Source organism: Amphiura filiformis, chromosome 16, assembly GCF_039555335.1.
Source record: "Amphiura filiformis chromosome 16, Afil_fr2py, whole genome shotgun sequence".
In the NCBI taxonomy this organism is placed as follows: Eukaryota; Metazoa; Echinodermata; class Ophiuroidea; order Amphilepidida; family Amphiuridae; genus Amphiura; species Amphiura filiformis.
In genome coordinates, this window is record NC_092643.1 from 1,155,405 (window position 1) to 1,299,583 (window position 144,179).

The following is a 144,179-nucleotide window of genomic DNA, read 5'->3' on the forward strand; positions in this document are numbered from 1 at the left end:
TTTAGTAAATTCATGAATATAAATACAGAATAAAATTGGAGAGAGGACACAACCTTGTTTTACACCTTCATCCACTTCAAAGAAATCAGTAGTAAAATTTCCAAATTTAACCATAGCTTGGACATTTGTATATAAGTTATCAATGAGCTTCCACACCGAACCTCGGATCCCAATATTCCATGCAGAGTACAGTAGGCCCTCTCTCCAAACAGTATCAAATGCCTTACTGAAGTCCAGGAAGGCCATATAACTTTCTTTACCCTCAGCTAATCTGCTAGCGGCTATACTTTTAAGGGTAAAGATGTTATCTTCGCATCTGTGGTCTTTTCTGAAGCCTCCTGAACTTCCGTAAGGATGTTACCATTTTCAAGAAACTCTGATATATCATTGGCAATGATTCTATTAAAAATTTTAGAAATGCACGGAGTGAGAGTAATACCTCTATAGTTATTTAAGTCTTTATGGTCACCTTTCTTATAAATAGGTACAATGACGCCAATATTCCATTCTTTTGGAGTAACATTTGTTATAAGAATCTTACTAAATAATTTAAACAAGGAATTCGTTAAACAATCGCCACCATTTTTATCAGTTCATTATTAATTCCATCATATCCTGGGCTTTTATTATTTTTGAGTTTCCAATGGCATCAATTACTTTATCAATAGTTAAATCTATCCTATCAAGACAATTCATATTGACAACACTTGTGTCATTAAAAGACCTGTAATGACTCACCATATCTTTAACATTGTGTGTTGACACGCTATTGTTACCATCTTTAAGCTCTCTATTCATCTTACCCAGGGTACGCCAATAGTACAAAACACAGTTTTTAATCTTTTAGTATCATGAATAATCTCATCAGAAACAGGGTCTTTCAAAGAATATATTTCCTGTTTCCTTTTATTACCACGAAGTGTTTTCCAGAAACTTTTACTTTGTGGACCCCTTCATTAGCAATTTTGATCGATCGCTCGACACGCATTTGCATAATCTTTTCCTTAATAATAGATTTCACACGGGATCGCTTCGTTTGATAATCATCCCAAAGATTTTGACCAAGTTGTTTATCGATTTTAGTACCTTTACACCATTGTCTATGTGTTTTACACGCATCTTTACGATCTTTAATACATTTGTCAATGTCCTTATCCCACCAACTGCGAAGTTTAGAATTAGTTTCTCGAGTGCCGATTGTTTTCCTAGCTGTCTGAATAACGATGTTTTTCCAGGAATGCCAAATATCATCAACGTTATCAAAATCATCAATATTCCAGTCAGAAAATTTACTGGATAATTCATTTTGGAAATTAGTCCAGTCCTGATTAGGTTTAATGTCCCAAATAATACAATCATTCTTCTTCTTTTGGTTGGCGTTATAATGATTGACAGTCTTTTTTAGAGTACATTTCAAGAGAAGCACATTATGGTCGCTGCCTAAATTCATGTTTCGTTCATCATCAACAATAAATTCAATTACATCATGAAAGACATTTGGTGAACATAACATATAATCAATAGCACTTTTAAGGTCGTTTCGAAACCAAGTGAATTTGCCCTTACATAATTTAGAACAATTAAGAATGCACAAACCTGAATCATCTCTGAAGTTAAGTAGGCGACCGCCATTAACATTCACTTCTTTGTCACAAAATGGAATTTCAGTACCAATTTTACCATTACAATCTCCCATAATGATGATTTTTGCTTCAGTATCATCACTAACACTAACACCATACCGTATCTCTCTATGCAGAGTTCTTATGATCTTGATAATCATGTCTTGTTATATGGAATATTAATTCATATTACGATATTATTTCACACAAAACATTTAAATGTAGGCCTACTAATTATGTTAGCTACTCAACAAAGTAATAATGATAAATAACAACAACAACTTCGTGCATGCATTTATCACTTTTCATGAATGCACCAAGTGCACGGCGATTCTGGAGGTCGACTTGTCAGGGAGGTCGACTTGTCAGGGAGGTCGAGTTGTCCGTGGTCGAGTAGTCCGTGGTCGAGTAGTCCGGAGGTCGAGTCGTCCTGATACCGGCCCGGGTGGGGGGTCATCCTGGGGGTCCTCATGCACAAAATTGCTGCAAAAGTGGAACTTGTGATTTGGGGTGTTTTTTGCATTAAAATGAGATGGCAAAAAAATATTTGAAAGGGGGATAAATACCCCCTCCCCCCTTCCCTTTTCCCCGTAGTGCCGCCATTTATGGTATTGTCCTACATAGGGATAGCACCCCTACTATTTTCATGACTCACTGTAGCGGAACCCCCGGAAACGCTAGTCAGCTGATCGGTCACATGACCATTTGATGACATCCGGTCGATCTGCACAGTCAGTTTCTGTTCTGATGAGTGAAGATTTTGGAACAAAGATTCATCTGATCTTTGATTGCCTACGGTATTTTGTCAGGGGCTGAAGTTCAAGTTGAAGTTAGCACAAAAACACAATTGAAATGCCTGGTCATCAAGATGGGTAGGTACCAGGGAGTCAATTTTATTTATAATTTATAATGCACTGCACCAGCATGACCAGTGGCAGTGTCAGTGTCACACGACACGTATAACAAAACATTAACACCACTACACCAGCTGTTTTGGGTAAGCTTCTCTACTTTAACTTAAGGTTACACGAAGAAACGTATGAAAAACGTATGAAAGACGTATAAAGTTGTTCTCTAAAACAGAGTTTTCTCAGTAATCAAATATCGCAGCGAGTGAAAGGATAGTGAAATGTAGACTGCGGAACTCAGTCCTCAATGATAGTCAGTCATTTATCTTTTGGTCGTTATATGACTATCATTTGAGGGACTGAGTTGTTATAATATATCTTCCGAGGTGCAATTTCAGACAATAGCTGGGGATTAGTGGGGCAGAGGTTATCTATTGAATCCTTTCATGACCACTGAAGCATAGTCAAGTCAGCCAAGGACACTCGGCACAAATTGAAAGACCATCACAAAAGAATGCATGCATGTCAGGTCATCGACACCAATTTGGTGTTTGTTATGACACAAATTTTGTGTCTGTTATGCACCTCGAAATATGTACCTTAAAGTCTGTATCTAAGTGAAATGTTGGTGCATTGGATTATATCTGGTTCCATACAGCAATACGCAGTATTGCTGTCTGGTAAGCAGGTACGAATTGAGACGCCGTGAAATTGAGACGTCCGGAGCCGGTCAAACACAGAGGACTAGCCTACATCCCGTATCCTACTATCACTCAAACAAGCAAATCTCTTCACTTAATTCACTCACCTTGCGATCCTACATCATCAGTTGAAACAAACATCTAAGTTTCCAAAAACAACTTTGTCATTCCTCAAAACTACAAGTAACTTCATTAATAAAAATTGAAATCATACTATTACCCGTTATTGAAAATTTTGTTCAATTTATGTCAACCAAAAGAACGCACGAGTCGAGTTCAGTTTACCAAAATGGTAGCTCCTGCCTCCTGGTCACCTCAGATATGACGTCAGTATCAAGCTGCTTATTAAACGGTGGATCGGATTGGTTGAAATCAACGCCACGCTTTTTGACCTTACAGGGTCAGAGATATGCATATGAAAACAGCGATGCGGATATAGTATCATCACCGGAACTGAGAATTGCGACATTTTCGATGTTTGTACCGGGAATTTCAGACACGGAGACTCATGGAGATTTCGACAAATTCGTCCAAAGGTAACCAAAGGGTTGGGGATCGCATTTTTAACTATCACTAAATGTTTCGAATTGAGGTCGGCTAAAAAGTAGACAGTTTCGGGACTGTAATTGGTGTAGATGTCACATTTTGAACAGTGAGCGATAAGTGACCAATTTGATGCTCAGCACAAGTGACTATCTTTACTCAGGGTAGCATTGGATGTAGCTTAACATTTTTATTTGTGTTATATACAAATTTTTAGAATAAGTTTGAAAATCCTTCGCTTAAAGCATTTTTACAAACCATGTTCACCAGATCAAAAACACGCCCCATGACGTTTTTTAAAATGTCGCCCGTATAAATCCACGCCGAGTGATTGTTTTCTTCTTTTTCGTATTGTACTACAAATCGATCAAAGAAATAATGTTGCCATGGGGAAGAATCAAATACAGTACCGATTAAATTTTAAAAGCCCGTTTTGGGGGAAAATTTTGGAGAATTTGCTTGAGAAAAAGCTGGTTTGTGAAATTATCGATATCTTGATTACGGGACGTTAATTTAGACATCTGAATACCTACATTATTTCTCAACATTCTGCCAATTGCTATTCCATTTGATTTTCACTCCAAATTGAAGCTAGTTTTGCAAAAACGAGGTTTTTCTCCATCGGGTTCGTCCAAAATTTCAGCGCCGACATGCGTGTTTATTCTAAGAGCCATTATGCGGACGCAATTGTAATCACGTCATTGCGTCAAATTATAATTATATATTCCCTTCGAGGACAATCAATTGCGTAAGCTGGTGTGTGGCCGAGCGGATAGAGCGTTGGACTTTGAATCTATTATGATTAATTTTTGTGGGTTCGAGTCCCCGTGTGGCTGAAATTTCGTTTTTTTCCCTCTTTTCTCATTTTTACTTCTGTTCTTCCATCTTTTCTTTCTCCTTTTCTTTTATCATTTCTTTTCTTTCTTTCTTATTCACTATTTCTTTATTTTTTCTTGCTCCTTTCTTTTATAGTTTTTGTATAGGCCTATTTGATTGATTCGCTGACTACAGTGATTGATTGTTTTTCACTTTATATAATTCAGAAATTTGTAGGCCTGCTAAGTCTGTCTTTTTGAATATTCCCAAATTCAATTTACAAATAATTGCTTTGTGATGTTGTTGTTGATGTTATTGATTTATTTCATCAAAGATATCAAGGCTCTATAAATTTAATATCAACACATTTTCTAGACGGTGGCGTATCTTCATGGGGCGGGCATAGGGGCCAGAGGAAGTGCCCCCAATTGATTTTAAAATTTATAAAATCCTCATGAAAATTGCCGAAAACGGCTTTTGCTCCCCGCCGCATCACGAGCTGAGCCAAGTTTCATGTCTTGACCGTGGATCGATATTCTACCTCCCGGCACGCTTGTTCATTTTCTGCATGGCTGTTTCTGTTATGAACTTACGCCCCTCTGAAATCAAGCGCATGATAAACCTTTCGGCTAACCTTAAAGCTAGTCTTGCCAGCAAGACTTCAGTCTTTATCATAAACATAATGACATCTACGGACCATAGAGTCTATGGTTACAGTTACTGGAACTAACTTGTTCCAGTCAATTTTTAATTTATTATTTATAAATAATGCACTGCACCAGTGTCAGTGACAGTGTCAAGCTGGTTTGATACTACCCTGCCGCTGAGCGGCGTGGCGCACGCGCATTGCAGACAAACGGACACAATCAAGGCTTGTCATTGGTTGAAACGCCCAGGAAAGTATGCTGGGGGCATAAGTGTCACACAACACATACAAAACATTAACACCACAGCTGTTTTGGGTAAGCTTCTCTGCTTTAACTTACATGTAATTGTAAAGCTACATTGTAATTGTAGCCAAATTCTCTCGGTCGGGTTGTTCCATCCAGTGCAATTACCCATTTCTCCCGACTGTCAAAGGGGACACCGCAAAAATCCAGGGCCCAGCTATTGTATTGGTTTGTACAGGGCCTTTCAGTTCCAGTCAATTTCCAGAAATGTTGGTGCATTGGATTATATCTGGTTCCATACAGCAATACGCAGTATTGCTGTCTGGTAAGCAGGTACAATTGAGACGTCGTGAATTGAGACGCGTCGGAGCCGGTCAAACACAGAGGACTAGCCTACATCCCGTATCCTACTATCACTCAAACAAGCAAATCTCTTCACGAATTCACTCACCTTGCGATCCTACATCATCAGTTGAAACAAACATCTAAGTTTCCAAAAACAACTTTGTCATTCCTCAAAACTACAAGTAACTTCATTAATAAAAATTGAAATCATACTATTACCCGTTATTGAAAATTTTGTTCAATTTATGTCAACCAAAAGAACGCACGAGTCGAGTTCAGTTTACCAAAATGGTAGCTCCTGCCTCCTGGTCACCTCAGATATGACGTCAGTATCAAGCTGCTTATTAAACGGTGGATCGGATTGGTTGAAATCAACGCCACGCTTTTTGACCTTACAGGGTCAGAGATATGCATATGAAAACAGCGATGCGGATATAGTATCATCACGGAACTGAGAATTGCGACATTTTCGATGTTTGTACCGGGAATTTCAGACACGGAGACTCATGAGATTTCGACAAATTCGTCCAAAGGTAACCAAAGGGTTGGGGATCGCATTTTTAACTATCACTAAATGTTTGAATTGAGGTCGGCTAAAAAGTAGACAGTTTCGGGACTGTAATTGGTGTAGATGTCACATGTTGAACAGTGAGCGATAAGTGACCAATTTGATGCTCAGCACAAGTGACTATCTTTACTCAGGGTAGCATTGGATGTAGCTTAACATTTTTATTTGTGTTATATACAAATTTTTAGAATAAGTTTGAAAATCCTTCGTTTAAAGCATTTTTACAAACCATGTTCACCAGATCAAAAACACGTTCCATGACGTTTTTTTAAAATGTGCGCCCCGTATAAATCCACGCCGAGTGATTGTTTTCTTCTTTTTCGTATTGTACTACAAATCGATCAAAGAAATAATGTTGCCATGGGGAAGAATCAAATACAGTACCGATTAAATTTTAAAAGCCCGTTTGGGGAAAATTTTGGAGAATTTGCTTGAGAAAAGCTGGTTTGTGAAATTATCGATATCTTGATTACGGGACGTTAATTTAGACATCTGAATACCTACATTATTTCTCAACATTCTGCCAATTGCTATTCCATTTGATTTTCACTCCAAATTGAAGCTAGTTTTGCAAAAAAGCGAGGTTTTTCTCCATCGGGTTCGTCCAAAATTTCAGCGCCGACATGCGTGTTTATTCTAAGAGCCATTATGCGGACGCAATTGTAATCACGTCATTGCGTCAAATTATAATTATATATTCCCTTCGAGGACAATCAATTGCGTAAGCTGGTGTGTGGCCGAGCGGATAGAGCGTTGGACTTTGAATCTATTATGATTAATTTTTGTGGGTTCGAGTCCCCGTGTGGCTGAAATTTCGTTTTTTTCCCTCTTTTCTCATTTTTACTTCTGTTCTTCCATCTTTTCTTTCTCCTTTTCTTTTATCATTTCTTTTTCTTTCTTTCTTATTCACTATTTCTTTATTTTTTCTTGCTCCTTTCTTTTATAGTTTTTGTATAGGCCTATTTGATTGATTCGCTGACTACAGTGATTGATTGTTTTTCACTTTATATAATTCAGAAATTTGTAGGCCTGCTAAGTCTGTCTTTTTGAATATTCCCAAATTCAATTTACAAATAATTGCTTTGTGATGTTGTTGTTGATGTTATTGATTTATTTCATCAAAGATATCAAGGCTCTATAAATTTAATATCAACACATTTTCTAGACGGTGGCGTATCTTCATGGGGCGGGCATAGGGGCCAGAGGAAGTGCCCCAATTGATTTTAAAATTTATAAAATCCTCATGAAAATTGCCGAAACGGCTTGTGCCCCCCGCATCATCACGAGCTGAGCCAAGTTTCATGTCTTGACCGTGGATCGATATTCTACCTCCCGGCACGCTTGTTCATTTTCTGCATGGCTGTTTCTGTTATGAACTTACGCCCCTCTGAAATCAAGCGCATGATAAACCTTTCGGCTAACCTTAAAGCTAGTCTTGCCAGCAAGACTTCAGTCTTTATCATAAACATAATGACATCTACGGACCATAGAGTCTATGGTTACAGTTACTGGAACTAACTTGTTCCAGTCAATTTTAATTTATTATTTATAAATAATGCACTGCACCAGTGTCAGTGACAGTGTCAAGCTGGTTTGATACTACCCTGCCGCTGAGCGGCGTGGCGCACGCGCATTGCAGACAAACGGACACAATCAAGGCTTGTCATTGGTTGAAACGCCCAGGAAAGTATGCTGGGGGCATAAGTGTCACACAACACATACAAAACATTAACACCACAGCTGTTTTGGGTAAGCTTCTCTGCTTTAACTTACATGTAATTGTAAAGCTACATTGTAATTGTAGCCAAATTCTCTCGGTCGGGTTGTTCCATCCAGTGCAATTACCCATTTCTCCCGACTGTCAAAGGGGACACCGCAAAATCCAGGGCCCAGCTATTGTATTGGTTTGTACAGGGCCTTTCAGTTCCAGTCAATTTTCTCCGCATTTAAAAAAAAATGATTTTTCATTTTCAGAGCATCTTTTTCTCGAGGCAAGCATACTCATACGGTGCCTATGAGTCTACATGCCACCAACAGAAGACGCCTATGTGAGAGTTTACAAAGTAACTCACAGGTTGGTAGTGAGGCAGTGGTGTTATTACAAGGGGGTGATGATGTTCCTAGACACTGCACTGATGTCAGCTATCTCTTCAGACAGGTAAGTATACAAATGAATATTGGGCTATTCCAGTTGAAATCCATACTACCCCTGTTGAAGATTTTGGAAATATCTTCCATAGGGGGAGTATGTTTTCAATTATAATTGGTCAAGGTTAATCATTTTGGAACTCATGCTCCCCCTGTATTATGTCTTTACCTACACTACGCAAAAAAAGTTTCTTTATGGTTAGGAAATTTACCCACTGTTAAAATCTAGCGACTAATTTTTTACGTTTTCTAATTAATCGCATGCGGGTGATTGTCCTACGCATTTTGACACCTCAATCACTATTCTACGACACTCCTGAGAAAAGATATGAATGTTTAAGTAACACAAGGTCAAAAAATGAAAATTGCAAAAAGCCTATTCACGTTTTCAGCATAAAAGACCACAAAAAATAACAAACATGCAGATAACATTTTTTGTTTAATTGCTGAGCACATTTCAGGCATCATACTGCCGCTTCCAACTTCACTTGAGATTAATCTCTTTCTTTACCAGTCTTTCAATACTTTGTGTGTCCACCGTTGGCTTCCCTTACAGCAGCCACATGGCGTCTCATGCTCCTAATAAGGCGTTGAATGTTACCTTGCTCAACCCCATTCCACTCGTTGATAACGATGCGACGCAATCCCACCAGAGTTGCATCTTCCTTTATCTTCTTGTTGACTCATCTCTTGTGCTGATCCCAAAGGTTCTCCAAGGGGTTAAGATCAGGGCTTCTGGAGGGCCACTCAAGTGGTGTCTCAATTCCTTCTGCTTCCAGTAATGCAGCTGTAATCATGACCTGTTTTGAATCCCTTTTCCAAATCCATCTCTCAAAACGTAAATGTCTTAGTACCCACTCACCTTTGTCTTTGATCATTGACAATAAGCAAAGGATTATCTAACATGCATCAATTAAAATGCTTTAAATTAAAATTGAAAAGGCAGGAATAATGACACCATCTTGGATCAGTGAATCAGCTCTAAAACCATTGAATAGGCTTCTTTGCAATTTTAATTTTTCGACCTCGTGTTACTTAAACATTCATATCTTTTCTCAGGAGTGTCGAGGGGTAGTGATTGAGGTGTCAAAATGCGCAGGACAATCTCCCGCATGCGATTATTTAGCAAACGTACAAAATTGGTCGCTAGATTTTAATAGTGGGTAAATTTCTTAACCATAAGAAACTTTTTTTGCGTAGTTTATATCTTCCACAGCTGGAGTGAGGATTTCAAATGGAAGTTACCCAATTGTCTATTTTTTATTTTTTGGTTATTTGATTCAAAACTCATACTCCCTCTGCGGAAGACTTTAGCTAAATCTTCCACAGGGGTAGTGTGAATTTTAAATGGAATGGCCCATTCAATGTATGAATCTCTGTCACTAAAGCTGAATTTATACTCCATCACTGAGCACGAGCAATTGACATTTGACCAATGAGGTAGTGGCGTTTTTCCCAACGCTACAAAAAGCATTCTACCTCATTGGCTAAAAAACAATCACTATCACTCAGCGAAGTAGTATAAATTCAGCTTAAGGTTACGGATAAAAACTCTGTTTTACGGATTCCAACCGACCTAGATTTTGCATTTTTGGGATAATTTTTTTAATATTTGAGGTCAAAATTTTTTGATATTGAAGACAAAATCAGAATATTTTCAAAATATGTTTGCAAACAAAAATCTAATTTTTCACAAATTTTCAAGCTTTTGGTGATATTTTAGGGTCATTTTATTTTAGCCTCCAGGAAATAAACAAAATCCCAACCATGCAAATTCCAATTCATCGCCTAATGATGATGAGGAGATATTATCAACATCTGTATTTTTATGTGCAACATTCAAAATCCTATATACCTTGGTTCAGCTCAAGTTCAGTAGTGATGTCCATGCTTTTATGTGGTTGTACTGTTTCATAACTAATCAGCAGATGGTACTTATGAGGTTTTCATTCTTCAATCAATGCAGAAACTTCATTACTGATTATGAGAGAATAAATTCATCTAGTCAACCAGATTATCAACATAACCCAGCTGAAGGTCAGTGGTACTACTGACCGCAATGTTGATTGATCCAAGGTATATTGGAATAATCTGGTTGACTAGATTGAATTTATTCTCTCATTTAACGATTTCCAGATGATTGAGAGCATTCACAAATCACAATTCATTGCTGATTCTCCCACTTTATCTTGCATTATGTTATTAGGAGTCTTACTTCCAATGGTGTTTTGGTGTTCGTGAACCAGAATTCTTTGGTGCTATAGATGTAGACTCTGGTAAATCTATACTGTTTATGCCTCGGCTGTCACAAGACTATGTCATCTGGCTAGGAAGGTAAGAATATAATACCAGACTTTGTCAAATTATTACTGTAAAAACTCGATAGTTAGCATACATGTATGTACTTACTATCGAGCCCTTTTGAAAACATGCGATTGTACCAAAGTCCAGCGCTTTACCAACTGAGCTATTGGGTTGAGACACACATTTGCAGATTTACTTGTTCGTATATAACTATGTGTATCGATGATTTGCTCAAAACCCTTTACACTTTTATGGATGGGGCTATTCATGTTTGCATAAAAGCGCTTGATAGTAAGCACATGCTAACTTTCAAGTTTTTACGGTATGATATGACATCAGTTAGGTTTTCTGCAACATCAGCCTGGAGGGGTCTTGTTTCGGATTGGGTATAGTGTAGCTAGGATTCTGAAAATATGTAAATATATACCAAATTTAAACATTTCACTACACAGGAAAATTTGCATTGCATGAAACACTGTGTGTAGTGAAATGTAATACAATCTGTGTTTAAATTTGAAATAGCTCTACTGTTTACTGGTATTGAGCACTGTATAGCTGTCTCTGAAACATCTTACATACATGTATGTGATATAACCATGGGGCCAAAGATGGCGAATTTGAAGTTGAGATAATGGCAAAAATATGGAGTAAAAAAACAATAAAATACATTTAAGAAAATACGCATCACAAAACTGGTGCTAGACCTTTGGTGTTTCAATATATGTTTTTATACATGTACATGTAAGGTAATAATTATAGTACCTCAATTTTCAAAAAAGTCTCCTTTCACACCCCCCATGGAGCGGATCATGTCACACAAGATGAAAAAGACAACCAACATATTACGGTAAATCGGCCCAATTCTGGGTAAAAGTCACAAATTTTGCTTTAAAATGAAAAAAATGGTCCATTTCTAAACAAGTTTTCACCAAGTCACCCTATTGTGGGCTTGTTTCAGCAATCACCACCCTGGGTGCACTATAAGGTATCTTAGGTTATGTAAAAGTACCACATTATTAACTGAATATGACATTACCAATATCATATACTTACTAATTATAAGTATTGCTTATTGTACATATTTTTCCTTTTCAGAATACCAACAACTGATGATGTGAAAAAGCAGTACGATGTTGATGAAGTACATTATGTTGATGAGGTATGTATGTTCATCAAAATAAAGTTCAGCAACTTGTCCTGTTACAAATGTACCATTAATGCTCTACGTGATAGGCTTCAACATAAAAGTCCTAAATTTATCAAAATTTCAAGGGCTATCTTAAGAACCACTGAGCCAATATTAAGCTTGTTTGTACTAATTTTAATGCGTTTTACATGCTGATTCCAAATATGGTCATGAAAATGTACAATTCTGAATTTTTTGAATTTTGGATTTTTTGTCGTCTGCATTCGACACCCACATGAGGACTCCAATAATGATGTGGTCATAATTTTGCTGTGTTTTTATGGACCTTTACGCTGGATCACTCAAAGTGGGAAATTTTAGGCATTATTTTAAAAGTAATGATGATATGTAAATCAAAGTATACATTTTCAGAAATCAAAAGGAAATGATTCAAGGAATCCAACTAGCATGGCAGATTTCTTCAAAAATTAGCACTTTTTGAGAAAATCACCAAATTTTTTTTTGTCCACCATAATAACTTACCCTAAATTTCCAAATCAATGAAAATTGCATGAGATGCAAAACTAGAAAAGGTTTTCTCACATTTTAAAAATTAGGATTCTATACTGATTTTATACCTTAAAATATCCCAAATTTTGGTCAACAGTTTGGTGAAAAAAGTAAACTATTGATCGTTTTTGCCACATTTTTTTAAAACGAAGCAAAAATTCAAAAATTTGAAAAAAATAACATTTTTAGTTTTGTGTCTTTAGAACATAAATGCAGTTTTCATCATGTGAGTTATTAAGGCAAGTTGTTATGGTGGACGAAAAAAACCTTAAATCAAATTTGGCTTTTTTTCTCAAAAACTGCTCTTTTTTTCAGAAATCTGCCATGCTATAGTTGGATCCCTTGCATCATTTCCTTTCTGAAAGTGTATACTTTTATATACTTTTACATATAGACGAATCCAAGTAGCCAAGTCATGGTCAGGATTTGGTCGGACATCTTTGGGTAGCCGTTAGCACCAACCTGGTGCTTTGAGCGTCCAATTGTGCAAATAAAAGCCGCCTAACACCTAGAGAAGATGCAAGGACGAGGAGGGTTAATAGAATAATAGCTAATAATATGTATAATGGAGATAATTCCACTGGTAATCCCGTCGCATCTATTCAGCATACATAGTCCTTTTGTTCGCAAGTACATCAATGCATAGATACCGCGTGTAGTTAATCCGATTATTATGTCACTTCAACAGCGAATAGACCATGCTGTGTGTTTTGTCGAAGGGAACTGTATTGTGTTATTCTTTTGTCTGCCTGTGTTTTCGCGGAAGGTGTAAAACGGGTGATGGAATGCAGTTTAAAATTTCCGCCAAGGCGAATCATTTCACATTTTGAGTGCATTGTAGCCGACGGCTACCCAACTAAAGGCTGCTAGTCAGGTGTAGGAATGCGTGTCGCCTGCTTGGATTCGTCTATACAGAATGATATCTAAAATTTCCCATTTAGAGTGATCCTGCATACTACCTTAGTGTACTTCCTATTGATTAGATTAGGGCCTTGTAATGAAGGAAGTTTAGGCCCTTAATCCAGTATCTTAAATATAAACTAGCCCATTCTTATTTATAATATATTTAGAATGTATTAATTGTTGTTTATCGTTTCATAGATATCAGATGTTCTGAAAGCAGCAAAAGCCAAGGTTCTCTTGACACTGGTAAGCATTGTATACAAGGTAGCAAAGAACAAACAAGAAATATCTTTAAAAAAGACAACACAGTGAATAAAGAAAATTTGAAAGCTGGTCATGGTCATGAAGATAAGGGTCAGCTGATTCAAGTAAGGGACTGTGGAATAATTATGTGCACCGGGGGATTCTCAAAATGGTCTACCAAATAATGCTTACTCTGATTCTCCTTTTTGATATGCCAAAAAGGAATTGTTTTAGAGGGGGGGGGGGGCAAAATTAACGAATTAAGTTGAAATTTTCGTAATTTGTGGTTTAAGATGGTCTTAAAAGGAGGGGGGCTAGAAAAATATTGGGGAGGAGGCAAATGCTAACACTTACCCCTTGCAAGTTGCAATATTGTGGTCTTCCTTCTTCACATCCTTCCTGTTTTCTGTTGCAATGGAATTGCTATAGTGTGTCTCAGCTCAAGTTGAGAGTAAATCTAACCCTAACCCAGTGGGATTAGGTAAGTGCACATGATTTGAATCTGCCACTGCGAAATCAAACACGGTGTTATACTCTCAACCTGAGAATAAACACACTATAAGTTATAGTGTGTTTAGTCTCAAGTTAAGAGTATAACAATTCCATTGCAGCATTTTTGGTTTGTGCCCCCCTTTTCCCGATATATGTTTCATGCTCATGTTCAAGTCATATTTTTGTTGGTTTATTGCTTATTTCCCTTGTCCCAATAATATGGCTTTGCCACTGCTTAATTATAGGGTCTTGAATCCAGTGTAGACATTACAAAATTTACCAAATTTTAAACCAAACATTTCCTATACCTTTATACAGGAGCCAAGCGTTGTTAACCTGTGATGAATCCACACTTTTACAGTAGTGTAAACGCGAACGCAAGGTTAAGCGTACGCGTTACGCGTGAGCGCGTAATATTCATCATCTCTGGAACATATGCGTAAACACTTTTTAAATATGTTTATTGTTTAATTAATGTAGCAGCTAAACATTGCCGCTTTATTTTATTGCTGATATCAACAAATCACCGATCTTCTTGTAAGATTGAGTAGCAATGACAAACGGATATTCCGAATGAAGGAATCACATGCATTAAAACATCTTTAGCTTGTTTTCGTTGTTGAAAGGGATTCAATCATGTTTCACCGTTGTTCCTCACCAATTAACAACTCGCGTCCGGCGCGTCTGCATGGTTTACTTTGAGGGAAGTTTACTTTGACGCAGACGCATCGTTGTTAATCGGTGATGAACAACGGTGAAACATGATTGAATCCCTAAATAAATCAGAAGTAACCAAGTATTTTGTCTCTTTTCAGTGTGGTGTAAACAGTGACAGTGGATTGACATCTAGGGAAGCCAAGTTTGAAGGCATTGAAAGGTAACATTGATTTATTGTCCTATGATAGCATCAAAGAGATTAGACCCAAGGAGTTCAAACTCAGAATTGGCCCATGTGTAATGCTATGGTAAATCCACCATAGAGATTAGACCCAAAGAACCAACTCAGAATTACCCTGTGTGTAATGCTATGGTAAATCCACCATAGAGATTAGATCCAAAGAACCAACTCAGAATTACCCTGTGTGTAATGCTATGGTAAATCCACCATAGAGATTAGATCCAAAGAACCAACTCAGAATTACCCTGTGTGTAATGCTATGGTAAATCCACCATAGAGATTAGATCCAAAGAACCAACTCAGAATTACCCTGTGTGTAATGCTATGGTAAATCCACCATAGAGATTAGATCCAAAGAACCAACTCAGAATTACCCTGTGTGTAATGCTATGGTAAATCCACCATAGAGATTAGATCCAAAGAGTACCAACTCAAAATTGCCCCCTGTGTAATGCTATGGTAAATCCACCATAGAGATTAGATCCAAAGAGTACCAACTCAAAATTGCCCCATGTGTAATGCTATGGTAAAGCCACCATAGAGATTAGACCCAAAGAGTACCTGTACCAACTCAAAGCTGCCATGTGTGTAATGCTATGGTAAATCCACCATAGAGATTAGATCCAAAGAACCAACTCAAAATTACCCTGTGTGTAATGCTATGGTAAATCCACCATAGAGATTAGACCCAAAGAGTACCAACTCAAATTTGTCCTGTGTGTAACACTATGGTAAATCCAATATATTGTGACGCATGGAAATCAAAATATCATACCTCCAACATTTGTCGGCCAAAGCAGCCTAAAATCAATTGAGAAAATGTGGCACCATGTGACAATGAAATGTAACATTCAAAAACCAAACAGACATACAAACCAGGTATGACAAGAGCGGTGGTCAAGAAATGCAAAAAACACATTTTAGATACTATGTTGTTGTTTAGGTTTGCTCCGATAGCGGAGCTGGGTCATTGCGTTTGCTTGACCCCTGGTTAACACTGTGTATACTTTCACCCCTGGTTGCTAGTTTTAATATATTAGATGCTTGGGTAGCTTGGATGTTTAATTAATAGATACTATAAGGAAAGAATTGTTTATATTACAAGCATTTAATCATTAAAGTGGAAGCCCCACTTTTGGTTCAGGTTCCTTAGGGAATTAGTCAAGGTTAAAATTTATCAATGTAAATTCTATTCTGTCTGTCATCAAAATAACAGGTGTAAGTCAGTTTTTCTGTGGAGAACTGGCCAAGCGGGGCTTCCTGTTTAAACTCAATCAACTCACTGTCTGCCAGCAGAACCCAAAATGTGGGCCATGTTCTTCCCAAGTAGGCACACAGCCCCAGAAACCAACATGACAAAGGGCCCAAATTAGCATAAAAAATACACTTGCAAATACTTGTGATCAAATAATAAATTATTAATATTTTTACCCTGTTTACAGCTTTAAAGTCAACAACACCATTCTACATCCTGAGATGACTGAACTGTAAGTAAATTAAGAGTAAGAAATATAAAAGAATTTTATGATGTTGCATCACACTGATTTTACATACCATTTTGTCCCTAATTTTGTCAGGGGCATGACATTTTTCAAAAGAGGGGTGTTTATTAGGAGCAAATTTTCAATGGAAAAAACTTGAAAAATTTGGGCGAAAATCACCCATGTTTAAATCCAATTTGGCAGCATGTGTAAATACCACAAAATTATATTTACATGTGTATTTTTATGCCAGAATGTGATTTACCTAGTGAAATTCTACTATATTACAAGGACAAAGGACAAGGACACAAAGATTTTGCTAATCATGGATGACACTCCATCAAGTTGCCTTTTATTGAGCGTTTGAATTTGTTTCAGAATTAACACCAATTACCTTTGATCTCAGCCGAAATAAAATTAACAAAATATATTCTCATAGAGAAAACGTTATTGGACACATTTGGAACGCGACAGCCGCCATCGAATTCCCCTTACCCCAGTGACCCCGACTGGAGTAAAGTGTTACACTTTGTACTACTGAAATCAGATCAAAACCTCTAGGGTAGACCCACCCCCCTAGAATTAAATTCCCGAGTGTACAACTCTGAAACCGTTGATTAACATAACATATCATGGCTGAGACCCACACAAGGTATATACACTACTGGTGCATACAATTCAAGATCTCCGAGGGTGACTGTCCCTTGGGATTCCATCAACAGGTGTGTAATTGACCTGGAGGTTACAATGGATAAAAGGATTATTGTGACTTACTCGTCTACCTGTGCATGTGTATCATTATAATTTACTGAAAAGAATATCTAAAATCCCAATCTTCAACAATTACTAATGTACTATACTCGAGCAACAACCAAATTTTTGCACATATAACTCTTTTAACATGTATTGATTATTGACAGCTCTCCATTTTCTAGAACTGATATATATATAATTTATTGAAGGGGGAACAATATTATATTGTGACCCTTATCTTTGAAGATCTTGTGCATATTTGAAGATCTCTGAAAGCCTTTCTCTCGATTACCTATGGCATCTGTGATAAACACATTTGGAACTTACAGGCTGGTTAATTTAAAATAACATTCTGAAAATGTGTACCATTTTGCTTGTACTCCTGATCTATTGAGACTTTCTGCTTATCCAATATTTCTCTATATTGCCATAACGTAATTTATATAACATTTAACGATAATGTCCTCACTACTTTACTTGCAGCTATTTCTGTAAAGGATTCCCTCTTCGCATGTGCTGATTTAAGCCCCCGGTTTAAGCCCTTAATCACCTACAGACAATTATAAATAACAATGCTAATGCAACATAATTGACATATCATAATACATTTCCTTTGTTTTTGTTTGTTATTGAGCTGTTAACTTCTCTCTATTCCCTTTACTTAATGAGTGAATTATCACTCTTAATTACATTGTATGTGTTCACTTATATATACTTTTCATTGCCCATGGTACCCTTATTGGGAGTGGTGGGTGGGGAAATTTCTTCCCGATGTTAACTTGATGGAACGACATTCATAAATGACCAACAAACGCAATCACACATGTTTACAAAATCGATGTCACCTATTGATCCCCATGCCAACACCACAACACGCACAGCAGGGAGCTAGCATGACCGTACCCGGATCGACAAACAATTGGGATCGTCCATTTCTCGCCATGGGTAAATTTGTTTTCCTTTCGCTTTGCCCGTAAAACATTAATTTGGCAAATTTAAAGTTAGACTAACAGAAATTAAGTTTGTTTTATTTATGATGGTTTTTTTTACAGTCGAGTGTTCAAAACTCCAGCAGAAATTGAAGTGTTGCGCTATGCCAACAAAGTCAGCAGCGAGGCACATAAAGTACTCTACAAGTCAGCTCGACCAGGAATGCATGAATATCAGATGGAAAGGTAGGGGTGACCTTTACAATAGCTTATCAGTGGAACGAAATGTAGTCAAAATTTAAATTTACTAAAGAACTAGAACAGATCAAAACAATGTACAGACACAATGGTAATATATAGCAGCCTCTTCTCCAATTTGAGAAAATTACATATCGTCGTTGGGTAGGAAAAACCTCCTATGTGTCGTTGGCCCCTGAACATGTTTGAAGCAAAACCTCCTATGTAACCTGTTGGCAGTTTTGTTTTAAACATGTTCAGGGGCCAAAAGCATATAGAAGGTTTTTCCTGCCCAGTAACGATATATGAATTCTGCGTCCTCCTAGGCCTTACAAGGCTAGATGTTTTACTGGTCTTTATTGAGGTTGGAAATTGATATGTAACATCACTCGTCTCACATAAAAAAAAGCATATAGTTATTTATAGTGCGCTACACACAGGCACAACACTTAGACGTTCATCCACAAACTTCTGCACTCTGTCCTACCTTTCGAAATACATCTGTGTCATGCATGTTGCTTTGTATGTGTATACATATTTTGTTATAACTAACTTTTAAAAGAAAAGACTTCAAATTTTGTTATGACATAATTTTCTATAAAATTATATCACATTTTCCATCTTTATGGCATCAAAGTTATGTTCCTGATTTTTGTGAGAGAATGGCAATCCTATAATAGAGATACGACATGTGAAATTTGCATTAGAGGTATGACAGTATGTGAAATTCACTTGTGAGTGATCTGGTCCCAATTTTGAGAATACAACGCAGATACAGCAGTATGTTAAAATGCTTTGGTGACAATATGGCAAATTGCCCAATTAATAATTAGACCATATTTAGTTTTTAAACCTCAATTCAGAAAGCGTAGGCACAAGCAGGTATCCCACATGATGCGATTGTGTCATCATGCGAATGACGACGGAATGCTTCGCCGGCCAAGCTACACCCCTGTGGCAAGGTAGCTTCATGCATGGGCCTGGTACCCGAGGGGTCAGGGGTTCAAAATTGCACTTGAGAAAAAAAGTTTTCTCTTCATGTTTCTTCCTTCCTTTTTTCCTTCCCCCTCGCCAAAAACCAACTGGGGCGTTAGGGCTAATAACACCTTAATTTTCCTCCTTATGTGTATATTAACCCTAACCATACCAAACTTCAAAAAACCTTAATTCAGAAAGCGTAGGTATAAGCAGGTATCCCACATGATGCGATTGCATCATCATGCGAATGACAACGGAAAGCTTTGCTGGCCAAGCTACACCCCTGTGGCAAGGTAGGCCCGTGCACAGGCATGGCAGCCAAGGGGTCAGGGGTTGAAAACTGCACCCAAGAAAAAAAGTTTTCTCTTCTACTTCTTTCTTTCTTCCTTCCTTTGCTTCCCCCTCGCCAAAAAGCAACTGGGGCATTAGGGCTAATAATACATCTGCCAAATATCTTGAAGAAGTCTAAAATGGGAAATATGACAGTATGTGGTACGAGCGACGATAAGTCTTTGTTATCACTGGAAAAACTATTATATACTAACAATTTTGGTCCGAAAATCTAATTTTTGCCATTAAAGATGAGGAAGTGTAGCACTAAGCCCATAATATATTTGTGGCAAATAAAAGAGGATGGTCTGGAATATGTGTGTTTTTTCCCAGGCCAAAATGAGTTTATGGTCCATTTGGCATCCTAAGAGACACTAGCATATCTGTAGGGCCCAGACACTTTACGCCACATTGTGTGCTACAGATGAGCTACCTTTGATCACATTGAGTTGCGGTGCATGTATTATGGCCATCCGATGTGAAAAACAATAAAATACAATGAAAATTTTACACAAAAAATACCTAGCCCAAGCTAGAAACAGCTATTTTGATCTGCCATGTTTGTTGTAGTTTCAAGAGAGGAGTGGAGGGACGCTGGCTACTTCTGTGCCTGCATGTAGTAATAATTGTTATCCTTATGAATGTTTGCCTTCTTTAATATACTCAATTAATCATGACTGGTGATTTGACATGTTTCCCTACATCTTATAATTATAATTATAAGCCAAAGAAACTTTCATTGACATAACTTGCTCTTTTTTTGCCAATTATAAGCCAAACAAACTTTAATTGACATACCTTGCTCTTTTTTTGCCAATTATAATATAGCCAAACAAACTTTAGTTGACATATCATGCTCGTTTTAGAATAGTTGCCATTCTAAGAAATGCTTTCTATAATTCTTGTTAATTCTGCAGTATATTTGAGCACTATACTTCCAAAGAAGCTGGCTGCAGATATACAGCCTACACAGCTATTTGTGCCTGGTAAGTGAATGAAATAGTTGTCATTCTAAAAAATTCTAAGAAATATTTTTCTATAAATCTTGTTGACTCTGCAGTATATTTGAACACTATACTTCTAAGGAAGGTGGCTGCAGATTTACAGTGTATGCTGCTGTTTGCACCTGGTAAGTAAGTTCAGACAGTGGGGCTATTCCAGTTGAAATTCATACACCCCCTGACTGTCCCTTTAATGGGCCATTCCAGTTGAAATCCGCACACCCCTTATATGGAAGACATGACCATATCTACCATGCAATGCAAGTGGTGTAGATTTCAAATGGCGTCACACATTCAGGTAACGCCATTTAAAATTGAAATTCACACTCCCTGTGTGGAAGATTAAGGTCATGTCTTCCATATTAAGGGGTGTGTGGATTTCAACTGGAATGGCCCATTAAAGGGTCGACATTCAGATACTTTGAGTTGAAATTTGTTTACACACATTTTTGTCTATGGTAATTTTATGAATTAGTACCTGATTAAGAGAAAGGCTCTCCCATGTGGGAATCCCACATTTGTGATGGTTTCAACGGCTAGTTTTGCCATTCTTACATCATGGATTTATATTTTCCGGATTTTTTCCAACATTTGCATTTGAATTAACTTGCCTACATTTATGTACTGTAATAGTATTTGATGCAAAGATCTTTTAGTAAAGCTAGATGAGAATTAGTGTAAATGTTCACAACCTCCTTCAACTCATTTGCATAGAATTGGATACCAGGATGGTTTTCTGATTCATTGAACTTCGAATTAGCATACTTTTGGATATTTGGGTTTACCTAATTAATTATTAATGACGATTACGTTGCTTGCATCATGATGTCATTAGAGCTTGTCACTCGTCCGATTCAAAACACACAAAAAAAAACATTTGCACTTTTCTTTCCATTAACATTATATCGTGAAATACCACATAGCGAAGGAGTTAGTTTTTTATTTAAGGAAAATATTCTTGGCGACGACCCCATGTTGACAATGGCTAAATATGCTGCAATAGTTCTGGAAAGGGTCCGGCGACAGTCTGCCATTTTTTTTCTTCAGATTTTGAGATCATTTAGTAGACTTGCTTACCAGTCGTTTTCATTATCCTAACTACAGTTTGCACATTGAAAAGTTAACTTCGACGTACGTGATGTGAAAAATTCTTGCCGTACCTTTTTTATTCATTTTTCAGCCGGGACGGTTACGTTTACGGCCACACATCGGTATAGGGATGACCGGTTCTTGTGTATATTAGAATTCTGTGATTTGATGTAAGTTGTGAACCGTGCATCTATGCAATAACATCTGCATTGCTAATTTAATTTGTTCAGCCAGTTTGTGTAATTTTCATGATTTTATTTTAACACAGTGGTCCTAATGGAGCTGTTCTACATTATGGACATGCTGCTGCCCCAAATGATGATCTCATGTTGGATGGCCAAATAATGTGAGTACATGCAGAAAACCCATACTTATACTAATATTGTATCAAGGGATGCACCATTTGATTTCCAGGGGGTCATGGGAGTTTTTGGGATAAAAACTTTTCCCAGTGTAGCCACACTGATAAGTGAATAAATAATAAACAAAATTTCCCCCACCAACTCTGTATAAAGGTATTTGGAATAATATTTTTTTCATAACGATGAAATTATGATACATTGTTCTCTGGTGGGTTGATAGGATGAACAAATGCACATTTATAGTGTGCTGGCTAATCTGGGTAACGATTAAAATTTGTTCATCTTATCAACTCGGAGAACTAAGTGTAAAATTTCACCCCTATAAGTAACTTTATATATTTGTTATAAATATGCAGTTCTACCACTAGTAATGTGACAAACATCATTAGAACCTAATGCTGCCCTTCCATGGCAAAAGGGCATAACTAACACTTTCTTCAAAATTGAGTTATGGCCACAGGTGGGTTCTGGAATATGATATACACACATAATCTAAAACACCCCAATTTTAATTATCAAACCATAAATGTAACTCTTCCAAAATGGGTTTACATGTACAAGTTTATGGAAGCAATCAACAGTTTTTATCCATTATCTCAAAAAGATCAATATACAAGTTATGCCCTTTTGTCATGGGTGCCAGTGTAGAATTTAATCTTCCGCCCTTATCCAGTATGCCTCTGTGGCTCGGTTGTTTAGAGCGTGGTACTAGTATTGGGCTATTCCATTTGAAATCCACACACCCCCTGTGGAAGATTTTGGAATTCCAACCACCCTATCAAAAAAAATGTAACCAGGAAATGTTTTCCTGGTCACCTAAACAATAGATTCCTACTGGGAGCCTACCAGGTACCTGCCGGGAGCCTGCCAAAATATCCAGGAAAGGTGAAACAAATTTCACCCAAAAGTAAGAAAAATACAGGAAAGAGGGGAAAAGGCAGGGCAAACCAGGAAGCCCAATTACAGCCCAGTCAGAGCACTTTTCAATTTCCTGGTTTTTCAATTTACAGTTATATTCAGGTATTAATAGTTATGTTCTATTCAACACAAAATGTACACAACCAGACAATGGAGTTGTGGTCTAGTGCTTTATGGGCCAATGTAATCAATATTGATTGAGTGCAAAAGTTTATTGGAGATAGAATGGTGTGGAAAATAATATTGTCCATGCTTGTTTACAAAGGCATAGCACCCAATGAGTCAAACAATCCATTTTTATAGCAGGCCTGTAAACAGTATAAATTCAAGCAAGTTGTTTACAACTTAGGTCAAAATCGATGCATGCATGTAAATGCTAGAGCAAATGTAATGGTCGGCAGAAGAAGAAAGAAGATCCTGTAAGAAAAAAAGACACACGTCAACGGCTGTGTAAAAAATCGGCAAAACCAATTGCCCTATTTCTTAAAGTTTGCTCTGAAGTGCCATATCAGTTTGGTGCGCCAATGTGGATCATGCGCTAATGAATTTTTATTTATTCTGGATAAATAATGGAGTATTAATTACATTCAAGCATGGGAGTTTAGGCAATAAGTATAAGAAGCTGTGTAATTAATATTATGACAAACATGCCACTATTTAAGCCTAATTCTCTAACAACTAATTGAAATCATGCAATTACCGACTGAGGACGTTACAGCTTTGCATAAAAAAATGTAGGCCTATGATCTTTTTAAATTTTAAGATTTTTCTTTTTTTCTTCCAAAATGATATACGCAATCATTTTGAAAGTTCCCAATACATTTGGACGCTTGAAAAACATTGGGAATTTGCAAAGAAACAACATCATAAACTTGCACCTTTATCACTCGAAACATCTCGCACTATTTGGATTAGGACAGCGAGTGCGGCCCCAGAGTTAAGTCTCCTACGCGGCCAGTTTGGTTACGCTCCTCCACATGTGGAGGGAGCGTAACTAAACTAGTTTTGTAGGAGACTACGGTTTGCGATCGTGGCCGACATAAAATCACAATCTAAAAAATTATGATTTGATGTCGGACCAACAGAAAATCATCCCGTTTTACTACAAATAGGGCGAATTTGACAGTTTGCTCACAGATTTAAGTTAGAACAAGTGTAAGTATTTACAAATATGCCAAAAAATCGGGTTTGAAAAAAATAAAGGTAAATTCTGAAAAAAGATCGTACATAAGGCTTTAAGCCTACACATGTATCTATCTAGCCTATCGGGAAATTTTAAGTCGGCCCCATAAAACCACCAGTATTACTTAAATAATGTAGCCCTACAGGGAGTGTGCAGGGAATGTAGAAAACAACAGAGATAAAAACGGGAAGCTACGGAGCTCTACGGGAGATGCGGGAAATAAGCGAGAAGAAAACGAGGAAATAGCAAGAGAAAATGCCGAAACCGGGAAAAAACCGGGAAACTCGTTGTGCATGAGTGATTCCCGGAAGTGACTGAACAGCATCTGTGCTGACTCGACTGTGCTGTAGCCCTATACAGTAAACAGTAGTAGTGTGTGTGTAAGGTTACGTCCCTGCCGAATCCACATCACGCACCATTGTATTATAACTTCGAAATGTTGTGACTCCTGGTCATGATCATATCTTGTGATTCCATCTTCCTCTTTTTATGAAATTTTTCTAGCAGATATAGGCCTATCTACGAAAAAAGTGAAGTCCCAAAATTTCTGTTGATTCCGATTTTGCGTGTGCGAGTTTATAATTATATGCATCATGATTATGCATCGAGTCCCGTATCCCTGGTATTTATGTAAATCGAATTTGCCAACGAATATATCTGGAAGAATTTTATTGTGCATAAATCTGCGGCAAAAAAGCCCGGGAGGAAAAGAATGAGGCTGTGAATCATGTATAACAAAGTCTACTGGGCAAATCCCCGAATTTTTGGAAGTTCCTGATTGCTCCGTCCCCCACGGTTTTCACACTATAGATTGGTAAATGTGCATCGTCTCTCGAAGTAGGACATGCATATAATCCGAGCATAGTACATACCTAGAATTTTTTCACAATTTGAATTTTACCCTTTCTAGACACCCCCCCCCCCGCCAAAAAATCTTAGTCATATAGATCCCTGTAACTATTAAAAAATCCGGGCACAAAATAAATAATCCAACGTGACACAGTCTTCACACAGAAACAAATTAAATTTAACTCACTATAATTTATAAGATGGAGTAATCCGACCAGCATTTCGTTAAGTTCCTGCAAAACATGTTTACCTACAACAGTTGTGGCATGAAGATTTCTCCTCAAAATAAGTAGTATATAAAACGTATTTCTTATAATCATACTGGGGCCTGATTTCCTTCCATGATCAATTTATGATTTCAATTGTTGGCACATTTTATTTCCAATTCCAGCAAACAAGTTAGCATCGCTATCCGGGATCACCATCAACTCGATCAATCCTCTTAGACCTCTCCCCGGGACCTCTCAATCGAATCGTGCATGATGATATATCATTAATTAACCATGATCATATGATCATCGCATCGTGCCTGGATGTTATGTATGGTTATTGTTACCATAGTTACATGCATGGTATGGGTGCGGTCGTGCGGAAGAGATCCTGTCATCCTTTATATACGTGTTGTCCACCAAGTTCCAACCATAGACCCAGCAAGCGCAAACATCTTCCAAGTTCCCGGAAAAAATAAATATTCTTGAATCTGATGGTCCGATGAATAGTATTTATTGTAAAAACTTTCAACGAAGCTTCAACATGTTCAACTCCTTTGACTCTCCTCTCTCCACCTGGAGTAGAAAACGTAAACATAGTGAAGCTCTGTCCATGTTCAATAACAATTAAGGAGCAATCGACCGACCGACCGACGGTGAGAAAGTAGTCTCAACACCCACTTGACCCCGACTTGACCGGATGATGCCAAGATGTATCGATCCGTGCTGCTTTGTGTACAATCAGGAAAGTTGAATTGGTATGGTACAATGCATGCATCATTGCATGTAGAAAAGAAATTAAAGTGAAACTCATTACAGACAGATGGAGGGAGGAAGGATGATGACGACGGTGATGATATTAAATGATATTAACATCATAACGATTACTTCAATCGGAGAAGATGAGAACGTTAATAAATTATTTTATTTACATAGTATTAGGCCAAAAAAAAGGTTCGTCTCAAAGCTTGCGCGCGCGTTTGTAAAATCCCACGATTTTTGACAAAAAACAAATGCGGAAATTTTTTTTATTTCAAAAAAATTTTAAAATTTTTTTTATAGTTTTTTCCAGAAAAAATCGGCGAAAATCAGACTTTTTTCTCAAAATACCATGACAAAAAGTCGGGAATAATAAAAAAAAAAATCGCATTTCGCATTTGTTTTTAAATTTCTCGTGAGCTTTGAGACAAACTTTTTTTTTTTTTTTTTTACATCGTTTAAAATGACGTTCACATTGATCCAAAATTTGGTATTTTCTAAGTATGTCGCTATTTTTCTTTAAATTATCTATTTCTTCTTTCTTTTTATTCTCGGTGCGAATATAATAACATGTCTTCCAACTTAAAAGTAGGTCACCATGATGGTCGTGCGGCTATGGCTACCAGCTGATCGACCCAGGGCCGCACCGGTCGCAATTTGGAGCAGGGGTGTGTTCGGGGTGTGTATCACGATCATCCAATCACAGGTCCAGTTTCTCAAGAGATCGTAAACAAACTAAAAATAGATTGTTGGCAATAAGCCAAACACCTGTGCATTTGCTGATGTTTGGAAAGGGTTGTACAGATGAAAAGTAATAATTAAGTGTCAATTCTAACTTTGAACCATTATGTTACTTATTTAGACCTATATATCTGCTGGATTTTTCAAATAAAATAATTAATTTTTGTCTCGCCTAAACTTTGTTCAGGATGGGACTTAGTAATCACTATTTCTGTCTGTGGGCGGGGTGTTGGTGTGTGTGTGTGTGTGGGGGGGGGGGGGGGATGTGTGTATCTGGGGAACCGTAAGACCTACGGAGACGCTACTTGGTGGGAGAAATTATATCCAAGTTTGCTCCGTAACCGTATATTTTCTGTAAAAAATATGCAAATTAACATAGCTAATTTGCATAATTTATGCGAAAATCAGTGTAAATTGATACTGGTAGCGGAGTTTGTGGACAGACTATCTCAAGATCCGTTGGGCGCATAGTAACGAATTCTGGTGGCAGGTATGATACACACCTGCTGATCACCTGATTAGTTTTTCGGCGAAAATTGTGCAAATTTAGTTGTTAATTTGCATAATTTATGCGGAATGCTTTTACAAATATGGTAGGAAATCTGAAGAAATCCGCCTTGTGGAGCTGTATCTGGGGATATGACGATGCTATGATGATGAAACTTGGTAGAGGGTAGCATGACCAGAAGATCTGATTTGATTTTCTGTGCAAAATATGGCAATTAAATACCTAATTTGCATAATATATGCATAACATGCAAAAACCCATTTTCTCAGAGACTAGGGGTCGCACATTCTTCAAACTTGGTGGGTGGGTGGGTGCATCTTGACCCTAGACAGAACAAGTTCGCATTGGTTAGTGGGTCAACATCACCCAATGTTTTTAGGGGTCATCTGAGGTCAAATTACTAAAAACTGTCGTATGGACACGAAACTTAGTGGACACAGTTAACATTTAGAGTCAAATTTTCGGAAGGTCATTTCAGGGTCATCCGAGGTCACCGAGGGGTCATCTGAGGTCAAAATACTAAAACTGTCGTATGGGCACGAAATTTGGTGGGTACAGTCAACATTTAGAGTCAAATTGTCGGAAGGTAAATTCGGGGTCATCCGAGGTCATTTTGGGGGCCAAATATGAGGTTAATTCGGTCAGAAACCATATACAGGCATCAACATGGGGGGGGTAATTGTATTGTAGTTCTGAGAAAATCAACATTTTTAAAAATTAAGGATGTTGCACTTTAATGTCTGCCCAATGATGAAAAAATAGGGTTTTTTTATGTCTTTGTAGGCAAAAAATATTAGGAAAAAGTCACTTTTATACAAGTCCCACTTTCAAAAACCGCCCAGTCCACTTTTTTTCCAAATCACCCCCCCCGTTTCATTTGATTAAGAACATTTCTATCACTGTTTTACCAAGAAAAAAAAAGAACCACATTTCCACAGTCATACTCAAATTTACGGAAATACCAATTAAGGGGCCACAAATTAGGACCCGAACATGCTACAGATGTCAAATTTCCTGGTAGAACAAAGGTTAAAATGTGTATTTTGATCTCTTCCGTGATCTGCAAATAACTCAATTTCAACAAAATCTAAATAATAGCCGCCCCTTCCTTACCCAATGCATGATCTGTCGTGTTTCATTTATAATTCTAAATAAACAAGTATACTGTAATAAAACTTCGAGTCCATAGCTCGAACTATCATCCCATGCAGGGATTTCCCGTGTTTTGAAAGGAGCACCGGTATGCGATGGACTCCGTGGTGCTTTTACCCGGGTTTTTTACCTGGTAGTGGGTGTGTTGGTGTGTGTGTGTGTTGGGGGGGTAGTCTTCGTCATGTAATTAAAAGTGTATAATTCCTTTTGAATTGTTTTTATTAATGAAAGGAATATGAGTGCAAACTCGAAATATTTTACTTTTGGTGCCCGGGTTTGGTGCTCAAACGTATCATCAGGTTAATAGCATGTGTGTGATAATCTTATAACGATCAGCTTTTTAAGTGTTGTTTTTAAAAGTTATTTGGGGGGTGCAATTTTCTGTCATGAGGTGGCCGCATATAGGCCCATTAGAATCACAGGTGCCTACAGAACCCCCGACTACCATGCAAGCACTAAGTTGAGATTTCCACATTTGGTGCTTTCACCAAACATACATGGTGTCAAGATCCTATCCATTTTTTTTTTTTATAAAATTACAGTTCCAAGTGAATAGGCCTACTGACCATTTCGATGAAGATTATATCTAGTACATCATCGTACGTGCATCCAAAAGAAAAAACACAACTTTTTTCGTTCTTCCTTTTACTACTAGTCAGAATATTTCAAATATAGCACCATTGACCACCAAGGTCTGCCCACCCCTGCCCTGGTATTTCAGTTCGCAAGCTGATGCATGGGTTTCTGCAACATTTTAGGGATGGTAGGCTAATACCAAAAATAATTAAGTGTGTGTAGGCCCATGTGATATTTCCAATTCCAGTCAAGGTCGAGCCACGTATAGGCCTCTGCAGAAGTAAATTTGAGCGCAAAATCTAAATTTTTGCCTTTAGCGCTCATGCACGTGAAACCGAGTCGATATGTGCAAGACGTTTGGTGTGTGCGTTGGGGTGTGTGCATGATCAGTGGTGGCCCTATAATCTTTTTTGGGGATGGGGGTGCCTAAAATTTACATTATTTTTTTACTTAAAAAGTTAAAATTTTCAAATTAGCTTCTTCATTCCATTTGTTTGTAAATAAAATCTCAATTCCATCACCCCTGTTCTTTCAATTCGCAATCTGGTGCATAGGTTTCTGTCCCATTTTAGGCTAATACCGAAAAGAATTAAACATTCCGAGCTAGAGGGTGTGTATAGGCCTATGTGATATCTCTAATTCTATTTTCAAGATCGAGCCACGTTATCGTTATCGTTATAGGCCCAGGGTTCGGTTTTTGCCGGCAAAGTGGCAAAAACCTGGTTTAAACCGACAAAAAACTCACAGATAGTCACTCAAATATTAAAAAGTGACACAGAAAGCTCATAAACAGTAACACACAACTTTTAATGAATCATTCAACATATTTTTTGTCTCATGAAGTCCTTAAAATGAAAAAGTTTTGAATTTGATACATGCCACATTTCGATTAAATGCACATGAGCAATGAAAACGTATGCCTTTAATATCTTAATATATTGCTTATAATTACAAAATCTGGCCTTTTTACACTTGGGAACTTATTTTTGTAACTTAATGAGATGAAAAAACTGAACTATAAATCACTTTTTTAGTTTTTGCCATTTTTGACGGCAAAAACTGTTTTTGCCAAGTGGTTAAAACCGCGGTTTTTTCCACCTGCGGCAAAAACCTGCGAACCCTGTGTAGGCCCCTGCAGAAGTAAACATGAGCGCAAAATCAAGATTTTAAACTTTAGCGCCCATATCATGCACGTGAAACCGAGTCGATGTGCAAGACGTTTGGGGTTTTGTAGAAGGTGGGTGTGGGAGGTAATCTTCGTCATATAATTGAAATTGTAGAAATCACATACTTATTTCCTTTTGAGTTGTTTCAGTGGCGTACCGTGGCCGCTCCTATCAATCTTACTGCCCCTTCCTCAACAGCACGAAAAGGTTGACACATTTCTTTTTTGGTGGTTTGAAAAGTGAAGAGCAAATAAAAAAATTATTATTGCCGCTCCTTTTTCCGCCACCCCTTCATTTGCCGCTCCTTCTTTTTGGCCGCCCACTGCTTTTACCCCGGGGGCTGGCGCTCCCAAAGCCCCCCTCCTCCAAAAAAAATATGCGCACATATGTTAATATAATGAAAAATAATGCTTTGTAATTGATTACGAGAAGTGAAAACATACACTGTACCATGAGATGTTCATCGCCATTTTCATCATCATGTTCAATATCCCGTTTCCCCAGGCCCAAATTTTGAAACCTAGGAGTCTGCTATGATAGTTTTGTTTTAATTTCATCTCGTCAAATGAAAATCCCTGCAATAAAATGATGACAAAGTATACTTTAAGCTTATAATATTTCTTGATTTTCCGAGCGCTGTTTTTTAATAAACAAAATTAAAAATCGTCCATGATTTTGTATTAGTTACCGTGACAATCCATTGCTGTTAATTTTTGGCCGATTTTAATTCCTTTCTGATTTATTCCACGTGCGTATCTTTTGTTTCCCAATCATGCTCAAGATTACGCATGCATGGATCAAGAAATACCACCAAGTTTCATTCACAAATTATAATTTAAACACGGTCCTCTGGCGAGTTTCAAACAATCATGCAATATTGGTGGAAAGTTCCCCTATGAATCTGACCCCAAACTAATCGAACCAATTAGATCACAGTATTAACATGTTGACGACAGCTCCATTCATAAAATGATAATTAGGTGAACGTCTTTCCTACATTGTGATTGGTTGCATTACTTGCAAGTACGGCAGCAGACATCTGCACAAAGGTGCACCGCCACATGTTTCAACCACATTGTTTGCAAACTCGATCCCTCGATGAATTCAATGTTGGCACCGTAATTCCATCAACTGTTGCCATGGTAATTGGTTTTAGGGATGCACCATTAAGATCGGGGAAGGGAGTAGTGCCTGGCTAATATTTTTCTTCTTCAATATTCGCGTTTTATTGTATTTTTATTGTAATTGCAGTGGGGGGGGATATAATTACTTTCCCAGTATGTTATAAATAAACAATCACAAATCACTAAAACGATAAATGATAATAAAAGTAATAAAAAAAACCTGGGCGATTTACCGTGGCGAAAAAACCAAACAAAAAAGATAAAACAAAACAAAACACTTCGCAGACTTTTTCAAGGGGGAGCAAGGCAACTTTAAAGGGGGGGGGGCGCTAAAAATCTAATAATTAGTTCACCAGCATCCCACGTGCACGGGAGAGGGCAATACTTCTCATGGGGGCAGCTTCAATCTTGGCTACACCAAAGGATTTTCTTTAGCTGTTGTTACTCATTTTTAGTGGGCGAAATACTGATCCGCTTTTTGGTCAATCGCAATCTCAAATAATTATTGTATTTGAGAAATCTTGGGAGATCAAAAAAGTCATCAATACGACCCTTTCTCAACATCAGCAAATAATTAGGGACGCACCATTAGATTCTCAGGATGGGGGTAGGAAGTTTTTCAACAAAAAAAATTTCTTACCCCGACCCCAACTTCCTACCCCCCCCCCCTCCCCCTCCTGAGTATCAAATGGTGCGTCCCTTACACAGGTGTTTTGGCTGATTGCCAACGATCTATTTTTAGTTTGTTTACGATCTCTCTTGAGTGACTTGTGATTGGATGTTCGTGATACACGCCCCGAACACACCCATCCAAATCGCGCCCGGTCCTGGGTCGACACTATCAAATTGCCATAGCCGCATGGTGACCTAGTTTTAACAAAGTATTCTAGCCAGGGGAGAAAATGCAGATTTGCATCTTGAAAAAGGGTATTTTAAAAGAAAAACAGCGATGAATTTTCACAAAATTATGGATGATTGTTATCGTAAATTTAATATATTGTAATAAATATTATAGCATAAAAAAATAAGTATTTCATCTTCATATCATTGTTATCATTGATAATCATCACCATCGTCATCATGATCATCATACCAATGTAGGTATTTTCGTCTCACCTCCATATTCAAATGAGCGAGTTATTGACATTGTTAACCACATCGTCACACTGTACAGGAGCACGGATCGATAGTAATCTAGGCCTCATGCAGGTCAAGTCGGGGGTCAAGTGGGTATACACTTTCTCAGTTTTATTGTTACTACTACTACTTTGTACAACAGTACATGGACATTGATCTCGAAAGATGTGTTTACGGTGTTTTTTTCCTAACCATATCGGCCCCGGGATCGGACCATCAGAGCAGATTGAAGAATATTTATATTCCTGGAACTGGAACTAGGAAGCTTAACGGAAGATGTTTGCTTTTAGAACTTGGTAGGACAACTCGCAAGAATTCGACCACGCGCGGTGAAGACGAGATCTTTCCTCCGGGCTTTCCTCCATCCATCCAGACACGATTGAAAGATGCTAGATGGTCATCGTGTGCACGATGGAGGTCTTGATTGGATTGTTCGAGTTGATGACGTTGTCAAATTGTTCGCTGCTGCTGGAATCTGTAAAATTGGAAATAAAATGTGTCAACATGAACATGCAGTCCTTTGATCATGGAGGGGAATAAAATCCCGATCATCAATATTCTTATGCATGCATTTAGTGGAATTATACAGAATCTCCAGAGAAATACGTTATACTTTTATAATAATATTTTGAGGAGAAATGTGGATCTTCTAGGCCACAGAAGGCCTAACTTTTAAAAAATCTTAAAATGAAAACTCAAAATATCACGAAAGACAAACGAACCCAGGATTAATACGATGATGATGATGCTGCTCAACAAGATCGAGCATGGTAAGTTCTATATCAAGATTGCAAGAGTACAATCTAGTAATATTTGGCTAGGCCCTATGTAATTTAATATTCATCATATCATCCCGGCATATCATCATTGTGATTTCGAATTTGACTAATTTTAAACGCATATAGGCCTACATCTTTATACTCTGTAATTATATAGACATATTTTACTTAAAATATTTTCTCATGCTTCATTTTTGTTATCTTCGTTCGGTCGTTTTTAAAAAGAACGATATACTTTTTCCAAAAAATAATCAAAGCATCCAAAAAATAATCAAAGCATCCAAAAAATAATCAAAGCATCATAGTTAAATCATGTAGGTTATATTCGCCGGCCATGTGAATGTTTAGATTTTCCTAAATTTTTAGTTCAATGGCTCGACAAGAAAACAATATTATTTCTGATCTTCCAGGATCCGTTCATGAACCTGTTTGCGACTATCATTATTTAAAATTAAATCCCGTTCCCCGTGCCCCCCCCCGCCTAAAAACAAAACAAAAAACAACAACAAACAAACATTGACAACACAAACTTTCACTGCCCTTGGAAGTCAAATGATGTATCCGAATCGTGATGTGCATCGAAATTCAACAGTCAGGTGATGCGGTATACAACCATCCCCGTTTCGTCCGTGTCGTGCTGACCAATCGAATCCCGCTGCAATGCCGAATTGATTTGACAACAGCGAGAGTTTCCCGGTTTTTCCCCGGTTTCGAGCTGTTCTGTCGCTATTTCTCGTTTTCCTCCCGCTTATTTCCTGCATTGGTACGGGAATCTCTCACATTCCCCGTTTATATCTCTGTTGTTTCCTTCATTACCTGGTTTTATCATCATTTTACTCGTAGGGCGGTGATAATTTCCCGGAACTTCAGCAAACTCTGACACCGCAGAGGAATATATGGTTTTCCCGGGATGGTTTTACAGTTAGGTATTACCATCTGCAGTAATGTCGGTTTACATTTTGTTTCATACGCATAGGCCAAAACATATTTTATTATCATGCTTGCAGCTCCATCGAAAATAAAACATCTCGCTAATTTAATACGGTAACTTCACATCTCATTGAAAAATTATCCGTTCAGTCAGTCTTCAAAAACAGATTCGTATTATAAACTATTGCATACATAATTGCATAGCCACCATTCCGAGTTTTAGTATTCCGAATGTCCGACGATCATCATTCACGATCATGTAGGTCTACAAAATTCACATCATAGGCTAACAAGCATAGGCCCTATTATTTATTTGAAATATTATTTACATATCTACGAGAATGTTCATTTCCGATAAGCCTTGTTTAAAAGTTTAAAAAATTAAAAAATTAAAATAAACATCGCAAATAATTTTACATCCGATTCTTACACTCAAGGCGTGGTGGCATAACTTTTAACCAGTGAGGCTGCGAAGAAAGAAATCTATTGCGCATGTGTGTTGAATGCACTCTATTTACTTCAGTTTGATTGGTTTAGCCACGCCGGCTCATCAAAGCATGACCCTTTCCCGCCCTGCGCCAAACATTGGAGACAGAGTACCGAGTATAAAATCTAGAAGTTTTTATTTGAGCGACGCTTGATTAAAATGTGTAGGCCTACTCGTCTACCCGAAGGTGCGTTCTTATACTACTTAATAATATTTGAAATAAAATAAAATAGATGTAGGAATTAGCAATAAGCCGATACGATTTAGTAATTGGTTAAGATGCGCCATGAAAAAATCTGCACCCGATTGTGACTCAGGGGAAATCTCAGAGCCTTCAACATGTTCAACAAAGGGTTTTGGCCGGCTTTTGCGATCTGTTTTGTTATGATTCTCTGTGATTATATTAGTTTATTATTTGCTTTTTATAGTAATAACACAACGAAAATAACATAAATAAAAAATCTAGAAGCCTCAGTTGAGACTTTAGATACGGAGTTAAACAAATTAACTTGTCCAAAAGCCGGGTCCAAAATAGGATAAAAAAACAACATTCGGCGCGAGTTTATAGACCTTTACGCCTAACGATTTTAATTGGACATGGATTTTCTCGCCTTGCCAATATGTTATTAATTCAACCATTATAAAATGGTGAAAATAAAGAACGGGTATGAATCTGAGACAAATACCTAGTTTTTCTCAAGTATGAATAAAATACGCACATGAAATTGTAACTTTATTAAATATAGGCCTACTATAAAAAGTTTTTACAGTGATACCATCATGACCATACTGTAAGGCTGGCTACACGTATGTTACGTAACATGACGGGATCGAGAGCAGCAATGTACACATGTTTTTCTAACGGTCCACCGTTAGATAAATGCACTTGAGCGCATTGTTGTATATTTAAGATAATGAGCTGTGGACTGTAGCTGACTTTCCCGGTTTCCCGCACAGTAAATTCTTTTGTTGTCCACACTTTTTAGATCCTGGTTAAGAACTTGCAGGATACCGGCGGGCACCCGCTAGGAGCCCACCGGGATTCTCGGTAAAATAGTGAAACAGGCATTAATTTTTTTTGATAGGGCAAAATCATCAGTTTGAGTCGTCAACATTCCAACTGGAATTGAGGTCAGATTTCATCTGAAATAGTCCGGCAAGGGTGTGGAAGATTTTGGAATTCCAACCAAAATCAACAGTTTGAGTCATTCCAGATCTGGAATTGAAGTCGACATTTCAACTGGAATTGAGGTCAAAATGCAAATCTTCCACAGGGTTTCTGACTGAAAGTTAAATAAAGTTAAATTTCCCACTCAAAAACATCTGAAATAGTACCAAAATCAACAGGTTGAGTCGTCAATATTCCAACTGGAATTGAGGTCAAAGTACAAATCTTCCACAGGGTAATTCAAAAACATGTATATTTCAACCCAAAAACATGTAAATTTCCAACTGGAATTGAAGATTTACTCTGAAAAGGGTGTGGAAGATTTTGGAAATCCAACCAAAATCATCAATTTGAGTCTTCCAGATTTTCATTATATGAAAAGTGCATGTTTGGAATTCCAGCTTTTCATAGTACCTTAGTATTGGTATAAAATCACTATACCTGATCTTATTATTTGCTAGTAATCATGGTTTCAAACCATCAAATGCTGGATCTAATGAGATAGCATGCTCCCAGTCCCCGCGGGTAGTTGTGAAATTTGAAAACCCAGACCTGAAACTTTTCAGTTACTTTTGTTGCTCAAATTCATACATTAAAAAACAAATTTCAGCCCAATTGGAGTTATTTTATCACCAATTTGACGCTGTCTTTCAGGTTTTTGTTTGTTTGAGCATTTAGCTCTGAAAACCTGGGGAGGGGGTCAATCCCATTGTAGCATGTACACCATCCACGATAATCAACTTTTGAAAAGCACCCTAAACAAGGATTTAACCCTTGCCTAAAACGTTACCATAAACAGGTAACACGCACCTGTTTTTTCACACCCTAAACAGGGATTTTATTCCTTGCATCAAATTTCATTTCCGCATATTAGCAATTGCAATTTTGCTACCCTTTTTTTTTTTTTTTCATGCTTTTACACCCTAAACACGATACGCGCGTAATTTTAATAATTTGTCATAAAATTGGTATTATATCGTGAATTTCAAAAAATGAAAATTATTTGATATCAGAAAGACATTCTTCGTATTCAGAATGCAATTCGATATGTCTGATGTGCTCTCATGTCCCACAAAAAATACTGTAGAAACGCTCATTCCAGATCCCTTAAACAAAAGTTTATGGTACAAATTTGTGCGATGTGCCTAATATTTGCCATATTAAAGCTATATAAAATTGTGTGAAATATGGTTTGTGCAAAAATAGAATGAATAGGCCGGCATGAAGGCTCTTTTTAGGCTAAAAAGCTACATAGATGTCAACTTGATGCATGGGGGACGATTGTCAATACCTCCTTATCAAAATTTTTAGGGAATTATATAAAAACGAAGCTAAACTATTATAAATGATGAAAACAAAATCCATGTTTTGTCAAGAAGTGGTAAATTTCTTGACTTTTGTTTCACTATGTCTTGAATGAAACATCGAAGGAAATTCTAAAGAAGTAAAGACAAGAAATTTGCCATTTCTTGACTAAACTGTTATACAAAACTTATTGTTGCTGCATAGTGAAAACAAGCTTCATTTTAATATGAGTAACAGTTTTAAAGAGTTAAACTTAGGCCTACACCTAATTATAATGTTCTAATGTTTTGGCCTAAATTATTTTTCGGTATAATATTGTAAATATTTAAGTCAACAGATACAATCACTACAGTTTATTGCCAGATTAAAAAAAAATATAGTGAAATTGAATAGAGACTATATTAAACAAAAACAATCCGGTTTTTTTTTAATATATTTTTTTGCCATTTTTATGTGATTTAAAAATATAAAGCTGTGGAAATTTAGTGAAAAGGAGGAGAATGTGGGACTCGAATGCAGGGCCTTCCAAGTCAGTGGCATAGATTTGTATTTGACATGGTAGGGGGCTGAGGTTGGAAAACAATTCTTTAAGTGTGAAACTAAACCTACCCACAGAATAAGTTTATGGTACAAATTACATGCGAAGCACCTAATATTTGCCATATTGAAGCTAAATTGTGTGAAATATGGTTTATACAAAAATAGAATAAATAGACGCAAAGGCTATTTTTTAGGCCAAAAAGCCGCATACAGATATCAACATGATGCATGGGGAGGATTGTATAGATCATACCCTCTTATCAAAATATTGGGGAATTATACATGTACGAAGCTAAAATATTATAAGGGAGTGTTCAGAAATACTTTGGTGGGGGGCTGGTAAAAAGGGAGGGGGGGGGGGGCCCAAAAGTTTTGGACCTTAAAAGAGGGGGCCCAAAAGTTTTAGGTGGTAGGAAAGGGGGGGGGGCCAAAAAAGTTTTAGGTGGTAGGAAGGGGGGCAAAAAGTTTTCCGCTTGAAAACCCAAAATTTTCGCGCGCTTCGAGACCCTATATATCATTTTTAACATGGGCAAGTTTGGGTTTTATCATAGAATTTAAATTGGATTTCTTTGCACGTTTCAGTTTACAATTTCTCATTGCAAAATTATTTTGTACACGTAGGCCCATGGATGATTTACCATAGGGCAGAGTGGGCACAGAATCAGGTGCCATGGTCTTTGGGGCCCAAAACTGACACCTGATACCATTTTAGCTTTTTGCATAATAAATTAGTTCCAATTTTAACAATATTTGATCATTCAAGCTTCAATATGGTCAAATTTTTTGCGCGCTTCGCACACATTTGTACTATCATAATTGATGCTGATGTGCCTATGAACCTCCAAATAAATCCTCTTTTTCATTTATCCCTATAAAATCAGATAAACAGGCCCTGATTTGGGACAAATCTAAATTAAGTATAAAATGAAAATTTCCTTGGGCTTGTATTTCATGCGCAATTGTCCCACCGGGAATATTTCAAACATTTGCCTCCCTCAATGACATGTGACCCAGATACCACACTAGGCCTACTGGAAACAACATTATTAAGTATAATGTTTGTTATACGATAATGGGGGGGAGGTCAAAAATGTTTTGTCTGTCAAAAGAGGGGGTCAAAAAAGTTTAGCGGTCCATCGAGGGGGGGTCAAAAAAGTTTTCCAGCGAAAAATTTGAGGAAGACCAGCCCCCCCTACCAAAGTATTAATGAACACTCCCTAAATGATGAAAATGAATTTGTTTTCACCCTTGACACCAAATCTTTTTGTTGACCCGACGTGGAGCAATTTTTTTAAATATTTTTTTTAGTCTGAGGTGGAGGTGTGGGGCTAATTTATTTTCCCCCTCAGATAGCGAGATAATTTATTTTTCTTCAAAGAACTTTTCCGAGAAACCACAATATCATAATATTGAAAGTTACACATAATGCTAAAAAAAGGGGGGAGGTAATTAACTGACCAACCTTTGGCACAGTTGGAAAATTGTTCATGATAAAATTATATAGCAATCCCCAAAATGTTTATATAATCTTGAACATTGGCTTCAAAATGCAACAACTACAATTGCACTACTTATCCTAGAATTGCTTTTCAAATTTGGTCTTTATCAGATTGCTTTCACAAAAATGTGCTATTGGCATGGTTTTCTTATATTTATTTATTTATTCAAATTTCTCTGCCATCACAAATAACAACATATGAGGGATGGTCATGTATATTCCTGCAACTATTATTTATCTCTGCTAAGCATGACTTTGATGACTAGTTTGTAGTTTTTGTACCTTGGTCTTTCAAAACAAATGTGTATTAGCCAAGTCGAATCCTTGATTACGTAATGATATTAGCATAAACACAATAGCATATGGACACTGCCTGATATATCATAGTGGTGAAAAATAGTGGAGAAAATAATGAGTCAAATTGAGGTATTGTTACATAATTCTAAATATCTCGAGAATAAAAGTATGGAATCTGGTGCGGTTTTGCAATTTGGTAGACCGATAACACAGGGTTGATGCTATACTCTATTTAGACCTATACTATTTTTTATTAGAGATAGGGGATCATGTTGAATATCTCCAATTTTGAGTAGGCGTTATCACGCATTGTTCTTTACATAATAAGAAATAGCAAGATTAAAATGGTACCTGGTTCGATAAGGTAAAATGGGAGGTCCCGTGGGGAATTCATGCAAACATTTCTTCCTTTTTAAACCCTTTGTTTTCAAAATGTCATGTTTATGTAATCAAAGCAGCACACCATAGAGAGGCTCTGAATTGAAAAAGAAATTTCAAAAGGTGTGTTTAATTTCAGCATTCTGAGACTTAGTATAGCAACTAACTCACAACGTCCAGCAGCATTGTATCTAGTCATATTTATAGCGCTTTTTTGCCTAAATTTTCCTTTTTTCATACATTTTTGGTACTTTTAATTGTGCCTACCACCCACACATGCGCATATTTATTTCTTTTATTGCAACAATTTCTATTGTCCTGACTATGATCTTTCATACCAATAATCATAATTGTTTTTGTTTCATTTTGGAGATATTTTTTATTCTTGTGTCTAACTTGTATGTTCGTCTGTCATGATTTTCACACCATTTTTGTTTGTCATTAAGGCCTATTTCTGATGAATTTCAAAGATTGCACCTTTCCTCGTCTGTGTGTTCAATTCTTCTTTCACAATTATCAAGTGAATATACTCAGATTACCTCATACCAAAACAGGGCTTGCAAACTGCTTTGGTACTTACTTATCCTTCTCTCATGTTCTGTAACTGCAATTCAAATGTCCCACCAACGTTGACAGTTGTCAGTGTACATATAGCAATGACTTGATACAAATGAGATTACGTAATTCAAAAGTACAAACCTGTATTTATCATAAGAAATAGTCATCAAAGTCATGCTTGAGGGGAGATAAATAATAGTTGCGGAAATATATTGACAATAGAAAACAGCATACCCAAATAGTAAACTAATCTTAAGGGATCCCCGTAGAATACAGGAAGGAACATGATAAAGCGCAACATATCTTTTTATTTCAACAGAAGGGTTGTCAACATGTCCAGGGTTTTGTGGAAATGAGTCCCAATTTATATATTTTTATTTACAATCTTTTCTCAAACATGCCAATGAATGTGAGAAAGAGAGTGAATAATTGATACAAATTCTCCTTTCAGAAATATATGGCTGGCTACAAAACAAAATGTGACATATTTGTTACAACCTGCAAAACAATTTGAAAATCAAAGGCATTCATTTTATTTTAACAACCTTCATAATGCCTTTGTTTTTATGAAATATTTGATTAATTTAGTTAATTCCGCACTTGATATTGTGAAAAGATATTCCAATTCCAAAAAATATTGCAGCCACAGAAACTCAAAATATTTCCTTATGACAGTATGACTGTATGGCATTGATATTCATCAAATATCCACTTGGCGATAACTAATTAATTGAAAAGGCTATTGACATTCATTTTAAGTTTAAAAGAATATCACATTGAAATGTTTAGAAATACAACTTTTAAAATAAGTAAGTTTTTTTTAAATATTTTTTTTTTGTCATTGAACATATTACTTTCGATGAAAAAGTCATTAAACATTGTGCAGAAATAAGTCAAGCAAGTGAATTGCCCATATTTTTTCAGTTGACAATATTTACAGGCTTATGACAAAAAACAAAATACAATACAAATTAGTGAAATTGATGTATGCATTAAAATGAACGACCAATTCGATTGATTGACAAATATTACAATAAAATATAAAATAAAATGACATGGTATTGCACATATAAGCCTAACAAACTTATTAAAATCAAAATGTTTGCAATAAAAATTCATTTTCTTGCATTACAAATTATTTTAAATTTATTTAAAATGTTATAAATATTTTTTAGCATTGAAAATATTACTTTTGATGAAAAAGTCAACAAACCTTGGGCAGAAATAAGTCATGCAAGTGAATTGCCCAGTCTCCCTCAGTTGACAATATTTACAGGCTTGATATATTAAAACAAATATAATACAAATGATTGAAATTAATGAATGAATTAAAATGAACGACCAATTCGATTGATTGACACATCTACTATACGTTCATAGGCAAATGTAGAATGCCAGAAGACAATAAAATGACAAGGTATTGCACACATAAGCCTAACAAACTTCAGTGACAATCTTATTAAAATCAAAATGTTTGCAATAAAAATTAATTTTCTGAAATTTTCTGAATTTGTCAAATAAGGAACTTTTTCACGATAAATTAAAATTTGTCATTTGTGCATGCATGACAAATTTTTCAACTAAGACAGTATGTATGGCCATATTTTGTTTGTTAAATGATGAATTAATTATACTTCATGTGCTTGGTGTAGTAAACTAACCAATTTATATTAGTCAAAACAAGAAATTTAACAGAGAATGTAATTAAATATTAAAATGTAAATTTTAGACATTTTATAAATGCTTGATATTATAAACATTGATAAAATTACCCATAGGGCAAAATAATTATTTATTGTTGTTGGGTTTTATTAAGTGGGAGCATGATAACAGAACAGAACAAGTTTTTGAAGAATCATTTTCTGAACGAGACATTTGTCTTACAAATAAGCAAATGAATAAAGAGTAAACTGACTGAATCAAACGGAAAACATTACAAGAGCATATTTATAACTGTTAGTATACATTTTAAATGAGAATCAAAATAAACCTTGAATGAATAAATTAACAATGTGAACTGCAAAAAGTTTATTCTTAATTAATATATCATTTTCTTTCTTTTGAAATGAGTGGTCACATATCCAATATCAACGGTACATTTTGGCACTGCGGGTTTAATTATATTGCAATTATGGTTGATTTCACACAAATGCAGGGATGTTATTTGTTTGTTCAGCATCATAGCTATTAAATGTGATCAAAATATCAAATAAAAATCAAATAATTAGGCCTAAATATTTTGCAATTCTCAATCATTTTGGATGCGGGCAGGAAGCGGTAAACTCAAAATCAAGAAGGGCTCGAGGTTTTTCCCCTTCAAAACAAAAAAAAAAAAAATATTAGTTCCTATGATATGACAAAGTGGAGGGTGATAGTCACAGCAGGATACTGTCATGCTCTAATAGACTATAATGAAATATGCGGGGGCATTGGTTGATAGCCTGTATAAACAGCTAGGGGGTACTCAGTACAAAAGACCATTTGCCCATCTAATATATCAATGACTTTTCGGAAAAGGTAATTGGTATAAAAGTTTCATGTCCATCTGCTTTGATAATGATCAAAGCTGAAAAAAAATCCCCTCATTTCAATATCTCCAATATCTTGAAATAATTAATTAAGAATAAGTTTTTTAATTCTCATCTTTCTGATATCAGAAAATGAGCATGTAGTGTGGAATTTTAAAGTGTTTATTTTTTCATATGGGCAAGTTCTTTGACATTTGAATCTGAGACATTGGCACGATACATATAGGAATCAGCCTAGAGATCAATTCAAAATTATATTGTAGCCAAATTTAATTTGTCCATCAAAGTATGTTGTCCAACCTGCTTGGAATTTCACCTTTAGACCAGGCTTTAGACACCAAAATGACACCTTAAAATTAAAATGCCCTGGGTATAAAAATGCAGGCAATTTTGTTTGAAAATGTTTACGATTTTGAACTCTAGAAAGCCGAGAATAGAAATAAGCAACCAGGGCAATTATATTAATTAAATTATATTGTTATCTGTATAAAAATATCAATACAAAAAGTGAAGTGGTAATCAGTTTTGAGGTTAGAAGACGCATTATACTTCAGTAAAAAAAGAAGACTCGTTATACTTGAACTTCAGTAAAAACGGTTAATTCACATGTCAATATAAAACTTGAATTTGTTATGTGAAAATCTGTAACCAGGTAGAAAAAAACATAAAGCAAGGCCCATCCAGAGAAAAGCCCAGACTATAAAAGATCGATAATCAAATTATGCTCCATACACTGTCCACTGTGGTCCACAGCTTCTGTGCACAAACTTGTAGTGGTTTTTATAGGAAACTATTCCACTGAGCCAAGGACACCCATCCTAAAAATAGGTTTTAGAATGTTAATGGTTTAATTTATGTGGCATTATATTTTTGCAATTATCTGTTCTTAAAACAAAAACTTCACAATGCAGACAAAATAGATTTCTTGTCACTTGAGGTCTATTAAAGTTGGCTATAAAGTCTATCTGGTATTTGAATGAATGAATGTATAGCAAAATAAAAATCTGAAGAAACTGTCAAGAATTCTATCTATAAAAAATCCCTTTTTGCAACAACAAAAAATTCGTAAATTTGGACAACAAAATAAAATTCAGGCAAAAATTCTCATTAGGGGCTGTGCAATAATTATGAGCCAATGGGTTGGGGGGGAAATTTCCCCATGATGGTCCAACTCAAAATGTGTCGGTTATTGTTGGAAATTTCAGCATGATAATATTTTAAGCAAACATGTTTTTTAAGTCTAACAGTTTTATTATTTCTAAATTTCCACCATACTCAGAAAACAAGCAAATCTTCCACAGGGAATTTCTCCCGGGGGGGGGGGGGGTCACTCCCATTGTGGCCTGTACACCATCCGCGATAATGAAAACGCGTAAAAAGGGTAGTTTTTCGTGGGTAGCCACGATACGCGCATAACGCGTTTAGGGTGTCAAAAACATGAAATATTGGAAAAAGGGTAGCAAAATTGCAATTGCTAATACTGCTGAAATGAAATTTAGGGTATGAAATTTGATGCAAGGAATAAAATCCCTGTTTAGGGTGTAAAAACACCTGTTTAGGATATTGTTTTAGCCAAGGGTTAAATCCTTGTTTAGGGTGCTTTTCAAAAGTTGATTATCGTGAATTGGTGTACAGGCCACAATATGGGAGTGACCCCCCCCCCGGAATTTCTACCCTGTTTTAGACCTTCTCTGCTAGAATTCTAACAAAATGTAAATGTTTCCAACTGGAATTGAGGTAGAAGTGCAAATCTTCCACAGGGTATCCGACTGAAAGTTAAATTTTCCACCGATAATGTTTCCAACTGGAATTGAAGTCGACATGAAAATCTTCCACAGGGTATCTGACTGGAATGAAGTTTTTAGCTAGAATTCCACACAAAACATGTAAATGTTTCCAACTGGAATTGAGGTCAAAGTGCAAATCTTCCATAGGGTATCCAGCTGGAATTGTGTTAAATTTGTAAATCTTCTACATGATTCAGCTGGAATTACAATGAAACATGGGACTATTTCCAACCGGATTGTACATTTGGCCCAACTGGAATTTAGGTAGCATTGTAAATCTTCCACAGGGGGGGTGTGGATTTCAAATGGAATAGCCCATTACGAAGGTTGCCAGTTCACATCGGGCCAGATGCACTTTTTTTACAGCATTTATGTGTGCTGGCTGTTCTGCGTAAATAATAAAATTTGATCATACTATTGACCCAGAAAACTAAGTATAACAATTTTAATCCTTATGTGTTATCTGTCTCCATATATACAGGGTGATTGATATGGGCGCAGAATACCACTGCTATACATCAGACATAACAATCTCCTTCCCAGTCAATGGAAAGTTTACACCAGACCAACGTATCATATATGAGGCTGTGTTGAAGTCTAATCTTGCTGTGCAGAAAGCAGCTAAACCAGGTAGGAAAAATAATGAATTCAAATGTAATAAAATTCTTAAAAGCCCCACATTAAAAATTGTTGTTTCCCAGGAAAACAGCAAACAGCGGGGCAGACTTATTTCACCTTGAAGGCATTGATATCATGCAAATATGGGCTACCTTTCCCCTAGGCCATCAAATATGCCATGTATTATTAGGACTATGACTATGACCTGTTTCTGGTCAGTTTGTACTCTGATTTCCACCTCTGTTTATTCAGTGTGGCTTTAAGATGGCAAACAGCAGTGTGTAAAAAATCTTCCTTAATTGCTTGCTACACTCCCATATGTTCAGGGAAAGTACTAATGGGCTATTCCAGTTGAAATCCACACTACTACCCCTGTGGAAGATTTTGGAAATATCTTCCACATGGGGACGATGAATTTCAAATGGAATGAGCATATTAGCAGCTCCATTTGCAACTCACCCTCCCGCTGTGGAAGATTCAGGTTGAATCTTTCTAAGAGGGTGTATGAAATTCAAACAGAACTGCCTAATGAGATAATTCCATTTGAAATTCATACTCCCCCTGTGGTAGATATTTCCAAAATCTTCCACAGGGGGAGTATGGATTTTAACTGGAATAGCCCAATTTTGGTAGTATGTCAGCTGGACAATTTTGCAGTTTTTGCCTGGTACGTGACTTTAAGCTAGAGACTAGACAGAACCTGTGTCCCGATACATAAACATTGAATTTTACGCACAGCAAACAGGTATATACCTGTATGAACAGAATATCTCACTTTACAACCCAGAAGGTAAGAGTGAAACACACATGGACTTGGCTTGAGCAAATAATACTATATGGAATTCAGATAGAGTTCAAAAATCTATGAATATACATGTATGAAAGAAAAGCAGCTGAGAGGTTCCTTATTGAAAAACATAAAAACAATGATAGAGAACTCACAATTCACAAGGTATTTCTGTATTGTACAGGTGTGCTATGGCCAGACATGCATCGTCTTGCTGAGAAAACCATACTAGAAGAGCTTGTGAAGCATGGCCTGATCCAGGGCAATGTGGATGACATGATGGCAGTACGTCTTGGTGCAGTGTTCATGCCCCATGGATTGGGTCATTTCATGGGATTAGATGTACATGATTGTGGTGGTTATCCAAAGGTAAGAGACCCGACATGGCCTTTTGTGGTGATTGGAAGAACTTCAAGGGCCATTACCTATTTACCAGTGCTGATGCGTGCCATACCCCAGCCAAGCTGCAGTTTACTCCAGCCACAATGCTTTAGCTCCGACTGAATGAGGGATTCTCCAGCCAAGCTGGGGGAAAGCTGCACACTGGTATTTAGGTATGGGCCCAAAAAGTTATCTTGGACTGAGCAAGTTAAGCTTGGACTGACCTTCTCTGGCCCCATGGGCACTATTGCCTTTCTTAGAGTGCCCCTGATTGGTTAATTGTATGATAAAATCATCTGAGCACCAATCAAGATAGAGCTTACGTTTTAGGACTCTTAGCAACTTCAACTAAATAATCTTCAGCCCTTTTTGTTGTCACTTTGAAACAGGAACCAAAAGTGGAACCTTTTTGATTTATGTATTATACAGTGTACTGTGCCGACTCTACACATTACCCATTTATTGTTAAAAGAAGGTCATCTTATGTTCCTGCATAGTACAGGGTGCGTCAAGATGATCTTTATCAAGTTGGGTACAGAAAATAGTTAACAATATTTAAATTGATTAATATTGCATGGTCAACTAGACTGCTATGTCATCTATTCTATGAGAAATTGTTAAGAATGTTCCTCTTCTATTTAGTTTGCAAAATTTGAAAGGACACCCCGAAAACTAATTCTGCACACAGATGTTCAACATAGTACCACACTATTCTTTTCCAAATCTTTTCTTTATGACCTCTGCATATTTTGTCCAAAAATCATTCATTTTACTTTACCAGAAAGTGATTTAAGTGTCTTGTTAAAAACAATGTCTTGATTAAGTGCCATATATTATGAAAATTTAATCATTCATATTGGAGTATTGCAAATGAAGTTGTTCTAGCACCAGCTTTGTTGTTTTAGACCATGATATGTAAGTGAAAAGTGCTATTGGAGACACTCTGTGCTTTGACATGAATAACCAATTTCTAAAATTAAAATTTATGCAAAGGAGAAAACATCACTCTATCTTATATAAGTATATAAAACAAAAACTGCATGACAACTTAAATATTTATAACTTTCATTTCCTTTAGGGTGTAGAGCGCAGCACTGAACCAGGTCTGAAGAGTCTGCGACAGGTCGTGTGCTTCAGAAAGATATGGTGATTACAATAGAGCCAGGTTGCTACTTCATCAACTCAGTAAGTGACCCTTACATATTGTTGCCTCCTTTTAGATGTAGTAATAACTAAGCAATTATTTTATAAAGATAATTGTAATAATATTTGCAAGATATCCACAAAGTTATCACGAAAGATAATCCACATTTGAATTTCATAGTAAACAATGCCAACAAAGATGTGTTTTGATTTAGGTAAATAAGGCTTCAAGTGCAATTCTATGGTGTTCATCAAAATTGTCTTTAAATGTCAAAGTTTCTTTGATGTAATAGATAACGGTGAGGGCACGGTGGCTCAGTGGTTACGGCCTTGGACTCATAATATGAGAGCTTGCTCGACGTGCATGGGTTCGATTCCCCGTCCCACCACCGTGTTGCGCCCTTGGCCAAGGCGCTTTGCCTCGCTTGCCTCACCCCACCCAGGTGCAATGGGAAGCTGTTAGGGGTAGTCACAGTCGTTGTACTGATGGACCCTGCGCCACTTGTAGGCTGCAAACGTGGTTCTGACATATTCTAATGACGGCAGAATAAATGTAAAGCGCTTTGAGGCTGTTTACGGCATAAAGCGCTATATAAATGTCTACATTTTTACATTTTTATAACACCACCATGTATCTCACCATTCTGTCTATCAATGTATCCATTGACTTTGTAATTCTGAATCATCGATATCGTCACTTATTTTAGTGTAGGATATATTATTGTGCTGCATTTTTGTATTTTTTTTAATTTAAAACAAAAAAGGTGATTGTATAATTTGTTCTGTTTTAGTCTGCTCCTAGCAGGTTTTGCTCCTTTATACAGTACCGTATTCGTTCCAATAACCGCCCATGCCCCAATAAGTGCCCACCCAGCAACTTTGCAACAAACACAATATGAAATTATTAACCGCCCATCCAATGTTGTCAAAATACTTCCGGTAAGCTTACCTGTCGAGTGACATTTACATGCATCATGTGGGAAATTGAGCATCAAACGTATCCAAAATGTGCACCAAAATTAAATTATGACGCTATTTCATAGTGGGCAGATGTATATATATTATAAATACTTCACAATAAACACCTGCAAATGCCTTTAAAGGCCAAGTTTGACGTGATTGTAACTCAAAATCGTATTTTTTGATGGAGGCCGCCATATTTACTCCAGTTATTGCGCCCTCAAAAAAGTGGTGTCAAAATAAATGGACTCATTTTATGAGGGCGCACTAACTAAATACTTTCAGACGGTGATTGATGACTAAAACTAGTGTAAAAAATAAGCGCCCACCCAAAATGACTTTGTTAAGCGCCCTGGGCGCTTATTGGAATGAATACGGTAATTATAATTTTTACTGGAATGAAAACACTATATATTATGGTTAACCTCAATTAGGTGCATATTTCACTGGTCGCAGTTTCAAATTGCACACATTAAGTTAATCACATGGAACTTACAAGCATGCATAAGGGTTGGGTTGTCGCCACGCTTGCGGCACAACGGCAAAAAGCGTTGATGTCTTCCGAACGCAAGGTGAACCAAAGTTTACCATCAAAATGCTACAAAGTTAACTTTGATTTTATTCTTTCCATTTACAGTTGATTGAACCAGCAATGAAGGACCCAGTCAAATCCAAGTTCTTTGTACCTGAGGTGATGGAAAGATTCAAGAAGTTTGGTGGGGTAAGTGTACCATCTGTGTATTTATTTGCTTAACATAGAAATACAATGTACTGATTAACAACAGTTGGCTCCTGTACAAAGGTATAGGAAGATTTATTGAATGGAAAAATATTCACTGCAAGTATATTGAATGATTTCATTTACCTGGGGTCCATTTCACTAAACTTTACGAAGCTTCGTAAGTCTTGAAATTGTTCGTAACTTATGACGAGTCCCGAGTTCCATTTCACTTAACTTACTTATGAATGGTACCCTTCGTAAGTAATAGAGATTTCCTACAGGGACCCTTCGTAAAGTTACGTCTAGTATTGGGTATTCGTAACTTTACGAACGGTTACTTTAGTTATGAAGGGTTAACAGTTTAGTGCAATGGACACCAGGGAATAACTGATACCATTTTCAATATAATTAATGTGCAACAAGGAAAAGCAACACATTTTGCTATTTGTAGCAATATTGTTGATGACTTGAGCAATATAAATGCCTGGGGTGCTACTTGTATTTTAAATTGGATATCATGCCTGTTTAAAAAAAACGCATAAAAAGTAGTTTTTCACTTGCAGGCGATGTATACCTGTACACCATTTAGGTTCTAAAAGCATTAAAAAATAAGGGAAATAAAAAAAATATGAGTATGTTTGACAAGACGTCAGACATAAGACATCAAAAAATGGCAAAATTAACTATTGTTTTCTGCTATTTTATGGTAATAAAATGCAACTAAATTACTTGTTTTGAGTACATTGGAAGCCTGGGAAAGTAGTTGCTTAGGCACTTTCCCTAAGTTAGGGTTTGTTTTGAAAGTCTGATTGGCTGCTCAGGCAGGTCTATATAAGCATGTATCAATTTGACTTCTATTGAGCTTTTTATATCAAAAATATACACTTGCCAACTGTGGCACATTGCAACTAATTTTTCCCAAGATTATATACCAAATTAATGTTTGCTGTTATATAAAATTTCAGACTGATACTTACAGAATCTGTAATTCAATGTATCCAAAGGCTATATCATCAAAAATTAGTGAAAAATCCATAGGCTATTTGCACATTAGAAATGGGCTATTCCACTTGAAATCCATACACCCCCATGACCTTAATCGTCCACACAGAGTGTGAATTTCAATTGGGATTAATTACCTGAATGAGTGGCTCCATTTGAAATCTACGTCCCCTGTGTGGGAGATTAAGGCCATGTATTTCATTAGGTGTATGGATTTCAACTGGAATAGCCCAACATGTGTCCTGTGGTGGCATTACATGGGGCACAATATAGGTAGAGCTTATAGTAAGAATTCCAATTGAATGAACGCAGCTTTCAATAGCGTGATGATTTTTTGCGTACACTGCGCGATGTACGCCAGCGTGTGCGACTGTGTGTGAGTAACGCGGTAGTGAATCCAACTATGACAACGCACTCGTGATTGGTTAGCATTGTATCCAAGGTCATGCTTTCGCGTTGTAGTTTGAAATACGCAATATGCAGTCGCGGTTGTATCGAGTACAGCTGTTGAAAGCTGCGTTCATTCAATTGGAATTCTTACTATAGTTAACCCCATGATTACTATTTGCCGAATTATCAGCCTCTAAAACTATTTTCATTGGTTACAAAAAGGCTAGTATGAGCTAATCAGAGATCTGGTTAGGATAGTTAGTAGGGCTGAAGGTGATATATTAAGCTTAAAATTGTGACTAGATCTAAGCTCTATTTTGATTGGTTACTCAGATGCTTAAATCCTGTAATTAATCAATCAGGGGCACTGTAGTAAAGCACTTAGTGCCCATGCAGCAAATAGCCAAAAAAATACAGGAAGTTTGTCATATTCTTCTTTTCCCATGGGGTTAATAACAAAAAACTACAATAAGTTTCTAATATTCTCCTTTTTTTCCGCTTACTATATATTTATAGGTTCGTATTGAAGATGATGTTTTAATCACTGAAGATGGATGTGAAAACATGACTCAAGTGCCAAGGACTGTGGCAGATATTGAAGCTATTATGGCAGAAGGTAGAGCATAAATTTAGAACAGCAATGAACTTTTGTGCTTATAGGCCAATGAAAGTTGATTAAGACTACAGCTGTATAGCGAACCTTAGGGCTAGCACCTGCACACAGAAGGGTATGACTCCTTCAATTTCATATGATGTACCATATTGGGCCATCATGTAATTCATAATATCATTTTGTGTCTGCTTTTAGCCATTGGATGTATAAGTCAACAAATTTTAATAAGAAAGAAGATTTCTTTCTGGGATGTTTTTTAGCTGAAGCCATAAATATTGATGCCCAAAGAATGTGTTTGCAAATAACACTGGACATTGTTACTATTTTTATAAGCACAAATGCTAAACTTATATTTTTCTTAGAACTTACATTGTTTATTGTATGTGACACATTCCAGCATTGTATACCTTCATTGTAATTTTCTTCAAAAAAGTGAGATTTGCCTCTTACTTAAAAAGACTACATTAGCTTTTTATGACACCTTGCTTTGATTATGAAGTTATAATGAATTCATTGACTAATGTTCTTATAATTTTCTCTATAATTATGAAGCTTAAATTGTCTCTTTCTCAAAACTTGCCAGAAAATTTAAAGGTATATTTTGCCAGAACAGGTCACATATAATGTGTATAACTGGGTGTTTGTTTCCCATTTTTAAAGGCTTTATAAGGGTGTAAAATATTTTGACTAATTGCTGCATGAAATAATTAATAATTATATGTCTCCATTTTTAATCACAAATATAATGTCCATTGCATAAAATATGTAAATAACCTGCTCTGAAAGTGTCAATTGCTATCCCCAGTATCTAATATTATCTACTGCTAATTGAGTTTATTAGGTTAAAAAAAGTAAAAGTTTGTCTCAAAGCTCACGAGTGGTTTGAAAACAAATGCGAAATGCAATTTTTTTTTATTCCCGACTTTTTTTATGGTATTTTGAAAATCTAATTTTCACCAAATGTTTCCGAAAAAACTTAAAATTTTTTTTTTCTTTTTCCAAAAGTTTTAAATCATTTGACCTTTGTCTCCCCTGGGCACCCTGTATATTTTTCCAAAGGCCATGTGCCATCTTGTAGTGTCGGAAAATACATCTTCAGTAGCATATTTACGATAGTCCAAAAATGTCAAAGATCCGAATTTTGGTGAATTTTGGGGTGTTCTGGTCGGGCAAATTGCTGATAATACCTTAAGGGATGGGGTATGAACGTTTGGACAGTATTTATTGTGGGACATTAGAGCACATCAGACATATCAAATTGCATTCTGAATACGAAGAATGTCCTTCTGATATCAAATAATTTTGATTTTTTGAAAATTTTATGGCAAATGATTAAAAATTGATATTTTTGATATTTAACAGTACTTGAAGTAAACTTTATAAATCTGATGATTAATACTTAAAGTGTATGTAGGTGGGATGAAAAGCCGACAATCAATTGAAAATTTTGACCTTTCGTATTGAAGATATGGATTTTTCCCCAACACACCAAAAAAATTAGGTCTTTTTGGGAAAAAAAATCCATATCTTCAATATGAAAGGTCAAAATTTTCAATTGATCGTGGGCTTTTCCTCCCAGCTAGCTACATACACTTTAAGAATATATCATTAGATTTATAAAATTTATTTTGAGGACTGTTATATATCAAAAATGTGAAAAATATCAAATTTTAATAATTTGTCATAAAATTTGTATTATATCGTGAATTTCAAAAAATGAAAATTTATTTGATATCAGAAAGACATTCTTCGTATTCAGAATGCAATTTGATGTGCTCTCATGTCCCACAAAAAATACTGTCGAAACGCTCAAAACGCTCATTTCAGATCCCTTAAGCAGGTACAAGAATTTCCAATCAAAACAATGGAACCAGATTTTTGTGATGTCAAAATTTCCACAATTTTATTTATTTTCAGCCCATTTTCAGGTGTTCTTGTCCAATTTTATGCGCTTTTCCAGCTTTTGTAACAATTTCCAGACTTTTTCATGAATGTGTTTTCTCATGCCTGCTTAAATAATCCTTCTTTGTTAAACCTTGAACAGGCTGTTCCAGTTGAAATCCATACACCCCTATGGAAGATATAACCTTAATCATCCACACAGGGGAATTAGACTGCAAAATGGAGTCACTTATAATTCTGAAATTTGCACTCCACATTGTGAGGGGATTAAGGTCATCATTTTACTGTGATGTATGGATTTCAACTGGAATAGCACATTCCTATCAGTCAGTTACATCCCTTTGATTAGTAAGTTGCGATGTTAAATAGCAGTAGAAATACAGTGTAGTTCCTCCAGTAATCTGTGAGTTGATACAATGTTATTGTTAAAACTGACATTTATTTCAGACTTATTATTGTAATTTTCCATTGATATTGTCTTTACTACTTTATCAGCAGCTTTTAATATGTATGAACCCAGTACAAAATAATTATAGTACTTTCCAAGAATAAGAAAATGTAGTACAATAAACTGGTAATTTTAAGAATTTTTTTCATAAATATATATAAAAGAGTTTTAACAATATAATGGAATAAGAATTGTATAATAACCAGAAATAGTTTAAAGTGAATTCAAGTTAAAAGTGGTTGACCCGATTGACAGCTTGGAGCAATTTGACTCAAAACGTTTGAATAATAATGCTTGGGCGATGGGCCTCAATGGGAGGTAGAAGATGTGCTTTTAATATTGTACATTCATTGTATGTGCTTTTATTGTATGTTTAATGTTTTTATGTGGTAAATGAAAATGAAATGAAATGAAATGAAATGAAATGAAATGAAATGAAATGAAATGAAATGAAATGAAATGAAATGAAATGAAATGAAATGAAATGAAATGAAATGAAATGAAATGAAATGAAAGGAAAGGAAAGGAAAGGAAACTTAGTTGCTTTTATCTTTAAACAAGGCTTTGATGATCTTTGAAAGCTACTACCTGTGTACATTGGAATACAAGCAATTTGTTAGACTGGACATAACAACATATTCTGTATTTTACTCTTTTGTACATTTTTCTTATTTTGCTGAAATAAACTTGCTTAACAACGTTTGTATTGTTTCTCTCATTATTCTCGCATTATCAAAAAATGCCAATTATGACATATCTGTCTTTGTTTAGGATATACAAGGGGTGAACATAACTGGTACCTTAATTTTTTGGCTTACTGTATTTAGTAGTATGGCCCCCTACTAATGTCTGAAAAGATATTAAGTCATTTAGTCAGTCGGATTAGGTTTTGAATTATTATGATTATGACTCTTTAGGTAATATAAAACCTAGGAAAGGTAATAACAAAATGGTAATCCCAGGGAAGTGGTCTGACTGGTATTATTTGCACTTTTGTCCTCTGTCGATTACATCACAAACCCTATCACATAGCTTCACATACACATAGGTTACGAACTGCTAATAGTCGTCAAGGTCTTTTTGTGATCTTTCTAATTTGGGATACCGTCCACAACTAATTTTGGTCAATCTTGGATGTCTAAGAAAATCTTAGGCGTGTAAAATATTAGGCATCCAAGATTTAATTGGCCAGTCATTGAATGCGCTAAAGATAATTGGCTGTATGGGATTTCTGGCCATCGCAAAATTCCGTTGTCGGCAAAACCATATGATTGTCGCGTCGGCAAATTACAAAAGTCAAGTAAAAATTTAAATGTACGGTTGTTGCCAACTTTGGTTGTTGTTGTTATAATAGTCAATAAAAATGATCCTACCCCCCCCCTTTTTTTTAGATTCTTTAACACCTGGTTACAAAAAATAGGACCTACAATTCTGAGAACAGACTGGCCGAACATGGGTCGACTTATTTAAGTTGTTCCTTGTTATGCAAATAAGACATTTTATGCTCGGTAGCTTTTAACACAGAGATGTTTGACCTTGCTTTTGTTATGTTTAATATCTTTTAGTTTTCACGCGGCATCGGCTTGAAAAATCAGTGTTGTGCAAATGGGGGGGGTCATGCCACGTGAATAAAACGCTGAGATAAAACACTTTCAAGAAGATATGTGTCTATTTTGGTAAAATAATTCAAAGAAATCTCTGTATAGGCCTAACCCACAAAATATCAGAAAGATAACAATGCCAAACATTTTCAATATTTTTTCACTTTTTTGTAAACGTAACCCCCGCACAGTGTCAACACCCTGTATTATAAATATTTTTTCCATACAGCTCAATACTCCGTTGAAATCAATATTCTATTATTGACACAGATAAAGAAAGTTTACACATGCATTGTGTTATAGGGCTTGCACCTGGAACTTAACTGAATGGGCTAAACATGTTCCTTTATAGGCCTACCTATAAAGTAGAATTGTAATTCTCAAAATTAAATATATCGAAATTTTTACATTGGATTTCAAAATCTTTTAAAATGCAGTAAAAGATATCCACAGCAAGCTGCAAGGCCCCGCTAATTAGTGTACTGCTTTTCGAGTGAGTGTACTGGAAACAAAATCCTGGTTTTACCTGAAAACAAATCAATTTTCTTGTAATAGAAACATCATATGGGGTACTAAAGCATGCACAAATCGTAATAATGTGTAGAATATAGAAACTCTGTGTGTATCTCATATGATAGTCATGGTATGCTTAGCCTGAGTCGCTCGGCCTATCTCGAACAAAATCGCGATGCGTAGCTGTTGAAAAACGAGAGGAGTCGCTGTAGGCCTAGTCTACTGTAGTAGACCAGTTTAATTTATCATTCCCTAAATTAATCTCTCTGACCTGACCATGGAAAACTCATCATTCCTGTTTTGATTCAACAGCTCAGATATCCATGAGAACACTTTTTTCTCTGGGCAGGGCAGTCACTGGAGATGTGATGTGTTTCGTCATAGATTTTAAATGGTTTCATGCATGGAAACGTATGAATTGTTTATCAAAAAAAAAGGAATGCAGCGCAGTCTACTGTAGGCCCTACTATCACGGCAATTTTTGACACGAAGATATAGGGATGATGACGATGTGCCCCGGGACGTAACCAGACCCAGTTAACAAGTGTAGCACAACCCCCAGTGTGTTCGTATTTTAACCGAGTCTAGATATTCCATAGCGATGGTAAAAAGTCCTTCTATTTCGATCACAAATAGGCCTACGTGTCGTTATGCAATTTTCTGTGAATTTCTTGAAAATATGTCTCAACCTAAATCTGAAATATGGAGGAGTATAGTTAAAGAGAAAGTGACTGTTGAGCGTTGTTTTCACCACTGTCCGAATTAAACAGGGTTTGTGCACAAAACATATTCACATGCATCTAGATTCTCGCTCGTTGTGTGGCGGATTAAGATTGCATTGTAATGTAGCTTAAGGGATCTAAAATGAGCGTTTATTGCGTTTCGACAGTATTTTTGTGGGATATGAAAGCACTTCAGACCTATCGAATTGCATTCTGAATACGAAGCATGTCTATCTGATATCAAATAATTTTCATTTTTTGAAAATCACAATATAATACAAATTTTATGACAAATTACAAAAATTTGATATTTTTCAAATTTTTGATAGGCCTATATAACAGTCCTCGAAGTAAATTATATAAATCTTATGACATATTCTTAAAGTGTATGTAGCAGGGAGGAAAAGCCGACGGTCAATTGGAAATTTTGACCTTTCATATTGAAGATATGGATTTTTTTCCAAAAAGACCTAATTTTTGTTGGCGTTTTGGGAAAAAAATCCATATCTTCTATACGAAAGGTCAAAATTTTCAATTGATCGTCGGCTTTTCATCCCACCTACATACACTTTAAGTATAAATCATCAGATTTATAAAGTTTACTTCAAGTACTGTTAAATATCAAAAATATCAATTTTAATGATTTGCCATAAAATGTGTATTAAATTGCGAATTTCAAAAAATCAAAATTATTTGATATCAGAATGACATTCTTCGTATTCAGAATGCAATTCGATATGTCTGATGTGCTCTAATGTCCCACAATAAATACTGTCCAAACGTTCATACCCCAGCCCTTAATGTGCCAGATTTTCCAAGGCGATAGTAAAACGTGTTTCTAGTTCTTCGTATATATGATATCTTCATATTATGATTTTACCTTCCAGAAAACATGTCTCAACCTAAAACTTAAATTTGGAGGGCCACAATTCAACAAAAGGTCAGCGTTGCTTTAGCCACTGTGTGTCTGTGCCGAATTGAACAGATTTGTGTACCAAACGTACCCGCATGCATCTCGGCCGTTGGGTGACCGATTGCGATGATTTAAAATCGAGGTTCAAGTTTAAATTTTTGATAATCAAAATTTCAAGGAATTATTATTACAATTTGATTGTTTTTAAACTTAATTTAGTCCCCAAAATGTGTTGTTTAATGCACTGGGCCGCGTCAGTGCAGTCATGGGAGCAGGTCAGTTACGTAATCCAATTAAAATGTGCTCAACAACAGGGGATTAAAACCTGTGAATCGCGTTAATGTTATTGGATGGGGAGGCTGGATTAAGAAGGCAGTAGAAATAAGAAAGAGGGGGCGTACAACTATGAACAGAGACGATGAACAGTATCAATTATCTCTCATTTTCGACGAGTTTCTGCAACAGGGATCAAGAAAATCCTCAGAAGGAAAAACAACTGGCAACTCTAAAAAATCACGCTGGGAATTCCTCTAGCGTCGGTTGCCACCAACGGGCTGCAACGTTCATTGTTCTGTATTGTGTCTTATTAGAGCGCTGACATATTGGAAAATGTTGCCAATCAATATTCATGAGAGTGTACATTCAACGTCCAGTTTTCGAAATTGGGTGACTTGTGCTTGGCAGGTGCGAAATACATCTGACTGGGCTCTTTAATTACGTAACGCACAACGGCATTGATGTCATCGAATGGCTGCTTAGTGCTGTGTTATGTGTTAAATTTCTATAATAATTATTATTACATTTATTTTCCTTTCTTTTCTTTCTCTGTACTTATTCTTTACTGGGCCTACACTAACTTTATCACTCCCTCGCTCTCCTTCTCTCTCTTCCCCCTCTTTCTTTCTTTCTTTCTTTTTGTCCTCTCTCCCTGTTCATTCTTCATATCCCTCCTATACCCTCTTCCTCCCTCATCCCCTCTCAAGACTTCTCACAGGGAGAAGCTGTCCCTCCCCCACCCCCTTTGGGTACGCCGATATTTCTATGACAATCTCATTCTTAAAATAAAATTAAATGGACATTTGAAACAAAACCTTTATACTTACAATACATATGCAGCGATTACCATTATAGAGTACTTTAGAAATGTGGACCCGGCAGCCTTCACATTCTGATGTGTAATCGATCAGCTGGAGCATTCAATTTATTTAAATAAAGCGCCTGAAGTCAGATGGGTGATAAAAAGATTATATCGACAACTTAAGCCTCCTTTATAGACTTCTGGCCCGCACAAGCGCACATTTGGGATACGTGAGTACAATGGTACCACTTTACACATGACTGCCCTTACACATGACTGTATTGTCGTCACTTTATTTATACTCGCCTGTTGTGTAAAGCGTTAATATGATGCCGGATCAGTGACCAATTTAATGGCGGAACCCCTTTGTTTGAAACAATGGTACCACTTTTATGAATAGCCTGTCGCAATTTCTAATCGGCATCAAAGGAACAATGCATTACATCATCTATTGCTACTCTACGACTATAGTAAGCTCTTTGGTTGCCACCAACTTCAGTCACTCCTCATCAAGTGTTGGCAAAGGGGGTCAGTGTTTGCTGAAACGCACACGAATGAGTGCAATTTCTGGATCAGATACAACGAACCTTGTTTAGTGAGTTTACTACACCGATCCTCTGATGAATTTGTTCAATCATCAGCAAAGATATATGTTATCAACTTTTACTCAAAAATACTCCAACAATTTTATATAACAAGCACATATTTGATATTTTCCTCTAGTCTAAAAAAGTTTCGTTGTTTTTCACTGGTTCTTTTTTGCTCACTGCACAATAGTCCTACCAATCAACAAACCAAAGAAGCAAATTAAGTACTTCTGGTGGCTGAAACACTGCTTACATAATGTAATAAATAATACGCCATTGTACTTTTTATATTTTACTTTTAAAACAAAAATGCGATAATTCTGTCACCATGGTGATGATGACCCTTCCAAGTGTTTAAAACGTATTTTAAAAACGTAAAAGGTGTTTGATAATCGTTTATCTTTAATATTTCATTCATCACGGTCGATCTGTCAAATCTATTAATTTTGCTCTTTATTGTTAATTTTACAATAATTGTGGCTTTTAATTCACCCTTTCACGAGCAAACCACAACTTGACGTAAGACGTAATGGAATCTCTTCATTTTTTCAATTATCATCAGATAAATATAATATTTAATTCCAGCATGGCATAGTAGCACTGTCTATATAAACACGAGCTAAAGCTTGCCAATCATTATTTGGGAGAAATTTACCGACTTTGAGAACATCTGCATTGATACGAATGAAGTTATGAATATATGACACAGCTCCTGACAATAGTCGTATTTAATTCTTGTATATTTCATTGCTCGTGATTGATTATGGTCACCAGAATCTAGTCAAATACGGGAACGTTTGGTTGCAGAGATATATTTGGTGAAGCATCATACTTGATTGGGAACAAAATGGTAAGCACAGGTACCCGCGGTAAGCTGCAGTTCAACATGTTAAAAATGGATTCGGATCCCGGGATTCGGCGCGGTTTTCAATACGGATATGGCAGGATTTTGGTTGTTAGTAAATCAGCCGGGAACATTTGTTTTTGACCTTCCCCAGCAAACACAAAATTTTTAATTATTTTAAAACGCTAATACCACTAATACACCTGGGCGATGCATGAGAATACGACGAGGAACTATATGTTTGTGTGGCATCTGAAAAGACTGCTTTAAAGCCACTTAAATTATTATTGACCAAGTTATATAGCCAACAAATTGTGGGATAGGCTTTTACGTCTTCAGCAAACGGCTCTTTTCAGAGCCACCAAAACCTTTATATTAGCAGATAGGCGAGATCTGCTTGTTCTCTGTTGACACGGGGCAGTCTTCAGTGAACGACTCTTGTCAGAGTCATCAGTAGACAAGGGCCGGTCTACATTCTTAGGTACTTTGTCCTGAAGAAGTCAGAGCTACTCCTGACGAAAGCTTGACAGTTCTAAACTTGTCCGACGGCGAACCCGCTAAAAACCCACTAATAGCCAACAAAGTACATTTTGGGTTTGGATTTTGGATGCTTCGTAATGATATATCTTCTCTCATTCACATCAATTTAAGCACTCTTTAACAAAGTCATAGTTCATTAAACTTACAACGGTATGACAAAACAGGCGAGAATAGTAACTTTTTGCACAAGATTTGCAATTTAAAGAGAATTGGCCATTGCTCATTCTAGTGACGCTAGTATATGAACAATATAAGTGTGCTTTTTCATTTAATGACATAAAATTTGAAAAATATTGTAAGCAACACTTGAGGTTTTGACTTTTAAAACCTACATTTTGGTCAAAAAATGTGCTTGGATAGGTAGTTTTCAACAGATTTTCCATATTCGCCTTGCTATAAAATTGAATTGCGTTATCTATTGACCTAGTAACAAAAAGGGTTTTTAGGGGGAAGTGTTAGCTTTCGTTTGATATAAAAAAATTCTGATTGGATGAAGGGAACACTTGAGGTTTCGACAAAAACCAATCAAAGAGGCCCATTTTTCAGCTAGAAGCTCCACAGCTCTTACATTGCTATGCTCTCAACCGTGTAGTATAATCAAAGACTGTGCGGAGACAATTTACTGCTTACTTGAGAGCTCTTGGACGAAAATGTATGCTCAGGTGTATCGAAGTGGAAACTGTGAGCATGATGGTTTATAAGAGAATCTTTTTTATATAGAAACCTTTCCATATGATATGATATTTTTGTTGTAATATTACCAACTTTCATCCGTACGGCATCGGTTTCAAGTAAATATTCGCCCTACCTAATTGTAATTTTCAGCTTTGAGGGCGCACTACCATTTTATGGTGTCTACGGTTCAGTGCGTTTAAAACAAGAAAAGTCTCAGGTCAAGGTATGTTAAGTTTTTGATCATTTGGCACCTAAAGCATCTAGTTTCACTTGATATTTGTGGCGTTTAACTGTGAGAGATCTGAATATGAGAAAATTCCGCCCAAAATGAGCTATTTCCCCATAATTAGTGGCATTGAACCTTGTCAGTCGTATGACTTTTATGGCAGTGAACGATATTTTTACGTTCTAGCAGGATATATAAAACGCAATTTATTCTCTGTTTCTCCTTGGTGCGCACTGCACAATAGCAATGCCAATCACTGAACCAACAACCACCTAAAGTACTTCTGGTGGCTTAAACACTAAATTAATATTATTACGCATTAGCACGTTTTATATTTTACTTTTGAAAGAAAAATGCAATAAGATATTTGTTGTTAAAGACTTTTACACTCACACTTATCCATCACCATAGTGATGATGACCTTTTTAAGTATTTAAAACAAAAATCGATAGCGTAAAAGGTGTATTTATGTACAATAATATTAATCATTTTTCATTGTCGACCTGTCAAATCTTTTATTTCACACTTTTACGACAAAACCACAACTGCTTCAGACTTTTAATTATCATGCGAATATAATAAGAATACTGCATAGCAACCTAACACTGGCTATATAAACACAAACTAAAGCTTATCAATAATTAAGAAATAAAGGGTAATGCATGATCCTTTACACGAAAATAATGTGTCCGAGGCAGTAAAAACGTAAATAATTTAAACGTTTTTACTGCCGAGGACACATTATTTGCGTGAAAAGGATAATGCTGCACCCTTTATTTCTATTCTATTACCACAAAATAGTGTGATTTAAAGAGAAAATATCAAATTTTTTGCCCAAATATTTCAAGTTGTTTACCTCAAGGTAGAGCGCATACGTGTAGCCAAAGCGTATGCACATTCCAATAACACAACCTAACATTCCATTCTCCCCTATAAGCAGGTATGCACATACAATAACACACCCCTGACATTCCATTCTCCCCTACATAAGCAGGTGTGCTGTGCGCTCTGCTGTGCGCTGTGATGATAGAAGAACATAAAGTTTGTTGCCCTTGACACTTTATCGCTAATTAATGGTCTGTCACGTGACGCGTTTCAACAAATCACAGTGCGCGATTTTGAATAATGGGTCGTGGGGGTAATAGAATTACTATTAGAGAGTAATTTACCAACTTTTAGAACTTCTCAGTGCATTAATACAAGTTATGAATACCGGAGGTACAGCTGCTGGCGATAGTCGTATTTTACTTCTTGTCTATTTCATTGCTCTTGATTATCACCAGATTATCACCAGATTATCACCAGATTACCACCAGATTATCACCAGATTACCACCAGATTACCACCAGAGTATCACCAGATTATCACCAGATTATCACCAGATTATCACCAGATTATCACCAGATTACCACCAGATTATCACCAGATTATCACCAGATTATCACCAGATTATCACCAGATTACCACCAGATTATCACCAGATTACCACCAGATTACCACCAGAGTATCACCAGATTATCACCAGATTATCACCAGATTATCACCAGATTACCACCAGATTATCACCAGATTACCACCAGATTACCACCAGAGTATCACCAGATTATCACCAGATTATCACAAGATTATCACCAGATTATCACCATCACCAGAATCCAGTAACAACTTGAACGATTCTCTCGCACATCAACATACGGGAACGTTTGGTTGCAGAGACATATTCGATGTAGCATCGTACTTGATTGGGAACAAAATGTTAAGCATCGGTACATCGGTAAGATGTTTAGACAGTTCAAATGTCCATGCACTCTCCACATCAAACAATCAATCAATCAATCAATCAATCAACTAATCAATCAATCACTTAATCAATCAATCAACTAATCAATCAATCAATTGATCGATTATTCATTCATTCATTCATTCATTCATTCATTCATTCATTCATTCATTCATTCATTCATTCATTCATTTGCAACTAAAAGTTCTCAATAGTGCGTCGTAATTATTAAAAGTATCTGTTTTAATTTTCGCCTTTATCATAGACGTTATGATAGCTTGTTGATTATCATCTGTTCTTCGTCATTATTATATTGCCGTTTTTATCTAAAGGAAACTTGGTTCCAACGACAGCTATGGCACGATTTAGGGTGTAATTTCTGTGTGAGGATTTTGTGCCGCACTCACATTACCGCCCTCTACAGTCTCTCCACATTTTTATGTATTCTATTATTTTGTGATTGGATTTCTTTTGTTTTATTTTGTTTTGTGAGGCGATCATTTGCAGGAAAGATAAAAAAAACCACTATTTTAAGTTTCGTATTATTTTGTGATTGGATTTCTTTTGTTTTATATTGTTTTGTGAGGCGATCATTTGCAGGAGAGATAAAAAAAACCCACTATTTTATGTTTTCTATTATTTTGTGATTGGATTTCTTTTGTTTCATATTGTTTTGTGATGCGATCATTTGCAGGAGAGATAAAAAAAACCCACTATTTTATGTTTTCTATTATTTTGTGATTGGATTTCTTTTGTTTCATATTGTTTTGTGATGCGATCATTTGCAGGAGAGATACAAAAAAACCACTATGTTATGTTTTCTATTATTTTGTGATTGGATTTCTTTTGTTTTATATTGTTTTGTGAGGCGATCACTTCCAGGAGAGATAAAAATAACAATATGTTATGTTTTGTATTATTTTGTGATTGGATTTCTTTTCTTTTATATTGTTTTGTGAGGCGATCATTTGCAGGAGAGGTAAAAACCACTATGTTATGTTTTGTATTATTTTGTGATTACCAAATAAAACAAAACATAACATAGTGGGTTTTTTATCTCTCCTGCAAATGATCGCCTCACAAAACAATATAAAAGAAAAGAAATCCGATCATTTGCAGGAGAGATAAAAAACACTATGTTATGTTTTTTATTATTTTGTGATTGGATTTCTTTTGTTTTATATTGTTTTGTGATGCGATCATTTGCAGGAGATAAAAAAAACCCACTATGTTATGTTTTTTATTATTTTGTGATTGGATTTCTTTTGTTTTATATTGTTTTGTGAGGCGATCACTTGCAGGAGAGATAAAAAGCACTATGTTATGTTTTGTATTATTTTGTGATTGGATTTCTTTTGTTTTATATTGTTTTGTGATGCGATCATTTGCAGCTAGGAGAGATTAAAAAACCATGTTATGTTTTGTATTATTTTGTGATTGGATTTCTTTTGTTTTATATTGTTCTGTGAGGCGATCATTTGCAGGAGAGGTAAAAAACCCACTATGTTATGTTTTGTATTATTTTGTGATTGGATTTCTTTTGTTTTATATTGTTTTGTGAGGCGATCACTTGCAGGAGAGATAAAAAACCCACTATTTTATGTTTTCTATTATTTTGTGATTGGATTTCTTTTGTTTTATATTGTTTTGTGATGCGATCATTTGCAGGAGAGATTTAAAAAAAACTATGTTATGTTTTGTATTATTTTGTGATTGGATTTCTTTTGTTTTATATTGTTTTGTGAGGCGATCACTTGCAGGAGAGACAAAAAACCGCTATGCTATGTTTTGTATTATTTTGTGATTGGATTTCTTTTGTTTTATGTTGTTTTGTGAGGCGATCACTTGCAGGAGAGACAAAAAACCGCTATGCTATGTTTTGTATTATTTTGTGATTGGATTTCTTTTGTTTTATATTGTTTTGTGAGTCGATCATTTGCAGGAGAGGTAAAAAAACCACTATGTTATGTTTTGTATTATTTTGTGTTTGGATTTCTTTTGTTTTATATTGTTTTGTGAGGCGATCATTTGCAGGAGAGGTAAAAAAACCCACTATGTTATGTTTTGTTTTATTTTGTGATTGGATTTCTTTTGTTTTATACTGTTTTGTGATGCGATCATTTGCAGGGGAGATAAAAAAACTATGTTATGTTTTGTATTATTTTGTGATTGGATTTCTTTTGTTTTATATTGTTTTGTGAGGCGATCATTTGCAGAAGAGGTAAAAAAACCCACTATGTTATGTTTTGTATTATTTTGTGATTGGATTTCTTTTGTTTTATATTGTTTTGTGATGCGATCATTTGCAGGAGAGATAAAAAACCGCTACGCTATGTTTTGTATTATTTTGTGATTGGATTTCTTTTGTTTTATATTGTTTTGTGATGCGATCATTTGTATGAGAGATAAAAAACTACTATGTTATGTTTTGTATTATTTTGTGATTACCAAATAAAACAAAACATAACATAGTGGTTTTTTATTTCTCCTGCAAATGATCGCCTCACAAAACAATATAAAAGAAAAGAAATCCGATCATTTGCAGGAGAGATAAAAAAACACTGTTATGTTTTTTATTATTTTGTGATTGGATTTCTTTTGTTTTATATTGTTTTGTGATGCGATCATTTGCAGGAGAGACAAAAAACCGCTACGCTATGTTTTGTATTATTTTGTGATTGGATTTCTTTTGTTTTATATTGTTTTGTGATGCGATCATTTGTATGAGAGATAAAAACCACTATGTTATGTTTTGTATTATTTTGTGATTACCGATAAAACAAAACATAACATTGTGAAGGGTTTTATCTCTCCTGCAAATGATCGTTTCGCAAAACAATATAAAAAAAGAAATCCGATCATTTGTAGGAGAGATAAAAAAAAAACCTACTATGTTATGTTTTGTGTTATTATTTTGCGATTGGATTTCTTTTGTTTTATATTGTTTTGTGATGTGATCATTTGCAGGAGAGATAAAAAAAACACTATGTTATGTTTTGTATTATTTTGTGATTGGATTTCTTTTGTTTTATATTGTTTTGTGATGCGATCATTTGTAGGAGAGATAAAAAACCACTATGTTATGTTTTGTATTATTTTGTGATTACAATAAAACAAAACATAACATAGTGGAATTTATCTCTCCTGCAACTGATTGCCTCACAAAACAATATAAAAAAAGAAATCTGATCATTTGTAGGAAAGATAAAAAAAAACACTGTTATGTTTTTTTATTATTTTGCGATTGGATTTCTTTTGTTTTATATTGTTTTGTGATGTGATCATTTGCAGGAGAGATAAAAAAACACTATGTTATGTTTTGTATTATTTTGTGATTGGATTTCTTTTGTTTTATATTGTTTTGTGATGCGATCATTTGTATGAGAGGTAAAAAACCACTATGTTATGTTTTGTATTATTTTGTGATTACCAATAAAACAAAACATAACATAGTGGGTTTTTTTTATCTCTCCTGCAAATGATCGCCTCACAAAACAATATAAAAGAAAAGAAATCCGATCATTTGCAGGAGAGATAAAAAAACCACTGTTATGTTTTTTATTATTTTGTGATTGGATTTCTTTTGTTTTATATTGTTTTGTGATGCGATCATTTGCAGGAGAGATAAAAAAAAACACTATGTTATGTTTTTATTATTTTGTGATTGGATTTCTTTTGTTTTATATTTTTTTTGTGATGCGATCATTTGCAGGAGAGATAAAAAAAACCCACTATGTTATGTTTTGTATTATTTTGTGATTGGATTTCTTTTGTTTTATATTGTTTTGTGAGGCGATCATTTGCAGAAGAGGTAAAAAAACCCACTATGTTATGTTTTGTATTATTTTGTGATTGGATTTCTTTTGTTTTATATTGTTTTGTGAGGCGATCATTTGCAGAAGAGGTAAAAAACCACTATGTTATGTTTTCTATTATTTTGTGATTGGATTTCTTTTGTTTTATGTTGTTTTGTGAGGCGATCATTTGCAAGAGAGATAAAAAACCCCACTATTTTATGTTTCGTATTATTTGTGATTGGATTTCTTTTGTTTTATATTGTTTTGTGAAATTTTTAGGAAAGAGTAAAAAACCACTATTTGTTATGTTTTTTTATTAGTTTGTGAATAGTTTTCTTTGTTTTATATTGTTTTGTGAGGCGGTCAACTTTAGGAGAGAGAAACACAATCTAAATGTTATGTTTTCTATTATTTTGTGAGTGGCTATCTTTTGTTTTATATTGTTTTGTGAGGCGATCGTTTTTAGGAAAGAGAAAAAATCTTAATGTTATGTTTTCTATTATTTTGTGAGTGGTCTATGTATTTAGGTTGGGCATTAAAACCTTTTTGCTTATCGAAACTGGACTATATTTCCCTTTGGAGTCTTTGTTATGATTTATAATACTGGTTACAATGTCGCAAGCTTTTCTAATGCATTGATGTATTTAATATATTTTCTGCTTTTTTATTGATTGTTTTGTGAGGCAACAGTCTTTTAGTTCTATAGAAATGTGAGGCTGTAGGAAAAAAAAAAAGATCCGATTTTTTTACACCCTAAATCGTGCCGTATCTATCCAACGAAGCACATATTTTCGTGCTTTGGAATGTAACAGGAATTCATAAGCTTCCTTTCAACGAATATATAGTCATTACATTTGACACGCAACTTGTTGTGAGTTGTGGTTAGTAAGGGACGGTTGCAAAACTCAACCGCCGGTTGCCTGCGGGTTTTTTAAAAAATGTTTTAAAAAATGGAACGCTGTTCAACCGCAATACAAGCGGTCAACCGGTGGTCGTGATTTTGAAGCCGCCCTAACTAAAACAGAACACTCTTGCATAACAGCAGGTCTTAAACCTTTAGTTTGAACAGAGGTTTGTTTTTCATGTGCGGTTATCAAAATTAAAAGTATTTGGCTGGGAAAATTACTCTATATCCCGTCGTTAGTCTCTTCTCAGCGTTAATATTATGCTCCTTCTACCATACGGCGGAATCCTAATGATCTTCAACTTTGCCCTTACGCTTTACGAAGGTCGGTCAGTAACGAAAGTTACTGACCCCATATATATGGATTATTTTCATGGCATTTCTCTATGATCACATATACATTGTACTTCTGTCTGTCAAACAACACATGTAAAAATGATATCATACACATTAGCTCCCACACATGACCAGTCATTATAGTTCCTGTTTCATTTTGAAGATAATTATTAATGTCATTCCTAATAGCTGCTTCTTCATTTTCGACATTTTTGCAGAATAATGTTGCTTCACTTCAAGTCATAGAGTTCAAAGACGTCCCATTTCAACCCAAGTTTATTGACAATTCTCACATTTTACCAAAGGCAGACCCAGGACCTAGTATGTATTTCTGTCTGTCAATACTGGACATTATCAGATTATATACCTTTGCTGTTCTCTGACGGTTTAAACAACGTGCCTTCGCTGTAATTTAAACAGTCCACCTTTTTGCGTGATTTGGCAGTGTCCCTAGTTTATTGATTTCATGCTAATGTTGTTAGGTATTCAAGTATATGTTATTATTTATAGATGCGGTTTGAAAAACCAAGGTACAGTCTTCATGTGATCATACAAAAATTCCATCCATTTTCATTACATACTGACCGACCCTCGTACATTGTGTTTTTTAATACTTTACAGATATCTTACCATACATAGACGTTGCTGATGCTGTAACCATGGTAACACTTTCAGATGTTAAAAATTAGGGGAAATGATGGATTGGTATCTAGTGTATGTCTCGTGTTGTTTATTATTACTCTCGTTTCCGACAGGCACTTTTTCATGTCAAGTTGAAATTAACTATCAATATTCCTCCTTTTGGGTTAAGAGCCTTTTCGATTCATATGATATAGAATATCGTTTGGGTCCTGACCAAAATTCTTGTTCAAATTCAAAAAGTATTTATATACCAAATAATAGAACAAAGAGATTTCTTGCGGATACAGAAATAGAATGCAGCATAACGGTTTACTCACTCACTCGTTCATGGTTTACAATTGATATTCAAGACGTAGAAGCGAATTATAATTACTCCATGTTTTTCGTGGAGGTTGACGAGGACGGTATAAGCTCGGCAACAAGTAATAATAGCTTCGTTTCTTTCCCGCTTAATAGCACATGTACTGCAGCCACTCTTGTAGGGAAATCCCTAGTTTTTCATTTTGCAATGATGTACATCGAGTTTACCATACACGTTAGTGATTCAATTGGTATTGAACATACCAATTGCATTCTTGGGGAATATGAAAGAGTCGAACGGTCCAATCTGCAAATGAATGATATACTCTATTATACCTTACGCAACAGGGGTTTAAGTATAGAAATTTGGACATACGCATATCAAGTCGAATGTCCGATTGAGTGCAATTGCTCACTTGATCACAACGTATGGTTAACAGAATGCCTGGAAGAAAACCAAATAAGAGTTTTACTGATTTGTGATCCAAACGTAGCGGGTCTTTCATTTTCCAATCAGAAAATAAGTACCATCAGCCATGAAGCATTTTGGTGTTTTAAGTCTTTACAGAAGTTAGTACTGACTGGCAATGAAATTCACGTTTTGCCGCATTTTGTTTTCAATGATCTTGCTAAACTAAGGTATTTAGATTTAAGCAGTAACAAACTTACTACATTACCTGTGCACATTTTTGATCACCAGGTGAAACTGAATTATTTAATAATTCATGATAATAACATATCATCGCTAGCAGACGGCATTTTTAATCTGACTACGAATCTTATATTCTTGAAACTGAGCCATAATAGTCTGCGTACCCTTCCATCAGGAGTGTTTAGTAGCTTATCGAAATTATCCGATCTTCATCTCCATTATAACAACATTGTCACGTTGCCAAATGATATATTGAAAAGTCTTATTAGATTAGACTATCTTAACTTATTGGACAATTACTTGACGCAGGTGCCGACATTATACCTTGAAAGATTAAGGTGGTTAGATTTAAAAGGAAATCATTTGAAATCATTTACAGCAGGGACATTTAATCGCAGCAGAAACATTAACCGATTGTACCTGGGACATAACAGTCTAACTAATCTACCATCGGGTTTGTTTAGCAGCATTATAAATTTACAAAGAGTCCGATTGAACTTTAACCAGATAGATCATTTGCCAAGTAATTTGTTTCCAGTTTTGATAAATACTATAATACTGAATAACAACATGATCAAGTCAATAATGGATGATGCTTTTGAAGGACTAACAAATTTGCGTGAGCTTAATTTGTCACATAACAGGCTTTCATTGCTACCGGAGGGAGTTTTTAATTCTACCATTAGTCTTTTAATTCTTGATTTGAGCTTTAATAATCTGATTGACTTGACATCTAATGTCTTTCCCAGAGGAATATGGAGGATCTTTTTAGACTCTAATGCGATAACATATTTGCCATATCAAATTTTTAGAAGCCTTGAAAGCTTGCAGAGCTTGGATTTGTCTGACAATAAATTAACTACAGATTTTCGTTCTAATTCGGAAATATTGTCGGACAACAACATATTTTCACTAAGCAGCGAAGTTTTTAATTCGTCAATAACTCTTTTCATTTTGAAACTTAGAAATAACGCTCTAGTTAGTTTACCACCAGATGTTTTTAGTCAACTAACACAGTTAGTAGTACTTAATTTAGGTTACAATCATATCAGTAAGTTGCCGGGCAATATTTTCAATAATCTTGTATATTTGCGGTTTTTGGAGTTGGGTAACAATTTCTTGGTTGAATTGCCAGAATTTATTTTGTCTTCAAACTCACAATTATTACGGCTTGGAATAGGGTTTAACGATTTGATAAAGTTCCCCAATATTTCAGGTTTAACAACCCTCGAATATCTCTATGCTACTGGAAACCGATTCACTTCATTTGAAACAGATTCCTTAGTATCGCCAAAATTGAAAGTGGTACACATCGGGATAAATTTGTTTTCTGCTTTACGAAGTAATGTTTTTCACCATAAATACGACTTACTGCGCCTTTATGCGGGATTTAATAGACTTCCAATGCTACATAACGACTCATTTCAAGATCTTATATCATACGCATATTAGGCATGGGTGGCAATATGTTAAGTGAATTACCATTGGGAATATTTGATGCTATGCAAAACCTAACTGAACTTTACCTCAGTAATAATCAATTGTGGGTATTACACAATACAACGTTTTCAGCTTTGAAAAGCCTAGAGGTGTTACGTCTTAATGGTAACAACTTACAAGTATTACCACAAGACATATTCATCTCAAATATAGCATTGGGAATTCTTGCTTTGTCGGATAATAAACTTTCGTTACTGCCCGAGAGAATTTTCGATACATTTGTTGGACTAGCCATTTTGGATATAGAAAGTAATCTCTTGACAGAATTTGCAGATGGTGTTCTTGAGTCACTCGAGTATTTAGATTATCTGGTCGTCTCAGCTAACAACCTTTTATATCTCAATGGGAATATGTTTAACAGTACAAGAAAGCTGCGTGTTCTGCGTTTATGCTGCAATAACATAAGTAGTTTACCAATTGAAATCTTTACACCATTAGTTGCTTTAGAAACTTTATCGTTAGCAAAGAATGCTTTAATACAAATACCACCTTTGTATTATTGCATCAATTTGATTCAATTAGAACTGAATAATAACATTCTATCTGACTCAAGTTTTGACAGCTTTGGAAGTTTTGAAGTCTTGAAAATGTTGACATTACAAAATAATGATATCAGAGTGCTTTCTAGTGGCGCATTTGATGGATTGTTTCATCTCAATCTTCTTTATTTAAATTCTAATAACATTTCTAGCATTACGACAGGTGTTTTCAAGCATTTAAGCAAACTTTTAATCCTTATCATGTCCGATAATAATATTTCAAATCTAGCTTATGGCAATTTTATAGGATTGGAAAGTCTTATCTTATTAGAATTACAGAACAACAAACTCAATAAGTTCGTATCTAACGCCGTTTTAGATCACATTCCTCATTTGCGTTTCCTAAATATGTCACATAATTTTATTGAATATATAAATTCTACTAGCACAAACACATTGTTAGATAATCTCACATGTGAATTACGAGGCAATCCACTTTCGTTTTTAACAATTAAGTCCTTTTCTGGTTTGACCAACCTTGAGTTTCTAGTTGATAGGTACGCACCTTGTTGCTTTATGAATAGGAATCTTACGTGTCTTGCAGGAACTGCCCGGCCATCCTTTATGACATGTAAACGAATGTTACCTAATATAATGTTAAGAATTACTATGTGGATCGTCGGTTTGTGCGCAATTGTATTTAATATTTGCGTCATCGGACAAAGACTCGTTAAGAAAGTAGGAAACAAGCCTCAAAGAAAGGTTCAAAATACCCTGATAATAAACCTCGCCATGTCGGATCTTTTAATGGGTATTGCTATGGTTATGTTAACCTCTGTAGATATTTATTACTCTGATTCGTTTCCAAGTTTTTCAGTAACGTGGATTAACGGATCTCTGTGCAAGACAATTTCTGCTGTATCTACACTTTCCAGTGAAGCATCGGTGCTTCTGGTTTTTCTCATAGGTGTTGACAGATATCTTGGAATCAGATACCCATTAGGAGTTAACAACGGTTTAGGTATTTCTAGAATGAAGGTTTGCGTTTCTGTTTGTTGGTTAATTTCATTGCTAATTTCTGTTGGTTCGATTGTAATACAAATATACATTCCTGGTAGCTATGATATTTCAGAAGTTTGTGTCGGATTGCCTATTGTAAAAAGAATACAGACTGTGGAAAAAACAGCCACGACTTCAGTTATTAAACCTGCGTTCCAACTTTATTACGATTATACGGAAAGTTATGTTTATATTAACAACATGACCTCGAAGAAAGAATTTGGTGACAAATGGGTTCTCATGAACAGTTCTTTTACTGAAGACATCATGTACAGATTTTCTGCGATTTCGGGATATGAATTAGCTAGTTACCTATCAATTGTCGTGTTCATTGGATTAAATCTGGTATGCTTTGTAGCAATAGTTATATTTTATATACGGATATTTCAAATTGCACGTGAATCTTCAGCTAAAGTCCATAGTTCAGCACATAATCAGGAGATACGAATGGCTTTTAAGATGTCTGCTGTGGTTCTGACGGATTTCTTTTGTTGGGTGCCCTTAGCCTTCGTTTGTTTGCTGGTACAGTGTGGCGCCTTTACGGTTGGGCCAGAAATGTATGCTTGGACAGTAGGTCTAATTCTACCTATAAATTCAGCTCTTAATCCCTTTCTTTATACCTTGGCAACGTTAATAGCCGATCGATTTGTCAAAAACTAAATTTAGGTGGATTTATTTCATTTTATTTGTGGCGTCTTTGTATAAGGTAGCCGAGATCAGTGAACAAACTAGTACTGCTTTTACTGGGTTCCTCTTTTATAATATTAAAATACGAACGACTTGTACATATTAAGAAAATATTCAAACGTTATATTATAAAATTACCTTATATAACTCAGTACTCGTACATTGCACAAACAATACTCAGATCGAAATGCGGCTTATAATAGATTGCACATGTAAACTGCTAACATAAAATAGATAATTCATAGATAAATAATAGTAATTTCACAATATATCAAATAGGTACACGATATATGTGACCGTACAACGAATGAGCCGTAAATGTCCTCAATTGTATTCTGAGTTACAGTGTAAAATGGGCATGAAGGTCGTATTCATAGGTACCTCAATTTGGTGCTACGTGTACCTCATTTAATGAGATACACGTAGCACCAAATTGAAATACCTATGAATATGACCTTCATGCCCATTTTACACTGTAAGTCAGAATACAATTGAGGACATTTACGGCTCATTCGTGCTGTACGGTCACATATATAAAAGTATGCTAAGACTTTAAACAAATAAAATCTCAAAGACATGGGCGCGGGAGACACCAGACTCGATCGACACTAAAGCGCAGAGTGTTATCCGATGACTTCGACAATGATTTGAGAATTTTTGCAGGCACAATTTGCTTTTAGGTCATCTGAAAAAGCTGGTTTACAATCACTGAAAATACCAAGTTTGTTATATAGCAAAACAGTTGCATTTTGAGGTTTGATACTTTAACATGGTATGTTTTCTCTCATTATTTGACATTTTTTGTTCAAATATTACCAAATTCATCCGCTGCATGACATCGGTTTTTAGTAATCTCAGTGACGAGGGCACACTGCCATTTTAAGGTATTTACAGTTCAGGTACGTTAAAACAAGACAAGGTTGAGCAGTAATGTTTTCCATTGAAAACTGTGTAAGAGGCAATTCGTGGTATTTAAAGCCATATTATAACATTTTCATACAAAATAGATTAGCATTTCTTTGCCATAAAATGTTAGTTTTACTGTCAGATATATCCCTTTTATTTTTGAGCCGAACAACTACGGCAGAGCAAAGAAAATTGGAATTTACTACCAGCGCATATGTCGCCAATACGTACCACTCCTTCGGTCATGTTATGGTACGGCCCTTTGTTGTGTAGATCACCGTCGCGCACGCCGTGTACGTACTGTGTGTTATGAACATCGTGTGTGCGTTCGTCTAATAATTCCATCGTAATAATAAAACGCTGATTCAGGCGTTTTATTCAAAATCTCGGATTTTGACAAAACTACAGCACCTAGAGTCTTGGTTTTTTCAGGGTATATTGGTTTAATAAAGTACAATATAATCGTGTAAAAAAATTAATTTTAAAAAATCAGTGAGGGCGTCCTCCTCAGCAAATGTTATAATATGGCTTTAATCATAAGGGGTCTTTGGGCGACAGACAATGATGTTATAGGCCTTTAGGTGACAGCGATGCTGAAAAGGGGTTCCTTAACAGCCAAAAATGTTGTCAACTGTAGAGATACTCGTTTAACCGTCGTCGAAGACCTACTAAGGCCATTTTTCTAGCAAAAAAAAAGGGGGGGGGGTGCAAGCCTCCCCTAGATTTTCTCTATCAATTTTAACATCCTGGGCCAAAAAGTTTGATTGGTTTTTGTCGAAACCTCAAGTGTTCCCTTCATCCAATCAGAATTTTTTTTATATTAAAAGAAAGCTATTAACACTTCCCCCTAAAAACGCTTTTAGTCACTAGGTCAACAGATAACACAATTCAATGTTATAGCAAGGCGAATGTGGCAAATCTGTTGAAAACTACCTATCCAAGCATTTTTTGACAAAAATGTAGGTTTTAAAAGTCAAAACCTCAAGTGTTCCTTACAATATTTTTTCAAATTTTATGTCCTTAAATGAAAAAAGCACACTTATATTGTCCATATACTAGAGTCACTAGAATGAGCAATGGTTAATTCTCTTGCAAATCTTGTGCGAAAAGTTACTATTTTCGCATGTTTTGTCACACGGTCGTAAATTCAATGAACTATGACTTTTAAAAAAAGAGCGCGTACAAATTGATATGGCGTTTTTTGTACACCTTATGACTATAATATGTACCTACCAAACTTAACATCCATATCCTGCTTTGATAAAAACTAAACTAAAAATCATGTGAGGTTGGAGACGAGGGTTAAGGATAAATGTACATAGAAATAGTATACACATTGTTGTGGGGTTTTATATGTAAAGAAGAAAATACAATGTACATGTTTTTATTTATTCATTGTATAAGTTATATTGTGATTTGCACTCTTCGTATGTAGCGAAACGTTCATAAGAATTCTTATTTTCTTTCATTTGTACATAGAAAATAACGCTCTGTGAATTTTGTTCGTTATATAATAAAAATTTTTAAAAAATAAATTTTGGATTTATAAAGCGCCTTTCTGCAGATCTTAGAGGACTCAAATCGCTGTAATTTCGCTGCAATGGTGAATCATCACAATCAGATCGCATCAACTAGGCCAGTTGCTGCCGAACGGCGCACACCTATCCGCATTTAGATTGTAACATCCACCATTATCTGTGCAGCTCCCCAAAATCCATTGGGTGAAGGAAGTTTTTGATAACCAAATAACTAATCACCGATTTTTGCGATACAGGAGGAAACCGGAGATCCCGGAGAAAACCTGCGAGAGCGAGCATGGAATCGGGATAAACCAAGTGCACATGAGTCCTTGGGCCGCGCCGGGGCTTGAACCCGGGACCTCGGTGGTGCAAGGCGAGGGAACTACCGCTGCGCCAACTCGCTCCCCCTGTATGAACAATTCCAACTAAAAACGATGGTGATTTACTCACATTTTAATGACGTTTCACCACTACACTAGTGGTTTCATCAGACTGGCAACTCATCACATCTGACTGTTTCCTTGTATAGGTAACAGGATGCACCGTAGAGGGTGTGATGAGTTGGTCAAAGATGTCCTCGTCCTTGTTTAGAGTGTCATGTCCTTTTCTGCGGATCCAAATGGCTTCTTTCAGCCACCAATTGGTCTAATGAAACCACTAGTGTAGTTGTTAAACGTCACTAATACGTGAGTAAATCACCATCGTTTTTAGTTGGAATTTTTCATAACGAACAAATTTCACAGTTTATTTCAACATTCCTAATGAATTTGTTCATCGAACAAGTAGTCATGTAGTTTTTACTGTTAAAAAGTGTAATATGTAATAGTATGTATTAAAGATATGATAACGTAAATGTAATCTATACTTGCTAGCTAGCATAAGTTGAATTTTTGATCATTTTTCCATTGAAAACTGTGTAAGAGGCAATTAGTGGCATTTAATCATATTAGGGGTCTTTGTGCGACAGACAATGAGTTTATGGGGCGTTTGGGTCAAAGTTGCGCAATATGCGCATTTTGTACCAACTTTATACAAATGTAAAGTTTATGCAGCTTTCGGCATTTTTGCCATGTTTGGCAAAATTTCCAATTTTTTTTAGGTGATATAGATCCTCGGACTTGCTCAATCAAGTGTGATGAACCAATGGATGAACTTTGGATACTACAAGGACAAGGATCGCTGAAATTTCCTGTAAACGCCCTCTCAGTAAAACAGAAATACGTTATAGAATTTGATTTACTACAAAGGCGCACTACAAATGCCTCACAACCAGACGCATCGTTGCGTTAAGGGATGTGGCTATAGGAATAAAGACCAAACAAACAAATTCTTGTTTAAGCCGTAATATTGTAGTCTTTCAACCCTTTCACAACTTCAGCTGTGTAACTTACAAAAAATCCCGCTAAAAAGTGGTTCTTTTAATTTTAGAAAATACATTAAAAATCGCATTGGACTTTTTGTACTGATCGTACTAAAATGACCACCAGCCAATAATGTTCTGATCACACTATAGACTGGGATTACATGTGACGTCTTTGCCAGTCAATTTGTCTCTATTGTTCCTTACCCGGAAATATGCCCACGCAGTCAGGGACCGTGCTTTTAAAACGCCCGCCAGACCACAATAAGGCCAAAAAAAAAGTTGTTTGTTTGTCCTCCACCGCCCGCTCCTCAGATGAAGGCCTGACCAATATTTTTTTTTCAATTTTTTTTTTTATAAAATAAGTAAAATTCAATTTTTTTTTCAGATTTGGAATATCTCTGGACCTAGCTAGAGCTAAATACTAAGATCTTTCATGGTTGAAAATAAAAAAGCCCCCAAAAACATTTTGTGTCTTCAATATGCAAAGTTATAACTTGTGTTCATGTCATAGTCTATTATATTTGACTTCAAAATACATTGGATTTGAAATCATTAAAAGACTATGACATGAACACAAATTATAACTTTAACTGCATTTTAATGAAACAAAATGTTGGTTTTTTAAGTCATCATGAATGATTGTAGCATTTAGCTCTAGCTAGATCCAGGAATGCGTCAAATCCGAAAAAAAAAAAATAAAAAAAAAAATCCGCCCGCCCGCACGCCCTCTTTCAAAGCTGTGGAGGACAAACAAACAATTTTTTTTTTTTTCTTAGGCCATTGAACTGTGTAGTGGCCATACGTATCCGCTGAAGTATAACGGAAGCACTGTCCCTTATCGACTCATTAATAATGTGTGGAATCAGGTCAAGGACGGCATTCTGATAATTATAATCCTTTCTTGTGAGGTCAATAGAATAAAGAAAGGCCTTGAAAACAGGTGCCTGGTTGTAGATAAAAATTTGATCATCGAAGCTGCTGGCATAAGATATTTCGAGGAGGCAGCGCTTATTATTTCTTGTAAACACAATCTAATGTGGTACTCACTACATGTAGAAGAGATATAGCTTCATGTTCAGTGTAATCAATTAAAATACTATGACTGGATATCAAAAAACTCACGAGGCATTCCTTCTTGTTATGGACGACAAGTATTAATTTTTATATTATTATGACAAAATCCAGTCCCTTCTCAATTGATTAGGCTCCGGGATTAGGCTTTCTTTTCGAAAAAATAAATCATAGGGCCTAGAGGCCATGATATAGGCCTAACCTAAACCCATATTCGGTATGCAGAAACCTTCACAGTCTGGGCGGCGCTTGCACTCGCATCGCATTAAACAGGCAAAGTTCGCTAAATTGAGGTTTGCTTCAATTGCCAACCTTTATCGAGGGGCGAGTTTGAGGTTTTATAGTCATCTATCACCTATACCATTTTTCACCCCGATATGGCAGTGACGTCAACGCGTTGAAACGACTGTTTCGCTCGCGCATCTATGCGCCGTCTTTAAGCGCGTGCGTATGTACACCAACGCTTTGATCGAACTCTAGCGAGTGAGGCTGCACCTAATAAAATTCGTTCAGTACTGACGTGACGCGTGACGTCACTGTCACATCAGGGTGAAAATGGTATTGAAAATCGCAAACCAGCCAAATTTGTCATAGGTTTGAATAGCTAGTAGAAAAACCGTGAATATAGTGTCAGAAAGTCTCACACATCTTGTCGTTAATGTGACACCGAATGCAGCGCCATTTTTGGAATATATTCGATCATTGTGTGGGCAAATATTTGGTCAAATGTAGGCTAAGTAGCCCTAAATCATGAAAATCGCATAATCGGAATAATACCAACCAGCAACAGACATTGAGACAACACTACGTGTGAAGTTTGAGGTAAGTAAAGCTTTTCCTTGTTATAAAAAACAAGGAAAAAGCAGTCATTTTTATCACAACGCGATATATTAAAAAAGTACATTTTGAGAGGGCCTACGCTGGTTCGTTTGATTCTAGTTTAAAATCTGTTCATCACCTGCAGTCCGATTTGGTATCTATGGTTTCATCAAAGTCTTGGGAACTAATGTGGATGGTATTTTGGTTAACAAAAACGATAATATAAAAAATATCGGTATTTATGCAAGCGACATTTCTAATATGTAAAATGCGTTGAAAATGGCCGGCTAAAGAGTGCATAAATTAAAATCGCGAAGAGTAATAGTAACAATAACTATCTACATTCCAAGCGGAAACGCTTTTCAAAAACATACCACCTTTTTTCGGGCAATCGCTGAAACCGAAATATGAAATTCCAGGCCATCTGTAAACAAGTGCGTGGGCGGAAATGACCATGAACTTGGGTCACCGAAACAAATGTTTATATTGGTGTCAGGCCTTTCATAGTGATACAACAATTAGCCCCTAATATTGGCTTTAATTTGAACCGTTATTTGTTAAACTGCGATTTTTACTTTTTGAGAAATCAATGAACGTATCAAACAACTTTTCGCAAATCAATTTAAAACTGCCCGTACCGTTAATTTCCTTAATTTCTAATTTTTGATATTTTATCCTTTTGTTGAATCTAATTATTCTGCCTTTCTGACAGTGTTCATGATTGCATAATTTCTTTAAAAAACTACTTTTGTATAGATATATTGTTTTATCTTATATGATATCCATTTGTGTACACATTTCGCAAAATTCTTCTTTTCTAAAGTTTAAACTGACTTTCAGCACAACAAATGCAACTAACCTTGAATTTTCGATGTGTCCCAGCAAACACAAAACGTTTTGGACATCATTCGCAAAAGGTTGCCAGAAAACGTTTAAATGTCGGGTTATATATATGAAGGGCATATAAAGGGTATAAAATGTTTTCATAACATTCCAAAACGTTTGTTGATAACCTACTACACATATTCTAACATAATGTTATTTGAATGTTGACAAAATATTTGGCAAAATATGTTTAATTTTTGCAATTAAACGTATCACTCATATGTTTGAGTGACACTTTTTTCCTATTTAGTCCAATATCCTCTTTTCAATCTATTTCTCTTCTATTGATTGCGACCCCTCTTGACATTTACATCCTGTCAATTAGGACAATACCCTATTGTCCTCTGGTGTTGTATATTTGCATATTGCTTCTCAGCACCATAGAACAATACCTGGAAGCGTCACTAGAAATTAGCACGAGGCCGCATTCATATGTAAATAGCGTATTGTTATTTAAATTTGTGCCCAGATGTATTGAGGGCGACAGTCATGTTATCCAGACAGAGAATGTCTTGATGCGCCAGGCATGTCAAATTGCTGAGTGAATGTGTATAAATCCCCTTTCTGTATAGGTAATAAGCTAGTAAATTTCGTATTCCAGTTTGTTATAACAAAAAAATACGTATTATGTTAAATATATTAAGTGTATAAACTTTGAAATTGACGTGAATTTGAAGAGCAGAGCTCCAAATCTAGCTAAATTATATTCATAAAACATTGAATTTAACATATGGGCAGCCAACCACGATTTATCAGCATTTAAAAGATATATTAATTAACAAAGATAAATAATCAATAATACAAATGACAATTTAACTAGTAAAACAAGTCTGAAATCTTAAAATGTTGCCACGTGATTTCCCTAACACATGATATGTCAACATGTGACCATTATTCAGATTTACCGTAAGTATTTGGAGTATGGTGCACGGCTTGCAGGCAACTGTGTATTTCTTTACCTCCGTATAAAATCAATAATTCATGCTGGGAGCCAAGTAACATTCTGTCTGCTTAGTGCAGATTGGTATTTTATTTTACTTGAGAGTATAATAGAAATACATAAAGACGAATAAGGCGCCATGATGGAAAGCTATGGAAGGTCAGGTCGGGTATCAAAGGTTATTTTAACTTCAAATACTACTTGTGTTTCACACCTTGCCTCTGTCACGTATTTCCTTCATATTATTGACCTCAAGTCCTAATTTTGACTTTGCTATTGCAAAATGTCATTTCATATCAAATTAGTAGACTTTCTTTGAAAAAACATTATCACTGGTGCCTGATGGGAATACCCGTCCGCCATTTCCATAAACTGGATCGTTTTCGCCTGGTTTGTGCCCAGATGTATTGGGGGCACGCTATACTCTCATTGAACAGGAAAAGTTCGCAAAGCTAACAACGTTGTTATTTGCCAATATCAATTAACATGATCCAAGGGGTCGAAAATGAATTATTCGTAACGGATCGATAACTGGCCTCACTTTCTAGCTAGTAAACCAGCGGAATTTTTCATAGGTTTTGCGTTGCTAATAGAACAACCGTGAATTTAGTGTCACCCCCTTGTCAGCACTCAGTAGCGAACATGCTTTCTTACAATAAAGACACAGCGTATAGTTGCTCTGGGCTTGTCTTGTTTGCTACCTTTCAACTTGCCTTCAGTTTTTGTCTTGTACTTGTTTTTAAACTACAGCATGTAGTTTTCGTTGTTTAATTTAATATTTTGTCGTCTGTCCCTGAAGAAGAGCAGTTTATCTGCTCGAAACGTCGGTTGGTTTTTTTGTCTGTTAGGTTTTGTTTGTCTACTATGTGCACAGTGATTTTCATCACTCCAGTGTACTTTTGTACTGTTTTCCAGACACCTCCGTGGGTTCTGGAATTGGCAATTTTTGGCCATTAAACTTTGGCACTCGGCACCTAACTTTGCCTGTTTTTAGGCCTACATTGGTTGTTTGGTTTTTGTCTACTTGTGTGCTCAGTGATTTTCATCACTTGTTCTAGTACACTTTTTCTTCTAATGCCTATTTTGTTCCCCCCATACGTACTGTCTAGTCTGTATTTTACTTGTTCCCCCACGTCAACTTGGTGTACCTTGCTTTTTTTCTTTCCAGTTTTCATATATTCAAGGTATCCTCTTCATTTATTGATCCTTGATCCTCGTCCGTTGGATTCACCCACTTTTTTATTTTATTTTACAATAACATTTAAAAAACCCATTTTCTTAACCTTTATATAACCCGACATTTAATGTTTTTAAAACATTTTCCTCTAAACCAAAACCCAAAATATAACCTGTTTAAAACGTTTTTGTGTTTGCTGGGGTGACACACATTTTCATCAGAAGAAATCCTGGATGTTGTGTTGGACTTGCGCCCTTTTGTTGACCATTGGCGACTTTTGGTCGAATGACGGCGTTGCATAGGAATGGTAACTCCAGTCCTTGCTCGCGATTTAATTCTGGTGTCTTTTTGTTTTCTTTTTTTTTGTTGTCTTGGATGGCCTCCCTCACTAAACGAGGGTACTCTCTATCCGACTACACAATACGCAGAGGATATTTTTAGTCTTACCTAAGGATCCCAGGATCCCACGCCAACGATATATGTTTTAACAATCTCTCTCTTTCTCCTCTTCCTACCCACCTTTCTCTCCCTCTCACTTCCCCTCACTCATTTATCTCTCTTCTCCTTCCTCTGTGTCAGTCAGTTTGACTTGACCCTTTGGCTGTATTCACCCTCTCTTCTGCATGTTCCTTCTCGACCTTCTGTGTCTGGATCTTTATTCTCATTTCGGCTTTCCCTAACAAAATTAAGGTCATTGTCTATACCTTCACTATAATACTCTATTTGAAATGCATTTATTCTCGCACACACACTCGTAAACACACCGATATAAATACGAAAGAAATTGTACTCTGGGATTCATGAATTGCATATTGTTGATTGATTTTGACAACTCAAATGTGTCCATCGAATGCATGAGAGGAGGTTGCCATATGACCATGACAGCTTACGGGTAAAGTATAGCCGATCAGAATAATAATAACGCAATCTAAGTTTCTATAGGTACATTTGATCAGCAGATTGAGCTGGAAAATAAACCAAATATTGTTGATCACTTTGCGATTTGATATAAAGGAAGACGGTCTTAGGCCTGTGGCTTAAAATAACACAGGGATAAATTGTATTAACTGACCAAAATATGCTAGCCTTGAGAGATAAAGAAAAGGGTTTACATAAATCATGGTGATAGTACCTGGTGCTAAAACCGGTTCAAAACTAAATGTACTAGTCTTATATAATGATGTTATTAAATAAGTGTACGTATTGAGTATGGTTTTCTTTAAGCATTTTGCAAGGGGTATATTCCACATTTTTGCAACCTTTCAATTGTGAATTTTTATCTGAAGGGGTATAAAACATTGCCCAGAGGGTATTTGTTTTTTATTTTAACAATGTGTGTCGCAATTTCGCTGAAATGGTGGTGGTGGTGGTGGCGGTGGTGGTAGTGGGGATGGGGGGGGGGGGTACATACCGCAAATTGGCGCTAGTAAAAACTATTTATAACGACTGACTCGTGCCCCTACTAGCTAAGTCCATAAACCCATGGTTCCTTCTCCTAATAAGAATGGTATATTTTCGTCGTCTATCGCTACCAGATAAAAAATATCGGGTTTATCTTTATCGTTGGACTTTTCACTTTGCATTTGAAAGGGTAAGGAAAATGCGTGAACACATCTATACGCGTGATTTGTGCGTTAAATTATGAAGCTTAGCATTAAGTTGTGTTTGGTAATGATCAGAGGTTGCAGAAATGATTAAAGCCATAATGTGCGATCTTATAATATGAAATTGGTAATTTTTTTCAAATCTAATTTTTTGGTATATTTATAATGCTTACACGTATCCCAGCTTACATCTATATAGAATCTGTCAAATTTGTTGTGTTTGTTTGAGCAATTTTGACATAATGTAAATTGTGATGTGCTCAGAGTAATCTAATTTGATCATTTATCTTTGTTTACATTTAAAGTTGGGAATCCATTTGTCATGTAATCATAGTAAACAAAATCAGCACTATTTTTTTTTATTCATTGCGAATTACCTACAATGTAAAATGGATATGACATCATATTATAAACACCTCAGGAAGTTTATATTGTGAAAAGTTGAAGTTTATAATTAAGCTTGGGAATTCTCAGATTACATCATAAGTTGTGAAGATGTGAATGAAGTAATGGGCTATCAATATCATGGGACATTTTTATGTTTAAGTATATAAGAAAATGATTTTTGGCAGAGATTACTAGAGTGTATTGGGCTTGGAAATGCGCTTACAGTCCATATGCCTAAAGACTAGTAATTGCGAACCAGGCATATCTTACGTAATCAATGTACTACTATCCAGTAGTAGTAACGGAGAAGATCTAGAATACGTGCTATAGTCTTGTCTGTGTTATTTGTTGAACCTAGTGGCTTCTTGACTTCACTCAACTAGATTATACTGATTCAATGCCAACAGACCTGACTTGTCAACATCCAGACAGACATGTCTAATATAGATGAAACAAAACATTCTGCTGTCTTCATATTTGTCAAAAGGTATCTCAGACTTCATCTCAAAAGTCGATGTGGTGAGACTACTGACATTTATGAAGGTATGTTTGATTCTTCCTTCATAATGTTCGTCCCAAAACTATGCTTCTTGATTAAACGCACGGTACAGTTGGAAATTTAACAAAGCACTTTAATAATTAAAAATATCACTTAAATCTACAACTACAAAGTATATTTTGTAGCTAAATTAACTTCCGATCATATTAAATTACCAATAGTATTCGAATAATGTACAAGTATTTGTGATTTGTCACTATTTAAGTATCTGTGTACTTTTTTAAATTAGTTTGCTATTAGTACTTTTACTGATACATCTTGATATTCAAAATGGTGATGAAGTTTAACCAGCAATAATCAAATCAGTACCACTTTGTACCTATATGTCAAAAGTATTCAATAAACAAGCATCAAGTATTTTTTTTCTGACGCCGCAACCCTTTGAAGTATAAATTCCCTTTCTACGTTTGTGTTATGCACCGCGTTGTCCTCGGATAACAATCAAAATTGATCTTACAGACAGCCTAGTTCTGAGTTTAATATGACATCTTATGACACACACATCTAAATTTCTCCACATGAAACTCGGGCCAGGTGATAGTGAAACTGTTTTACCAGCTAACGTTTGCACTCAATGTCTGCGTTCTGATTGCTAATTAAACTTTCAGGAAATCCCATAATTCCTTGCTGTTAGACCATAGATATCGTCATTTTACGTCACGCCGATGCGCACATCGTTTAGCGAACATCGTTACTGCGCATTGCAAGTCGGCGTGACGTCAAATGACGACATCTCGGGTATAACCGCAATGATTTATGTGATTTACCGAATGGTTAATTGAATCACGTCATGAAATATCCTCACCTTATTAGCTGAACAAGCTGCGTAGCATCACGTGACCAAGGCGTGAACTAGTTCCTTTTACTCATGTAATCAGGACGGATGCGTCGGCTAGTCATTGCCAGTGCGAACATTGCCGAGAAGAACCTGAAACTAAACATCGAATGCGCAAGCTCAGAAGAAGCTGCTAAAAATTGCAACACTTTTCATATCAATTTACCAACACCAACACCAATAGGGTATGTAAATCAACGAAGGTTGTATACTACAAATATGCCTGGGCGATGCATCAAAATACGACGAGAAACTTGTGTGGCATCTGAAAACGTTGCTTTAAAATCACTGAAATTGACCAACTTATATAGCAAAAAAACACCGTACATTTTGGGTTTTGATGCTTCGAAATGGTATATTTTCTTTTATTATATGTGTGTTTACTTCCCTGGTTTGTTGAACTATTGCTGAAATTCATCTGCACGGCATCGCGTTTTTATTTTTTGTATTTTTCAACTTAGAGGGCACACTGTCCTTTAAAGGTGTTTACGGTTCAGTGCGTTGAAACAAGAAATATCTCAAGCAAACTACTCGTATGTTGGGTTTTTGATCATTTGGCATCTTAATCATAAAAGTGCATTCAATTGCTGACAAAGTTCAGGAATTATCACCTCAATCCCCAATAAATTTGATAATAACAGAACAATGTTGCATAAAGTACGAAATTGTGTCCCCCACAAAGCTCAAATTTAGCCTCCCTATTAAAATTAGCCATTTTAGCCAAATGCACTACATTATGAGCACCATAATGTGAACTCACGGAAAGCACATTTTCTGTCAAAAATTATTTAACACTATCACCCGACACACCCCAATAAATATTTAACCCGTGCGGTTTATGCAGACCACTTTCAGATTAGTCTTGGCAATTCGTGATGCAATATTCCATACTTAATGTCAAGTCTGTACTTACTAGCTAACAGTAATGAAGCCAAAGTACTGTGATCGAATACTAACATTGACTTTTTTACAGTAGGTTGTTTCTTGATTTTGATACCACAACTAACTGAATTCGTGTTCACACGGTCGGACATAAGTGACTTATTACCGGTAATAAGTGACTTATGTCCGACCGTGTGAACACGACTTAATTGTAGCAAACTCGTGCCATGCATGTCAGATCCCATAATAAGCACGTCCCTTTGAGTCTGACAAGACACTAGATGATTTCATAGCGATGTTATCAATGTTGTTAAGCCGGTGTATGTGGGACGGAGTTCACCCCTACTTCTACATTCTTTTTAATCTTAACTGATCATAACCTTTAAGACAGACTGAGATGATTGGTGATTGGTCCTAGAACTCGAGCTTCTTGTGGTTAAATACCACTAATTATGTATTACACGGGTTTCAATGGGAAAATGCCTAATTTCGGGTGGAATTTTCTCATATTCAGAACTCTTACAGTTCAATGCCACCAATATCAGGTGAAACTATATGATTTAGATGCCAAATGATCAAAACTTCAACATAGGTTGACCTGAGACTTTTCTTGTTTTAACGCACTGAACCGTAAACACCTTAAAATGACAGTGCGCCCTCGAAGCTGAAAGTTACAATATGATAAGGCGACTATTTACTAAAAACCGAAGCTGTGCGTATGAATTTTGGTACTATTATAGTCTTTGTCAAAGACGACTCGCTATCCCTCCCGACGATCCTTGTCAAGTGGGAAGGGAGCGGCGAAGCCGCGACAGCGAGTCGCGGAGCGACGAGCAGCGAGTCGCGAAGCGACGAGAAACGAGCCGAGAGACGAGAACGAGCGAAGCGGCGAGACCGGCTCCGTGTCGCGGCGGCGCTATTTTATTACTGGGTATTTTTACTGATACAATATTTATGTGGGAAAATAACCAACGGGCCACCGGCTCCGTGTCGCGGCGGCGCTATTTTATTACTGGGTATTTTTACTGATACAATATTTATGTGGGAAAATAACCAACGGGCCTTTCAGAAAGGCTAGTACTATTACATCAAAAATGTCATATAATGAGAGAAAATGTACCATTTTGAAGCATCAAACTTTAAAAAGTACTTTTTGGCTATATAACTTGATCAATTTCAGCGATTTTAATGCAGTCTTTTCGAATGCCATGAAAACAAATAGTTCCTCATCGTATTTCAATGTATCGCCCAGGCCTATTAGTGGTCTTTAACCTTGTGTGTCCTTTCGCTAATACACATCACGTAGATTTAACCCAGTGCTTGCTTCGCTAAACAATATGGGGTAAATAATTTTAAAATGTTATGCTATTGAAGTACATGTATAAGAAATGTTAATTAAGATGGCTGATTTTAACAATCAACAAAAATGCTTCCAAATAGGGATCGTTACGTAAGTTAGGTTCAAAGTAATGGTTGTTGGTAACAAAGGAAGATTTCTTAATGTTTGCGAATGGGAAGACACTGCTCTTATTACAAAGTACTGCAGCATGGCGTCAATCGTGTCCATAGATCTATACACCCAGAGGGAAGGAGAAGGCGGATGCGGACGATCAGACAGTTTAATCACATTCATTGATTAATGCAAGGAAGCTCTTCATCGGATTAAACTAAGCATTGCAGAAATGTTAGTGGTAGAAAATCGCAAATAGCATTTTGCTATTTTTAGTATATTATGTTTCGGGGTTGAGGCAAGAGAAATGCGTGGGACTTGGAAAAGCGCAGGGGATGATAATGTGTTTTAATAAATATGAGTAGATAACTGTTCTAACGTAAATCGAATGAAACCAAGTTTGCTTTAAATATTTTACACTTCGTGGTTAAGATTCGCCCAAAATAATACAATTGTCAGTGTTTTAAGCAAGACCAATAAAAAGAATATGAAGTTTCAAATTATGTGTATGATCCGAAGTAAGACTTGGCATCAAATCTTAAAAGATGTATCCCTCAAGGCTCATTTCTCATGCCTCGTGAAAATTCCTGATCATTACCTTGGGTTAGTAACGCGCCACTCCAATCGAAACAGAGTTGTTTTATTTCTATGCTATGTATTTCAAGGACATGCGTAATGGTGATAGATTGGTATACTCTTCCTATCTTTCAACGAAAGGCATCTTTCATCAAAGTTAAGATGTGTATTATTATAGGTACATTTTGATTCAGTTTTATTATGACAAATATGTAATAAAATGATTCTAAGTGTACTAATTATTTAAGTTACTTACTTTTTTCTTTCACATGAAATGGAGAAACAAAAAATGTAGTGACGGAAAAAATCCCACATAATGTGCTGAATGACGGATGTTGGAATAAGTAAAAAGGCATAGCACTAACTCTAGAGAATTCGACAAAAGTGCAATCATCGACCGACATCTTTCTCAATACATTATAAAGCATACACTCCTTGAAGGGTATTATAGCAACATTCAATCTACCATTTACCAAGATTATCAATAGCTTTAGTAAAAATGAGAATTTATCTTCGGCATCTCTTCCCTCGCCGACTTTGCTAATTTATTACATTTAGTATATTGACGTAATGGTATAGATGACCGACTTCATGTCATGATTTGTTTCTTTAGGGGGTATTGTTAGCTCCATGACAAGAAATTGTCATGATAAGAAAAGGGTCTGTGATATGTATAGCTGCCTGGTAAATATTTGGCGGTAATCATGAAGCAAACATAAATCATTTATTACGCAAACTCAATATTAATTGTTTTCTTTCTGATAAGTATTGTGTTAAATTGCTCCATTGTTTTGGCTACACTGAGTGCAAAAGAATGCTGGTCTCATAATTGGCCCAAGTCGTTTGGGGATCATTTGAGCGTTTTACTATTGAAAAACCCAACATCAAACTTATATGGTTGAAAGAGAAAATATTTTAAAGCAACGATATAGATATGACTGTTATACCATCACAAAAAGGCTTTAAGATTCCCGTAGGAACTTCTTGACGTTAATTGAATTTCACATCTTTCCGTGATGCCACAAAAAGCAGATTTGTAATGAATACTTTGCACACACATAAACGCTAATATTGGAATTGTTCCTATTTTTTATATTATAATCAAATCACATAAATATACTAGTATTGATACTGGATGGCATGTACTTGCCTTGATGGTTAGGAGTTTCATCATGATACTAGTAATTGAAAAAAATATTTTAGTAAAATTTCATTTAAAAATTGTTATTGCTACAGACAGTCGATTCTCCCGTGTTAATTTTGTCTTATATGCCAAATGCTTTCGCTTTGTCTGCAACTTTGAATTGAACATGAACTCGTATAATGGCGCTCTAACATTAAGTTTTTAACTGTGAAAATATTTTTCAAAATATAAATTTACTTTGGCTGTGTCATTCCTATATTTGGCTTTAAAACAAAAATGACGAAGCTACTTCTACTGGTATTCATTTAAAATGTGATCTTGTTGGAGTTTTATCTCCATGTTAATGACAGTAAGTTAACACAATAGAATTAGTTGTATCATAACCAGCAGGTGTTTGCGAAACTGAAAATACTTCGTAAAAAGAAGCAAAATAAAGCCTCAATTGAAGCCATTTGGTACACCATTTTTGTCCTTTCTTTGTTATTGTAATACCAAAATGTAGGTTTAATATCAGACCTACATGTTATGATATAAAATTGAATCGATTGAGCCCATATTTAATGCTCGAGTTATGAGTTTTAAAATATTCTTGAGCAGCCATGGGGTTATCAATTCGAGAAAAATCGGGAAAATAGAAAAAATTGCCATCGTGTTGGACTTGTGCAATGCAGGGCGACGTGCCTCTTCATAAGTGAGAAACTTGTGCAAAATGAAGACCCAATTAAAGCCATTGAGTTCGTTTAGGAACGGATAGCAATGTTTATACAGTATTTTTTGTGGGACCTGAGAACACATCAGACACACCAAGTTGTATTCCTTTGATATCAAAGAATTTTGATTGTTTGAAATTCGCGATATAATACAAATTTTATGGCAAATTATTAAACTGGAACAAAATGTGTTTTGTGTGGTTGTGGCCCCAGTTTGAAAAGTGGGGGGGGGGAGGGACATTTCCACCTGTCCGCCACACGATTTACGTCCTTGCTATGAACAGCACTCCAACTGGTGATTTTCCTTCTCTTCCCATTGTCGTAGTTTTCATGTCGTTTTGGTAGTTGTAGATATAGCGACAAAATGACATAATAAATAACTGTGCTGTGTTTATAATCTTTTCGATATATCTTTTTAATCTGTGCATGTCATGAACTGATCCTGACCTATGTTCTGTTGGGCGATATTATCCTTGACATTATTGTGTAATTTCATGAACATGCAAAACTGGCACGGGATTCACTTACAACAGCCAAGTAACGCATCGTCGCTTGGAAGGGAAAAGTTCTTTTTGTGTGCATTTAACCTGATCTGAAAAGTGACAATATTATGTGCAATATTGGATTTAGTATTTTCCTTCAGCAATATCCCACTTATAAAGGCTATGGCGTAGTTTCAATGAATATGTATGACATTGTAACGTAATTGGCACACAGGAGGTTTTGAACCTGGGCCCACTTTTCATATAAAAGGTTTGACTCCTTTTTATTACAGAAATAACAGTGGATATAGGTAATTGCACATAGACTGTGCGTTCTGTCAAAGTTTCCTGGTCGTCGTATGTAATAATGTATTTTTCCATCCCATTTCAGACCATAAAATGTCACCTCATTCAATGTATTTTTGAAGTACACTTTTGTACAACACTTCACCTCACTATTCCCATTAAATCACGGGATTCTCTTAACTAAGTGCTACGAGCGCTACTGTCGATTTAAGTAAAAGGGGAAAGCCTTTTAAATCAAACATTAAAGGAACATCACAACAGCTACAATGTGAAGCGCGTATTCTGATGCATTGGAGGATTACCTTTTCAAGTCGGGAGTGTGCCTTGTGGGTACTATTAATATGTTGTTATGGAAATAATATAGGACTCGTGAAATAGGTAGATCGAGGTCATAAAAATTGTAATTGTATTCACTACACACTCAAGTTTTAACTATGTTATCAATATTTTATATCATGCACCATCATATTCGAATAACAATTGCTAACGGTTTTGGTCGTGATCGCAAATTGGGGAAATTATTGAAAAATATTTAATAGTTTTTATGTATATTTATTTTAAATATAATTAAATACAATTAAAATTATTGCATATTTAATCTACTAATATAATTTTTTCATCTAAAACATTGTGTTGTGGACCTCGTAATACTTCAAAGCAAAATGTTTGGATGCTTTTGTTTTCAAATCCTCAAACAACCGATGCGCAGTCATTATTAACGTCTTGTCTGGTAAATCACTCTCAAAGTAATAGAACACAAGTGTTTTAACGTCGACCAGCATTGTTTTCATATGCCATTATGAAAACAATACTACGAAGATTTCAAAGCATTTATAGTCCGATTTTACTTTCAAAGACGACTCTGGTCATGGTAAACTTACGATGCCTTCTTTCGTGTCTTTGAGAAGAGACCATCTCACTTATTAGGATACCAATTAGGATACACCTAGTCATACGAATAACCTTAGTTTAAGGTGTAATTTTATTTCCACAAATGGAAAGAGCACGTCGGCTTATAACTAAAATGCTTCTTAGTGAGATTTCCCGTGTACTCACAAAGGCAATCCTAGTTATTTTTGATGGTGTCGATTTAATCTAGTAACATTGCTTTTATGAGACCAGACCCAAATCAGTAGACCTTCAGGTGTAGGTTCAGATTATGCAGAATATGTGCAAATTCCCACTGAATTATGGGATGTCTTCTAGGATTTATATTTCTTGCAATGTGGTAGGTATAATATGTTACTTGCGAAAGTCAGTCAAACAAACTGCCCTTTAAGTCTATGCGGAGAAGAGAAACATTCTGGAAACACTATCGAAAGCTATAAGCAGTGACCTTATTATATCGGTGAGGTAAACCTATTTTTTAAAGAAAGGAGTACATTTTTTATTCATAAAGGCAGCCCCAGTTCGCAAAAAAAGTGCATTACTTGTCCTTGAGGGTAACTTTAAATGTGTTTATAATGCATAGCAGTCTATAACTGCACTTTTTGCTATGGATTGGGAACTTCAAATTCCCAAGGACAAACTTGACCTTGAAAATACTGCGCAACCTGTTGCTGGAGAGAAGCGTCATACAGGTGTAGTAAATTAACCCCTGGTTAAAATACGTTCTTAACAGCTCAACTTACCGTACTTTGCCTAACCAGACAGTCCATGCCAAAATTGTTACTACATCTTTACATTTCATCGAATCTCTTTTTGATGTCTGTCATTTTGAACATCATACTTGAAAGATGTATGCTATGTAGAAACTTTATTTTGCAATTTCATAATTTGCATATTATTAGCATATTTGCAAGAAAAAACATGAAAATCAATAAATACCTATATTTTTCACAATTTCAATATTTTATTAGAAATTAAGCATGTAGGCCGTTTGTTATGACTTGATGAATGAAACTGTTAGACAGATTTTGATATTTTTGCTTATTTTTCCTTTTTGCCCCAAAATGTGTAAAAATCACAATTTTTGGATGACCTATATTTTCTTTGAATATTTATCAAATTTCTTAATTTAGGTATAATACAGTGCAGAAAAAGATGTCAAAAAATCTGTTAAAACAGATTTCCAATAAATTGTTCCATTTTCATTTTTGGGTTAAATACTCAATTTTCATGCGCGGGATATTTGAAACATAAAATGAAAACATGTCTATTGCACTTTTTCCTTTTTTTGTACTATAATATCAAGGTTACGGATATATTATAATCGCTTCTTATCTTCACTGATCCATTAGATACCTATTGTTATGAATGATCAATGAAAAGGTTCAGAACTGGGCTACTAATGGTCTTGTCAAGTATCTGTAGTTATTTTCATGACTGTGTCAACTCAAAAATCATGCAAGGTCGAATGTAGGAAAAGTATGATCAGTTGAGCTGTACCATGTTGACCTACTCTCTGTTCTGTTCTGTACTGTACTGTGCATCCTCTACTTTCTGTATGTGGATGTTTATGCTCTTTTCGAAACAAAATAAAGATCATCGGCCTATGACCATACTCTATTTTGAAATGACTTTGAACACGAACATGTAAATACACCGATACAAAAAACAAAATACTCTGGGATTCACGAATTGCATACCGTATTGTTACTTAATTTGAACAACGAAAATGCGTCCATCGAATACATGAGAAGAAGTTGCCATATGACCATGACAGCTTTCGGGTAACTTATAACCAAATAGAATAATAATAGTAATAATAATAATAATAATAATAATAATAATAATAATAATAATAATAATAATAATAATAATAATAATAATGCTAATAATAATAACTGAGCAGAGAAATGTTGTAGTCTTGCTGATCACGTTGCGATTTGATGTTCTTGGTCCTGGGGCTTAGAATAAAACTGGGATAAAATTGTACTATTTAGCCATTGTCCTGATACCTTGCGAAAACTAATGCAACCATTTGGCGACCATTCTAAAAGCATCGGGACATTATGTGGACTTAAATTACTTTATCTCTGCATTCAAACGGATTTCCATCTTTTTGTCATTGTAAGCACTCGATTAGACGCATGATGACATCTTTCATCCCATTTATAAGCCCAATCTTATTTATTTCATGCAAAGAACATTTCCATCCAGTACATTATGTGAAATCGACAAGATATTGCATCAATGTTCAACTTACAGTTTGTGGAATTATTCTTTATTTAACAATGTTGCAATACTTTTGTGTAGTGTATGTACCTCAACTTGATATTCCTTTTTGAGCATTGATACAAGTGACCTATTTGCCCTCTTCATGCTTTTGAATGCATACTTCTACACACTATTTCTTGGTGTGACTATGCATATTATTTCATAATGCTTTAAAGGCTCGCAAAGAATTTGTCTGTCATAAACCCTATGATTGTGACATCATTAATGGCATGAAAGTCTGAAAATACGCAAAAAATCGCTCAACCAATACTATGATTTTTTTGTACTTCTTTTAATAAAATCATCACACAGTAAACACACCATAATACACAGAACAAACGTAGTTATCGTCTGCATACAGGCGAGTAATGTCATTTGATTTGATTAACTGTGGAGCTACGAAAAATGTCGGGAAACTGATCGATTAATATTTTGCTTTAGCACGTGCTATGTTAGCAATTCGAGATCGGTCACACCTTACATAGATTTGGGCAAAAGCGTACTTAACACGTTGGAACATATATCATCTGTCGTGAAAAAAATACATTTTATAAATTGCACATTGCATTTCGTATGGTAAAAGGGGGATATCAAAAATGAGTTACGCAATATTTTGGTGACGATATAGAAATGGTATTAGCCTGTTTTTTTAAAACTATACTGTGTCATCTCAAGTTGAGAGTAATACCATGTTGCATTTTGAAGTGGCAGCCTCGAATCAGTGCGTTTACGTGGTTGCGTCGCCAGCGTACGGACCAATCGCCTTTCTACGCGTTACATTCTAAACGATGCAAACGTTACAAAGTACTAAAGTATGGCGTCGATCGTGACCATAGTTCAAATTTTGCAAATTATTTTGTTAAAAATATGGCCGTCTATAGTTATTCCACCCGTTCCCATTTGCCGTCTTTACACTTCAGTGCTTTAAAACAAAAAAAAATGTCAGGTTATCATATGTTGACATTTTGATCATTTGGGGATTCAATATTTTATGCTTAATTTATAATAATGTCTTTTCACTGTGAGAGTTCCATTTATGAGAAAATCGTGCTTGAAATTACCCATTTTTCTATTGAAGACTGTGTTAGAGAGAATTATTGTTGAACTTAGTGGCTTACTGACTTCACTTAACTAGATTATACTAATTCAATGCCAACAGACCTTTCTTGTCAACATCCAGACATACATGTCTAACATAGATGAAACAAAACATTCCGCTGTCTTCATATTTGTCAAAAGGCATCTGAGACTACATCTCAAAAGTCGATGTGGTGAGACTACAGACATTTATTAAAGTATGTTTGAGTTATCATGTTCATTCCAAAACTATGCTTCTTAATTAAACGCACGGTACAGGAGGAAAGTCAGGAAAGCACTTTAATAATTAACAATATCACTTAAATCAAATTTAAAGTATTGTAGCCAAATTAACTTCCGATCATATTAAATGACCAACAGCATGCGAATAATGTACAACTATTTGTGATTTGTCACTATTTAACTACAGCGTGTCCCAAAAGTAACTTAACATTGTGAATTGGCCATATCTCAAATATTTCCTACTTCATACCAAAATGGAGAACATATTCATATAGATTGATCTTTTAGAATTATTCTGATACCAAAAAGAGCATTATTGATGACCCTTTGACCTTACTGTGCGACTGTACATATGTGTGTATCAAACCCACAAAAGCAAGCTCATGTGTTCTTTGTTCAAGAACATGAATGATGTGCTTCCCTGAACAATAGAGTTGGTTCACTCACTGACACTGCGCACGCTACATTTAGGTATGAACATTCATGGATTACATGGCTTAGCGTAAGCGTGACTGTTGTTTTAGATTATAATTAGGATATATTGACAATATTAAACTTTACTTTAAAACAGTTGAAGTGAAGATGAATTTCCTATAGATCAACGGATTCAGGTCGTATGGTTCTTTGCCGAGACAAAGTCGGACAAACTCACTGAAGCAATGTTTAAGGAACAGTTTAATGTAAATTATGCACTCGAGCAACTAGTGCTGAAATTCCTATCAACTGGATCTGTTCATGATCTACTTCGGGCAGGACGTGGAACATGAAGATCGGCTACAAACATTGATGTCATACGAAGAACGGTGGCGAAAAGCCCAAGGCGATCAGTACGTCGACTTTCAATGGAGAACAACGTACCCCGTACAACTGTTCATCGAATCATCAGAAAAGATCTTAGGCAGTTTCCATATAAAACCCAGATAAAACAGAAAATTAAGATTACGCATTGAAAACAAACAAACAAACAATCAAACAAACACAGCCAGATTAAACAAAACAGATTTTAAAATGATAACACGTTATATCGTGCTCACGTCTCAAATGACGAGACTTATTTTGCGTTTATAAAAGTGGGTTTTACGGTACGGTAGATATCCATTAATTTCATGCCAAAGGGTCATGACCACATAGGCATGTTTGGTATCATAACATTTCTAAAAGAATTATCTACATACTGTGCAATTTTTGTAACAACACTATTAACCCAACGCAAGTTATGGCAAATTCACAATGTTAAGGGACTTTTGGGACACCCGGTACAATAAATTGTCATTACGTTTTGTTACCTGGAAAGGTTTGATCATTTCTCACCTCCTTTTTCAACCAAATCGACGGTAATAACTCTTGTAGTGAGGGATCAACATTTAACCACAAATTGCCTCAGGCAAAACTCACTTCCTGGGAACTAAATACCACACAAGGTCATTTTTATGTAACTCATTGACCATTTGTGTTATATATACTGCCAATAGCTATATGATATCCTTGTGATCTGGTCAACTCATTGACATGTACCAACCTCAGGAGGGAATTCAATTTTTGATCAATTCTCTCCAGGTAGTGAAACGTAATGTGTACTTTTAAACATTAGTTTGCTATTACTTTTACTTATACATCTTGATATTCAAAGTGATGATGAAGTTTAACCAGCAATAATCAAATCAGTACCACTTTCTACCTATATGTCAAAAGTATTCAATTAAAAAGCATCAAGAATTTTTTTCTGACGCCGCAACCCTTTAAAGTATAAATTCCTTTTCCTTGTTTGTATTATGTACCGCGTTATCCTCAGAAAACAATCAAAATTGACTTACAGACAGCCTAGTTCTGAGTTTAATAGGACATCTTATGACACACATATCTAAATTTCTCCACATGAAACTCGGGCCAGGTGATAGTGAAACTGTTTACCGGCTTTCGCTTGCACTCAATGTCTGCGTTCTGATTGCTAATTGACCTTTTCTGTAGATCCCATAATTCCTTGCTGTTAGACCCGAGATGTCGTCATATGACGTCACGCCATGCGCACATCGTTTAGCGAACATCGTTACTGTGTATTACAAGTCGGCGTGACGTCAAATGACGACATCTCCGGTATAACCAGGTGGTGGCCGCATTGCATTCTCTAAATTCAGTACATTTTCATCGTCAACCGTGTAATTGAATGGGATTATTTTGAAATTTTAAAACGCTTGAAATATCACAAACAAATAGGCCTATATTGATAAATAATATAAATACAAGCTAAAACCGTTGGGGTTCGATAATGAACCCTACAAAACTAACCGACTATATTGGAAAATGCCATACGGCCGGGCGGTTTCACAAGTTGCCGGCTCGATCATGTCATCCGCCGCCTGGGTATAACCGCAATGAATTATGGAATTTACCCAATTGAATCACGTCATGAAATATCATAACCGTATTAGCTGAACAAACTAGTTCCTATCACGCTATGTACTCGGGACGATTACGACAACTACAATTCCTGGGACATAACCTGAGGATGCAGGAAGATGAACCATGCAGAAGATATGCTCTCTACACCCCATTACATGGTAAAAGAAAATATGGAAGACAAATAACATCCTACTTGTCTAATGTGCAAAACCTGTTGGGGGGATTTCGAAAACTTTTTACTGCAAGAGGCCATTACTACTTTGGCTTCAAATACGACGAGCAAGTTGGTGGAACTTGTGTGGCATCTGAAAAAGCTGCTTTAAAAGCACTAAAATTTACCAAAGTTATACATTTTGATTTTGATGCTTCGAAATGGTATATTTTCTCTTATTGTATGATATTTTTTTTAAAACTATTATCAAAATTCATCTGCACGGCATCGGTAGTTTAGTAAATCTAATTATAACTTTCAACTTCGAGCTTCGAAACTGTCGTTTTAAAGGTGTATACGCTTCAGTGCGTTAAAACAAAAAAATCTCAGGCAAACTACGCGTATGTTGCGCTTTTGATCATTTAGCATCTAAATCATCCAATTTCACCTGATATTGGTGGCCTTTAACTGTGTGAGTTCTGAATAAGGAAAAATTCCACCCGAAATTAGCAATTTCCTTATTGAAAACTGTGTAACAGGTAATTTAGTGATATTGAAGCCAAACAATTAATGCTCTCTATATCATATTAAATGAAACGAATGTTTGCTAACAGTTTTAGAGCATTTTACTTATGGGACCACAAAAACGTTCTCATTCCAAAACCCAGAACAGAGTTCAAGAAAAGGTCGTTATCGTATAAAGGTGCAATATACTGGAATGCTCTTCCTGATTTGACTAACAAGCGTGCAATATTTCGCAATTTCAAAACAGGTTACTTAACAAACATTATTTTTAAATGCAATCCATCTCAATATGATTTATGTTTTAACTGGATATTATTTGTTTTTGGTGTTATTATTTTGAAAAATTGTAAATTTAACTTTGAATTATTCAAAGATTTATGTATTTTTTCTTAATGTTCTTTACATCTGTAAGATAATTGTTTTTAAAACGATCTCTTATCATGTTTTGTAATAATCTGTATATAATAATGTTCTTTTATATATCTATCTTTTAATCTTGTTTTTATGTTTAATGTTTTACACCACGGACGTGTGGGAGAACAAGTATTTTTGAACATGTAACCGTGTATAAATAAAGTGAATGAATGAATGAATGAATGAATGAATGAGATAACAGTAATTAAGCCAAAGTATTGTGATCGAATACTAATTTCTAAACATTGACTGTTTTTACATTACGATTACGATACCACAATTACTGTGATGTAGCAAATTCATGTCGTGCATGTCAGATTCAATAGTAAGCACGCCCTATTGAATCTAACAAGACACTAGATGATTTCATAGCGATGTTATCAATGTTGTTAAGCCGGTGTATGTGGGACGGAGTTCACCCCTACTTCTACATTCTTTTTAATCTTAACTGATCATAACCTTTAAGACAGACTGAGATGATTGGTCCTAGAACTCGAGCTTCTTGTGTGTCCTTTCGCTAATACACATCACGTAGATTTAACCCAGTCCTTGCTTCGCTAAACAATATGGGGTAAATAATTTTAAAATGTTATGTTATTGAAGTACATGTATAAGAAATGTTAATTAATATGGCTGATTTTAACAATCAACAAAAATGCTTCCAAATAGGGATCGTTACGTAAGTTAGGTTCACAGTAATGGTTGTTGGTAACAAAGGAAGATTTCTTAATGTTTGCGCATGGGAAGGCACTGTTCTTATTATAAAGTACTGCAGCATGGCGTCAATCGTGTCCATAGATCTATACACCCAGAGGGAAGGAGAAGGCGGATGCGGACGATCAGACAGATTAATCACATTCATTGATTAATGCAAGGAAGCTCTTCATCGGATTAAACTAAGCATTGCAGAAATGTTAGTGGTAGAAAATCACAAATAGCATTTTGCTATTTTTAGTATATTAGGTTTCGGGGTTGAGGCAAGAGAAATGCGTGGGACTTGGAAAAGCGCAGGGGATGATAATGTGTTTTAATAAATATGAGTAGATAACTGTTCTAACGTAAATCGAATGAAACCAAGTTTGCTTTAAATATTTTACACTTCGTGGTTAAGATTCGCCCAAAATAATACAATTGTCAGTGTTTTAAGCAAGACCAATACAAAAGAATATGAAGTTTCAAATTATGTGTATGATCCGAAGTAAGACTTGGCATCAAATCTGAAAAAGATGTATCCCTCAAGGCTCATTTCTCATGCCTCGTGAAAATTCCTGATCATTACCTTGGGTTAGTAACGCGCCACTCCAATCAAAACAGAGTTGTTTTATTTATATGCTATGTATTTCAAGGACATGCGTAATGGTGATAGATTGGGATACTCTTCCTATCTTTCAACGAAAGGCATCTCATCAAAGTTAAGATGTGTATTATTATAGGTACATTTTGATTCAGTTTTATTATGACAAATATGTAATAAAATGATTCTAAGTGTACTAATTATTTAAGTTACTTACTTTTTTCTTTCACATGAAATGGAGAAACCAAAAATGTAGTGACGGAAAAAATCCCACATAATGTGCTGAATGACGGATGTTGGAATAAGTAAAAAGCATAGCACTAACTCTAGAGAATTCGACAAAAGTGCAATCATCGACCGACCTCTTTCTCAATATATTATAAAGCATACACTCCTTGAAGGGTATTATAGCAAGATTCAATCTACCATTTACCAAGATTATCAATAGCTTTAGTAAAAATGTGAATTTATGTTCGGCATCTCTTCCCTCGCCGACTTTGCACATTTATTACATTTAGTATATTGACGTAATGGTATAGATGACCGACTTCATGTCTGATTTGTTTCTTTAGGGGGTGTTGTTAGCTCGATGACATGAAATTGTCATGATAAGAAAAGGGTCGGTGATATGAATAGCTGCCTGGTAAATGTTAGGCGGTTGAATCATAAAGCAAACATAAATCATTTATTACGCAAACTCAATATTGATCACGCAATTTGATCACGCATCATGTTTCTAACTGTGAAAAATATAAATTTGCTTTTACTGTGTCATTCCTCTGTTTGGCTTTAAAATAAAAATTAGGAAGCTGCTTGTGCTGGTAATCATTTCAAATGTGATCTCGTTGGAGTGTAAGTTAACACAATAGAATTAGTTGTATCATAACTAGCGGGTGGTTGTGGATTGGTGGTTATACTTTTCCCGTATGGCAAGTTAAAGTAGTTAATAAAAAAAGAAGCAAAATAAAGCCTCAATTGAAGCTATTTGGTGCACCATTTTTGCCCTATTATTGGTTATTGTAATGCCAAATGTAGGTTTAATATCAGACCTACGTATTATGATATAAAATTGAATCGATTGAGCCCATGCTCGAGCTATGAGTTTTAAAATATTTGACGAGACGTAGGGGTAAAAGCCAGTGGCGGATCTTGAGTAGTCAGGGGGTTGTCAATTCGAGACAAATCGGGAAAATAGAGTAAAAAAGTGAGAAACTTTAGCAAAATGAAGACCCAATTAAAGCCATTGAGTTCGTTAAGGGGACGGATAGCAAAGTTTGTACAGTATTTTTGTGGGACCTGAGAACACATCAGGCACACCAAGTTGCATTCTTTTTATATCAAATAATTTGATTGTTTGAAATTCGAGATATAATACAAATTGCATTGCAAATTATTAAACTGGAACAAAATGTGTTTTGTGTGGTTGTGTCCCCAGTTTGAAAAGTTTGGGGGGGGCATTTTCACCTGTCCGCCACCTGATTTACGCCCCAATTGCTATGAACAGCACTCCAACTAGGCAATTCCCTTCTCTTCCCATTGTCCTCTTTTTCATGTCATTTTGGTAGATGAAGATATAGCAACAAAAAGGCAAATTAAATAACCGTGCTGTGTCTATACAATCTTCGTCGCTTGGAAGGGAAAAGCTCTTATTGTGTGCATTTAACCTGATCTGAAAAGTGAGCAACAGTTTTAAAGCCTGTTGTGTACAATATTGGATTTAGTATCGAAATATTGTATTTTGATACAACATTTTTTGCTTTTTGCAAAATCCCGCCTATGAAAGCTATGTCGTGGTTTCAATGAACATATGTCATATTGCAATATGTCATTGGAACGTAATTTACACAGAGGAGGTTTTGAACCTCGTAATTTACACACAGGAGGTTTTAGACCTGGGCCCACTATTCATATAAAAGGTTTTACTCCTTTTTATCACAGACATAACAGTGGATATAGGCAATTGCACATAGAGAGTGCGTTCTGTCAAACTTTCCTAGTCGTCGCATGTAATAATGTATTTTTCAATCCCATTTCAGACCATAACATGTCACCTCATTCAATGTATTTTTGAAGGACACTTTTGTACAACACTTGAGCACACTATTCCCATTAAACTCACGGGATTCTCTTAACTAAGTGCTACGAGCGCCACAGTCGACTTAAGTAAAAGGGAAAAGCCTTTTAAATCAAACATTAAAGGAACATCACAACAGCTACAATGTAAAGCGCGCATTCTAATGCATTAGAGGATTATCTTTTCAACTGGCAAGTGTGCCTCAGTGGGTACTATTAATATGTTATTATGAAAATAATATAGGACTCATGAAATAGGTAGATCGAGGTCATAAAAATAGTAATTGTATTCACTACACACTCAAGTTTTATCAATATTTTATATCATGCCACCATCATATTCGAATACCAATTGCTCGAAGTTTTGGTCGTGATTGCAAATTGGGGAAATTATTGAAAAATATTTAATAGTATTTTATGTATTTTTAAATACAATTAAAATTATTGCATATTTAATCTACTAATATATTTTTTTCATCTAAAACATGTTGTGGACCTCGTTGTGGACCTCGTAATACAAAATGTTTAGATGTTTTTGTTTTCAAAATACCCTCAAACAACCGATGCGCAGTCATTATTAACCTCTTGTCTGGTAAATTACTCTCAAAGTAATATAACACAAGTGTTTTAACGTCGACCAGCATTGTTTTCATATGCCATTATGAAAACAATACTACGAAGATTTCAAAGCATTTATAGTCCGATTTTACTTTCAAAGACGACTCTGGTCATGGTAAACTTACGATGCCTTCTTTCGTGAGAGGAGACCAATTATGATACCTAGTCATACGAATAATCTTAGTTCAAGGTGTAATTTTATTTCCAGAAATGGAAAGAGCACGTCGGCTTATAACTAAAATGCTTCTTAGTGAGATCTCCCGTGTATTAAGTATACTCACAAAGGCAATCCTAGTTATTTGTAATGGTGTCGATTTAATCTAGTAACATTGCTTTTATGAGACCAGACCCAAATCAGATGACCTTCCGGTGTAGGTTTAGATTATGCAGAATATGTGCAAATTCCCACTGAATTATGGGATGTCTTCTCGGATTTATATTTCTTGCAATGTGGTAGGTATAATAATTATGTACTTGTGAAAGTCAGGCAAACAAACTGCCCTTTAAGTCTATGCGGAAAAGAGAAACATTCTGGAAACACTTTTGTAAGCCGGTGAGGTAAACCTATTTTTTATTCATAAGGAGAGCCCCAGTTCGCATAAAAGGTGCATTACTTGTCTTTGAGGGTAACATTAAATGTGTTTATAATGCATAGCAGTCAATAACTGCACTTTCTGCTACGGATCGGGAACTTCAAATTCCCAAGGACAAACTTGACCTTGAAAATATTGCGCAACCTGTTACTGGAGAGAAGCGTCATACAGACCGCCTTTAGTATAGTAACTTAACCCCAGGTTAAAATACGCTATTTACCATGTTGACCTACTCTGTCTCTGGTGTGTACTGTACTGTGCATCCTCTACTTTCTGTATGTGGATGTTTATTTTCTTTTCGAAACAAAATAAGGATCATCGGCTTATGACCATATTCTATTTTGAAATGACTTTGAACACGAACATGTAAATACACCGATAAAAAAAAAAAAATACTCTGGGATTCATGAATTGCATATTGTTAATTATTTTGAACAACTAAAATGTGTCCATCGAATACATGAGAAGAAGTTGCCATATGACTTTGACAGCGTACGGGTAAAAGTATAACCAAATAGAATAATAATAATAATAATAATAATAATAACACTAATAATAATAATAATAATAATAACTCTAATAATAATAATAATAGTAATAAAAATAATAATAATAATAATAATAATAATAATAATAATAATAATAATAATAATAATAATAATAATAATAATAATAATAATAATAACGCAATCTCTGTGGGCTGTGGGTACACTTGATCAGCAGACTGAGCAGAGAAATTTTGTAGTATTGCTGATCACTTTGCGATTTGATGTGCTTTAATGATCCTGGGGCTTAGGATAAAACTGGGATAAAATTGTACTATTTAGCCATTGTCCTGATACCTTGCAAAAACTAATGCAACCATTTGGCGACCATTCTAAAAGCATCGGGACATTGTGTGGACGTAAGGGGGTACTACACCCCTGGCCAATTTTGTGCCTATTTTTGCATTTTTCTCAAAAATTATAGTGCATTGGTGACAAGTAAGATATGTATATTATAGGGGCAAGGACTACAACTAATGCACTGGAAATTTATTTCAGCACATACAACAGTTGTAGGGTAACCGTCAAAAATGAGGGAAAACCAATATTTGATCAATAAATAAATAACTACTTGCCTCGAGTTGCTGAATTTTCAGTGCAGTAGTTGTAGTCCTTGCCCCTATAATATACATATGAATATATGAATACAAAAGCCACCTAAGTCCATACTTCGGCCAAATTGAGTTAAGCATGGGAAATTGTTGCTATACATAGGCCTGTCATATGTATGAAAGAACAACTCAAATTCATTCTCTGTGTCTATTAAGTATGTGAAAAATAGCATGTATGAAAGAATCACCCAATTCCATGATTTGAGTCTTGTAACACATTGATTGAAATCCAGTATGTATAAAAGTCCACTTGTAACACATTCATTGCTAGAGAGTGACTTTTGAACAAAAAATGGGTTTAATAAAGGAAAGTGTGTGGTTTATATTACATGGCAGAATGCTTATCAACATTATACATACCTGTGTGCTTTATTTTGTATTATCTTACTAGTGGTAATCTCATTCTAACATTGTTGTCTTTGTATATGATTCAAAAAACCACCTAAGTCCAAACTTTAAAATGAACCCCACGAAGTCCCTGAAATGCTAATCGTCATACCTAATACAGGTTAATCCACTCATTTGCACGTAAAACTTACCATATTGACCAGGTAAATCTAACTGAAGGAATTAAAATGATACACAGGTTTTTCTCTCAAAATCACTTCCTATGGACTTAGGTGGCTTTTGTATTCATGTATTCATATCTTACTTGTCACCAATACGCTATAATTTTTGTGAAAAATGCAAACATAGGCACAAAATTGGCCAGGGGTGTAGTACCGCCTTAAGTTTCTTTATCTCTGCATTCAAGCGGATTTCCGTCTTTTTGCCATTGTAAGACTCAATTAGACGCATGATGACATTTTCCATCCTGTTAATTAGCCCAATCGGATTTATTTCATGCAAAGAACGTTTCCATACTGTACATTAGGCCAAATTGACAAGATATTGGATCAATTGTTCAACTTACAGTTTGTGGAATTCTTCTTTATTCAGCAATGTTGCAATAATTTTGTATAGTGTGTGTACCTCAACTTGATATTCCTTCGATGTAATCCCATAAATTCGTTTTGAATATTGATAAAAGTGACCTATTTGCCCTTTTCATGCTTATGAATGCATACTTCTACACACCATTTCTTGGCGTGACTATGCATATTATTTCATAATGTTTTAAAGGCTCGCAAAGAATTCGTCTTTCATAAACCCTATACGAAATTATGACATCATTTATGGCATGAAAGTCTGAAAATACGCAAAAAAATCGCTCAACCAATACTATGATTTTTTTGTACTTCTTTTAATAAAATCATCACACAGAAAACACACCATAATACACAGAACAAACGTAGTTATCGTCTGCATACAGGCGAGTAATGTCATTTGATTTGATTAACTGTGGAGCTACGAAAAATGTCGGGAAACTGATCGATTAATATTTTGCTTTAGCACGTGCTATGTTAGCAATTCGAGATCGGTCACACCTTACATAGATTTGGGCAAAAGCGTACTTAATAACACGTTGGAACATATCATCTGTCGTGAAAAAAATACATTTTATACATTGCACATTGCATTTCGTATGGAAAAAGGGGGATATCAAAAATGAGTTACGCAATATTTTGGTGACGATATAGAAATGGTATTAGCCTGTTTTTTTAAAACTCTACTGTGTCATCTCAAGTTGAGAGTAATGCCATGTTGCATTTTGAAGTGGCAGCCTCAAATCAGTGCGTTTACGTGGTTGCGTCGCCAGCGTACGGACCAATCGTTTTTCTACGCGTTAAATTCTAAACGATGCAAACGTTACAAAGTACTAAAGTATGGCGTCGATCGTGACCATAGTTCTAATTTTGCAAATTATTTTGTTAAAATATGGCCGTCTATAGTTATTCCACCCGTTCCCATTTGCCGTCTTTACACTTCAGTGCTTTAAAACAAAAAAAGTGTCAGGTTATCATATGTTGACATTTTGATCATTTGGGGATTCAATATTTTATGCTTAATTTATAATAATGTCTTTTCACTGTGAGAGTTCCATTTATGAGAAAATCGTGCTTGAAATTACCCATTTTTCTATTGAAGACTGTGTTAGAGAGAATTATTGTTGAACTTAGTGGCTTACTGACTTCACTTAACTAGATTATACTGATTCAATGCCAACAGACCTTTCTTGTCAACATCCAGACAGACATGTCTAACATAGATGAAACAAAACATTCTGCTGTCTTCATATTTGTCAAAAGGCATCTGAGACTTTATCTCAAAAGTCGATGTGGTGAGACTACTGACATTTATTAAAGTATGTTTGAGTTATCATGTTCGTTCCAAAACTATGCTTCTTGATTAAATGCACGGTACAGGAGGAAAGTCAGGAAAGCACTTTAATAATTAACAATATCACTTAAATTAAATTTAAAGTATTGTAGCCAAATTAACTTCCGATCATATTAAATGACCAACAGCATTCGAATAAAGTATTTGTGATTTGTCACTATTTAACTACAATAAATTGTGTACTTTTTAACATTAGTTTGCTATTACTTTTACTTATACATCTTGATATTCAAAGTGATGATGAAGTTTAACCAGCAATAATCAAATCAGTACCACTTTCTACCTATATGTCAAAAGTATTCAATTAAAAAGCATCAAGATTTTTTTTTCCTGACGCCGCAACCCTTTGAAGTATAAATTCCCTTTCCTTGTTTGTATTATGTACCGGGTTATCCTCGGAAAACAATCAAAATTGATCTTACAGACAGCCTAGTTCTGAGGACATCTTATGACACACACGTCTAAATTCTCCACATGAAACTCGGGCCAGGTGATAGTGAAACTGTTTACCAGCTTTCGTTTGCACTTATTGACTGTGTTCTGATTTGCTAAATGACATTTTCGGGGAATCCTATAATTCCTTGCGCTCAGGCCCAAGATGTCGTCATTTGACGTCACGCCGATGCGCACATCGTTTAGTCTCGGTCCCAGCCGATTTGTGCTCCTTCGTCACTGCTAGTGCGCGGCTAGTGCGAACCTTGCCGAGAAGTGCGAACCTTGCCGAGAAGAACCTGAAACTAAACATCGAATGCGCAAGCTCAGAAGAAGCAGCTACAACATTTTCATCTTAATTTACCAACACCAACACCAATTGAAGTTATATACAGTCATGGGCAAAAGTTTGGAATATCTTTTATTTTTTTGCACAACCCTGTTTTTAAGTGCAAATTTCTTACCATCAATGACCCATCAGCCATGCAAAATGGATCAAGAGTGTCTGGTAAGGCCTTAGGTACGATTCCATATCACACATTACGTAATGTAGGACAATGGCTTCTTATGCCTGACAAATGAACCATCGGGCATCCTTTTGCAATTATTTTAGCGATATGATTCATAAGGTTACATTGGCTTTTGCATTACCGTGTAAAGAAACCAGCTTTACTTTCATGTTGCATCTGCCTTCTGATCATGGGGTGCGAGTTGAGCGCAGATTTATATGACCGCATCATTGACTTACGTAATTGCGGCTACAAATAGAAGGATATTGGTGCCGCTTTAGGAATTACACAAGGTGCCGTTTCTAAATTTTGGAGAAACGTCGAGAGACCTGAATTGCTACAACCAGACCAAGGTCTGGTCGGCCCCGAAAGACAAGCGTCAGAGAAGACCGATCTCTCCTGAAACTTTGCCGCAATGGCCGCACGAAGCTTGCATCTCGGCTACGAACAGAATGGCTGAGGTCATAAATGCGCCTGTTACCAAGAAACATGTGAACAATAGACTGGTTAGTGCAGATTTTCCAATGAGAAAGCCGATACTTCTGCAAAGATATCGGCATGTGCGCTTGCGTTGATCACAGAGACACAGGAATTTGACAGTAGACCACTGGCGTGATGTGATCTTCAGTGACGAGGCTCGGTTCCTCCTCTACAGACAAGATAGCCTATTCAAGGTCCGAAGACAGGTTGGTCAAGCCCTGCTTGAGGATTGTATCTTGCCTAGCGTCCAGGGAGGTGGTGGTGAAATCACAGTATGGGGAGCATTCCACAGTAGGTCAAAATCACCCCTTATACATGCTAGAAGGACACATGAGCCAGGACCGATACCTGCACGTGCTTGATACAGTTATGCTTCTGTTTGCAAGAAGAGACATCTGGAACAATGTCGTGATCCAAGATGACAACACCACAGCGCACAGAGCCCGACGCGTGAGGGAATTCTTTGGAAATGAGAATGTAGAACACGTGGACTGACCGGCTTTGAGCACAGATATGAACCCTATAGAGACCTTATGGGCAGACGTATCCCACATGTTAGGTAGCATGGACAACCCATCAATCACCCTGAAGGAACTTAGACACGCCCTCGTCGCTTGGCTGGCGAGATATTCCAAAAGGAACCTTGGCAAACCTGGTCGAGGGAATGCCACGTCGCGTACGTGACCTTGAGCTGACAAGGGTTGGACAAACCAAATACTGAGCTTTGTTTTCTCAAGCAAGAGACTTGCCTGAAGATGTTACAGTGAGAGTTTAAGTTTTTGTTTGAATAATATTAAAAGTTTGCTAGCGTCTTTAATCTCATTTTATGATACTAAGAGACCGCCAAAAAGTGTTCTCAAAAAGATCCTTCCATTGTAACGCGCTTCCCGTGGTAATGTAACCCAAAAAAGGACATTTGTATCTTTCAATTAAATTCAACTAAACACTACAGCAGAACAATAAAGCTGTTCCTAATATGATTGAAAACTGCATTTGATACAAAAATAAAAATATTCCAAATTTTTGTCCATGACTTTAGGAAAAAAGGACATTTTGGGTTTTGACTTATTACCGGTAATAAGTGACTTCTTACCTGTTATAGGGACTTATTACCGGTAATAGGTGACTTGTGTGCGACCGTGTGAACACGACTTAATTGTAGCAAACTCATATCGTGCATATCAGATCCCATAGTAAGCACGTCCTATTGAATCTAACAAGACACTAGATGATTTCATAGCGATGTTATCCATGTTGTTAAGCCGGTGTATGTGGGACGGAGGTCACCCCTACTTCTACATTCTTTTTAATCTTAACTGATACCTTTAAGACAGACTGAGATCATTGGTCCTAGAACTCGAGCTTCTTGTGTGTCCTTTCGCAAATACACATCACGTAGATTTAACCCAGTGCTTGCTTCGCTAAACAATATGGGGTAAATAATTAATGTTATGTTATTGAAGTATAAGAAATGTTAATTAAGATGGCTGATTTTAACAATCAACAAAAAATACTTCCAAATAGGAGTCGTTACGTAAGTTCGGTTCAAAGTAATGGTTCTTGGTAATTTTTTTTAATGTTTGCGCATGGGAAGACACTGTTCTTATTACAAAGTACTGCAGCATGGCGTCAATCGTGTCCACAGATCTAAACACCCAGAGGGCAGGAGAAGGCGGATGCGGACGATCAGACAGTTTAATCACATTCATTGATTAATGCAAGGAAGCTCTTCATCGGATTAAACTAAGCATTGTAGAAATGTTAGTGGTAGAAAATCACAAATAGCATTTTGCTATTTTTAGTATATTAGGTTTCGGGGTTGAGGCAAGAGAAATGAGTGGGACTTGGAAAAGCGCAGGGGATAATAATGTGTTTTAATAAATACGAGTAGATAGCTGTTCTAAAGCAAATCGAAAGAAACCGGGTTTGCTTTAAATATTATACACTTCGTGGTTAAAATTTACCCAAAACAATACACTTGTCAGTGCATTAAGCAAGACCAATACAGAAGAATATGAAGTTTCAAACCGGGGGTTACTTGAAATCGGGCTCGCGATTCGGGGTTGGATTAATCGAATTGAATCCCGGGAATTGAGTTCAGGTTGATATTGAAAAACGCCGTCAGAACGATGTGCTCAAATCTGACCCACTGCTAAGGGCTGGTGTCAAAAACAGGACCCCATGTGTAAGGATTTTTCATTTAAAAAGCCTACCCATGGCTAAGGATTTCTCATGAAAAACTGACCCTATGGAGCGGCACGTCCCTGTATACCTGACATACGCGAGTACCCCCTCCGGGTTTCAAATTGTGTGTATAAAATCTAATCTATATGATTTGTAGAATTAACTTTTGCAAACCTTAAAGTGTTATTTTTTAATAATATATTGATTTAGATAATGAAAAACGATTTTTTTTTTGGCTGCTTCGACCAACAATACCCAGTGTCTACCCATAAGTGTACCTTTTACTTTTTCCTTTCACATCAAATGGAGAAAACAAAAAATGTGGTGAGGGAAAAAGCCACATAATGTGCAGAATGGAGGATATCGGAATATTAACAAGTAAAACGACCTATAAAAGGCATAGCAATAACTCGAGAGAATTCGAGAAAAGTGCAATCATCGACCGACCTCTTTCTCAATACATTATAAAGCATACACTCCTTGAAAGATATTATAGCAACATTCAATCTACCATTTACCAAGATTATCAATAGCTTTAGTAAAAATGTGAATTTATCTTCGGCATCTCTTCCCTCGCCGACTTTGCACATTTATTACATTTAGTATATTGACGTAATGGTATAGATGACCGACTTCATGTCTGATTTGTTCCTTTAGGGGTATTGTTAGCTCCATGACATGAAATTGTCATGATAAGAGAAGGGTCGGTGATATGTATAGCTGCCTGGTAAATATTTGGCCGTAATCATGAAGCAAACATAAATCTTTATTTACGCAAACTCAATCAATTTTTGTTTCTCTTAAGGGGGTACTACACCCATGCATTTTTTTTTGCATTTATTTGCATTTTGTGAAGAAATGAGAAAAAGAAATTGGACAAAGTGGTATGCAAAATGAAGGGGCAAATCTTCTCGTTCAATTGGTGGCATCAGTATCAATGAAGCGTACATGCTTCTAATGATATAAGCCAAAAGGTGGTACATCACTGATGTTTTAAATTCACTTCATTTTGGAAAGCTTACTATCAACGGATTTCGTTAAAATTTTGGATATGTGTTGCTAACACATTAGGGAAATAATGTTGATATATAAAATGGGAATAAGCGGTCCCTGATCTCTTTTATGACTTCATGAACTTGGTGCTCCCCAACTATCAAAAAACGAACCGGTTAAAATGCTTCTATTTTCAATGTTGAGCTATATTTTGTATTTTGAACTTGCGACACTATTTCACTGAAACTTAATTAAGCCATAGGTAACAGGTTACCACAACCACAACCACACTACAGCAATGTTGAAAAAGATTGTATTTTTTGTCACCCATACCACCATATTAGGTAGTTTTCCGTAAGCTTCATTTTTCTGATTTTGGTAACTATTTTATATTTATTTGCCCAATTCATCTCAACTAGGCAATCTAAATTGTACTCACCATTTACATCCCAAGGTATTTTAGTATATCCACCTCACATATTTCCATTATATATCCAGTAACAGACAAAATATCAAAATTGATGCCTCATTATGACACTATGATATCACAGACTACCACATGTTGATGCCTGAATTTGACCTGAACCAATTGACCTATAACCTGACCTTTGATGACCTTATAGCCTTTTTTAATCTCTTTTTCCTAACACCACATTATAGAAGATAAATACATGGTGTACTATTATTAAATTGTCTATGTGGAAGAGATTAGGCCTATTTAATTTATTCAGTGTTATAATCAGTGAGTACATTTCTATAGATGGTATAACAAAGGATTTAATGTATTCTATTCATGCCCCCTACTTGAACATGTTGAAAAGAATAAATTATGGACAATTTATGGTTTGTTATGAAACACGCATCTGAGTTACCAGGATACATGTAAACAAAAAATATATAGGGCTAAATGACTTACTATACAATGGTTTAAAAGCACCTTTTTTATTATTTTTTATTTTTTTTCTTTATTTCACATGATCCGTGCATATATTGCCTAGCTATAAATGAAAAAATATTTTTTTAGACCAATCAAACCAATACATGGGTGTAGTACGCCCTTGTCGTCAATTGAATTTCACGTCTATCCGTGATGCCACAAAAAGCAAATTTGTAATGAATACTTTGCACACACATAAAAAACGCTAATATTGGAATTGTTTCTACTTTTTATATTATAATCAAATCACACAAATACAATGGTATTGGATGACATGCGCTTGCCCTGAGTTTCGTGATAATTGAAAAAAATATTTTAGTAAAATTTCATTTAAAAATTGTTATTGCTACAGACTACAAAATCCCGCCTATAAAAGCTTTGGCGTGGTTCTAATGAACAAATAGTGCAATATGTCACTGGAACGTAATTTGCACACAGGAGGTTTTGAATCCGGGCCCACTTTTCATAGAAAAGATTTATTCCTTTTTATCACAGAAATAACAGGGCATATAGGTAATTGTACAGAGTGTCTTCTGTCAAACTTCCAGGTCGTCGTATGTAATAATGTAATTTTCCATCCCATTTCAGACCATAACATGTCACCTCATTCAATGTATTTTTGAAGTACACTTTTGTACAACACTTGAACACACTATTCCCATTAAACTCACGGGATTCTCTTAACTAAGTGCTACGAGCGCAATAGTCGACTTAAGTAAAAGGGAAAAGCCTTTTAAATCAAACATTAAAGGAACATCACAACAGCTACAATGTGAAGCGCGCATTCTAATGCATTAGAGGATTACCTTTTTAACTCGTGAATGTGCCTCAGTGGGCATTATTAATACGTTGTTATGAAAATAATATAGGACTCATGAAATAGGCAGCTCGAGGTCATAAAAATCGTAATTGTATTCACTACACACTCAAGTTTTAACTATGTTATCAATATTTTATATCATGCCACCATCATATTCGAATACCAATTGCTAACGGTTTTGGTCGTGATTGCAAATTGGGGAAATTATTGAAAAATATTTAATACTATTTATGTATTTTTAAATACAATTAAAATTATTGCATATTTAATCTACTAATATATTTTTTTCATCTCAAACATTGTGTTGTGGACGTTGTAATACTTCAAAGCAAAATGTTTAGATGTTTTTGTTTTCAAAATACCCTCAAACAGCCGATGCGCAGTCATTATTAACCTCTTGCCTGGTAAATTACTCTCAAAGTAATAGAACACAAGGGTTTTAACGTCGACCAGCATTGTTTTCATATGCCATTATGAAAACAATACTACGAAGATTTCAAAGCATATAGTCCGATTTTACTTTCAAAGACGACTCGGGTCATGGTTAACTTAGGATGCCTTCTTTCGTGTCTTTGAGAAGAGAACATCTCACTAACCAATTAGGATTCGCCTAGTCATATGAATAATCTTAGTTTAAGGTGTAATTTTATTTCCACAAATGGAAAGAGCACGTCGGCGTATAACTAAAATGCTTCTTAGTGTGATCTCCCGTGTATTAAGTATACTCACAAAGGCAATTCTAGTTATTTTTTGATGGTGTCGATTTAATCTAGTAACATTTCTTTTATGAGACCAGACCCAAATCAGTAGACCTTCAGGTGTAGGTTCAGATTATGCAGAATATGTGCAAACTCCCACTGAATTATGGGATGTCTCCTCGGATTTATATTTCTTGCAATGTGGTAGGGATAATATGTTACTTGTGAAAGTCAGTCAAACAAAATGCCCTTTAAGTCTATGTGGAGAAGAGAAACCCTTTTAAAGTACATTCTGGAAACACTTGCCATGAGCAGTTTTTATATCGGTCGAGGTAAACCTATTTTTTAAAGAAAGAAGTTTATTTTGTATTCATAAAGGCAGCCCCAGTTCGCATTACTTGTCCTTGAGGGTAACTTTAAATGTTTTTATAATGCATAACAGTCAATAACTGCACTTTCTGCTATGGATCGGGAACTTCAAATTCCCAAGGACAAACTTGGCCTTGAAAATACTGCGCAACCTGTTGCTGGAGAGAAGCGTCATACAGGCCGCCTTTGGTGTATTAACTTAACCCCTGGTTAAAATACGCTCTTTACCATGTTGACCCACTCTGTCTCTGTTCTGTACTGTACTGTGCATCCTCTACTTTCTGTATGTGGATGTTTATTCTCTTTTCGAAACAAAATAAAGATCATCGGCTTATAACTATACTTTATTCTTAAACACGGGGATGTAAATACACCAATACAAAAAAACGAAAAACAAAATACTCAGGGATTCATGAATTGCATATTGTTAATTAATTTTAACGACTAAAATGTGTCCATCGAATGCAAGAGAGGAAGTTGCCATATGACCACGACAGCTTACGGGTAAAGTATAGCCGATCAGAATAATAATAACGCAATCTAAGTTTCTATGCGAGTATACTTGATGAGCAAGCTAAGCAGGGTATTGTAGTATTATTGATCATGGACGTCAATCCCGGGGAATAGGGGGGGGGGCGTGTCCCCCTCACCTTTCGGCAAGATGACCCATTGTTTTCCTTTCAGCCACGTTTTAACCATTTTGGCCGGTTCTCCCCAACCACCACCACTACATTTCAAATCGGACGGGCGCTAATGTTATTGTTTTATTGATCACTTTGAGATTTGATGTTCATGGTCCTGTGGCTTATTATTGTACTATTTAGCCATTTTCCTGATACCTTGCGAAAAGTAATGCAACCATTTGGCAACCATTCTAAAAGCATCAGGACATTTTGTGGACTTAAATTTCTTTATCTCTGCATTCAAGCGGATTTCAGTCTTTTTGCCATTACAAGCAATCAATTAGACGCATGATGACATCTTTCATCCCGTTAATTATCCCAATCTGATTTATTTCATGCAAAGAAAATTTCCATCTAGTACATTGATATTGGATCAATGTTCAAACTCTCACTTTGTGGAATTCTTCTTTATTCAGCAATGTTGCAATACTTTTGTATAGTGTGTGTACCTCAACTTGACATTCCTTCGATGTATATCCCATAAATACGTTTTGAATATTGATAAAAGTGACCTATTTGCCCTTTTCATGCTTTTGAATGCATACTTCTACACACCATTTCTTGGCGTGACTATGCATAATTATTTCATAATGTCTCGCAAAGAATTCGTCTTTCATAAACCGTATACCAAATTGTGACATCATTTATGGCATGAAAGTCTGAAAATACGCAAAAGAATCGCTCAACCAATACTATGATTTTTTTACTTCTTTTAATAAAATCATCACACAGTAAACACATCGTAATACACAGAACAAACGAAACTGTCGTCTGTATGCAGGCGAGTAATGTCATATGATTTGATTAACTGTGGAGCTACGAAAAATGTCGGGAAAATGATCGATTAATATTTTGCTTTAGCACGTGCTATGTTAGCAATTCGACACCGGTCACACCCTGCATAGATTTGGGTAAAAGCGTACATAACACGTTGGAACATATCATCTGTCGTGTTTGGTATTGAGTGCCGAAAATAATACATTTTATACATCGCATATTGCATTTTGTATAGAAAAAGTGGGATATCAAAAATGAGTTATACAATATTTGTTGACGTTATAGAAATGGTATTAGCCTGTTTGTCTTTTAACTATACTGTGTCTCGTCTCAAGTTGGATTTTGCAGTGGCAGACTCGAATCAGTGCGTTTACGTGGTTGCGTCGCCAGCGTACGAACAAATCGCCTTTCTACGCGTTGCATTCTAACGGATGCATTCTTATCATTATTTTAAAAGTACTTTTATCGTGTCATGCAAAAGTGTCCCCCGGCTACAACCCAAGTTAAAGTCGATAGTGCGACGAGTTGTATCTTTGCTAGTGAGAAGTTCTCTTCCCAAAAACATAACAGACGGCATAGTAGGTTTACCATGAACAGGATTGCCTTGGTAAATAAAATATTCGAACAGGCTTGCCTTGGTAAATAAAATATTCTAGTCTAAACTATATATAAAATAGTGAATATTCTCAGTCATCCAGTCGTTAAAATCACAAGATGCAAAAAATGTAAGTTCCAGTATTTGATTTAATTCAAAATCTAAACTGTATATGTTATGAAAGCTTCTCTAGTAAAGTTATAGTGTTGTTTTTGTCTTTTTGATAATTACAGATGACATCAATGCTGGTCACAGTTCTTAAAGGTTAAAACACTCGTGCTCTATGACATTGAGATGAATTAACCTGGCATGTACTAGGTTAACCATTAAAAAAGAAAATGTACGGTACAATCACTTGGACAAGTATACGTGATTATCAAATCAATTTCTAACTGTTTCAGTATTTCAAGACAAATGAATTAAAATTTCTTTTAAAGAAATATAATGAATCCTTTTTTTCGTGCGTCAGCATGAAAGAGTAAAAGTAGTAAATATTAGCATTGAGTCTCCATTGCCTATATGTCACGTGAGATTGCATACCTTTTCCTATACTAATATTGACTAAGTCGACTTTCTTAGAAGCCCGAAACGCAGCAATCAGTGTCAGCCAAAAGTGCATTCCAAATTTTCTTTATACCAAGGTCTTTTCAAGAAAATCTGTTACAACGTTTTAAAGCTTCTTTAAATTCAGAATACAGTTTATGAGGATATCAATGGTCAAGTTAAAGTAAAATCACAAAATAAATTCAAATTTGGTACAAACTCCAAAGACTCTCAATGCTGGCATTCTCACACAGAAGGTTAACAAGGCGAATTACCCAATAAAAGTAGTTTGAACATAAAGATGAGATTACTAATATCCAAAAAACAAATTGTACTTAGATTATATTGAAATGTAATACAATCCGATAAATATAATATACTGATGACAGGCATTAATGTTCCATTCACTGACCGTATCTTTTTCTTATGCCAGCTCGATGTTTCGAATTGAGATTTGATTGCTGTCAATTTTTGTGGCTTCGGTAATGCACAGAAAATATATTTTTTGCGATGATCTAATATCAGTAAGATCACCAACGCAGAATGGAATTTACCATCTCTGAATGATTTTAAAATTGAAATATAGAATGGCAAATGGTAGATAATGCTTTCGCTTTTAGCATAAATGCTTTGTTCAGTTTGGTTGACCGGATTGAGACGCAGACAAATCGTGCATTACCTCAAATGAAAAATAATTCTCTTCTGTTTCTTTACACTGTAAATTGGCCAGAACACATGGAACGCGTTCATTAATGTAACGGTTTTTTAACACATGACACGTGTTCAACTTATTTAGAGAACACTAGTGTTAATGTACAGAGAACACAGGTGTTATTACCTCAGAACACTAGTGTAACTTGTTCTAATCCTTTAAACTCTGGTGTTCAAAATTACTATCTACGAACACCTCGGACACATGAAAGAAATGTAACGGTTTTTTAACACATGACACGTGTTCAAACATTGATTTTCAGAATGCTGGTGTTCAACCTTTAATTATACATATTCAAAATCTCATTACTCGACAATAAACAAATGCATGGTAGTATAAACAAGATAATGGCGGTGTTCCGAAGAATTCCAATAAAATCAGAGAGTTTTCACCTAAGGCAAGCCCAAGGCTCGAACCCTCGCCGATCATATCTCCCGGCCGTATCTCCCTGAATTTCATTCTTCCCTAAATCCTTCGAATTTACTCTCACTATCATCCCATTTGTCTTGAAAAAGACAGTTTGGAATAGCGTTTCCCGGGAGCGTTTCCACGTTGCATCGCCATTGTTGTTGTTGTTGTTGTTGTTGTTACTTATATCCCTCCTTCAAAGGAGCACCGTGTATTTCTCGCTGACACGTCGCAGCTCTCAAACGCCTCTATCTGCTCATGCGTTCCATTTTTGAACACCAGTATTCAATATAATCATTCAGAACACTTGTGACACGTCTGGTCAATACTGTGTGTTCTAAATTATACTAAAAGAACACTAATGTGCAAAGCTTATCATATTTTGAAATACACTAGTGTTCTAAAGAGACAATTATGAACACCTCGGACGCGTCTGAGAAGCGTCATGTGTTCGGGAACATTTGCAGTGTACGTGTAAGGTTGAATTGGAAATTGATACCCACAGGAACGATACTGTTGCTTTAGTTGCTAAAAGGATGCAACTGGTGGTCAACGAATATTCAATGCATATCGAGAAAGCAGTTCTTAAAAGAAAGAACTAATTATGTATGTAATAATACGGATATACTTTAATCTCATTTCTTATCTAGGCCTATACGATTAATTTGCATTGATCAGTGATTTGTGAAAGCGCCTTCTGAATAATTTCTAAAATGATTTGGATTTGGTCCCCTTGTTTTATCACTAACATAAATTAAAATGTACATTATAATAAAAGTTATAATTCAAACTTTTCAGCTTGACCAATCCATTAAATATATTTTTATTAATAAAAGTTATATTTTGACACAATAAAATATATAAATGACTAAATTATTAACTAATAATAAAAATAAACGGGACAATATTCGTTGCATACAGCCCGTCACTCATTTCATTAACCTTAAATTGGAAATTCATTCTTGGTGATAAATCTCCGAGTGTATAAATTACATCTCCTCATTATCCGAGTTGCCCTCATACTGTATTTTCCAACTTACAATCACAGGTTATAGATGAGTGAACCAAGTAATTTTACACATAATCTTTTTTAACTGGGAATTTTAATTTAAAGGCCAATTATACAAACTAGAAGCCCTTTTCTGCTCATTGACGATGGGTTAGAGCCCTGTCGGGTTTGCGGCCTTTGTGTTTTTAAGCCCACATTAAGCCCACAAACGTGCTCGTTTTGCATATCTCTGACGTGTGTTTCAAGGATTATGCCGCCCAATATAACATAGGTCAGGATCAGTTCATGCCATGCGCAGATTTAAAACAACCTTACAAATAGATTATATAGATGCAGCACGGTTATCTATTTTGCCGTCTTGTTGTGATTTGAGCTTGGAAGGACACTTCGTTTATTTAAACCCACAGCGAAAGTAAAAATATTGAAAGTTGCAAAAAGTACGATGCATGCCGGCTATACTACAATCCCTTCAAAGACATATCAATGATGAGAATTCCTCATATAAATTTTGAAATTTATAAAAGACTTGCATTGAAAATACTTTAATACCATTCTCATGTCACGGCAACATCTTGGATGGGCTTGGAAGGGAAATCCCCAGTTGCAGGCTGTTCGTAGTAAGCAGGATGTGCTAAGTCTGTGATTTATCTGTGGTATAAAGATCTTCGGTTCCTTTAATGTACCTACGTATCCACATGCCACAAACGACCAAGTTGAGAAAGGATCCCACAAACGAATTAAGAGCTTCACTCGGGGGCTTTTACAGAACCTTTTGATTTATCATCCGCGTAATTATTTTAAGTCACGAAAGGAAACGAAAGAAAGATAATTAACCAATTAAAACACCCACATCCAAAATCAGTGATTATTATAACTATTCTACACTAAATTTGTATTTTGAAAAATAGATTCACAGTTAAACATGTGATGCGTGATCAAATTGCAGAGCAATTGATTTGTTGTAAATTAAATGTATAAGCCATTATGCGTGTCCAATTCAAAGTTACAGACATAACGAAATAATTTGGCATTTAAGAAATTCAAAATGAACATGCTAGACTCAACTTTCTGTGGCATTAACAATGTTTAAACAAAAATGTAACACAATTATTATTTCAATTATCATGATAAATCTATTAGAGCAAGCAAATGCCAGCCAGTATCAATGCTTTTGTGGGATTTGATGATATGTAACATTGATGATGTGTAACAATTTCAATATTAGCGTTTTTGTGTGCAAAGCATTCGTTACATATTTGCATTTTGTGGTATCACGGATAGATGTAAAATTCAATTAACGTCAAGAAGTTCCTGAGGGGACTTTCAAGCCCCTGTGTGACGCTGTAACAGTCATATCTATATCGCTGCTCTAAAATATTTTCAATATATATATCTACCTATATGTGATGTGATCAAGCAAAATCCGTTGGAAGTCGGAAATATTGATTTTGAGATATAGCCAAACAGAGGAAGTATATCCTTTTGTTTCCCATTGTTTTGGAAACTCTTTAACTGCTCCTATCTTTTGAACTGGTTGTCAATTTCAATGGGGCTTTCTGAAAAATCTAGCTTTGCAAATGCTTTTTATAATCCAATAAGAAACTTAAACCGACTTTAGACTGATTTTGCTTGATCACATCAAAATAGGTTTATATTGGATTTTTTTAAATAATAAAACGCTCAAATGATCCACAAACGATTTGGACCAATCATGAGACCAGCATTGTTTTGTGCTCATTCTAGCCAACTAATTGGCCACCACATCACGTTGCCTTGAGATGGCGATAACTTCAGAACTAATCATGCAACTTTGGTGTTATTAGGATACTCGGTGAAATGTCGTCATTGTTTGTGACTTGAATGAAAAGATATGCAGAATTTACAACTTTATATTTGCAATAGTCATTTTCTTGTTCGACAAATATTTAGATTGTTTTGTAATAAATTTATAGTACAGATTATGACAGGTTCGGCGTTGTCGCTGGATAAACAAAAGAAAGACTTTCTTTGAAAGACTTTCCCTGGACCTCAAAGAAGAACAGATGATTAATTGTGCTTTCAACTGATTGAGCCCAGGATAAAGAAGAAATAAAACAGACAAATAAACATAGACTCTTATGTTACTTATTTCATCCCATTAGAACACCGAGACGGTTGGGACAGGCATGGGTTAAACCATACTTTTCTCAAAACTGACTACGAACTACAGCTACAGGTATGGTTCTTCTGTACGCGGGACGGATGGCTTAATGTCCCCTCCGAAGGACGATATTCTCGCATGGTTCATTTACCCAACTCTAGATGCACCATGGGGAGATCTACAGGTGTTGATCTACAGGTGTTTCCAAATCAGGCTTTATTTTCCAGGTCAATACCCCAGCAAGTTTTCCATCACCGGGATTGCCCGGTAATCGAACTCGGGACATCACTGAGCACGTAACCACACCCTAACTATGTAAAACGTTATAGTCAATAGATAGAAAAGACACATTGCTCTGCAGGAATATCAAATATAACAGAATAGTGATATTAATGAAACGTCTTAAAACAGCCTCGTTAAGATGTTGGTTAGGAGCTGTTAGGGCATTGTTGGAATGTTTATATCATTTGCCAAAACAAAATGCCCACCTATCATTAAAGATTTTGTATTTAGCCAGGCAGGGATTCAAGATTTTTACTGTTTTTCAAACATAAATCGTATGACCCGGCGTCCTTTTTACTTCTAAACGATAAAGAATAGAGCAGATGGGAGCTTTTATTATTATTTCATGATTTACTAGCACATCGTGAATATAACATAATCTGGCTAATGTTGGAAAGTCGTAAAAATTGATATAGCTTCAATGTGTTATTTTCAGAATTGGAAGTTGAGTCACGAATCAAGACTCAACGTACTTATACAACATCGGTGACTGCATTCACACGACGTGCATTGGTCCAACGAGCATACAGACCTTTTTTTCTTATATCTCATCATGCACTACTAAAGATTGACTTGTGCTGATCTTTCTTCAGATCATGTACACACAATTTGAAATCACATTTTATGATTCAAAGAGTCTCATTTGTATTTTGTACTCGTGTTCTTATATTAAACACTGGCATTTATTTTCCCCTTGCTTTTTCAAGTGTCCTACATTTTCTTTCCTCAACATCGAAACCAATTATACCAACTTCTACCACTAACATTTCTGCAATGCTTAGTTTATTCTGATGAAGAGCTTCCTTCGTTACACAAATCAATAAATGGATTAAACTGTTTCATCATCCATAACCACCTTCTTCTGCACTCTACAATCATGGAATTTAGTCTTGGATAGTTTTAAGAATTATGCACTAAAATCGATCCCCTTCCTCTCGTAACAATGTTGATCGGGATCTTACCATCAGGCTGCAACACTGATAGGTGGAGGAAGCGGAAGGATATATCTTACAGGAGGGTTGAAGCTACCCTTAGATCATTATTTGAAAAACGTCCTTGATATTTTACGTGACTGGGGATGGAATCAAGGAGTAAAATTGGCCACGGTTCACCACTGTTACTCTCATACTATATATACAGACAGTGACTAAACTCCTGGTATCAAATACGCATGCAGACATTATCTACTTTGATAAATCAGAAGGGGTTTTGGTAAAGTACAACGCACGAAGCACTTGATATTGCGGAAAAAGTGCGTTACTTGTCCGGGAGGGTAACTTCAATTGTAATCATAATACCTAGCAGTGCAGATTTTCTGCTCAGGAATGGGACTTTCAAATTCTCTAAGGCAAATTTGACCTTGAAAACCCTTCGACAACTGTTAAGGAGAGGAGCTTTTTATCCACAAAGACCGTCTTAAACATGGTTTAATTAACCAGATTGAAATACGCTCTTTCCAGAAAAAAAGTATCTAGTAACCAAGACAAATACAAAGGTACTGTTTAATCTCGGACTGTAATATTTATTTGAAAAGTCAACCTAAACACTAAAATGGTCAAGGGGCTCCATATAGAGCCTATTCGGGATGTGTTTTTTTCGCACTCAGATGGATCAAGCTGATAACACAAAGGCTACTTTAATAACGCAATTGCGTGCGGGTACACGAGAGGTTGAGCGGGCGTACATCTTTGTGCCGTCAAATTCAACGTCAATACTTGCTTATACTATGCTTCCTACGTTTTGGTCGGTTAGTGCGAGAACGTGCGTGAGGCGTGTCTAACACTCATTATGCGGAGATCAGCCTAGGCGGGTTCATTTTTGTTTCCTGAAGGTAAATTCGCTCTTTTGATTGGTTAGATGGGATGTCACGACTACTGAAACGAAAATCAATAATACAATATACAAATGATTTTAATGACGTTATGCCCATGTCATACTTCCATTCCGCTTACCGCTGCGGCAAACGGCATGACGCATCAGCCAATGACAAGTCTTGATTGTGTTCGTCTGTCTGCAATGCGCGTGCGTCATGCCGCTCAGCGGCAAGCGACATGAAAATATGAAACCAGCTTAAGATAGTAAAAAGATTAAACGACCTAATGTATTGTATTAATGTGGTTTGTAATGTCGCAATTTATATCTTTTTGACGCTCTCAACGTGACTGAGTTAGGTCCGTAATTATCGTAACGTTATTATAAATTAGAAGTCGTGATTGCTAGATACCTGTTGTTCTACGCAATGATACTAAATATAGAATCATCTTCAGACCAATTCAGCTGAGGATTAATCACATCGCGTATGATGCATCTATTCCAAAATCGTGACTGAGAGTAGGTGACATTGTTGCTGCTCCTCCTTTATATTTACACTGACACCTATCTACGGTTGTTTGATGGCATGTAAACTGTAGTCATTTTTAAGAAAAGGTGAACAACGATAATAGACACTTGTATAATGGCATTAGAATAAGACTAATAAATGGCAAGGAAATTTTCCAAAACTCTTTATCATGAAATGTAAGGAATAACTCATATTATTTGACCATTTTAATTTAAAATGTATGTAAATAGCGCCCTCAATTTACACACAAATGTGCAGTTTATAGAATAAAATTACCACAAAAAAAGCAGAATAAAAAAAAAGATGAATAATTTGATGTAGAATATAGGTTAAAAAATATCTATAAAATATATTAAATAAATCCAAGTCAGGTAAATCATCCACAGTAAAGTGCTCAACCAAGAAGGGAGCTGATATACATTTAAAATAGACTTGGTGATTTATTAAAGCGTTTAAAATGTATGTAAATAGCGCCCTCAATTTACACACAAATGTGCAGTTTATAGAATAAAATTACCACAAAGAAAGCAGAAAAAGATGAATAATTTGATATAGAATCTAGGTTTAAAAATATCTATAAAATATATTAAATAAATCCAAGTCAGGTAAATCATCCACAGTAAAGTGCTCAACCAAGAAGGAGCTGATATACATTTAAAATAGACTTGGTGATTTATTAAAGCGTTTAAAATGTATGTAAATAGCGCCCTCAATTTACACACAAATGTGCAGTTTATAGAATAAAATTACCACAAAGAAAGCAGAAAAAGATGAATAATTTGATATAGAATCTAGGTTTAAAAATATCTATAAAATATATTAAATACATCCAAGTAAGGTAAATCATCCACAGTAAAGTGCTCAACCAAGAAGGGAGCTGGAATACATTTAAAATAGACTTGGTGATTTATTAAAGCGTTTAATAAATCACCAAGTCCATTTTAAATGTATAAAATATATTAGTGTGATGAATGTTGATATTGTCCAGGTCTAGAATTGAACATTATATAATTAATAAATTAATATATGATCACACCAAACAACCGTGTATCTTGCATAATATATATTCAGAATATTCAAATATTCAGAGTTCTACCATAATTATGTGCAGGATGTGCAACATGCCCCAAACGAACCATACCTATCAATCACAGTTTGAAACAGCGACAGCATTTTCAACTATGAAAAAGTTTGATTTGTAATTTCTATTTACCATACATGGCCGTCAATTAAACTGATTGAAATTCGAATCATTACATATGGACAAAACTTGATCTGTATACGAGGCAAATAGCTTTACTCTAATAAACAATGTACATTACATATTCATGACTAGTCAGTGAATTGGTGGTCTTTTCTCTAGAGGTCATTAACGTTCACACATTACGTTTTATAAAAGAGCCAAGGGGCTTGACAGCAACATAGATGTTGTCCAAGTCCCATAAATCTTTACCATGTGACCGAATACGAAATAAATCACTTATTTTAGGGGAATAGGGTAAGATTCATATTATAGGTGATTATAAAGCAAAGAATAACATAAATATGTTAATTCATCATTTTAAAATATCGCCGATAATAAATAAGTGATGCCAACAAAAAGTACCACAAGCTCCAAAAAAATACCGACTCTGTCAAAGTCATAAAAGCAAAAAAAAAAAAAAAAAAAAAAAAAAACCCACAAAAACAACCAGCTTAGTCCATTGACCTTTATAGCCAATAACCCTTTTCAGGCAATTTTGAATAACGTCAATAGGGAGTCAACTCAACCTTTGTTAACTGTCTTTGAAGGGAAATAGTTCATTCACAACAACTAAATAAAGACTTAGAGCCATAAACTGTATACACTTTAATTGCATTTCAGGTAACATATCAAGAAGGTCAATACAAAATGGTTTTATTCTATCTTCGTAATTATTTATACTCTTTATTTACCCCAGTTGAAGTCCATAGCCAACTTAAGACCAGTTTATCAAGCCACTTTTAGTGTATGCATTAGCACCTCCAGCATTGACAATTGTACAGACGTTGACAGAGTTGTACGAATCAATGTTAAAACAATAAAGTCCCTGCATTCCATATCGACAATAGAACTCAACATTCAATAATTTGTGTCAAATGTATTGCCTTTAGACTTCTAAAACTGTTTTTAAACTTCAATCGCAAGCGATTTAGCGATTTTCTGTAAGCCAATGAAATGAATTGGATTTTATAATGTAATAAATAACGATTTGTCAATTTAGTCAAAGATCGGTCGTTTCTAGCTGACAATGTTCTCGAACAATTTGTTTGCAGACTACAATGTAAGAAAGAGAGTCAAAAAATATAAACTCATAACGATCTATTAAAATTGATTTAACGATGCTAGTCAAAATCCTGAAGTTCCTGATGTTTATCTAATCTAAAACTCCCACTCCCTCATCGTAAAATTTTGAACGGTCCCTAGATTTCAATAACCATGATAACTGTAAAGGAATTTCTGGTAACAACGAAAAAATTAAGCAACTGATCTCTTTTAACATTGTTTTCTTACGTGCAGTTCATTTACTTTTAACATAAATCCCTGAAAAAGAATGCCATAAAAATCAAAATCAGTAAATAAACAGGAACAATGCATCTTGTTTTGTGTGAAAGAAAAGAGAAGATTTACATATTTGATATGAATATTAACAATTTTTTGGCAAAGAACTCAAGACTAATTAAATAAGTCATTACAATCTTTGAATGTGGTTTGATGGCCATAACCATAATCCAGAATCGGAAATGAAGATCAAGAACAAACATCCGTCTGCCAACACCAAACGAAAATTGTGTCAATTTACTGATTCAGTCAGTCATTCTATAAAACAGTTTGAGCTACGACAGTGGTTTAACTTTTTGACCTCACCCAAATAGGTTCACTGCCAACATACTTTATATGCCAACATCCAGACAGACATAGTAATATATCTAACAAAACATTCTGATGTCTTCTTTTTTGTCAAATGCCAATGGTAACATGTATCTCATTTTATCTCAAAGGTCGATATGGTGAGACCACTGACATTTATGAGGTATGCTTGAAACATGTGGTCTTTTAAAGCGGATGTAATGAATGAGGCGATATCAAGAGGTTTGTAATTTTATCACTAACCATTTCATTTTAATCTACAAATATAATAAAATCATATTTAATAGCTTGTCATTAAATTGCGAACAATGAAGAGAATTTTCGTTTTCTCGGGTGCGTTCACGGCCATACCTTGCCACGGGAATTGCCTTGGCTGGCCAATCTTTCCGTCACCAATATATGCTTTCGCATTATGACACAATCGCATCAAGTGAAATAATTTCTGGCTCTTTTTGGTTCAAGCGTGAAGACTGCTTGGTCCAAGTGTGAAGGCATATCCTGAAGCGTGTGATTGGCTGCTAGAGTTTGGCTGAAGTAAATCTTGGCTGTGATTGGCTAAGCACTGCTTCCTCCTAGCATGAAGGATGGTTGGTCCAAGTGTGAAGACTGTTTGGTCCAAGTGTGAAGGCATATCCTTCATGGTAGTGTCAAGCACTACGCTGAAGCGTGTGATTGGCTGCTAGGGCTTGGCTGAAGTAAATTTTGGCTGTGATTGGCTAAGCACTGCTTGCTCCTACCATGAAGGATGGTTGATTCTACCATGAAGAATGGTTGGTCCAAGTATGAAGACTGCTTGGTCCAAGTGTAAAGACTGCTTGGTCCAAGTGTGAAGGCATATCCTTCATGGTAGTCTCAAGCACTACGCTGAAGCGTGTGATTGGCTGATAGGGCTTGGCTGAAGTAAATCTTGGCTGTGATTGGCTAAGCACTGCTTGCTCCTACAATGAAGGATGGTTGGTCTACAATGAAGGCTTCATGCTTGGACCAAGGGATTTGTCGTTTTTGAACCCCCAACCCCTCGGGTGCTAGACACGCTCACGGGCATACCTTGCCACGTGGCATTGCCTTGGCCGGCCAAGCTTTCTGTCACCATAATACGTGCTTTTGCATTATAACGCAATCGCATCACGTGGAATACTTGCGCTCGCAGTTTCTTGCTCTTGTAGCTTTTGTGTGGCCTTTGGTGGAGTTAGGGTTAATATATAAATATAGCGTTGGTGTATTGTTACTATTCAATTTAAAGACGAGCTACTTTGCTAATACTGTTGCTAATGCATCTTAATATTCGTAATGATGATGATGTAGTATAACTAGCAATGATCAAACAAAGACAACTTTCGAAATAATGTTTTCATATCAGTTGAAATTAGTTACAAAGGCAACATACAAGAATAAAGTAGTTTTTCTGACGCCGCAACCCTTTGAAGTATAAATTCCATTTCCTTGTTTGTATTATGTACCGCGTTGTCTAAGGATAATAATCAAAAATGATCTTACAGACAACCTAGTTCTGAGTTTAATAGAACATCTTCTGATACACACATCTAAAATTCTCGACATGAAACTGTGGTCACGTGATATTGAAATATCATATATGGTATTATGTCAACCAATCGCCGAAGAACAAGTGCGAGGGCATACTAATCCAAAATGTTTTACCTCGAACCTTACTTCAGTTCTGTTAATGTGAGGTTTGTAACTTTAGATTTCTGAAAGTGACATCACAAACTACATTTACTCCCTCATTTGTTGGCACTTTAAAATACTTGCGAATGTGGTAACTAACCCATATAACACTGTGTTTTCATGTCAAGAGAGAAACAATTAAATTCCTTATGCCCTTTAAAATTCCTTATTCCTTAAGGAATACGGAATAAGGAAGCAACTCCAATAGGGGAAGCGATATTAAAGACGGACATATCCTATCAGTTCTCTTCATTTTGTCGAAGAAAATGTTTTAGGGGTATTCCCCCAATTTATCAATTTTTTTGTTCCTCAACGGATATCTGCAATTTTTACTTAATAAAGCTTTGGAGATTTATACAATTTTTCCTCAAAATAAGGCCTAAAAAATTGTTTGATTGGCGTAACCCGACCTACCCTAAAATTAGGCCCTACCTTAACTTTTTTTATTTATTTTTTGCAAAAAAAATAATAAAATTTAAAAAAATAAATTTAAATAAATAAATTTAAAAAAAAAAAGAAGAAAAAAAAGTTCCAAAGCCTTTATCAAACGAAATTTACAGCTTAAAAAGTAAAAAAAAAAATAATAATAATTAAAAAAAAAAGAATCCCGACCTACCTATCCTAAAATTTTGTTTATGTTACGCCAATCAAACAATTTTTTTTAGGCCTAATTGTTATCAAACTATTTTGATAATGATAACGAGTACCTGAAACCAACATCGAATACGCGAGTAGACATGAAGCTGCCAGTAATTGCAACTCTTTGCATCTTAACTTACCAATATCAGCATCCTTTTTGACGATAATGTTTTAGGGTATGGAAATCACCCGTGAGAAATGCTCTCTATGATATGACACATCACCTAGTCACGTCCTATTTAATCTGCCAAGACATAAGATGATTTCATAACAATGCTATCCATATGTGGGACGGAGTTCACCACTACTGCTACATTATTTTTTAATCTTATCTGATCGTAACCTTTAAGACAGGTTGAGATGATTCGTCCTAGAACTGGAGCTTTTTTGTATCTTTTCGGCTTAATTTCAAAGTATAAATAATAAATAGTAAGAGAATCATGAATATTAATTCCCCGGGATTAATTCATATGAACTGATTTTAACTATCAGCATAACAAAATGCTTCCAAATAAGAATATATTAAAAAAAATCAAGTTAGGTTCAATAGTAATTGAAATAGTATTTAGTAAGAATTCTTAATGTTTACGCATGGGAAAACACTGCACTTATGGAAATGGTAGATCTAGTAGATAAGTAGTAAAAACTTGAATTGAGTCCATAAATCTATACACCCAGAGGACGATCAGACAGTTTAATCACATTCATTGATAAATATAAGGAACCTCTTCATCGGATTAAACTAAGCATTGCAGAAACGTTAGTGGTAAAATTCACAATTGCATTTGCTCTTTTCAGTATATTAGGTTCCGGGGTTGAGGCAGGAGAGAACGCGACACTGCTCTTGGAAAAGAGGATCAATGTGGTTTAATACAAATGAGTAGATAGCTGTTTAAATGCAAATCGAATGAAACATGTACTTAATGGTTAACATTTACGCAAACAAAAATACACTCTTAAAATATTTTTATCAGTGTTCAATATTTAAACATATAGAATAAATTTGAATCACATGATAAATTTGTTTTTAGCTTTTGTGTACTTCAAAAAGGCAGTTGTGTACCTCAAGGTTCATTCCTCAGGCTTCGCGTTTTATCATCCAAGTTCCTAATCCTATATTATCTTAGATGCAAATAGCCGTTGTAGCCGTAACAACACGTTTGTCAAACAAAACCGGAGTTCCGATATGTTTATTGCGTATTTCTTTACCTTAATTTATCTGACATGAATAACAGTAATATATTGGTCTACTTTTCATAATGTATCTTTCAATGAAGTTTATCATCGAAGTTAAAATATGTACTAAAGGTACATTATAACTAAGGTGTCTAAAGCTGCACCTGTTTGATTAGTCTTTATTATTACATTATTTATAGCGTGTTATTTTAACTGTACTTATTATTTTAATTGTGCTTTTTTTCAAATGGAAAACACACACACACAATGTAGCGATGTAGAAAACACAACATGAAATTGTATCATCCTGACATGCAGGAATGAAGGACGTCAGGACATAAAAAAAAAGTGAAACGACATATAAAAGGCATTCCAAAAGGCATTGTAGATTGAAACACTCATCGTGTTCATAGTGGGAGCAGATGTAAGATATATGAATTCTACCCGGTCAGTAATTGTCCGAAAACTTGCTAACTGTAAACACTAGACATAACGGGCATGTACCCTACATCGATATCATTCTCAAGGATATTGGCGCGAGATATTTGCATAATAATCATACGAGGACAATTGTGTGCTGTATTACCGGAAGTAGCAGCCTCGCCCGGCAGCCTCGTCATGATCCGTTGGATGCGCGCAGGAGATTTAAAACTCTTCTCAGCTAATCATTATTATTATTATTATTATTGTTATTGTTATTATTATTATTATTATTATTATTATTATTATTATTATTATTATTATTATTATTATTATTATTATAATTATAATTATAATTATAATATTATTATTATTATTATTATTATTATTATTATTATTATTATTATTATTATCATTATCATTATCATTATCATTATCATTATCATCATATTATTATTATTATTATTATTATTATTATTATTATTATTATTATTATTATTATTAGTTATTATTATTATTATTATTATTATTATTATTATTATTTGCTTATGGCGTTATCACGTAAACAATGTTCAAATCCAAATTTAACACCTATGAGGCATACGTTAGTTATTTAATATAATACCAGAAAAGTACAACTTTTGGATTTTGGAGCCTATAAGTACAATTTAGGCATAAATAATTAAACTGTCCAGAAGTTGCGTCAGTCTCGTGCGCCGAGCAAAAGTGCAATCAACGACCGACCTCTTACATAATCCATTAAAAATCAAACACTATGTTATGAAGGGCATTATATAGCAACATCAACCATTACCAAGGTTATCAATACCTTTAGCAAAATTGTGAATTTATCTCCAGCATCTTTAGGGGCTTTTCCTTACCGACTTTGCACATTTATTACATTTAGTATATTGACGCAATGGTATAGATGACCGACTTCATGTCTGATTTGTTCCTTTAGGGTGTATTGTCAGCTACTCAATATGAATTGTCATGTGATAAAACTAAAGTGTCCATGATACGAATAGCTGCCGTGTAGATTCTTAACAAATATTATAAAGATAAAGATAATCATTAATTACGTAAATTCCATTTTAATTTCTTTCACTTGATGATATTTTTCACATTTTTAATATTCCTATTATCTGATTAAAGTGCTCCAGCGTTTTGACCATAAAAAGCAAAACGTGTATCGCAATGGCCCATTGTTTTGAATAGATTGAGCGCAAAAGAATGATGATCTCACGATTGTAATTTGTAGTCCGGCTGTAGTCTATTGTTTTATCAGGTTAGATGGTTTTTGCCAGTTAAAGTGTTTTACTTCACTGATTATTATTCTATAGGTGGTAAATATGAGATTATGGGGGTGTAGATTTCCAAGGTCAAAGTTTATACAGGGGGGAATTCAAACCTGTTCATTTATTTAACTGGGAACTATTAGCAAAATGTTCTTCTGATCTTAAGAATTCATGCAATATATAGTTTGATCTACCTTCGGCTTGTCGTTCTGGAGTTATAAGTCAAACCGGTAGGCCGTCATCAATAAGCTATTTTGTTGTGCAAAGAAACTATTCTTTATGAGAGTTTTATCAGTCACAAAAAGAACAATTTAAGACCATTTTCATCAAAACTGGAGAATTTTTCTCTTTTAACCTCTATGGAATTCCCTATTTAACCTTCGACCTTTTTGCTCTCAACTCTACAACAATAAGTAGTAGATAGATGAAACTATATTGTTTTCTGAATCCTTGTGACAAATGGAGTAAATTGGCATAGGTTTGGACAAAAGTGGACCAGTTTCTAATTTTGTTCCCTGCATAGCCTTTGACCTTGGATATCTCGAATTACCTAGGGGCTACAATTTTACACCCTTCTGAATCTCATTTAGTACCACCCAGAGAACAATAATCAACAAAGACAAAGACATTAACTGACCAACTACAAACTTATACGTTGAAATAGATTTTGAAAATATTTTAGAGCAGCGTTGTAGATACGACTGTTGTACCGTCACAAGATGGCTTGGAGATTTCCGCTGGAACTTCTTGACGTCAATTGAATTTTACATCTATCCTTGATGCCACAAAATGCAAATTTGTAATGAACGCTTTTACACACAAAAAACTCCCGCTAATATTGAAATTGTCCCTACTTTTTGTTCTATATTACATATAATCAAATCAAACAAATACATTGATACTGGCTGGTATGCGCTTGCCCTGATGGATACGAGTTTTATCATGATGATAATTGAAAAAATAATGTTGGTAAAATTCCATTAACAAATTGTTAATGCCACAGACAGTAGAGTCTTGCGTGTTTAGTTTGCATTTCTTACAAGCCAAATACTTTCGTTTTGTCTGCAACTTTGAATAGGGCACGTATAATGGCTTTTAATTTACAAAAAACGATTTGATCTGCAATTCGATTAAGCATCATTAACTGAGAATCTATTTTTGGAAAATATAACTGTACATTCACTATGTCATTGTCATTCCTATGTTTGGCCTTAAAATAGACTTGCCGAAGCTACTTCTACTAGTGTTCATTTGCAATGTGTTGTTAATAACAGTAAGCTATATAGCACAATAAAAGAAGTTGATTATCCTTCTTTCATTATGACTAATTACGCGGATAAAAGAGTTGTTTCTGTAAGAGCCATCCGCGTTAAGATAGAAACACTTTTCTGTGATTCTTTCTCAGCGTGCGTGGCATTTAGTCACGTAGACAATTTCAAGTGCTTTTTATAATTTTTATTATTAATGAGCATCAAGAGCGCTCTACAAAGAACACAGTACTTGACCAAATGCACGCGCCAAATACATAAAACAAATAACAATATTGCAAACAACAATTACCCTGGATTTTCAGGAGACGTTTGAGAGCTAACATAGACTTGGCCTCTCTGATATAGACCGGAAGCTCATTCCAGAACTGCGGTCCCGCAACCGTGATAAAACCATCCCAAGCTTTTTTTGTGAGAACGAACAGCACTGTTTAAAGCCTTAATGTACGATTTCCGTCCGTACAATTTTGATTTTGTTATTCTTTACCCAAAATGCTGAAATATTATTAGTAATAACTGCCGAGAAGCCTTTCTGTCCATTATAAGCTTAACAAGGGAAAGTGAAAGAAACCCCACTGGCTATTTTGGTCGTTTAACACGGATCGAGGGGTTTTATGGTGGACATAAAGTCATAATTATATTGACTTTATGTCAAAATTGCTCTGTTGACCAACAAGCACAACAAATTTGGCTGATTCCATTTAGGTGTAAATTGGGACATGTGCAAACATTACAAATATGCCCCAAAAAAATCAGCGGAAAAATTTTGTATTTTACACTATTTTGGCCCTGAATTTTGCTAGAAAAGGGGCCCTTGCCCTTTTCTTTTCCTTTGCCCTCCTGATTTTCTCTTTCATTTTTTTTCAGATGGTCACTTTTTCTTTCATTTTTTTTGTCAGGGGGCACTCTGCCCCTGCCCCCCGCTGGCTACGCTACTGCTATATAGCACAATAAAAGAAGTTGAGTATCCTTCTTTCATTGTGACTAATTACGCGGATAAAAGGGTTGTTTCTCTGTGAGCGTGTTTATAGTGGTGTACGGTATTTATACGGTATCTCGAATTGACGAATTTCAAATTTTATGTAGCCCCACTCACACCAGCGAGGAAGTATTTCAATTGGCTGAATAGAATAGCAGGGGACAATATATTAGTGTCGGTTTAGTATCAGTAAAAAACAACAATAAATATTCGTACTGATCCTGACCTACGTTATGTTGGGCGGCATAATCCTTGAAGCTCCATGACATTATTGTGTAAATGTCACTTGGCATGAAATATAAATTTGGCCTTTAAATTCAAAACCTCATAATATATGAAAAGAGAGCTCCAGTTTAAACAAAACAATGCTTGGTTCACTCATCCATAACTTTTGCAGTTGGTAAATGCAGAATGGGGAATATCATTCTACACTCGGAAGTAGATTTCAATCCCCGAGGTTCAATCCTTTATGTTCATGCCCTCTGACCATGAGTTGGCATTGAATTAACACTTGTGAGGTGTTATTGGTCCAGTAATGTTGAGTAATAAAAACGTGAGAAAGTTGGTATATATTCGTAATTGAAGACCGAATTAAAAAGAATAGTTTGCGTATGACGTCCTGTCAACTAGACCAAAAATACCGTACTGCGCAGGTCAGCAACTTATCACGTCGCGCCTTTGCCCTGATGTCAGACGCAAACTAGTCTTTTTTAATTCGGTCTTCAATTATATTGTCCTTCATCTGTTTTCATGACGGTAATCCTTTTTATTCTACAGCCGAAATAATCTAGCGATTTCATAGTCTTAGCTCCGATAAGTATCAAACAACATTAAGCCATCAAATAATGAACTATTCACCATGAATATTTTAAGTCTCAATGTCAAGGCCTATTTGATCCAGTACTAAATTAAATTATTCTTAGTGGATATTAGTAATTACACACTGGAGAGTGAGTTTTGTAAAACCTTCTTGGGCATTTTATAAAATATTTATAGAATAATGTATTTTCCGTCCCATTTCATACCCAAGACTGTCATTACATACATTATATGTGACGTGTCATGTCAAAAGGAGACACTTTTGAGCAGGTTATCAATTTTGAGGTTTTTACATATCTTAAATATAAAGATATTTTGCTCCACAATGATGTTTTCCCCAATGAAATCGGACATTCCTAAGCGAAGATATTGAGTTCGTAAGTTATGGTATTATAAAATTGGAAATTGAGATATCAGCCTTTAAAAATATTATTGACAATGTTGAGAGTAGGAATTACCTAGAAAAATATCTCAAAAAATACAAGATGTCAGTTATATTCTGGTCTGAAACTATCAGAGAATATTTTAAACATTAATAACATCACAAATTCGCAACAAACACAAATTGTGAAAAAATTTCCCCTTGGCAGATTTTTGGCTATTTCTCCATTTACGATCCTGCCCAAAAGTGTCTCCTTTTGACATGACACGTCACATATTTTGAAGTATACTTTTGTACAACACTTACAATACACAATACACTTGTACAATATTCTCATTAAACTCGTGGGATTCTCTTAACTAAGTGCTTCAAGTGCCACAGTCGATGTAAGTAAAGGAAAGTCTTTTGAACCAAACTTTAAAGGAACATCACAGCAGCTACAATGCAAAGTCCGTATTCTGATACATTTGAAGATTATCTTTTGAGTTGGTGAGTGTGCCTCAATGGACCCAGCTGTTGCTATGTGTTTGCATTTAAATCTAGGACTCATGAAATATGTAGGTCGAGGTCATAATAAATAGTAATTATATTGACAACACCCTCAAGACAAAGTTTAATCATGTTGTCAATATTTTATACCATACCTTCATTATATTCCTATTTCAATTGCTAAAGGTCGTGATCGCAATTCCTACATATTGCGCTAGTGCTGAGTGCTATATTGCAGCTATATTATTCGGTACAGCTACACAATAGCGTAGTATGCCAATGATGACGTATCACAGAGACACAATGTATTCCTTTTAGACCTAAAAACATATTCAGGTGAAATAGAAGGCATGAATTGTGCTTGTTACATAAGTATTTTTTTTAACATTTGAATTTATGTTAGTGACCAAACAAGCCCACCAGATCAGTTAAGTAAGTAAATGTAATAAATTAATTAATTATAGGAATTAATTAATCAATTAATAGAGTGCCCATGACGGATTTTCCCCAATCACTGATCATTTCAAACTAATCATGTATTGGTTTTTCAAATCAGTTTCCGATTTGGCTTTAATTGATGCATGGTTTGTCTCACCGGTTAATCAAAATGAACAGCTAGAAACAACAACTAGAAATTAATGATCACGAATAATTGTGAATGTATGTGATAGTACACGAATATTTTCTCTGTCAATGATTAACCTAGAGCCCCGGCGACGCCATCGTGTTGTGCCCTTTAGTAAGGCACTAAATAAATCTCGATTACTTCTCCTCTCCAACCAGGTGAATAAATGGTACTGGCATCCTTAAATGCTGTGAAGGTAACAGGCTTGCTGTGGAAGAGTTATGGCGATCCACGGGAGTAATTCATGGTGAAGTCTGGCCTAATCGCTCACAAAAGAGAAATGGGCACTAAATAAATCTTGGTTACTTCTCTCCAACCAGGTGTATAAATGGGTACCGGCATCCTTAAATGCAGGGAAGATAACAAGCTTGCTGTGGAGGTGTGGCTTAACTTAATCCAGTAACATTACTTTCATAAGGACCAATTACTGACATGTATCATGGTCTAGACCTTGCATCATATATTCGACAATGCAAATTGATTCGGGTGACATTCAGGAGCAAGTGGTGTTTTCATCATGCAGAATATGGGCAAATTCCTACTGAATGTTGGAATATCTTCTGGGATTTAGACTTCTTGCAATGTAGAATGTAATTATGTGCTTCAATTTGCCACAGTCTTGTACAGTCCAACAAAAAACCCTGCAAATCTCTATGGAGGAACATTTTAAAAGTACAATTCTCGAAAAATTTTCACAGTCCAACAAAAATGTGGTGGTGAATGTTTTAATTTTTTGGGGGGGAATCTCGGTCGAGGTAAACCTATTATAGTTTCTATTTTTAAACAACGAAATTAACTTCTTATACATAAAGGCAGCACACAATTGCAGAATAGTACGTAACTTGTCAAGGAGGGTAACTTTAATTGTATTCATAATATCTAGCAGTGAATAACTACATTATCTGCAACGGAACTGAAATTCCCAAAGGCAACCCTGACTTTGAACAAACTACATAAACCTGTTACGGGAGAAGATATTACCTACAAAGGCTACCTCATCTCACTTTACAGGAAGCTTAAGGCATGATTTAACTAACCATGGTTAATACGCTCTTGAAAGACCAAATCCCTTAACACTTTTTCTGATAATTATATATCCGAAGTGAGTAGTACCAGAATAAGTACAAACTTCTTTAGGAAGGTGCTGTAACCTCGGATTGTAATATATCACTCAAAAGGCAACAACCAGTAAAATCCTTTTTTGCATATGAAAGGTTTGGCTACACAATGATTCTCTTATAAATACATCTACGCATAGTTTCCAACTCGATACACCCGAGTATACAGATTATTCCAAGCACAGCGAGGCTAGCCTCTACACAGTCTGTGTTTATACTACACGGTTGAGTGCATAACAAGAGCTGTGTGAGATCTAGCTGGTGACTAGTAGAAATTACGGCATCTGTGATTGGTTTCCTTCATCCAATCAGAAAAGTTTTTATATCAAACGGAAGCGTAACACTTCCCGCTAAAAAACTTTTTCATACCGTCAACACGTGAATCTGTTGAAAACGACTTATTCAAACACAATTTTTGACCAAGATGTAGGTTTTAAAATTCAAAACAACGAGTGTTCCTTACAATATTTGTCAGTCAAATTTTATGTCATTAAATGAAAGAGCACACTTATATTGACCATATACTAGCTTATTTCAATGAGCAATGGCCAATTCTCATAAAAGTTGCAAATCCTGTTCAAAATGTTACTATTTCGTCTGTTTTGTCATACGGTTGTAAATCAATGAACTATGACTTTGCTAAAATAGCGCTTAAAAATTGATATGACTTCTTCGACAATATGTGGCGTAAGTTTCGTCTGCAATCAAAATTAATAAACTAACCAGAGTTACCAAGTAGTGGGTATTTGGTGCCTGAAATCATCAAAAAGTCTGTCATATGACTCTCTATGGGGATGAAACGGGACACTAAAATAGGCAAATGTCGCCCAAATATAGCTTCATAATCGCGGTGTGGAAATAATGATATTGGCATGCGACAGAAAACAATTGGATTTGAACGAAGGTATTTGATTCCATTCATTTGTAACAGCAGCAAGTGGTAATCTGGTAAGTGGTTGGGCCTGGAATGTTTATATATTAAATGTTTATTTTTGGCAGACATAGTGATCATAAAGTGTGCATGCCGAAGAGAGAGGAGAGTGGGGAGAGAGAGAGAGAGAGTGAGAGGAGATGAAAGGAGAGGGAAGGAGAGGCGAAGTGAGGGGAGTGGAGGGAGGGACGAGATAGGGAGGAGACGGGAGAAGAGAAGGTAATGGAGGGAATTATACGAGCTAGTTCCCAATTTCAACATTACTGTTACCAAAAGTTTTTTCAAACACATTTCTATCCTGCCGAGTTATAAAGATAAATATTATGATAGAAGGCGCTTGACATATCACCTAGACTTTGAGTGACCATCCTTTACCACAGAGGGACGTTAAGCCATGTATCCATGGTGATTTTGACGGATTGACCGGAGTTACTAGGCGCGGAGAAATATCGCGTACATCGTATTTGTTTCTGAACTACAGACTAAAAGAAACTGAAAAGATAATCTTAGTATTCGAAGAGCAATTAACCGATAATGCCATAAATACAACAGCTTTATCATTTTAAATAGCTCAAACTTTGTTCATTTCAAATAATTCTCACCGGTAATGCATGAGGGATACCAACAAAATGTACTACACGCTCCAAAGGTCTGAAATAAAAAGAAAAACAAACGTCTTACGTCCATTGACCTTTACAGCTGATAACCTTTTTCAGGCAATTTTCAATAACGTCAATCGGGAACCAATTCAACCCTTATTTACTGTCCTTAAAGGGAAATAGTTCATTCACAACAACTATACAAAAGGCTGTGAGCCATAAATTATTTACGCTTTAATTGCATTTCATGTAATATATCAAAAAGGTCAATACAAATTGGCTTCATCTATTGTGGTAATTATTTACTCTTTATTTACCCCAGTTGTGTTTTTTAAAGCTATACTTAGTGTATGTAAATAAACACCTTCAGCAATGGCGTTGACAGGGTTGTACTAATCAATGTTAAAACAATGAAGTCCTTCATTCAATATCGACAACAGAAACTCAACATCCAATAATTTGCGTCAAATGGCATTGCCTCCGGACTTCCAAAGTTGGTTCTATACTTCAATTGCAAGCGACTAGTGACTTCCTCTTAGCCAATGAACTGAATTGTATTCTATTTTAATGTGACAAATAAGAATCTATCGAGTTAGTCAGTGAACAGTCGTTTCTAGCTGACGATGGAACTATTAACAGCCTACATGTATGGCTTTTATGTAAAACTTAAGAACATATATTACGGTTTGGTTCATTATGTTTACCTAATAGATTTTAAACGAACTTCTAAAACAGTGTTACAGCAAACAAGTTACGTAAATCAAATGTTCTAATGTTGTTTTCTTCCGTAGTATAGGTTGTCCTTTTATTTTTAACACAATTCCGTAAAAAGCTGTATGCTGGAAATGTTACACAAATCGAAATAAAGATAAATAAACAGAAATAGTGCATAGCGCCAATCCCTTCCTGTATGTATGTTTACTTTGAGAGAAAAATTATATTATTGATAATATGAAACTTATTTTCCACCTTTATGTTGTTTGCGCCTGCTATATAAACATTTGAACAAAATATGAGTGTCTATTACTGATTCAGTTTGAATAATAACGTTTCCGTTGAAAAAAAAACTTTGTGTAGCCGTAATACAAAACAGTTGCGTAATTGATCTTATTTTTTCGCGAAACTCAATGGTATTCTGGGAAGAAACCTTGCAATCACTGTTTTCTCAAGTAATACAAGCTTAAAATTAACTACAGTGCCTAAAAAAGAATTAAGGTACCAGTTATGTTCACCCCTGTATATCCTAAACAAATATGTTAAAATTAAAACAAGCCGCCAATACCTCATTTAAGGCCTCATTTGTTGAGATTGGTTGAGAACGGTGATCTAAGACCTCAAGAAGGAACGAAATCAAAAGTTGCACGTAACAGTGATAAGGGATACAAAAAACCCACCGAAACCAGTAACAGTACACTGCCTGAACTGAGTGAGAGAGGGGGAGACAGAAAGAGAAGGAATCGAGAGGAGAGAGGGGAGAGAGGAGTCTCGCATGGTGCTTTGCAAGTCGGAAGTCTTTTTTTCAAGCGTCACATTAATATGGACCAGCATGACCTCCATAACTTTTCGTTTGCTTTTGACGTGTTTCATGCATTTATATGTTTATAGAAATTAATAAAAGTTCATTATGTCTTCCTAAGATACATTCTTAAATTATAAGCTGTCTTGATGTTACGAAGAATTTGAAAACCAATAAGTCAACAGCAATCAACAGCTATGACACGATTCGGAACATTTAGATTACAATCGTGACAATGTTCTAAATCATCATCAAGAATATAACCTTTTCCTTTATGAAATGTATATTTTTCTCGGAACTTACTACATGAATGCTTATCATAAACAAGTTCTGAGTATAAAAAGTTGATCACGACTTTTATATAGGGCTTAAACTAAATCATTCCGACTCATTACTTGAACTATTATTTCCAAACTTCCAAACTCCCAAAACATCTATAAACTTTAGGTCTTTTGGGGAAAAATGTCTTCAATACGAAAGATCAAAATTGTCAAATGATGGATTTTCCTCCAAGCTATATACACTTTAAATATCAATTTTTAATAACTTGCCATAAAATTTGTATTATAATTTCAAAAAATCAAAATTATTTGATATCAGAAGGACATTCCTTATATTTAGAATACAATGTGGTGTGTCTGATGTGCTCTCAGGTCAGACAAAAAAATAATGTTCAAATGTTGCTGCCCGATTCCTTAACCGCCTAATTTAACCTAGTAGTTAACCCTTTTGTCCACCAGGCTGCTAATGCAGTTTGTGTGGTCCGAGCACACAAACAATATGGTCATAATTATGAAAGGATTTTAAAGTGGATACATATTCGTTTGATGAATTTATACAAAACCTATACGTGAATAAATAAATTGATGAATTTATAAATAATAATATTATTAAACAATTATGACCATTGGCTAATTGATAAATAAATAGGTAAGTTTTCCTAATAATACGTAAGTAAATAAAATATAAAATCATTATCGAGTTCACTGACATGCGTAATGCCAAAGTGAACTATTTATTCTTTTATTAGAATAAATAACACAGACCGACACTAATAGCTAATTAAAAGTCAGTCGGTAAAATACACATAAAGCAAGCTTACATAATAAACCTACCTCAGGGCCATATAAATTAAATTTAATTGATTCTCGTTCCAACCCGCATCGTTTCTGGAGTTGGTCTATATTTTTGTTTTCAATTTTCAAGTACAACTTGAGCAAATCAATTTTGATGATAAAAAGTTATATAAGCAACACTTTTAACCATAGAACTATGAAGGGAGTTGTTGTACCACCAAGGTTATTCATCCTCATAAAAACAACCCAGCATGTTTACGCCCAAACGACCTAAGCTAATCTTAGATCCATCCTTTGTGCTTATTTTAGTGATAAAATTTTTACCCCGACACCTTAACCGGGGGTAGAACTGGTCATCAAATATGACAGGGGGCGGTGCCCATTATAGGTTTCTACAGTAATATCCATGATTTTCATTTCGCTCTTGTAAAATTATTCCAAGCGCCATTGACTTTTTACTTTTAACTACATTACGTGGGGAATCAAATGGTATATGACATAATATATATAATTGAAAATTAGCAACAACCCCCTTCCTAGTCCGTGTTTCAAAGTATGGTTCAGTTGTTCTAGGGTTAAAGATATATTGTAATATCCTACCCCTTACAAAACTAATCAAGAATAGGTAAAAAAGGCACAACCGCTAACAATACCAATTTTGTATTGGAAAAAGAACACTCCAAACGAAAACCACAAATTTAATTTTGTGTGGCCTAATTTCCCCAGGATAAGGTCACTACTATTCTGTTAAAATGAGTCCAAATATCTTTGTCGTCATTAAACTCACTAAAAGACTTTGAAAGCAAGAATAGATAAACTATATCCTGAAGTATCCACGCTTCAAACGCCCATCGGCAGGATGACGTTCTTGAAGTAAATAAAAACAGTCTAAGTGGGAGTCACTTTAACCAGTGACGTTACATAAAGAAAATATCATATAGCAATAATAAATGATATAAGCATTTTTAAGTAACTATAACTCTAAACGCCTCATATCATATCAGTTTTTTAAGCTTCCCACAAGCCCCAGAGATTTGAAACACAAAAAACAAGCACATCTATGTAGCAATGTGTCAGACTGTTGCGAACTTTGAAGTAGATCGTGTAGTTATCTTGACACAGTGAAAAACAATGCACAGTGAAAAACAATGCACAGAACATCTTGGGATGATTCTGAAATTTTATTCCCATTCTATTCCCAGAAAATTAATGCGTAGCATGAAGTTACTAGAGACAATCTATATTTGGTATCCTGCCATACTCATAATCATTCGAAGTCCGGACAAGGATTTAGTTTCGGTGGAGTTTGTTGTTTGATGTGATCACAGTGAATGGCTTCTACACTACGCAAAAAAAGTTTCTTTATGGTTAGGGAATTTGCCCACTATTAAAAGCTAGCGACTGATTTTGTACGTTTGCTAAATAATCGCATTGTCCTGCTCATTTTGACACCTCAATCACTACTCTACGACACTCCTGAGAAAAGATATGAATGGTTAAGTAACACGAGGTCGAAAAATGAAAATGGCAAAAAGGCCTATTTAAGTTTTCAGCATAAAAGAACACAAAAAACAACAAACATGCAGATAACATTTTTTGTTTAATTGCTGAGCACATTTCAGGCATCATACTGCCGCTTCCAACTTCACTTGAGATTAATCTCTTTCTTTACCAGCCTTTCAATACTTTGTGTGTCCACCGTTGGCTTCCCTTACAGCAGGCATCGAATGTTACCTTGCTCAACCCAGTTCCACTCACTGATAACGATGCGACGCAATCCTACCACTGTTGTATCTGCCTTTATCTTCTTGTTGACTCGTCTCTTGTGCTGATCCCAAAGGTTCTCCAAGGGGTTAAGATCAGGGCTTCTGGAGGGCCACTCAAGTGTCTCAATTCCTTCTGCTTCCAGGAATGCAGCTGGTAATCATGACCTGTTTTGAATCCCTTTTCCAAATCCATCTCTTAAAACGTAAAAGTCTTAGTACCCACTCACCTTTGTCTTTGATCATTCATCTGCACAATAAGCAAAGGATTATCCAACATGCATCAATTAAAATGCTTTAAATTAAAATTAAAAAGGCGGGAATAATGAAACCGTCTTGGATCAGTGAATCAGCTCTAAAACCATTGAATAGGCTTCTTTGCAATTTTCATTTTTCGACTTCGTGTTACTTAAACATTCATATCTTTTCTCAGGAGTGTC

At 35.6% G+C, this 144,179-nt stretch overlaps 1 protein-coding gene across 1 annotated transcript; it reads left to right on the plus strand.

The window, feature by feature from the left end:
- Positions 1-2,318: 2,318 nt before the first annotated feature.
- LOC140135410 (xaa-Pro dipeptidase-like) lies at positions 2,319-54,422 on the plus strand. The gene is given in 16 exon segments (XM_072156901.1): positions 2,319-2,494; positions 8,308-8,491; positions 10,688-10,815; positions 11,881-11,944; positions 13,583-13,630; positions 14,935-14,996; positions 16,460-16,504; positions 18,304-18,426; positions 20,643-20,711; positions 22,084-22,161; positions 45,236-45,384; positions 46,344-46,528; positions 47,619-47,655; positions 47,658-47,725; positions 49,281-49,364; positions 51,273-54,422. Coding segments are annotated over 16 exon segments (1,455 nt in total). The 5' UTR covers positions 2,319-2,474; the 3' UTR covers positions 51,384-54,422.
- The last annotated feature ends 89,757 nt before the right edge of the window (positions 54,423-144,179 follow it).